Genomic DNA, 143,407 nt, shown 5'->3' on the forward strand with positions numbered 1-143,407 from the left:
CATTTTTCACGTCTCAATCATCACTCTTATTACCTGGCTATACAGTACACAATGCTTTAAAGCAGGTTCTTTTCAACTCCAGGTGATAAAGCAGATGGGGGAAAAAAAGGGAAAGTAGTATTTTGAGAAAAAGGGATGTAAATAAAGTTTAAGTTAATTTGCAAAAGCTATCAGATCCTAAACAAATAATACACATAAAAAAAGCATGACACAATTTAGGTAACAGTATTTAAGTTAGAAAACCCCAAATGCCTCTGGAAGTCAACATCAATTTGCTAATATTGTTTATGCTACACAGTTCAAAGAGTTTCAAGTCTTGTTTTGCAAGCACCCTATGGTCATTTACCATTCTGTCTTCCTCTGATCTCAATAAGACTGCCACAAACTGAAACGTCAATAAAAATGTTTTACAATTTTGTAAAAGCCTGCTCCACAAAATTTAGAGTCAAGAGAGATAAATATACCTTTTGTTAATATATTTTAGCTAAAAGCTTGGAATTAATTCAATCGATATTAGGCTTCAGAAGTTAAATTTCTCCAGTACCACAAATCTAGGCTTCCACACAGATTAAATGTGGTACACACACAGCACAGAGCAAACCCACTCCATGGCCAAAGAGAGGAAAGCAGACTATGCCAAATGTAGACTTCCTTCCGCACTGATTCTTATGGCCCAAAATACGTCTCAACAGCTCCTCCCTTTGGGAGCTGCAGAAGAAGTAGTTTTGGAAGACTGGTCCCTCAGTCACTCAGCTTCAGGGTCAGGAATACAAAATTTATTTTGAAATAGCTTCCGTGTTTAATATAATTGCAACATACAAAAAGTTATTAAAGGAAAAAAATTTACTTTATTCTAAATACGGTTCCTAATTTTCTGTAAAAAATTCAATGGTTGTTTCCCACAGTTTATGCCCTAAGTTATAAAAACCAGTTTAGGTTAGTTTATAACTTGAGTTCTTAAATCTGGGTTAAGAAGAAATGTATGACTACGTTACTGTCATATTACCATTATTAGTAAACATAACACATTCTGAATCTTCTTCCTATTGACAAAGATAGGAAACCAAACTATTTACAATAACTGTTTCTTTTCTCTGCCCCTTCAAGAAAGTGAAATGTAGCACCAAATAGATTTGATAAGTGATCTGACCTTTCTTCAGTCTCTTCTTCCTAAGTTTTCAAGCTACTAGAGCATTAGCTGAAGCTCTGGCAAATTTGAAAGTACTCAAGTTTGCATTTCTAACATAGCCATACTGTGTTTTACTTCTAATAACTGACATATCTAACTTTGAGATAGTTCATTATGCCACACGAAGTAGTGAACAGTAATTCAGATTTAAAAGTGGTATTCCATACAAACATTGTGTATAAATTACAGATAAAACATGAACTGAAAAATTACAACGTGAAATTCTTTTAGCAAGGGAAGTAAAATTCTTTGGTGAGCATAGAGACAATGCACGGAATCTGTTTCTTTGCATTAAAATCCTGTCGAGTCGAGCAAGACTCATATTCTGCCACTCTGCGATTTACACGAGTTAAAATCTGCATGAGTTCAAGTTTCCTTGCATGTTCCTTCAGCATTTTACACAGTGACTGAATAAACCAGGAGCCTTCAGCTGAATTCCTCCAGGAGTAATAGCCTGCGGAAGAGAGACACACCAAACTGATCAGGCAGAGCAACTGCTGGTACAGGACAGCATAGATTACCAGAACAATGCATTGTTTCCAGTAGCAGTGTTTAAAATACAAACTCAAACCCACTAACCAAAGTAGTTTAGATTTTATAATCTCCCCAAATTCCAACTGGAAAGATTTTTCTAATCCTCTCATTTCTTCTAATCTAAGAAAACCTTAAGTAGGCAGAAAATCAAAAGACAGGAAAACTATCTTCTGCTGCAGCGGTCTTAGCTACTAATAATTTACTATTACTTTATAGAATACACACATACGAAGAAGAGGTGACAGTACAGATGAAGCCAAGATGCAAAATGGATTTCAGAGTTGCTATCTTCAGGACTACATGCATGAATTAAAGACTGGAGCCTATTCCTGCTGGCTGATAATGTAAAGAGCACACTAAGGGCTCTGCCGCTGCTGATTTTGCTTAGGAACACAATCAAAATAGAGGTGACAGCCAAATAACATGCTGGCATTTATCACCATTTCTGTACACGCATCTGCAGATATCAGATTGTTCTGTTCTCTCAGAACTAAGAATACTTTTTATTTCCTGCTGTAAATATTAGCAGAACTCAGATTAACTGAATTTACAGCAGATGAACACTTGAGGGTTTGCAAGTGAGAAAGATGTATATTCAAGGTTGTTGTGGGTTTTTTGTTTTGTTTTGTTTGTTTGGGTGGGGTTTTTTGTGGTGGTTGTTTGTTTGGTTGTTTGTTTGGGTTTTTTTGGTGGGAACTAAGAGCAGCAACTACCTCAAAAGGAAATCAAACCAGGGAGAAAAAAAGATTGAGAGAAGAAAATTCATATTTCCATGAAAGAGAACAAATGAAGTTGTCAGCTACTGACTGGATACAACTGCAAATCGTCATTTACGGTATCAATACAAGCTGATATATAGATATAATTTCAGAAACTAAAATTTCTTTGCCAGTCTCTCACCTGGAGCTGTAGAATAGGCATAGAGGAAGTCTGCTTCTACCGGTATTTTTTGACACATTGTTTCTTCTGATCCACTGTCCGCCTCAATACCAGAATCTAATTCTGTCCCTCTACAAGCCTATTGATGGAAAGAAGAATGGAAAATAAAATTAAAAATGAGAAACAAAGGCAGCAATCATGATCAGAATATTGTTGTTGTTTGGTTGGTTGTTGTTTTCCAGTTTTAAAGACAGTAACATCTCAATTAAAAAAACCCTACAAAAATAACAAGAATTTATGTGTCACATTTCCATTAGACTCAGAAGAAAAGTAAGTAGCATTTATTTAAATTAACTACACAGTTTGGTTAAGACAGATATTCATTCAAAAGCGCATTCAGAAACCCACTGAACTACTGGCTAGTGTTCAGAAAGATTTGGCCTTACCTTAGTTGTATGGATTAAGTAATCTCAGCTGTTACAAATATTGCCTACCTAATATGGCAGACTGTGCCCCTTCTAGGCCTGAAGAGAATCTTATTCTGAAAGTAATTCCATTTAAATCCATTTTAGAAACAATTTTTTTGCACTAATAAATAATGTGAAACAATTCTTTTAAAGTATGCAGCTGATTTGATGATCATTGTTTAGCTGTACATCACCTGAATGAAAAAGAGCTTGGGTTTTCCTGCTAAACTTCTGCACCTGTCACCTCTGAAAAGGCTTGTTAGTGCTTTCAGTTCAAGAGGGCCATCTGTACCATAGATTAATCCTTCATCACCATGGCTTAGCAACACGCAAACAAAGCTGCTTCGCTTGCTGTGATCTTCTTCAGAAACTTGAAAGAAAAAAAAGAGAATTATCTTAACTTCCTGCATTCACTAAAAGCTTCGAACATTTGATGCTGCCTATGCGACAGAAGTCTTTAAGAACTAATTCCCATGTTTGGAAACCTCCAACCAGTTTTCACTTCTGAACAAAAGGAGCCAGCCTATTTTACGTCACGAGGTTGGACACAGAAAACCCCAAATTAAAGGCCAACCACACCTGTTCTAAGACACAGCCACAGAACTGGGCCAGGAGCACCACAAGGAGACAAAGCGGGTGTTCTGACAGTGTCTCAAAGTCTGAACAGTACACCTTGCTCATGCAGTAATGGTCAGTCTCATGAGCTGGGATCACACTGATGGGAAGTTCTGAGTTTTGAGAAAGGATGAGGAAGTCTGACCTCTCCATTCAGAGGCTTCAGCTACTTGGATTACATGGGAACTGAATGCAGTATGAAAGCTGTTGCTGCTGCAAGGACCTAGGTACTAGCATTACCCTCTCTCTCTCACTCTTGCCCTTTAGCAAGGTCCAGAAAAAATTTTCAAGCCTCTGAATTTTGTGTTTAAAATTTTTCAAGCCTCTGAATTTTGTATTTAAAGACATATAAGCTTGATATCAAGTGTTTGCAGATTTACAGGATTTTTTCCATCTTGTGGTATGCAAAGAGCATAGAACAGATATTCTTCGATGTCTTTTGTTGCCTGACATTGTGGGGACTGCAATTGAGGACCAAGATGATTCTTTTAAATACATGAAAAGATACAAACATGGTTTAAAACATCCAAAAGGAATTCTGAGTGGTAAACTCAAGAAGATGCAAGAGTTTGTAGATGAAAACTATAACGGTTCTAAAACCTGAAGTGTTCTGTTTAGACCTTGCCAAAACATTTAATTTCTATTCTGGAAAAAATGAACTATTTAGATTTTTCTAAAGCAATGCATACTAAGGCATTTCTATAATCTATGGACAAGCCCTGCATCTAGAAGAGTCAGGAAGGGCTATTTTTTGGGAATCTCCAGTTAGGCTGCAGTGTGTAGTTTACGCCATCTATTTGGAGGCCTTACAGCACAGGTAAGACAGAGGCCTTGAGTCAGAGAATCTGACTTTCCACTTTCAGCTACAGGCTGCAACTGTACTAATAGATTAACTACATCTGGGAGTGTTCTCTGACATAAACATTAATTGGTATTACAGAACCTACATCTATCATAGCAAACATATTTAAAAAACCATCAACAAAGCAAATCAGGATTGCTGCGGGCTAACTGGCTGTTGGGAATAATCCCTGAAACACTTTTACTGTTGAACTGTGACCTGGAACAGCCTGGGGGAGTGCTAGTAGGCATAAGCCACAGTCATGGCAGAGAACCTCCCAACGGCTAATTAGAATAGACCATGTTCCAGGGCTACAGATAGCTCCAGGCACCCTTTAATTTACCGGCCCAGAGGTAGCCAAGTTCAAACAAAGCAGGGCTAACACCACCAGCAGCATAAAGCCCTCACTTGACAGAAGAGTGTTTTGTTTCACAAGTTGAACAAAACACGAGCGGTTTCACTGAAAGAGTAATTCGGTCCACCCACCTGCAGTTCTGGTCCCTCGATCAGAACACCCCTAGGATCAGAACACCTCTTGGGCCAAATCACTAAGTATATAGCACGGGATCCCGCTACCCAATTAAGCAGGTTTCTTTCCAACTCACAGAGCTTCAGTGATCCCAGGGTCAGAATATAAATCAGTCTGCATTTAAGTTTTAGCCTTTTTTCCAGCCTTCTTTAGAAGATGAGAAAGAGTATGGAGACAACAGTCATGGCACAAAAGATGGAGAGACAGCAAAGATGAATAAACATAGAAACTATGATGTATGTGTCATCCTTAGCAATAAACCACCAGTAGGTGTGAAATATCACCTAAAAGAACCACGGAAGAAGAGATTTGAGGGCTAGAGATGTATTTGGAAACAGTTGTCAATTTAATACACACACTGAACATATTATTACTTACCATTTTTCAATAGTTTAAAAATGTCCCCACATGAAAGATCATTGTTAATCTTTATTTTATATCCCAACTTCATAAAAACTTCTCTGACACTTGCAGCATCCGCATCTGTACCCGAACGCGGTAACATCCCTATACATAGGAGAAACGTATTATAATTTATACGATACAGATAGCATGGTCTGATTGAGCCAAATTATTTTCTCACTTATACCTGTATAAGTCTGGAATATTACTCCATTTTTCCAGATCCATTGTAACAGAAAAAACATTGCACTGTTATACATGAACATAATCTCCTTTTCTCTGTACCTATGTTGTAGATTTGTCTATTACTCATTTTTATAACTACCTTTCTATAGAAAGACAAAGAAAATGATTTTATTTACAAAATTAAAGTCACAACTAAAAGGTAAGACAGACTTTTATTTCCCATCAATTTTTCCTCCCCATTACCGCTGCACCATAATGTGTTTCCTGTATGCGTATTTGGAAGAATGCACAGAAACGAATCGCACTCATCCAAACCGTTTAATTTTAGATTGCAATCAAAATAAGTCTGCATATTTAATTTTGAAGAATAATACATGCCACTAATTTACCTGAATTAAGGAAAAAACGTAAAAATTTGAAAGTGGTACCAGTCTGTCTGTGGAAGTTCTTATTGTTTATTATTACACATTCCCCCATCTCTGGATAATCCATTCTGTAACTGTAGTCTGGCAGAATTCCAGAGTCCATAGACTTGCTGGCAGGTAGGTTCTTTCTGTATAGAAATGAGACAAACTTTAAGTGTCAATTTCTGACCTCTCTTCTCTACTTTCAAAATAATAATGAAACAAGGTTATTTTAAAAACCAATGAAACTGGTGAGGTTTGCTACTTGTTCCCTAGAAGTTCCTTGAGCAAGTCTGCTGATGGCACCAAGCTGAGTGGTGTGGTTGATACTCTACAGCAAAGGGATGCCATCCAGAGGGACCTTGACAGGCTAGAGGTGGGCCTGTGGGAACATCATGAAGCTCAACAAGGCCAAGCGCAAGGTCCTGCACTTGGGTCAGGGCAATCCCAAACACAAAGACAGGCTGGGTGGAGAACAGATTGAGAGCAGCCCTGAGGAGAAGGACTTTGAGGTATTGTCAGATGAAAAACTGAATATAAGGCCAGGTTGGACAGGGCTTTGAGAAACCAAATTCGGTGCAAATAGGCCCTGCCCATGGCAGGGGGGTTGGAACTCCATGATCTTTAAGGTCCCTTCCAACCCAAACCATTCTATGATTCTAAGTTATGTCTGTGAAGTCAGTTGGTACATGTGATTTAAGACTAATGAAAACTGTATTTCCCACAGATTAAAATAAATAAAACTGCTTTGTATAGTTATGCTCCCCCAAAAAAAGCTTTGTTTCAAGTTTGGTAAAATGTGCACATACACAAATAATTAAAAAAAAGAAAGAGAGTCAGTTGTATTTGTAGTAATCTCCTGTGCAACTTGTAATAACCTTAAAATTTACAGAATCATGGAAGACCACGTCCAAAATGATAATGCCTCTGCACAGGAGAACATAAAAATTAGTTTAAGGAAACCGACGATTACGTCAAGCAATCAGTTGGTTTTTTTACTATCATCTCTTGAAAGCTATGTACCTGGAGATGAGAACTGCTCAGAGTGCAAATCTATTCAGGATTCTAATCAAAAGTCCTGTTACATTCAATTTTCACAAGTAAACATTAAAAATCTAGAAAAGTACCACGACACTATACGCAGCTGTAATTCTGCCTTTACATGCACACCAACTACACCACCACTCATGATCCTGAAACCGCTATAAATTTTACTCAGTCAATATATGCTGAAGTCGGTGTGGATTTTGTTATTTAAGCATATGACAAAGTGGTTACAAGCCTGGGGCCCACTATCATATTATATCCTACAAATAAAAGGTCTGTAATTCTCTTAAATTTAATTTGCACTGAAATACTAAAAAGAACGACTTCAAAAACAGTTCCTGGGGAGACCGCAATTGATGATAGCATTATACCAGCATAACAACTAGCTGGCACTAGGAAGAACAGGCCTGTGTTTCCTCCCTTCCACCCCTCTAAGTTCCGCTCGCACTTGTGCTTCTGCACGTGTAACTCTGCAGCAGGTCAGCTCAAGCAGCTGAAGCGACTGCCACAGCTTCGGGTGAGCTCTAGGAGCAGTTAAAGGAAACGGGTGAACATTTAGCCCAGGGTGAGACAGGAAAGCTTCTTCGGAAGGACAGCTAACCACCTGAAAATACTGTTAAGCCAAGTCTAACTGCACCTCAAGTGCTTTGCTTTTTAGTTCCTTGTACATACGCATGGCCTGTTCCGTCAGAGACTATATTTTCAAAGTCAGTATAACAACTCTAACAGTTGTTTATGATTATTACAAATTACCGTAATTGAATCTTTTCCTTTTAGCAGTATTTCTTCTGTGGCTCTCACCTCCTGTTACAGCACAAGATTCCTCAAGACTTAAATTGAAGGCTTAAGCCAAAAGTACCTCACTTACCCTTTGAAACCAGGAATAGATTTTGCATCGGTCAGATCTTGCCCCGAATGCGGTCCATCTCCTGTGTCCGCCATTATGGCTCCCAATTATCAGCTTGAAAACACAATAAACCAGAATATATTACAGTTAATTTTCATATGAGATAATATCTTCAGATTGCTTCGTTTTTGTTAGGCTGCCTTAAAACCTTACACAACCAGAGAGCAATTTTTAAATTTATAGAGAAAACAGGAATGCTAAAATGGGTTATTCACCCAAAATAACTTTAGCTTAGGACTATTAGTGGATAAAAATTAGCATTTCTGAGTAAACCCTATATATCTTATATTTGAAAGAAGAATACGAGATATTTCTCTAAATTATTGCATGCTAAAACAGTTGTGGGAAAAACAGCCTGCAGATCCCTATGACCAAATGATTGAAAATGTCTCCAAAAAGCAGGATAACAGACAAACAAAGTGAAAACAATCATTAAAATATTATAATGTCCCTAAATGCATTAGTAACATTTTAGTCTTATGAATATTGTGCCATATATAGATCGTTCCATTTCGGTAAGACAGAAATTGAGATCCAAACCCAAGCAACAGAAGTTGTGGGATGTGTGCAAAGACTAACACAGAAGATTAGATTTTGTGTCATGGTATTTTGAGAAACAAATATTTTTTCTGCATTCCATTTCAAATGAAACAGCACTGCAGCCAGTCCTACTTGGTGTATGTGAAGGCAACTGCAATATAAATAACATAAAAACACAACAATATAACTTTCAGTAGTTGATGAAATGAACCCTATGCTGTAAGCTGCTATTCGAACACAGGACAAGAAATGATGAATGACATGCTAAGCCAGAAGCAATAAACCTCCCTCTCAATTACTCTGTGTGTACTCACAGAGCACATTACCACAAGTTACCTTTAACTCACGATTCAGAAAAGGATTAAGCATCATAAAGTTTAATTGCCAGATAGGACAAAGGAATAAATGCTTAGACCTCAAGAAACAAACAAGGCACTATAAGGCAAGAATTTGAAAGAAACTTGCTTAGCAGATATATTTATGGTAAATACAGATGTATAAATAACCAGACTAAGTAGTGAGATTTGCTGGTCAGATACGAAGAAGATTCTTATTTAAGGTTTAGGTTATTTGATGGCAAACTATATTTGCCATCTTATGCCATCATACTACTATTAAATTGTTTTGTAATTTCATATCTATGCTCCAGCTAGTACACCGTTAACATCCATTTTCTGTGGTAACAATCACTGACACACCAGAAACACTAATCAGAAACACTAACCCTCTTTCTTTCCTTGTTTCTTGAAAGACATTTACTTACATTTTTAGTGACTTCAGAAGAATTTCAGGGTTGCTCTGAATATTATTTCTTTATATCTTGGAGCACTGAGGTAATTAAGAAACCTTCTTGCTCACAAAATTATTCCAGACTTGAGGACTGTATCACATAAATTAGCATCACACGGGAGATTTCCTGAAAACCGAATCCCCAAAGTATCAAATAAACTCAATATCTTAGAAATGAGGTTTCTAAAATACATTATTGCTTTATAATTTAGAAATTTACTTTAAAAAGAGTATCACGGGGCAGGAACTACACCTACAATGCTGAGCTCGCCTGCCTAGCACCATGATCTGGATTCATTCATCCTAACTTCAAAGTCTAATCCCTTAAAAGTTCCCTATGTGAAAAAAGGCAAGCACTTCCAAAGGGTAACTCAAGTGCCTAAGATCTGTGGCACAACAGCGATCCAACCTTCTGCCCTCTCATTGGGCAGGGAGCATCAGCACTGATGACAAAGTCCAGTCGGGAGGGACTACTGGTGTGTTCACCCAGTTGCAACTGAAAAGCAGATCCCAGACCCCTGGGAAGAGGAAAAGATGGATTTCATTGACAAGAATGCTACAAGTTCCTCTGCTCCAGCCTCAAGGAGGCTCTTTCAACACTGTTCCTACCACAACCATCCTTGACTGGTTCCCAGTTTTCCTGAGCTCTCAGCCTGACACTTTTGAACAAAACTTTATTTTGTAGGAAAACATCAACCAGACTGACCCACAATTCTGATGCAACTCATGCTGTTCCTTCTTCAGAAGAAGCACAACCCAAACCTTTCACTGTGGCTGGGATGAACAGGAGAAACAGGGAAAAGGTTAACTTTCTTCCTTGTTTGTTCTTTGTCTGTCAACAGTAATGAAGAGCCACACCATCTAAAAAAAGCAGAGTATCACGTACCAACTCCATTATCAAAACTAGTCAGCAGGTGTACTGAGAGCAGTGTGGCCATGTCGGCATGGGATTCAGCTTCTGCTAAACGCCCAGGTGTTGATCTCAGCTCTCTGGCATTGGGAAGATCTGCAGGGCTGGTGCGGCAAGTACCTGAATCAGCCAATGTACACCAGTAAATATGTGCCTACATGAGCTGTGGTCACCTCCTGTCTACCATATGAGCCAGCCTGGGCTACCAATAACTACTTAAAGACTCTGCTAAACTATAGGGAAAGCTAACAAACAACTCTCTGGCCAACAGATGAGACCCTGGAATCATTAGGGAGGGTAAGTGGGTCATGCAGCTGCCTTGGGTTCACGTCAGGTGTGCTCCAACCAAACTGTTGCATCCCATTAGGGACCGGTTTTGGTAAACTGGTAGGAGTAACACTGGTGAACAGCAGCAGACTTAAGTAGGCAAACTGGAGACCAAACGGACTAGACCACTGAATGCTTCTTATAACATGAATTCTAAAGCATGCTGCAAACAGTAAAAAACACCTTCAACGTTTAAGTGACCTTAAATTAAGACTTACCTCCTTGACCTTTTGCAACCTTAAAACTGCTTTCCTTGATCCAATGCCAAAGAAAGAATGAAATTTGAAGAAGTAGCTAGCAAAACCTATGATTAGAATGAGCTACAGTACTTTGTTTCTGAAAAATGTAAAATAGATTTTGTAATACCGTAAAAATATTTCTTACTAAAGCCTTTGCAAACCTAGCTCACAGCCTCCAGTTTCAATTGTTTAATGAAGTGTTAGGGCAAACTGCATTCTACTGCATCACGACTGGAGCTTGTCAGAGTCTTTATAGAAGCTACAGAGATAGTGAAGAAAAATGGAATATTATATGTTAGGTATTTAAAAAACGCATGCTTTATCTTCAGAGTAGAATCTGTAACTCGCCTTTAATTTCCATCAATTTCTGAGCACTTCAATGCACCAAGTCACCTGCACTTCTTTATAGATCAAAAGACATCCACAAACAGATATCTGTTTTGTTGCTAGGCACTCAAACGCACATTTTCATCAGCAGTATGTTTTCTGCTTTAAAGCACCCGTCAGGGTAACAGCAACGCTCTCTAGAGAGCAGTGCTGATTCTAACAGGCTAAGAATTGCCTCATCTTAGTTTAGGTAATGCAATGATGTCATGTTCTGTCAAGCAGAATACATATTTCCCTGTAGAGGATGATCTCATGCTGTTAGGGACAGGGGAAACAAAATCAGGACAATCCATTAAGAATTTAATTTAAAAATGTTATTCTGCTCCTTGATATTATTTTCTCTGAAAGCTTAGGTAAAGTGAGTTTTCAAATGTAAGGAAACTTAAAAAAACCAAGTAGCTGAAATGAGCAACGGCATTTTTCTAAGCTAGCAGAATATATTCTGTAAATTTTAAGAAGCTTATTTTACAACATTTTATCTGAAAAAATATGAAATTTTTAAAAAACCTCATACGACAGAAATAGCAGATATAAAAAAGATGCTACAATGATGTTTACAGGTACTAAGTAGTAAAAAATGAAGTAGTTCAAAAAGATCCAAAACTATGCTCAGCAAGCTACCAAAAATGACCAAATTCTCTCCCTATAGCAATAAAAATAATAATGTATTTTGCCTTATATAAATGTAGTTGTTCCAATGCTTTCATTTTGATAGGAAAATTATAAATAAAACAACGCTTTTACTCCATTCCAGCCTGAACTTACTTATTCTACCTGGATCTAATGAAAATAAATTCACATAATTACACATCACCACTGCCATAAGAACCATCAGGTTCTTTTTACAGCAGTGTTTATCTGAATTGTGGACCAACAAGACAAAACAATGATAGTGACAAAAATAGTACCAAAGCTTCTCAGACAGGGAAGGAAGCAAATAACTTAATTGTCTCTAGTTACCAGCTGTATCTTGAAATATGCAAACCACAGGAGACAACACATGTTCAGTATCTGTCAGCTGCTACAAAGCAATAATTGTAGCAGTATTAAAATACATGTCCAAAACAGAGATAAGTACCCTAAAACATGCCCTTAAAGGTTAGAAAAGGGCAGTTTTCCACCTCACATGACTGCAAGAGAAAATGTCAAGCATTCAAACAAGGTATTTTAATGTCCATTAAATATACACATGGCACGTTGTGATACTAATATAGACATGTAAATTAAGAATTTTCCATTCTACAATGTATAATGATAACTAATAATTATCTGATTAATAACAGAACGAAATATAAAAGCCGACTGTACGAAAAAACTAAAAAATCTGAAATATACCATTATGTTTTCTCTGTGGCATTACCTCCCTATTAAATACTGCTACTACTGCTGGAAGCATGCCAATACTGAGGGCCCTTCACGCTACTTCTGGTCTGGATGCGGTTGTTGGAAAGCACTGACACCAGGCTAGCGCTCTGATCTCCCAAAAGCAAACAGACTTTTAGTTAGCCAGCATTAATCTGCAAAATCAGCAAGAAATGAAATTATTCTGAGGGTAGATGGAAGCCTTGCTTGTTGATTCGACTGCACCTATTAACCACATCACCGCCGCAGTAGATAATAGCCTTGGCAGGCCCCGTAACGTTAAGGGCATGATGTGCTATTTTTCAAATTTACCAACCGACGAGAAGCGGATTGCTAGAGAATTACAAGTTGGAGGGCAAAAAGACTAGATTTCCAGCTTCATCCCAGCGAGGGGCAGGACACAGCAGCCGCCGGACGAGCCCCCTCCCCGCGCACGCTGCAGCGCGCCCTGCCCCAGCACAACACAGCCGAGCGGCCGCACCGCGGCCCCGGGACCCCCGCCCGGGACGGCGCCTCCCGGCTCCCGCACACTCGCCTTTTGTCAGCAGCCGGCTGGCTGCAGAGCCCTTTCTAGGCGAGGTTTGACCCGCTGTCTCCAAAGCTTTATTTTGGTAGATGCAAATGCTGATTTTTTTCCACCCTGTGTTTCCTCTTAGTTAACAGCCTATCGGAGGGACGCGAGAGAGCAGGTTAAAATTAAAGCTGTTCCCCCTCCCCGCTTTTGTTCAGGCATCTTCTCTAGAAAAACGGGCTTAAATGAACAAACTCTCTGCCTTAAGCTTCTGGAAAACTAATAACTGAGCCCCCTTACTCTTCCCTCGGGGGAGCGCCGGGCCGCCCCGCGGCCGGTCTCCTCCCGCCGTGCCGGGGAGAAACCCCCCCGCAACCCACCGCCCCGCCGGAGCCCCGGGGCAGCCGGGGTCCCGGCCCGGAGCGTGCGGAGGCTGCCGCTCCTCTCGGCCCGCTCCCTGCGGGCGAGGCCGTGCGGCCAGCCCCGCCGGACCGGAGCCCACCCGAGCCGGAGAGCCGCGGCCTGGCGCCGGGCGGGCGCCAGCCAGCCAGCCAGCCAGCCCCACCCCGCCCCCCGCCGCGTTGTTCGGCCAGCCGCCGCGCCCGGTGCCCCCACCGCCACCCACCGGCTGTGCCGCCTGCCCGCTCCGCCGCCGCTGCGCTCCAACCAGCCGCGCTCCCCGGGCGCTCGGCTCCGCGCGGCGCGGAGGAAGCGCCGCCGCTGTCCGCGGCCGCGCCTCGGCCCCTCTGGCTCCGCCCCGCGCCGGGCGGGGCAGCCCGCCTCCTCCAACGGACCGGAGTCGGAGCGCCAGCGGCGGCGGCGGGCGGGCCGCGGCGGTGAGTAGGTCCCGGCGGGGGCAGCCGCTCTCCCCGACCCTGAGGCCGCTGGCCGGCGGGGCTGGGCGCCGTGACTGAGGAGACGCGAGTGGCGGCCGCCCGCGCTGCCCTCCCCTCCCTTCCCCTCCCCGCCGGGCCCCGCCGCGGCCTCCGGGCCCCGTTTCCCAGCGCGGTGCTTGCCGCAGCGGGGCGGGCCCTCGGGTGTGCTCCGCCGCGCGGGGAAGCGCCGCGCACCGCGGCCTCGGGCTGCGGGAACGGCCCGGTGCCCCCCGCGCCACGCGGGCCTGGCGTGGGCTTGGCGCTCAGCCTGTCGCGGCTGCCCCAGAGGGACGCGTTGCGCCGCGCCTAACGCTGCCGTGCTCGACTTGATGTAACCCTAACCCTCTTGTGTTTTGTCTTTAGTTCCTCTGCGCGCTTGAAAAAAAAAAAACCTTACCTTTCTGACAGAATGGTGGTTTATAGAGATAATCGCCCTCTTAAGTAATTTGTGGGGATGAGGACCACATGAGAGGCTGCCTTTCAGATTTCAGCAAGCTAGCTCAGTGCAGATGTACCGGGCTGGATCAGAGCAGGACCTTCCACTTAGGACAGGGTTTATCTCCCACCGCTGCATGGAAAAAGTTTGGAAATTGTCCAGCCGATCGACGAATATATGCTGAATATACCTTCCTACTAGCGTCCCAGTGCTCTGCTGTTCAACCTTATACAACAGCTCTCTGAAGCCAAGAGCTGGTTTCAGCTTCACCATCAACTTTCCGGTCAGTTAGTCTCTTATTTGGACGTTGACCTTCAGTAGCAGGAGTCAGTTTAACATAGAAGCAAAACTTTCCAGCTTTCTCACAACAGGCACTAGCCTACTTTTTGAGGTCTTATCACCAGGTCTAATATCCTGCATTTTGCACAAAAACTCTGAAAAATCTTAATTGTAGAAGCTGCTTCTCCTAGTAGGAGTGCAAGTTGAAAATTGTTTCCTCCTTGTTTTTGTTGAGGGAAGATGAGTGGTGTTTGTCAGTATGCTGCAGTTCAGCTCAATGCAAGGGTAACTAAGCTAATTTTTGCTAATGTTAAGAAATTTAGCACTAGGGAGGAAGTTATTAAACGGGTTCCTCTAAGGCTGAATCAGTAGCTGGGAGAAAATCTCATGGATTTATTGATGTTAAGGAGCATGGACTCTGCCGTAGAGCTATGTTGCATGATATGCGCCGGCCAGAAAACCAATGTAAATAACATAATTTTGAGCAGTGCTTGATTTGCATATCTAAACTTTGTTTCTCAGCAGGTGTGAATAACGTGTTTTGCCCATAATCGTTACAGACTTTTGAGCATGCTTTTTTTTTTTTAACAAAAATGTAGGGACACATGATGAAATCATGCATTCGTGTTTGTCTTTTCCCTGTAGCACACGGGAGAAAATTGGTATTTCTGAAATAGTGAGTCCATTTGTTTAAAAAAAACCCTCACCAACCAACAACTATGTAAGGCACAGAAATACAAGATGTCTACTGTCTTCATCACCGAAAAAGATACAGTCTTCCATCAAAGGAGGGGAATAAACGTTCTTTAAGTCATATCCTAGCAGATGCATTTTTCCCAGGGTCTTTCTGCAATCATCCTGCTGAGTCAAAAACACCGATGTCCAGACATGTGGGTGACACAATTTTTCTGGCAAGTAAAATAAAAATCATTGCTTCCCTTACTTCTGATGGGACAGAAGAGAGGACAACAAAGTGGGAATTTCCCAGTGAACTCAGAAGGCGAGTCTGTAGTTGTAAATTGTACGTGCTCTAAGCAGATGTGTTGTGTTAGGTGTAGTTTATACAGCAACTGAAGTTACCTTGGAAAGATCCAACACATTGGGCTGCTGAGGATCCATGAGTATTTGGACTACAAGAACAGTGACAGCTGTCAGTTTAAACTAAGGGTCATAGCCTTCTCCCAGTTTCAGATATCCCCTCAGCTGTATTTCTGCAAAATTGTGTCCTGATCTAACTAGAAAGTTTAAAATGAGTACAGAATTTTGGGAATTTTCCTTGCTTCCCTTCTTTTAATGGTCATGTTGTGGGAAAGTGCTGATGTAGGGAATGTCTTTTGCATCCGATTAATTTACAACAAAGCCAGCAGCATAAAAATGAAACTGAGGGTTCTGCTAGCTCTTCTGAGAAATGCTGATTGCTGTCTATAATTTCATTTTTCATTCCCAAAGAAGAAACTAATTGCAAGAAAAGGAAGGGAATGGAGGAAATTCACAGCTCAGGAGACTAACAAGGTCTATAGAGATAATATGTCTGACCTCTGTAAAAAGAAAAAACATTATTTTATTTAGACTTGGCATAGGCACTAAACTGTCAAAGTGCAGGCAGGCTTAGACGTACCATGGGCAGAAATGTAGGTGTTCAGGAACATTTACTACAGAATACTTGGAGGAGGATTCAGAGGATCTAAAATTTGGGCTTCGGAGTCCACAAGAGTATTTGAATACTTAAGCTCACCGTGTGGATCCAGCTTGTTAAAGTCTGGAATACTTTTGAGTATAGTCAGTTTCATGTTGATCTTTCCTTGCATCTGGGAGGTTGTTTTGAGAACCAAGGGTTGGTAGGTGGTTATGCTAGACAGAACTAGAAGATGCCCCTTCATCTTTTTTTACTTCTTTCCTCACTTCCTCTCTTTCAGTTTCTTAGCAACTTGCAGGTGTTCAGAGGGGCAATGAATTTTCCCAGAAAAAAAAAGTTAATTAAACTTACAAATAATCATATGTATGTTAATGTGCGTTTATGCTTTACTACATTACTTTGTAGCATTTGGATTACTTTATGACTAGAAGTTTAAAGGTTGCAAGATAGCAAGCATTACTGCATCGCGTACTATTTGTTGAAAAGAGATAAGATTGCTGTCTTAAGTTTGCAAGAAAGTACATGAGATTTTAAAGCAGGCAAAAGTATCACTGACCAATAGCAAAGGTCAGCAGTGGAGAACAGAGCCCTCATTTTGGATTTCAGTTCTTTTACTTTGAGATACAGAGCTAGAGTGACTGAAATCTTGATTTTTCTCAGGAACTCAGTTGCTGTGCTACCCATACAAATTAATTCTCTCCAACCATAGATAGAAATCATAGTATTTTTTCACTCTTTACTAATATTGTGTGGCTAACTAACACAGTGTGTATACATTTTGAGGAGGAATGTAGTACCATTCTCTAAACAAAAATGAAACTTCATAAGCCTTCCCTTACTATGCCTATTCCGTTGTGTTTACCTTTGATAATATTAATATTAAAATCTTCCAAACTGCATGGAAAGAATTAATGTTAAAATGAGTATCCTAGCAAGGTTGGGTGTTGATGTGGAATACTGGCTACTCTCGGTTAATAAATAAAGTACACTCAACCAGAATCAAAAGCAGTGGTGGGTACAGGGTGTTTTAAAAGTGAGTCACAAACAGAAGTTGATACTGATTTAACTGTTTGTAATTGCTTAAGGATAAATGAAGAGAAAATGGGAAGAAAGACTGAAGAAAGTGGAAGAACGAGCATCTCACTATGAAAGAAACCCTCTTCCTCCAGTTTATAGACCAAGACTGTCCGAACCCTTTATGCCATCCTCTGTTTGGAAAATATTTTGTCGTCAGGTTGAAGCTTTCAACTATGTAAAAACCTGCAAAGAGGTAAATTGTTTGATAGGTGAATGTGTCTGCTTTTTACGTACTTTTAAGGTTGAACTTCACTTAAAAGCTCGGTTAACAGTAAAGTCTTTTATCAGGTTGAAAGACATTCTTTGTTTTTCGTTTTTTCTTCCCCAATCCTGAAACAGCAAGGTTTTGTTTTGTTCTTTTGTTTGGGTGTTGTTTGGTTTGGTTTGTGGGTTTTTTGGTGGTTTTTGGTTGATTGGTTGGGTTCGGTTTTGTTGGGGGTTTTTTGTCTTTGTAGGTGATCATGCTAGACTGGAGGTAGCTCTGAGAAGGACTAGTTCTAACATACAAATTGATATGTGGTATTAGGCTTTAACAGTAAAAGTGCTTTTTGGTAACATTATGGTGATAGATTTGTTCCTTCTGAAGATAAGGAAGCTGTCAGGGTTGACAGGAGAATGGGAAGGTAGTGAGAGATGAGCAGAAAGAAAGAGAAGGAAAAAACGGAGGAAGAAAACCAGATAAACAGGAGGCAGAGACAAAACAAAACCAATACAACTCTCCAATGGCGTCAGAGTAGCAAGTTCAGATGATAAGAACTGATGAGCCAAATAAATATTATGCAAAATGTATCCTCTGCTTTCAGTTCTCTGCATTCAGTACTTTTCAAATTTATTGCTGATTTTAAAGAAAGTACGATGGTTTCTTTCTTCCTGCTGCTTTAGGTGTTTAAGTAATCTTGACAGTCTGTTTTCCAAAATGCACTCTCACTGACTTGGCAGTGTTTGTTTGGTTGTTTTCTTTTTGGATTTCCATTATTTGATTTAAATAACATAGTGTCTAAAGAATATTTGCTATAAAGACATATGCTGCCATCATGTCCATAAGACTGTTCCTTTCAGGACATTGTTCCTCTTTCCCTTAGATGCACTTACCACTGATCAGAAAAAAGAAAACTTTACAGAGAAAACACAGTTTACATTAATGCACAGCAAAGAAAAGCTTCAAGTTTTTACCATGTAACTGAAATCAGAATGATATTCTTAATAAAAACAGATGCTGCTTGGGTTGAAAAAGGATAAGTGATCTACTTGTAGTTTTCTAGTATTTACTAACCTTTGACCAAAGAAACTGATGTCAAATAGGAACTTCTGGAGTTTTAACTGGTTCTTTGAAAAAAAAAAAAGTCAATGTTTTTGTTTTAAAAGGATGTTCATGTATTTGCCTTGGAAAAGAACACACCAAGTGGACAGAGGTTTTACCTTGTGACAACATATAAAGAGCTTTGGTTTTATTACACGTGAGTATTTGAAAAGCTGCCCTATACGTTACTGTAAGATATAGTAGCAGACTGGATAGACTGTTAGCTAGCAAGAGCTATTAGTGGGTAAGTATCCCCAGGAGCCGTCTGCTGCTCTGGCTAGCACAGAGCTGTGATGGGTGGCCTGAGGTTTGATCTTGGCCCTGGGGAAAATCTTCCTAAGGACAAACCAGTCTATTCTATAGTGGGTTTCAACTTTGAGTCACAGTCTGCCATTATTTCCTGGGAATTAAGGACCCCATCTACGGAACTTAAATCTAATAGCAGTAGATTTTTTTTTCGCTGTCAGCTTTCCTCAGGGGACCATACCAACACGTGACACAAATACATTTCTATGATTAGTCATATATAAAAATGAATGGGCATTAGTATAAATGTCCAGTTATCAATGTATGGTTTTGTATTTGCGTGATGTAGTTTCAAGTATTGATGATTTGATTATGCACTGAACTTTTTTCCCCAATTTTTTGTTTTAGCATAAAACATTTGGTTATGAAGTCGAAGAAATCTAAGAGTCAGTTTTTATATGAAAAGTGAACTTGATTTTTTTCTCAATTTGAAAATGAGATTAATTTTTAATTTAGTTGCAAAAAATCTATGTAATCTCATTTTTAGTGCTTAAGACGTATGAGTGATAACTTAGTAAGTTTTTTACTGTAGTTTCCATCATTCCTCAAATTTTGAACAGCATTTCTGTTGACAGTGTGTATTGTAAGACATGAGGGGGATGGGGAGGAGAATACTTTACGAACTTAGATTCTAGGCCGGACAAATATCTTTGTTGATATTTGATGATGAAGTTAGTTACCATTTTTTCAAAGCATTACAGGGCTGCTACTTTTTTGATATGGGTAGTTGATTGAAAAATAAAAGAATATTTAGGACTTCTAGGATCCTTTTTTGCAGCTGGTAAGTATGTATAATGTTTATTGTGAGAGGTTGTGATTTGTTGTTGGTTTTGTTGGTTTTTTTTTCCTTAGCAAAGGTTATAAAACAAGTCTTATGCACTGCTATGAAGTAATTCCTGAAAAAGATGCTTGCAAGCTTTATTTTGATTTGGAGTTCTACAAACCGGCAAATCCTGGTGCAGATGGCAAGAGTATGGTTGCAAAGTTAATTGAGGTAAACTTGGGCAAAATAATGTAGATTAATCTAAATTTACTATTGATTTAATATGAAACGGAAGTATTGACAGTCTTGATTATTCTGTAGTAAAATGAAAATGAATTGTAGACCTAGTGGTTATTTTTAATTAAGTAAAAAGTACTGATTTAATTAAAGCAAAGGTTCTCTCCTTTAAGTGAAAGGAAAAAATAGAGAACGATTGTTGTTGAAGTGCTTGTATTTACTGTAGGTTTACTGATAAGTTTGCTTTTGCAGATTGTTTTCTGTGCTCTGCCACTTCGAAGCTGTGAAATTGAAGGAATGTTTAGGTATTCTTTAGAATAGCATCAATAAAAGTTCAGATAAGCCTCAGTTAATTTCCTTTGCCAGCTGGTGCAGTCATATATCAAGTAATTGAGTTAAATGATGATGTAGAGAATATCAGGTGACTGCACTTATCAGTTTGGGACCTAAAGGCAAATATCTTTGCTAATAATAATAGTGCAAATTTCCATTTTATTGCAAATTTGGTTGGAAAATGAACTCCACTGCAAATTCAATATTACAGAGGTTGAAAATAAAGCTGGTTTTTAGAAGAATATCTTCTATTCCAGTGAAATCTCTTTGTGAGTGGCCATTTATTTGTGAAACTTCTGACACTTACATGTCCCTAGCTGGAGAGGAGAGGAAAGGAGAGGAGAGATTGAGGATGTTCCTTCATAAAGAACCATTCATTGATACAGATTCTGGAGCTGTTTACTCCATTGTGGATCAATTATGAAATCTAGAGATTCCTCAGGTTAAGTAGAAAAGTTTGGATTTGCTGGGTGGAGGATCTGAGATCCTAAAATCCTAAACTTCCAGACACTTAGGTTCTGAGTCCCAGTCTTAAACGTGAGTTTAGGACAAGCTTAGCTTATAGAAGGTTTTTAGAGCTGTTTTAGAGCCAGAGGTCTGATGTTTTCTGCTTAGTTAGTGTTCATCAGGTCATAGCAATGAATTAGCAAAATGATAACAGTGAATTAGCCTACCAACCCTTTATATCATGATAGCCTGTCTTCCACTCTAGGTCAGCCTGTATTACAAACAGTGTCACTGTGGGTGTGAACTGCTTTGTGATGGAAAATAAAACAGAAGATAAAGCCACTAAATTAGACTTTGACCTGAAAAACTGAAAATCTGCTCAGCTTATCACTGTTAGTATATTCAGTGACTTGCTTATTTCAGGAAATATAGTCTATGTCAACTTTGTGATGTTACGAGTTAGTTTGAATTAAATTAATTGTATGCTCAAAATGAGTAAAAAAATCTCAAAGAAGTTGTAGGATCTGCATTTGTGTTAGGTTTTGTAGATCCCACTATTAAAAATGTTCAGGAAAAATGCTTAATTAATGTTTATCATTTCAGCTTGTCAGCCAAAAATTAAAAGAACTTTATGATGTAAATTGTTCAGCCAAAGATGTCTTGAATTTAGATTCCAGTACTGATGAAAAATTTAGTCGACACTTAATATTTCTACCCCAGAAAACTGTATTTAAGGATAACATTCATGTTGGTAAGTGTGTTTTTTTTCTCTTACACCTAGACATAAAAAGTGAGGGTTTGACTTTGTACAGTGCCATCTCGCATTTTAATATTTATTTTAATGGAATTACATGCGGAAACAAATACGTATTCCCAGCAGAAGTGACTACTTATTTCTGTTTCATTGAGACTCATTATTTCTCAACTCATCTACTTTCTTTTTCTATGATTAGCATATGTGTTTGCAAAAATGTGACTTTTTTGTGCCTGTATGTTTTATTTATGAAACTACTGGCAAGACTGGCTTTTGCCTTGAAAATTGTATTACAGTATGACTCTGACTCCTTGATTTTCAGCTTAATGTCAGTCTTAACAATTGAAGCTAAGATTATTTGCTCTAAATACAGATGGTTTGTGCTCAGCACAGGGTCAGAAAGGCAGGACAAAGATGGTTTAAAGCCAGCTGTGCATAAACATGATTAATAAAAAGCCCAAAGCAATTTTACTTGTTGCTATAAGTCAGGATTTCATGTGATATGGCAACTCCAACACAAATAATTGCCAGTTCAGGGTTTTCTTGACTCTGTTTTAAAGATAAGTACAGTAACACCTCCTTACTTCACAGACGTATTTTGAACATACTTTAAAAATACTGGTTATGAAGCACTGAGGTGCCAGTGGTGAGCACTAAGTTCATGTTGAAATTCATAATTTCTCCTTGTATCTATATTCTGTGTGTTGTGCAGTAAAGCAGGCTTGTAGACTTACATTGAACAATGTGGGTGCAATAGAAAATCAGCTGAGTTTTGTCCGAGTGAAGCAGGAACTGATGGAAACCAGCTTGACCAGTGGTGGAATTAAAATCTGTATCAACCTACAAATGCAGAAGTTTGGGTCTTTTAAAATTGCACTTGCAGCCTTGGTTTTGTAATTTCTTAATATTTGAGTGTTTCATTTTGTAACCTTTGTTTCTTATTGCCTTTGTTTCAAACAAACAAATAGGGTGACGGAGAGGAAGCAGAAATCTTGTTATAGAGTACTGTATTAATAATTTCATGGCTTAGTAGAAGGGATGAAATTTAGATTGGTGACATTTAGCTCTACCATTTGTATTCAGGAGGAGCTGTGACAACAGCAGCAGAATTGCAAGAAATGGTGTGCTTTGTTACTAGGTTTCCACTGGCTGTGGAACAGGAAGAGCTGAGGATGATGTGTTCATAATTTTGGTCCCACTCAGGTTCCTGCTTTTATTCTGTTGTCTGCTTGGTCACCATCTGTCTGACTGTCTTCATGCCCAATCTTCCTTTTCCTTTCTCACCCTTTTTTTCTAGGTCTGTATCTCCCCTCATTGAAGTCTTGAGTAAAGATTATATTTCTTGGTTTTTATACCCTCTGTGTTTTTTAAGTAGCTTCTTACTGTGCACTGTGTATGTCCTAGCAGGGGATTATAGAGAGCACAGGGAAGATGGGCTCTTTGCTTTTAGTACATCACACAGTGCTGGAGTTCTTTCTAGCCCAGTACAGCATTACAGAAAATCTTATTTTCCTTTTGAATTGTCTGGTTATTTCATGGAGAGAACGCATACTGTTGGATCGAAGTTGTGTGGGGTTGACACATGTTCTGTGTTGCTCTGAGGAATCATCTACGAAAGGTCTTGTCAGCATGAACAGCTGGAGGAGCAGAGCAAACTGTAAGGAGAGGCTGGATCTTGTAGGCTTGCGTGCATGTACAATTTTTTTTTTCCCCAAATATTTTTGATATATGCGTGTGGTCCATGGCTTAAACGTCACTTCAGGCCAAAATTCAGATCCTTACTTCAACACAAAGAGGCCGTAGGATTTCTCAGACCATTTTTTTCCCCAGCTTTTGTTTTAACATTAAAAAACCTGTTTCTCATTCTTAGGAGCAGTGGAATCTGTGTCCCTAAACCTTTTGAGGAGTAGCTGACATGGCAAGCTAAGTAGATTGTCAAAGTTATAAGGAAATGGTTATAATATTGGCTTTCAGCCCCAAGCGTGACACAGAGCAGTTATTTCTTGCATGACACCGTGATAACAACTACAAACCCCAAAGACTTAAATGGGCTTACTGCAATTTTTAGTTCAAAAGTATGGCCTTTAACTCCTCTGCCACCGTAAAACTCTTAAGTAATACATGGATAATAAATAATGTGGTATGACAGCAATTTTAGCATGTGATCTTGACAACTAAATTAGATTAGTCAGTTCTTTCAGTAGAAGCTTGATCTGTTTATTCTAGTCCATTAATTAAGTGTTCTGCATCTCCACCATGACATGAATTTGACATGTTTACTGTCAGACTTAAAATATATTTAGAGATTGTGTATTCATGTTCTGCCTTTGCCTTTTCAACAAGATGTTGAAGTCGCAGAAAAAAAGATTTTTTAAAATAATTGAGATATGTAAATATCAGTGTTAAATTCGTGCATGTTACCAATAATATTACACTCCAGGCTTTTCATTAATGCATTTTAGTAACCTGCTTGACAAACCCAGCTTAAAGCCTATTTGCTTTGTGCAAAATACTCTTCTGTAGTAACTAACGATGCAGATAACTTCATAATTTCACAGAATCTATATGAAATACATATATTATTTGAGGTGATAAAATATTTTATCTAATATCAAACTTAAGAGGGTTAATATATTTTTCAGGCACATTGAAGTGTTGTCTTTTTTTAAATTCATCATTGTGGTCTGTCTAACAACAACTACTTTAAAATGAGTTAGTGGTATTTATGTGGGTTAAGCTAGACTATGAACTATCACTGTTGTTTCATAAGCATTTTATGTCAGGAGTCATGCACAAAGTGCATGGGCTTAAAATTAAATATGACTAAAAACATTTAGTATATAATATTTGGAATCAGTTACTAGTTAAAATTAAAGTACAGGGACTGAGTTCATAGCTCATGTAAGAAAGCACAGGAGATCATGTAGGTCCACAGGAAAGCTGTGGAGATCAGTTAATTGACATCGATCTACACAGTTGACAAATCCCAAATAGAAAAATACAAAATACAGTCAAGAATCAAAAGTGCGAAATGGAGGGTTCGGTTCCCATGTCTGACCAGTTAGAAGAAATGGGAAGAGAGAAAACGAAGGTGTGTGTGAATGATAAAGAACTAACTCCCCAAATCATCTTTCACTGACAAAAACCTCGCTATTCTGAAACCAGAGTGATTGTTACTTAATTACATGCGCACACAAAAAAGCACAGTCAACCAGGACTTTTCAAGATACTTTATCTTTTACGGTATTTGAAATAAACTTCAGTTCTGAAATAGGTACATTTTCTCCCCGAACTGAACATCCGAGTAACTCTTGTTATAAACTGCAGAGATTCTGTGTGCATATTTGAACACACGAGATTAAAACCCTTCTTATGACTATGAATCATTTGTGTGCCTCAGCAGTACTGTAACGAATGATGAGGATGGTGATATTAACGCTTGATTCACTGAGTCATTCTGCTGGTACGTAGCATAGGAAGACCTGTATTTCATATTCTTTCATTGAAGCTTCAACCAAAAACTGCAGAATCCCCCTTGCCAGTAGTCCTTCCACTTCAGTTTTTCTTCCACAACTGTATTTATTCTCTTCTTTCTCTCTGCAAGTAATTTGGCCATGGTTTTCATTTGTCTGTCTTGCCTTTGTTACCATCTAGCAGAGTCTGGAGTACAACAGGAGTTGTATTACAGTACTGGGAGTTTGAAAAGTCATTACAAAATACTTTTGTAGAACTAATTTGTTGTTCGAGTAGGTCCTGGTCAAACTCATATCAGTTAATATACCATGGAGCTGCAAGTAAACCTTTTTAATCATTCTGACAGTGAAATTAAGGAAAGCAGTAGTGAGAGGGATAGTCACAAGCTCTTCAGCATCCTGAATCTGAGCTTGTTAATGTATTGTGTGCTGTCATTAAGTACTACAACAATATTCAGCTAAATGAGTAAAAACTACCTGTGATTGGATTAAAACAATAAGGTGTGTAATAGCAAAGCTATATGAATGCTTTATTCGTGTATTGAGGAGTTTCACTGAGTGGTACTTTAAATATTAAATCAAGCTACATTTTATAAAGGACATTTACATAAGTTATTTCTTGACTCATAAATGATGTAATCTGCTTTGGGGTTTGTTTGCTTGTTTTTAAGGTAACTTTGTGAGAACCATTTTACAGCCTGCCATAAGGCTGATGGAGAGTCAAGCTGCTGTTGTGATTCCAGAAGGAGCTGGATGTGTTTCCCAGTGTTCTGCAGAAGCAGTTGGATTAGATGGTTCTCTTACAAACCTCACAGCCGTTGAAGGTGCTTCCAAAGGCTGGCCAGCCATTGCTTGCGAAACAAAGGACATGGAGACAGCACACCAGGGAGAAAATTCGGAATTTTCCTTTCTAATAGTAAATGACAAAGAAGGAGACAAGCAACTTTTTGTGGATCTAGGTAAATATAAGATGTGCTTTTAAACCTCTTCGGGATGCAGCAAAGGTTAAGAAGTGAGATGTTGCTTAATCTTTGGTTACAGGCAATAAGAACAACAGTGTTCTTATTGTTGTCCCTGCGGTCAGAATTTAAACCAAATACAGTATGTGCTGAAACCGCCATGATAAATGTGGCACTTCTTGGTCCATGGAACTTCTCGTATTGCTAAATTTCATTATTTTGTTCTGAAGTTTGAAGAAACTCTAGCCACACAAGACTCTCTAATTTTCTTCCTAAGGACATAGTGCTCCTGTTTGGATTAAAAGAGTGTAGTATGTATTGCATTTTTGTTATTTCAGTTGAATTAGAATTTGCTTAATTATGGAACAAGTATTTAAGGTGTGGCCTTCTGTATTGTTTTACATGTGCAAACTGAGCCTTCTTCACCTGTTTGGGATGGCAGTTGTTAGGTTTTAATGACAGAATAATAGAAATTTTGGGTTGGGCACTTCATGCCTCAGTTGTGCTTAGCGTATTCATGGTATTAAAATGCTTAAAATCTCCAGGAGCACAACACCCATAGTAAAAGTTCGAAAGTTCCACCCTTCTCCGTCCCCATATCTGGTTTCTCTGCTTTTTTATCCTCTCTTAGTGAAATTAAAATAGCTGAGCATACTTTTATACAGCAGTGGCTTATGTACTTGAGGACTGTGTATCATGTTTTTCCTCAGACTTCTCTGAAGAACCCCCACTCCTTCACGTTCTTCTCGTGGAATTCAGAATCACTTTTATTCTTGGCCTCTCCAGTATGTCTGATTTGTTGAAACATAACCCCACAGCTGGGCCTCTATTAGGCTTCTCCATTCCTGACTCGCAAGGATTACTTTGCACCTACTGTTCAAAATTCCTTCAAGCATATTTGTGAACGGAAATTAAAGAAAAATAAATTGTTTACTGTGTCACTTCACCTTTTAAGGATTTTATTTTAGTCCCCAAAAATTAACCATCCTCAATATTTGTTACACACTTTACCTCAAATCTTGGAAGACTAATATCAAAATAGCTGGAATAGTGAGTTGTATCATGAGGCTGTAATGATGGAAAGGGATGTGACGTTCTCATTGTATGAGATCTTTTCATTCCTTTCTCTTCATGAAACCCACAAATAACACGTAACATCCTCCATGCATTCTTAGACTAAGCAATGTTTAACAATGCCTGTTCATTTTTTTTGGTTAGGTTTTGAGACTGGAATTACATTTTTCTGATGCAGACTTCACAATGTGCTACATGCGAGTGGTGTCTGGTACACAGAACCCCAGAAGTTTGATGAAGTACTTGCTGATCAAAATAACTGTGCAGCTTTTTATGCCCAGCTGTATTTCACACAGATAATGTGAAAGCACCATTTTTTTTAATACTGAAAGAAACTTTTAGTAATGTCAAAATGATTAAAATGTCTATGTAGAGGTGTTTCTTAGTTCTTTGGTAACATAAAAATGTACATTTGGGCCTGATCTTGCTTTGTTGCGTTTCTTCTGTGGGAGGTGCACTGAAGTCAGTAAGAGTTTTTGTCCATTTCTTAGACCTTTAGCTGGGTCTAAGGAAAATTGTTTAACTTACAAGTGCTAAGTATCTTAAATCCTAGCCAGCATTGTTATGTTAAGAAATATTTGTTTTCCTATAGGAGTTTATACAAAGAATAGAAATTTCCGGATGTATAAATCATCAAAAGCAGGAAAAAATGTGATTCTGAAGATAGCAGAGGATAATAAGTTTGTCCCTAACTGTGGAGAGAATGCTTCCTTGGAAGAAGCATATTTTCTTTCCTCTTTGATCTGCAACATTAGGTAATTCTTTAATTCTAGTGGAATTGATAATATTTTTAAATATAGATTTTAGTGATTTTTTTCTGTAGCAGTTACAAATAACTACTATCAATGGGCAGTTATTTCATGAACATTGTTACAGTGTGATTTAGGAGTTTCCAGTAGAACTTCTTTTTCTGAAGAAAAAATTTCTTGGGACTCCTTTCTTTTTTCTTTTTTTTTTTTTTTTTTCCCCTAACCTACCTTCAAATGTTTAAGGAACACAGAACATGTGGTACAGCTTCTGAGTTGTGCCTCATTTCTCTATACACATTCAAAATGCAAAAATGTAATAATTATTAGGTTTGGTCGGATTCTGTATAGTTCTGAAAGGAAAAATTAAATACTGTCAATTAAATACAGAGAGTCTAAATATTTTGACGTATGATAAAAAAACTTAAAGGATTTTTTATACATGTTTACTTGCATACCAGATTTCCGATTTGATACTACATGTACCTCCTTAGGCTGGATGCTGGTACATATAATAATCAAGTTTTCTATATCTAATCTAAATGTCTGACATATCTTGTCCTGCACTGACTGTATCTTAAGATGATCCTAATAGTTACTGCAGCAGAAAAAAAGGTTAAAATGGTACATGCATAGGTATATTATGTATAATATTTTTTATTCAAAACATGTATTTGTTGTGACTTCAGTTTTTATATCCTGATATGTTCTTTATCCCAAACTGATGCCAGTAGCCCCAGGGCGTAACTCATGTGGTGTGTTCAGACCACAGGTATCAGCTGAATCTGTCATAAATATGGATGAGAAATTCTGTGTGATCATCTGGCTGCCAGCTAGTCGTACAGCAAAGAAAAGTACTTCATTGTAGAGAGTAAACAAAAAAGAAATTGAAAACTTTTCAAGGGTCTATAAGCATAAATATTACACCTAGAGCAAATGCTGGTTCTAGGAGTAGTAGAGCGGTACAGTAGACCAACAGTCTTTAAATGCCTAGAGCTTGGGAGTGTTGCCAACAACCAAATTTTGCTGTTCTGGAGGAGGAAACCCGGCCCTCTGCTGGTACAAGTCAGGGGAAAACATAAAAGTGAGAGGAAAAAGTGCTACAGGGCTAGTGAAAGGTACAGAATCACAGGCTGAGGTGGGCAGGGGGCTCTGGAGTTTCTCTGGTCCAACCCCCCTGATGAAGCAGGGCCACTTACAGCTGGTTGCCCAGGACTGTGTTATTTTATGCCATATTATGTTATGCTGTAAGAATCACACATGTTCCTTGGTATTCTCTTTTCAGAATGAGGGATGACACCAAAGTTCTGTCTTCTGGCTTTTCAGAGGAGGAGAGAAAAATGTGTGCTTTTTTCAACAGCAAAACTCCCAGAAGCAGTAGAGGTACCGCATGCCCTTTCTACTGTGTAGACAAAAAAGTACTCTTAAATTAGATGTACCATGACTTCCACACCTGATAAAGCTCACCTAGAGGTTTCTTCAGCAAGCTTTTTGCAGGAGGCAGAGTACAGCTGTCCCGAGTGATGCTCTGCAGCACTTGAATTCCATTTACCCCAACTCCCACTCCCAGTCGTGCTTTGTCCCGGTTCCCTCTGTAGCTTGTGGCAGTGGGGATGCAGCTTAAAGATCTACAGGAAATTAACACTGGATTTATCCCTGGTTTTATTTAAGGATTTGGTGTGATTCATGTATATTTTCTGTCTGTGGTCTATATAATGTGTAACAATTACATATTACAATGACAAAACCAGTAACGGTATGGATCTGCGGTCTTTGTTTCAACAGATTTCATGGAAGGTTATCAGGATTCACCATATCCAGAAGTTGATAATTTTGTTCGTTCTTTGGTTAATAAAGATGGGGTGCAAGGAGGTAAAGACCACTTTACTGTTTACAAATTAATATTTTGCAGCAGTATTTTTGAAGAATTCTTTTTTTTGTTCCCCACAGGTATACGACGATGGAATTATTTCTCTCTAGAAGAACTACTTGTATATGACATTTTTGGTTACCGTTGGTGTGAAAATATTGGAAGAGCTCACAAAAGTAACAACATAATGTATGTTCTTTAATTATTCACTTTAAAACAGCTTTATTTATTTCCCGCTCAATTGTTATTCTATAAAAATGCTGAAAAACTGTTCTCTCTGTGAAGTAATCTTCATGCTATTTAAAACATATGCTTAGAGACGCTAACATACAAGTCAGAGTATGTTAAAGTTATTAAGTGGCAGTATGCTGTTATGCTTCCTAGCTAAGAAGCTGAACAAACAGAAATAAACAGACCACTTTTAAATTGCTTTACAATATATTTTCAATTACATTCTTGTATTATTAAAATGACAAACCTGCCACCACTTCAGTCAGGATGAGTTTTGCTAGGGACACTACAAAGACTTGGACTCACAGTTTTAACAATATAAGTGTTGAAGAGTCAGGGGGTTTAGATGACCTTAGAATTGCGGTATATGATTAGTAGAATTTTTTTATCTGAAAAATAATTCTACATAACACTTAAAATAACCAAAATATAAGGAATGTGTTTTTGAGAAATACAGGTATAAAAAGCCACTATGCCATAGATGAACTTGGTGTTTCTCAAGCAAGTTGCTTGAAGCCTTGTGTTTCTAAGGCACAGCTGAAAAAGCCAGCTTGTCTAAGCAGTTGACGGGAAGTAGTGATTTTATCTGGCTTCTGTAATGAAATTATCTGTAACAGCAGCAGCAACAAAATCTTATCTTACAGTTAGGTCCCACATAGTAATCTTACTTTAATGACGTCTTCTTCCAAGCTTAATGTAATGAAGTTGACTAAATTTCACTTTCAAATGTTAGTCTTAAAAGAAATATACTTTTAACTTAGGAATTTGGAAGTTTATTGAAAAAACTAACAGACTGTACAAAACAAATATGTAATAACTATGTCAGAGTACAAAAACAATATCCATAGATGGGGACAAAAAAACCCTGTTCATTTAGTGTCAGAGTTTCTTACTGTATGTATTCATTTCATTTTATGTGCTGTTACTAAAAACTAAATTCTTTCCTCCTTAGGATTCTTGTAGATCTAAAGAAGGAAGTTTGGTATCAAAAGTGTCATGATCCAGTCTGCAGAGAAAAAAACTTCAAATCACAAAGTATGTATTCTGTGATTTCAAAGCAATTATTCTTAATGCTTTTTGGAATGTTAACTTTAATGCCATATATTTGATTTAGGTTTTCCATTACCACCTTGGATATGTCTCCCGTTTCTTTTCAAAGAGGTATGTTTTTGTCCTATCGATATGCTAAAGTTCTTATGAGTAAATCTGTCTCTGGAAATCATTGAAAATCCCTGCTAATGCAGTCTGTTGAGCTCCATACAGTAGTCATGCTCGTACAGAACAGCTCCCCATAGCAGCTGTGCTGGTGCAGTAGCTCCACATATTAATTTTTAAGTTCTCCAGCAGCACATTTAGCACAAAAACTGTCAGCACAGATCAAGCTAATTTACTGTAATAGCCTCACTTCATTTGGGAGTAAAGATTTTCTTTTGGTTTGGTCTGAATGGCAGTTCAGTGCATGAACTACAAGACCACTGCAGGTGCAGAACAGAAAAACTGCCCAAGTTAAGCTCTGCTCTGCTAGGCCAGATAAAATTTGACTCAGGTGTTCCAGGAGCACTTCTGTTTTAAGTCAGTGACCCTCAAACTTGAAGTTCACTTAATTCCACTTTAGTTTATTAAAGCAGTTTTTACTCACATGGGTAGAATATTTAAACTGACCTGATACTGCACCTGGATTCTAAGCCCTGAAGATAGTAGTTTTCCCACTGAGTAGGCAATAAGAGTTGGCCTCTTTGCAACTTTTAAGTTTCATACTGCAGAATGGCACATTAAGCTCTACTTAGGCAAATTATCAATAGCTATTAAATTTTGAAGAAAGTGTAATTTAAATGCATTTTCAGATCCTGATAGTATCTTTAAACAGACACGAAAATTAGTTTTGACCTTGTATTGTTCTAAGAAGCTGTATACAACAGACTACTTGTAGTTTGCTATAAAAATAGCAAATTTCTTTTCCTGTTAAAATAGGCTTCCACGGGTTAACATGGCTATAAATTAAGGTGCTGGAAAATCTGTCTCGTTGGCCAGCTTTCTGTAGTATCCATTATATGTAACAGTATGAGTTTCCAACTTTCATGGCAGAGCAGTTAAAGGTATGAAAGCCATTTTCATATGGAATAAATAGTATTCTTGTTTCTAAAAGGAAGAAGAGCATACACTAATGGATGAAAGGGGGAACACAGAAGAAAAAGTAAAACCACCTTCTAATGAATCAGACTTGTCAAAAAGCTCCGTATCTCTAGAAGAAAGCTTTTCTCAAGAGTTCCTGTTGTCAGACAGCGAGTGGGATGATGCAGATGACGATGCCTGTTTCCTAGAAGCTACTGAAGATGTGGAACTTGCTGAAGCTGCAAATGATAGTCTGAATGATGCCATGGAAGGAATTCCTGATGAAGTTCTTTTGGAAGCTCTAGGGAGACACGACACTTGCAGTAAAGAGGGCAGCTAACCACAGACTTGGCCAGTGACCAGACCACTAGCAACAAAATCTGCTTTAACAGTATCTGTGTATCACATGCCTTCTGGGAAGGACACTGCAATGTAGTTCAAAAATGCTCTTCCAGAGCTGCAAGACACAAAGACCTGAGTACCAAACCAGTATCCTCATAAGTGGATAACCTTCAGCTGGCACGAGGAGATCATGGACAGTTACACAGGTGCTGAAGAGTACTGGCCTGAAAATTCATTGGGAATGCTGCTCCAGGTTTAGCACTTTTAACAGTCGCTGCTGTGCAGCTTCTATTTTGTTAGCCATATGTCTAAGTTTTACTGATAAGTAAAATAAATTACTTCCAGAAATGGGAGGAAATTATTTCAAATACAGATTAATAAAGAGATCTATCACTAGTTCAGCCAAAGTCTGTGTGTTCTTTTTTTAAAGTATATATTACTTTCATAGCCTAAGATTAAAAACCTGCATTGTTAACAGTGCATATAAAAAAGTTTCAGTACTTTACGTTCTTACACAGACTATTCGACAATAGAAAGCTACAATCACTGATAAAGTCACTGACTTCTTTTAAATATTGAAGCAAAATAGAGCAGCAACAATTAAACAAGATTTAAGCACTGTCCATTCTAATAATTGTTCCTAAAGAATGTCAAAAAGTCTATTAAAATGCACTTAATGTTTGTTTGATAACTTCCCTCTTTGTGCATCTAGAGCCTCTTCCAGTTTCATATTGATGTTCTCAAAGTGTCTTTCTGCTCCTAGAATTCTCCGTGACTCCACCAGAAGAGCAGGTAGGCTGGAAGTTCCATACTGTTGTTAAGGAAATCAAACCACAAGGCAACATTTTGAACTCTTGGAAAAAAAATCACTTACATATCTGTATGATCATGATTTTTAAAAGTGAAGAAGAGCCAATGTTAGAGAGTCTTCTGAGATGGCAGGATTTCCTTACACGTGGTGTTGTCAACAGAAAACACCACACCAGGTCATGAGCCACAGTGAAAGGGGAAGGAGTTTTAAGACTCTATAAATTAATCTGGTCATGGAATACAAGTGCTGTTCTTTGCATTAACTGCCTTACAGAACAGACATGTAAGTACCAGAGCTTCCCCTACCTTTGAACAATAACAACAAAATAAATTGATTTCTTGTTTCTCACTGTTAATCTTTCTTCAATTTCTATTAAAAAAAAAACCAACTTAGGCCTGAGGACAAACATTACACTTCTATGTCCTCTGAATTCCTGGACATAGACAGCATGGTAGCCAAATCCTCTCTGAAATACTTTTGTTTCTAACATGAAACCAAAAAAACCTAGTCAGATACTGCAGTGTTGTTGCAGCAGTGATTCTCCAGTTGCTGCCACAAAGACAATGAACAAAATATTACTAGTCAATGAAAGGTAAACATTAACAGAAATTCCCATCAGTCCAGGAAAAAAAAAAGGGGAAGGGCTTATCCAGAACAGTTCAGAAACATGAAATATGTACTTACTACCATTTTTTCTTCTGGGTTTTCCTCTCTATAATCCAGACAGTCTTGCTGTAGCTCCTTTAAACCAATAAGTAATTTAGTTGCTTGCCTCAAGGAAGATTTCCTTTCTTGTACCTCATCATATTCTCTTTGTAGTTTTATCAGTCGTGGTTCAGCTCTGAAAAAGATCAAGGCTTTGATGACATATCTACATATTTATTTCATGAGTAACTATGAACGTATTTCCTCTGAAGACGACTTAAGGGAAAGGTTGGTCAGAAATACAAAGCATAGATTAGTATAACATACTATTTAATCAGAATAATGAGCATATTATTTGAACAGGAGCACAGGTCCAAATCCACAAAAAAACCCCAAACTTTTTTCCACATCTCACTTTTAGTGAGTCTGACAATACAGGTGCTTGAGAAAGAGTGGCTGAGTTTTTCAAGTGAAGTTTCTGAAGTACTCGGTGTTCTGCTGCTGCCCAGGCTGAGGTGTGCTGTGCTTACGCTGAAGCACACTCGGGATTTACAAACTTGATACACCTCCGCCTAAGTAAACTGAAGGGCTCAATCTGTTAAATTATCCCTCCAAAAACTGAACACCAGCAGCCATTTTCATTTAATAGTGTTGCAGCAAAGCTTTCTTAAAGTGATCAAATTATTAAAACCAAATAAAGTAACAAAAAAGTTACTTTCACTTCTCGGCTACGAAATACTAGACTCCTTAAGTTCTTCAGGCTATTATTGTGCATCAACACAAACATACCTCATGAGCTCTTCTCTGAGTTGCAACAGTTGCTGCCTTTTCTTCTTGATGTTTGTTATTACCTGAAATAAATAGTGAAATAGTGAAGAAAGTCTTTGAAGCGGTTTCTGTAATTTCAAAGGCAAACAACTCAAATGCCATTGGCTTTTTTTCTTTAAGATTTTATGCTTCTGATTCTGGGTGTGGAAGATTCCAAGATACCAGACCTTATTTGAAATTCATATTTTAGACATTTTAAAGAACTTTAAAGTGTTAAACTCTGATCTCCATCAAAAATTTGTCTTAAGAAACACTGAATTTACAAGCATAGGAGTTTGTGACATTTCAAATGAAAACATGATCAACTCTGGCAGGTTCTTGGTTGTTTCTGCTTGAAAAATGCAGAGAAATATGAATGTATGTTCAGTATCATTGCCATAAATAAGGAACTAAGGATAATTAAGCTGTCTTTAATACAACATCCAATTAAAAAAAAAAAAACTAATGTAAATTTAGCACCTAAAAATCTGATTTTAAACAAATGTATAAGAGGCAAAATAAGGATAACTCTGAGTGGCTGTGAATGCTAGATGTGTATTGCAATTTTCATTTTACATGCAGAGTAGCTGACTATATCACTTCAAATTAACAAGACTTTAGCGCAAAATTGCTACCTCCCAGAGTAAGCTCTCTCTTGACTTGTTAAAAACTATTTTGCCATCAAAAAGTTTTCAGAAGAGGTTAATCTTGGCAGAAAGGCTCTGGCAGACAGTGCCTAATATCTCTAAATAAATATCTCTACTGCAGGGCTTCACCTGATGAAAGCACTGCAATGCCTTCCTGCTCTGACAGGAGTTCCTCCTCCAGTGGACACTCCCCTGTTGCATTTTTAGTCAATTACTACTCACTGGGAATGAGCAGAGGAACTGCCTGCCCCTGAGCAACAGGCTTACATGTATTTAGGGAATGCAGCTCCCCTGGACTGCTCTCCTTCAGACTAAACAATCCAATTCTGTCCTCACGGGTCACCGTCTTTGCTGCCCTCTTAGATTTTATACTCATCTATGTTTCTTGAAGGATAGCTCTCAATATCTATTTGTCTCTCCAGAGGCTTCATCAGTGCTCAGTAAAGATTAATTCACATGCATAGATACATCCTAATGTGTACTCCTCCTTCTTACACCAGTATAGCAGTATATGTATGGAGTTTGCAATCCATCATATTTCTTCAGATCTTTAAAAAAAAAAAAAACCTCTATTCTCTATTTGTGCAGTTGGTTCTGTAGTACACTACACTTTTTTGTGGATTTTTTTTTTTTTAGTCAACTTTTTCAAATTCCAATGCCCACCTCTGTATGCTGCACAGTCTAGTGACAGCATGTCTTTCAGATATGTATTTACCTTAGCATTTTTTTTCTTCATATTCTTTAATTCCTGGACTTCCATTATCTACAGAGGAAAAGAAGGATTACAGATTTATTATGGATCTTAATGCCATCTCTATCCTCCTAAAAACACGGTTGCAAGAATCGTGCATCAGTTAGTGCAAGTAATACTCCTTGTACCAATTAGTGTAATACTACCTAGCTTAAGTTTTCTATAAATTTATATAAAATGTATAAATCTAGTAATTTTAAAAATATAGTTTTAGTACTTATCTATTGTACTTATGATAACTCCCACAAAGTCCTGAGTTTATTTTACTAGTTGTAATTAGCAAGAATAATTCTTAGCCTTCCGAGCTAACAAGCTTTTTACTTTTAGGTTCAAACTATTAATTAAGAAGGATGATTTTCCCCGAACTATGTTAGAGGCCGTAGTCAGGCCTCTACACAAGTGTCACTGTGACACAGTATAGAGATTAAATCGTCAACCCTTTAAAAATGCAGCCCACGAGCTGTTAAAAACAATGTTTTACGTAACTGTGTGCTTATTCAAATTATGCAGCTCGCCAGTTTTACTACATAATGCTTTAGATACAAAAACACTTCAAGATTATTATATGCTTCCCTATTCTTAAAAGCTGATGATTTTGCATTGTTCTTGCATGACAGTAGTGTTCCATCTAAAGGCAATTCTCATTAGTCAAGAGAAAGTCAAGCAAAGAGGCAGCAAATCATAATCTACACACAACTAACTGATTTTGGGTATTATTTAACCTGACAAGAGATAGAAAATTTAAAGTGTCATAAAATGAATGTGTAAAGGACAATATAAAACCATACATATTTTTACTGCAATGTAATACACAGCTCTATAATCACTACCACAAAATTGCTTTTATTTACGGTGTACTTACAAGATCTGTGACTTGGTCCGTGAAGGCATAACAGAAGCTATTGATGGCTTTTCTGCAAACATTTGATTCTATGCTTTGTCTGAAGAAGTCAGAGGGACAAAACACAACCCATTTGGTTTAGTTAAGGAGAAATTGCATCCAAAAAACATTCCTTTGAGTAATGAATAAAATGCCATGTTAAGCAGCTAGTAGCACAGGCAACTACGGATCTTTCATGTACTAGCAATAGTTTAATTTCTGCATTGAAAAACATCAGCTGAGATGTGTTGTTCTTATGTTTGGAAAAATATCAAATCCCTGGAGACCACCTCAAGATCATGTATGAAAAAATATTTGTATCACAGAAACCTAATAATAATTAAAGTAAAACCATGCAATACTCCACTCCCTAAAGGACAGCCCATTAGCAAAAATGCAGGTAATTTGGTTTTAAAACTGAGTAGTCAGCCATAGGAAAGCTGAATATTTACCTGTAATTTGCTGCTATCTTCTCAAATTCAGCAAGAACAACATCCAGTTCTGTAATATCTCTAGCAGACCTCTTCAGATCTTTGGGACACCAAACCTGTACAGAACGTGGGCTATGCGCTGAAAAGACAGAATAAAGATAAGCAATGTACAATTCAGGTATATTTTCTAAAATAATACCAAAGTTATTGTGGTTGCCATTAAAATAACTATCTAAAAGTTATGAAAATTTTAATATGAAACTTGAGAAGAGGGATATATGAATTATTTCATCTGTCTTTGATGATGCAACTATGATAGACTTACCTGGGAACACTTTAAAATTTGGATGATCAATCATATGCAACTTATTTCTTATCCTTCATCATTTCAAGCAAGTCCAGGAGCATTAGTAAACCAGTTGACATACTACACAGTGTACTGTGCTGTAAAAACTGTTAGCCTGAGTTTAGGCAACCTGCATTCTCAAAGATTTATGAATAGCTATATCATATTTGTACATGTTTTGTATTAATACCATATATCCCTCAAAAATAAAGGTACATACAAATGTTTGTTTCAACTTTGCAACAGCATTATTAATGAATTCCACACAAAGTTAAACTACGTTTCTTCACACACTCTCAAATGTAAATCTAGTGCTGGAATGTGACGGGGTACCGTTCAAAGGAAGCAAGATGACACCTGAGAAACAGTTTCTCCCTACTGAAAAATGCCACGACCTTGAAGCTCCCAATCTCAAAGGTCCTTGTGCCAACAGCTGTAAGCCAGGGGCATCCCAAACTCTGCCCCACAGCTGGAGCACCAGGCACTCAGACCAAGGGGTGCACTGAAGCGTCTCACAGCTCCACACCCACAGAACTGAGCTGCCCTCCAAAGGGAACCGGGCTGCGTGCAAGGGACAACACACACCGGTATTTCACCACTTCAGGGGAGTAACAGGCAAGTCCAGGGTTGCAAACCATGGGGATCGGAGCTGGGTGGCACACCAGCTCCTCAATTTAACCGTTGCTAATGAGAGTCTAGACCAAAAGTGAAATTAAAACCTTGCATTTCTAGACACAGGATGTTGCTACATAACAGAAATGAAAACCACTGAATTATGGAAAAGCATTCATTTTGAATGAGGAAAAGAGACACAGGAGTTTTGAAAAGTCTACTTTACCAGAAGGATCTGACACATTCTCCTCTAAAGGCCGCTTCTTTTTCACCTGGAATTGAATAGAATTCAGAGCCTTCTGTGATATAAAAAGCAGATTAACTTCCAAAACCAAACCAAAACAAAAACAACCTAAGTTTACTCATTTAAAATTCTGAGAGACGGCAATTAGGCAGAATGCAGGAAAGCATTTCCCGACTGAAATGTCAGTAACATTTACTTGAGACCGTGTCACTAGAACCAGAGCACAGTGACCGCACGGCTGAGGGACAGCAGCCACCTGACCGCACCTCCCGACACATCAGCCACTGGTCGCACAGCTGGAGCAGAAACACTTTCAGAGGCAGATGGACCCTCAGCTCAGCACAGTTGTGGCCCAATGTTAACAGCTCTCTGAGGAGCAGCACCTGCTCCTCTTCCTTTTCACCCACCTTCTGTCCCAGTCCTTCCTCCGCCTTTGACTTCTTGGTGACACCAACAGCACTTCTACCAGAGTGCTGCACACATGCAGTTTGCTGAGGTAAGACCAATGCTTGATATTGAACTTTACAACACAATTTTCAACAATTCCAATAAATTTCAACACGAATACAAATTTTCAATTTATGCAAGCTACTCAATGGCTTCTTTTATCACAGGCCCACTTTCTCAAGTCTGCAGATATTTAACTCTGTATGCCTGGAAGCTAAGTGGGCCAAAAGCATTTTACACTAATTGTATGCAAAAAACCATTTAAAACCCAGTGTTTTTTGTTTAATTCTAATGTGTATTTAAAATCTATTTTATCAATGAAAAATTCAATTATGGCCTAAGTATGTTTTACTACAATATGCCGTTCTTTAAGAAGACATATTCCAGATATGAAGAAGATATCTGAAAGAAGGAAAGAACATATTCCCAAACGTGCAACAGGATCCAGGAACACCTGGCTATTGTGTTCCCTGTTGACATGACGACTGTAGCTTTAAGCATTTCACTGGGCCATCTCACAGGAATACTTTGAGGATTAATGACTTCAGATACAATTAAGTACTAAGGCAGTACTGAGAAACAAATGAAAGGTCTTCCTCTCTCCCCCGTCTAACGCAGGCAGAGCATGAAGTTAAATTTAAACTGACCTGCAACTTTTTCTGTACCACATTCTGTGTAAGGGATTGATCTTCAGGATCAGCTGTGTTGAATTTCTGAACATTACTGGCAGACGCTTTTGAGCTATGACTTTTTTTACTAGGAAGATAAAAATATCCACATGTAAACTCACTACACACTGAGAAAGAATGACCTTCAACCATATACACAACAAAATATTGCGTTTTGGGGAACGTTTTGTACTGCTGTGTCATTTAGTTTGTGCTTCCTAAGTAGACTACATAAAAAGTTGCAAATGGCATATAAAAGGAACAGAATTTTTATCCCTCAACAGCAAAACTCACAACAGTTTAGAAATCCATTACTAACTGACTGCTGGGATAGCCAAATTGTACTGAGCAGGAACTTCGAAACAGACAAAATTATTATTGAGATTATTTTAGCAGGAATAGAGGCACCTTTCTTGGTGGTGGGCAGGGTTGGAAATACATAAATAAATAAATAGTCTCATGGAAGCACTATTATTGTCTGGCTATTTCATTCAAATAAGTATTTCAGATTTAAACCAAATTTGATTTAACAAAGTCGAAATACGCTAAAGTTTGCATTAAAAGCTTTATTTAAGTAATTTTCTTTGTTACATATAACTTACCTGGCTTCTATTTATTTTTCTATTTTTCCACCTTTTATCCTTAAAGACACCAGCATTTGGAGAACTAATACCTCACAGAGGTATCTTAAAATCCTTTCACATTATAAAAGTACAGTAAGTACTTTAATCAATATACCGCTTACAGAAGACAGACTAATTTATTCTCCCCTTTCCCAGATTCCTCAGCCTTACTTAGTCTTTTGGTTTCTCATCTGGTAAGTTTTAAGTTAAAGCATCTGTTTAATAAGCAGCTAGGGAAACCTGACAAACACAACATTTTTCCCATTTAATCTAAAAATCTGAAGATTAAATTAAGTGCCAACAATTATTTTTTCCACCAGACCTTCTTTCTGCATTTTTCCTTCGTGGAGCTGAAACGTGACCAGGTGACCCGCTCGGTGACTGTTCCTCTCCGTACGCACCCACAGCGGTGCTGTGCAAAGGGTGGTCTGCAAAGAGCAGAAAACAAGCCCTGTGAAAGCTGTTCCCACCTGTTCAGGCAAAGAGCACGGACATGGCACCACCACCTGCCATTCAGCATGTAGAATTTGTGTGGTTTGCTCACTAATACAGAGCAAGTCTCGTTAAAAGTATTATCTGAGGATTAGGAAAAACTTATATGTGAAAAGCTTCATAGTTTCTATACTCATCCACCTGCTATTTCTTTACAAACCGAAACTAAAGGTGCATGAAAGCTCAGCATATAGCAAGCAAAACATTTTGTACAGTTTATTTGAAGTCTCTCTTTGCTATGGCATACATTAATCTCCTACACATTCGAACAGCTGCTTTCTAAATTTTACCTTTTTCTTTTCCTAATACTGATTTCTCACTGCTTTATTAGCTGCTATAAGAAGACATGTAGAATTCTTGAAGGTAGCTACCAGAATAGATTATAAATCTGACAACCTTAAGGTTTTAGGATGCCTTCCATAATAAATATTTCCTTTCCAAGCACATTGCCACAAAAATTTAGTGTTATCTTACATTAGCGGGCATCCTTTTTATAGTTTTTAACACAGACCACAGAAGTGAGGAAAAGAAGAGCTTTTCATTTTGCAGACTTTCCATTATGACAATCCTTTTGCTATATTGTTCTTTATAGCTCATTTTCAATGCTGTTCCTAGTAGTTACATATAGGTTTCCATTATTTTTTTAGAGCAATAAATATTACAGCTGAGAAACGGCTCTTAGCATTTCCTCTGCAACTTCTAATTACGTAGTTTTTCAAATATTTTTCTTACTGACACTTACCTATAAGAGCTATATATATTTAATAAGAGAACTCCACACAGAGGCACGTATTCCATCTAAACTAATTTTCTTCCAGTACAGGGAGGCCTCATTGCACAAGTCCCATACAGAGCATGAAAGCAGTTTTAATGTTTCACCAAAACCAGTGTGTTTTTGTGGTGTCACTTTTTAAGTAAAACAACATCCCTGTGAATGTCTAAGCTTGCTGCCATGCATCCTCTCTAACAAAGAAACAAAATCTTTTCCTGGGTAAGCACTGAAATATTTTGCCCATATGGTTTGTTCATGAAAATCACACATTAAATGACACTGAAGTTAAAACTCACCAAACGAATCATCTATCTCCTCAAGGTGATTTGCTTCCGCTACCTTCAATATCCTTGAGACATCTGGTTCCTCAAGTGGACTCAGTTTCCAGTGAGGATGGGAGCCGGCTTTGTGTTCCTGGGTGGGCATGGAATTAACAGCTAGTTCACCCAGCTTCATGAGTGTAAAACAGATTCAATATGACAACGAACTTCAAGAACGTTTGAGTAGAAATACATTTAACCTGGACCACATTGACTACAGAGCTATAATAAAAGCATTTGAAGAATGTGGGTTTTTGTCAGGCTATGGTTTTTGTTTCTCCTAAGATAAGCGATAGTAAAAAACTGACATATTCTATTTAATACCATACTGTACCATCAGTTTTGTCTTATTTTATAAAACTAAGTGTATAAGCTTAGAAATTTTACAACAGTCTAATATCTAGTTTCTATGATCTGTGGCCTTTTTCTTTTCAGGCATTAAAATACTTCTTCTTACACCTCTGTATTACATGAATTTCCATCCCGTCCAATCTAATGATTTGCACTTCGAAAAAATGAAAATCTGTCTGTAACTTCTTAGAAACTGTAGATTTTTTAAGTCAAATATTACTTGGACAGTTCTGTAAAGCAGAAGGGTAGGGGAGAGTGGCACTAGTTTATGAAATACTTGTGAATGTGTCATTCGTACCTTAAGCGTGGCAGTAAATATCCCCGCTCCTTTGCGTGTGTGCATGGAAAGGGAATTACAAGAAGAAAACACCAAGTTCCTGAGCTTTTACTTTTACTAGCACTTGGCAGTGCCTCATGAGTTTTGCTGTGGTAGTTAGTACAGACACATCAGCTGCTTCCTCTTTAAGCTGTCAGGTTTGAAAGTCACCAGCCTGGTTTGCCTGATGATGTTACTACTCCTAACGTTAAAAAAAAAATTTAAAAATTCGAAAAAATAAAACCCCGACGCACCCAAAAGCTGCAGGAGCAGGGAGAGCAGAGCAGTTCCCAGCAAAGCCCCACGTTAACACCTGCACATCCACCTCCGAACCAGTGCCACGGTAAAACAAAACACTTGCTCTTTTAATTCTGCCCAAATTGGAAAAACCTACCTTTAATTTATTTCCAGAGGGATTTCTCTTCATTTTCTTCTTTGAGGACATTTCACTGTTCAGTTTATACTGCTAAATACCTGACTGAGGATTAAGTTACTGAAAAATTGTCCTGGATACAAATCTGCTTTCTCTGTCTCGACACCTGGGAGAGAACGGGAAATCTTTGTTAATTAAATGTTATGCATAACTCGCTTTGAAAGCAGCGAAACCGACTTTATCAGAGCAGCCCGCGCCCGCTGTAGCACACCAAAGTTAGCAACCAGGCATTCACGTTAAAAACATAAAGCAAGACAACGCATAACGCTACTTACACCTTTACTTTTCCTTCAGCGCTGCCGCTTCCCTCACGCAGGAGACCCCCGAGCGCCCGAAGCCGGGCAGGGCAGCCCCGCTCCCCCGCAGGGAGGAGGGAACGAGGGGCAGGGGGACAGGGGTTCCCGCCGCCTCAGCAGGAGAACCGGCGGCCCCCCGGGCTCCCAACCGCCGGGCTCCCAACCGCCGGGCTCCCAACCGCCGCCCCGCCCAACCGCCGCCCTGCAACGGCCTTCCCGCCGCGATTCGAACCGCCGCGCTTCGAACCCCCGCGCCGCGCCGGAAGGGGAAGCGGCGGAGGCGCTGCGGCCGCCGGCACAGCCCCGCTCCGCCCCCGGGCGCAGGCGCGGTACCGGCCGCCGCTCGCCGCCGCGCCGCGGGGGCTGTGGCGGGGCCGCGGCGCTGGGTGGGCGGGCAGGAGGGGCGGGTGTGGACGGTGGCTGTGCTGGGGGGCGGTCCTGCGCTCCCGTGCCGGGCCCCGGCAGGTGCCAGGAGGAAGGAGCGGGCGCTTGTGGAAGGGATCGTTTTAAAACGGAGCGCCCAGGTGCGCGGGCAGCTGCCTTCCCTTCGTTTTCAGGCGAGAGGAGAAAAGCCGTTTCCTCATTCCAAAGATCGGCTGTGTGCTGAGCAGCAGCACATTCGGGATTCAGTGTTCCAGAAGAATCCACCTGACTAGTGCTCTGAAGACCTTTTTTCCCCTTTTTTTATTTTTCTCTCCCCTACACACTACATGACAAAAACCCCAATGTTTTCTTCTCATGAACTGATGCTGTGCCACTGTGGCATCACAGACCAAGGCACCGCGTGTCTCTGACTTCCTGAGAAAAAACACCAAAACAAAACACCCAACAAGTAAACAAGATAATTTCTGCAAAGACAACCTGAAATCTCAGGTCAAAAATGTGCAGCAGTCAAAAAGAAATTTATTCAAAACACATACAAATCTTACCGTAGTAGTGTGCAAAAAAAGAGGATTCAAACTAAAAACTTGTAATTATCTATTTCTGGCATTTAGTTACTTGGCAATTAAATTATGATCAGCAGATTTAGCAATTTGTCAAAAGCCTTCACTAGTTGGAGTGGCCCTTTTTATGCTACATCTCTTCATCTACAGGGGGCTGTGCTCTTCTAAAAGTCATCTGCTGCCCACCCTCACCCCGCACCTTTGCCAGCCAAATAAACTAGAGCACAAGAAACATCACTTTGGGATTAACAAGTGGTCTCTTTGTACTTACTAGTTTTCTGGCCATAGCACCCAGCCCCATTTAGCAGTCCGGGAGCCAAAGGTAACAAGCAGTAGTACAGACTCCGCACAGCACAGCAGAAAGCCACCTTTGGTGGGATGTGTTAAGAACACAAACCTAAGATCCAGCTCTCACCCATCTCTTGGCCACCTCCTCTATTAAGAGAGGTACAGTGAGGCTTCACTATTTCCAAGCAGCATACACACATTTGAATATAGCATTGAATAAGTGACAAATATTTGGTTTAGAGTTCCTTCAGTAGGGCATGAATGTATAAGGAACACACAAAATTACTCAAAAAGAGAAAGTCTACCATGGCTAGGAACAGAAGTGGGCTTATTTCACAATAACATCTGTGTTAACATTGAGCTCTAAGCATTGTTTTGGTCATGATGCTTCATCAACCCTGGTCTGATAAGTCTGCCCATGAAATCTTTCATACCATATCCCCAGTTAAAGCCAGATGCACAGTATAAGGTGGGAAGGGGAGAATGATGACCTAACTGGAAGGAAAACCACTACCACCACCACCACCCAAAAGCACCGTAAGAGTTTAAGAAAACTCCAGATTTCACTCAAAAGTTGTTTATGACAACGGCAAGAACACTGCCTGTCAGAAACCATACTGAAGACAAAAATAAAATATTTTTGTTTGTGTAAGAGTACTGATGGCACAAGTTACATGCAACAGCATCCCTTACAGATATTGGCCAAAAACTTTAGACACAAGTATCAGACCAAAGCAAAAAGTTACCTTCCAAAAGTGAGGTGTCAACAACCAGCATTTATCCTGTGTTAAGTAGTGTGTTTGTGGCAGTGGAGTTTTACAGCTTGTCAGAGTTAGAAAATTTCACCTCCAGCTGTTTGTCAGCAGTATCTTCACTTGATAAACAAACACTTCACCAAGTTGAAATGCAGAAATATTTATTTTGGTTTCCTTCATTGGTTTTGAAAATTGTTTTGGTTTTATAAAACATAGAAATAGCCAAGACTACGCAAACATTTGAATTCCAATTTAACAAACTACTGCTCTAACAGTTGACTTGGATTTGTGTACCTTAATTGCACACATGTATGAAATTATACTACAGAGTAGTGCATTACAATCACACACAAATCTTAGTGCAAACCTTTTTGTGCTTGTATTTTACATTTATCCGTGTTCTCAAAAACCAGCAATGAATGCTAATGAAAAAACAACTCTGTTAAGGATAGCAAAAGACTTATGCTGTAATAAGGCTTATTTCTGCTGATTTCTCAAACAAAAGGTAACTAGTTATTCTGTAATTTATCTGGGAATTAGGTTTTTATCCCTGAACAAATATCTATCCTGTGCCACACAGCCCTGTTGGCATAAATACTTCCAACTGCTGCAAAGCATCAGGCGAAAACATTCTACCTGACCTATTTTGCTATTCAGTGGCTCATACATAAAGCACAGAAAACTGAGAGGTTATGTCAGAAGCTCTTCTGCTTATAGAGGACCTGGCACATTTTTTAAAATGCATTTAAAATACACGTTCATTACACAGAAACAAGTGGCTGGTACAGGTGCAGTGTTTACCTGACTGTTAGCATAGCTCAGCCTCCTGAATGGTTTTGATTTTAGGTCTCTAGTGTTCTTGCCAGAGTTGGGATCTGTTCATTGACAAGGCTGGCACCACTCTGGAATTGTGTTCATGTAGCCGAGGTGACGGTTGCTGAACTAACTGCATCCACACTTTCAGTGCAGAACCACCACGTGCAGACTTACTCTCAGGACCGTGTATTATTTGGTCTTCCTTTGTGTGGAGTTCTGACTTATACCTGATAAAAGTACATCTCAGAACTGGCTGCAGATACAGGAAAAAAAACCCAACACTCGTATGCCTTGCCCGTTAATATTAGGACTAATGCAAGATGTGATGCCAGCTACACAACCGTAGGGGTTGGGGTGGTTTTTTTTGGTAGCTTTTTTTTTTTTTTTTTTTTGAATGGATTAAGTGATCCTTCTGAGGGGATACAAGATACTTAGAGGCTTTTTCAAGCCTGCCAAATCCTTTGTGGAATTGACAACTGCAAAACACACTGCAGACAGCAAACATGCTGGCAATAAGAAAACCTTAGCTCCTTGGTGAAGGAGAGTCCCATTTTTGGCAAAGTCTTAAATAAGTTACATATAGTTATTATTTCTGGTTAAGGCTCTTTTTGGAAATTGTAGGTCACCATAAAAACAGTATGCAACACGACAGTAAGGCAGTGTTCCATTTCTTCAATGTTCCTATGGCAAGTACCCTTTTTTGTACAGGTTAATGATTGCACAGTTTCCTTCCCTATGTTTGCTGTAGTCAGATTACAGATATGAAGGCCAACAGTAGACATCAGACGTGTGCCACTTTCCTCACTCCTTCTCAGTTACATTTTGTTATTGGCATAGAGTTCATCTATCTGTGACTGGAAATATTTTCGCAGTTCTGGTCTCTTCGCCTTCAGTGTTGGTGTCAGCAGGCCGTTTTCAATAGAAAACATTTCAGGGTGCACGATGATGTCTTTGACCTGCCAAGTAAACAGTTACTAGCCAAGCAACATTCCTGGGAATAGACAAGGCTATTTAAAAAGATTGCCCAGACATCAGAGAATCATAAAATTGTTTTGGTTCAAAAAGACCTCTAAGATCATCCAGTCCAACTATTAACCTGACACTGCCAAGTCCACCACTAAACTATCACCCTGAGTGCCATATCTACACATCTTTTAAACACCTCCAGGGACGGTGACCCCACCACTTCCCTGGGCAGCCTGTTCCAATGCCTGACAACCCTTTCTGTGAAGAATTTTTTTCTTAATATCCAATCTAAACCTCCCCTGGCACAACTTGAGGCCATTTCCTCTTGTCCTATCACTTGCTACTTGGGAGAAGAGACCAACCCCCCCTCACTACAGCCTCCTTTCTGGTGGTTGTAGAGACCAATAAGGTCTCACCTCAGCCTTCTTTTCTCCAGGCTAAACAGCCCCAGTTCCCTCAGCTGCTCCTCCTGTGCTCCAGACCCTTCACCAGCTTTATTGCCCTTCTCTGAACTTGCTCCAGCACCTCAATGACTTTCTTGTAGCGAGGAGCCCAAAACTGAATGCAGTATTTGAGGTGTGCCCATCACTTAAAAAAATTTCCAGATGCAAGTTAAAAAACAGTTTCTGCAGTCATATTATATTGGTATTGAACAGTTTAAAGAATTAGGTGTTCAGTTCTTATTAGCATCCTACCTGTTCAAATGACTTCAAACCAGATTCTTTCCCAACCTTCACCATGTCTTCCAGAATGTGTTTTTTGACGTCCTGTGGATACAGGAATACATTATATAGCTTGCAAACGTTGATGAAAACAGCTAACTGTTTAGTCAGATATGACTCACCTTGTTTTTGCATAGCTCTTCATATGAGCCTTCAAATCCCTTTCTCTTGGCCCAGCTGTGCAAAATCTCAGGATCAGGTACCACAACAGCTACTAAGAAAGCCTAAAAAGGAATTTTTGTCAAGCTTTTATTTTTTCTTTTAAAATTAACACTAGTTCCTACACATTTCTTACTAGTTGGTGTTAGGTTTTGGACAGCAGTTCTGATCCTGCTGTAAAGTCAGCAGTTTTCTGCTACTTGAATACAGGAGTGCAGTTCAGAAGCTTGTGCTTGAGAGAATTACTCTTGTTAAGACCCACATTTCAAGATCCAGTTGCAAAAAAACTGGACATCTTGGGTTGTGCGTGTTGTTTATTTTTCTTTTTTTCTTCCTTTGTAGTGGTTTGTTGTGTTTTGTAGGTGAGTTCCAGCCCCCCTCCCCCACGTTTAGCAGCTTACATACAGTCATTAATACTCATTTAAATTAATCCAGCTCTACTACCTGGTCTGAAACTAAATCCAGAAACATGTTACATAACTGCTGGAGTTAAAAGGGCATTCAGAACCAAAATGTGTAATGTTAATTTTAACATTTCAGTCCTAAAGTTTGAGGTGGAGGGAAGAAGGAAGACTCTCTTCTGCAATCTCCTCTTGCCTTATTTTTTAAAATTACCTGAAGAATGCTTACCTGCAAGCTCTCTCCATGGACAAACACCTGAGCAAGTGCTTCACATCTCAGATACACATTTTCTATTTTCTCTGGTGCTATGTATTCTCCCTGTGCTAGTTTAAATATGTGTTTTTTCCGGTCAATGATCTTCAATGTACCATTCTGTTGACAGAAATAACTTCAAGTGAAAAACCAATCTTAAGCATGCCACACTAGTACAGTAAAATAGTGCTTCAGGATTGGCACTGCTAATACTTTAGTTCTAGGCACACAGATTTATCTACAACAGTAATTATCCTCCTCCTAAAATTACTTGTCTTTCAGCTAATACATTATGTTCGATACCAAATATTTTTTTTAATTTTGTTTGTTAAATCACTGTTAATGACTACAGAAGTACATTTCAGCCATAGGTTCACTTACTGGTAGCCATTTCCCAATATCTCCTGTGTGAAGCCAGCCGTCTTTGTCTAGAGCTTCTGCTGTTTTTTCTGGATCTTTCAAATAGCCACGAAATACATTTGGCCCTTTCACACACACCTGAAAACAGCCATTTGTCAATGTATACTACTACAAAAGTAAGTTAACAAACACTATTTGCAATGAAGGCTTTCTCCAACAGTTCTTGATAATCCCAACCAAAAAGACAAGATTATGTTTACACATTAAGTACAGAAATCTCTACTCATGGTTTCTGGAGACCTAAGATTTTCCATTGGTATAAAGTATCATAAGAAGCAACTGGAAGCATGTGTTCTCTTCCAGTCTAGCAGCAACGTTCCTACCTGCTATTTGAATAATCCAGTTTATCAGAGGAAAATTATTATTTTTATTTATCTGAAGAAATTCTGCTGGATCCAGAAATATTACCCCTCAGCCTGGCAACATGTTCATTGCACCTTTGGTAAGCAGCAGGGGCATTGAGCTAAAACTAGTGATGACAAAGCTGTGTATCAAGCAGTCACATGTTTATTGTCGAAAAGTAAACCAGTTAATAGCTTTGGGCTTAGAGCACTCAAGACTTCTCTACAAAGGACATCTGCAATTTCTTTGAATTGAAGGTTGTTGGGATTTGTGTAACAAGTAGAAAACTAAGAACAACTTCTCTGAGTATAACTGGATGCATAGGGACTACTGGGATCAAGAAACATGCTTACAAGGTATGAGAAAAGGACCAACAACAAAGGTTTGTAGATAAAGAGGTTGTAAGGGAACCAGGTCAGACCTTACAAGCTAAATTAAAACAATTAGTTGAGTATCTGTCAGTAAGAGAACAAAATTAAAGCAGCTAGTCAGGAACATGGAGCAGAGCCTCAACTATCCAGAGATGATCCCAGATCATGTATTTTCAGTGCTTACTTCAGCATAAAATATAGGAATGCTGGTAAACTACAGTACAATGAACAGCAGGTGATGTCAATATGAAGGAGGTCAAAGTATTAGTGAGGGTTCTAATGACCTTGTAGAGACAGTACTAAACTCATGACCAAAACAAGGTCATGTTTTAAAAAACATGTAATTTCTGCTGTAAAACAGAGCTTATCTGGAAGGATGTGAGTAGAGGAGAACTCTTCTGCATGTCCCAGTCAAGTCAAAGGCTGACTGATCAAACATTTCATTTTTCAGTTCCTACAATCATGGGATGGCAGTAGGTGACACCTTTTCCCAGTAGAGACAGCAAATCATTTATCTGTCTCCTGCTAACTGGCACTAAGACCTCATCTGCATATAAGCATATATAATTCTATTCACAAATTTATCCTTCTTGAACATGGATAATGGGCAGAAGTGAAAAGTAAGGGCTGACAGAATGGAGAATGTTGAAAGCTTACTCTCAGGAAGGAGGACTAGGAGTGTTTAATCCAGCTGAAAAGTAGACAGACAATGACGAGAAAGATCTATTTTAGGCAAAGGATAGTGAGACCCACTTCTATAGCTATGGGCTTCTGTTCTGTGAAACACGTTACAATACTTATTTGGTAAATTCCAAATAGTTCAAACTGAGGAAGTTAACACTGAAAGAGTAAGATGGTAGCTGATATATTAAGGGGCTACCATACTTATTCAAGTCCAAAGTAATTCCTAATGCAGAAAACTTTAACAGTAAGTGCAGGCAAAACATTTTAGAAGTTTTTCTTAAAAACTACTTAACTGTTTCTCATTATGACATTTAATACTCAGTTCCTCTAGCAGACCAAGCTTTAAAATCCTATTTGAAGTGAAGCAAAAATTGCAGATGAAGGCTGAACATGGGATCATATGCAAGACAGGAAAGAACCTTGACATTGCTTTCAACTTGCAAATAGTTTCCCACCACCAAGCCCAATTAAATCCTTAAGTATTTCTGGGAATTAAAGCCCAATGATTTGTCTCCAGTCTTATACAAATGACAACCAAAACAAATAAAGATTATATATTGTTTGCAGTAACGAATGTTACTTGCTTAAGCTACTTTTTATTTATCCATTTCTCACCCCCAGCTCCTCCCAAGGCCTCTCGAAAGCACATGAAAGACACCACAATTAATTTGCTTTCAGGGCTAGAGGAAAATATCTTACTACATGGACATCTGTTCAAGGTATGTTCACAACGTTCAAGCTGTATATATTTTACTTGTAAAAAAATATTGAAAGAGACAGCATATAGCACTACAAACAAAGCTGAACCCTCAAAGTGCAATTTGTAAAACATACATGTTCAATTTGTGCAGGCTGCAGAAAAAAAGTTTAGAAGAATGCGTGGGCAGTTGTCACAAGTCATTAGCATCCTTCATGGCATTTTATCTCCATTTCTCTTAACAGTGTTTCAGCCACTTTAAATTACCTCAGCTCACACATCACAAGCTGGGTAAGAAGGTACATGGATCAGCTGTTCTCCAGCACCTGATGGGGTGGGAAGCCCTCTGCTAGCATTTCCCTGAGGGATACATGCAGCATGAGACAGCTGGATTCTCAGCTTTCCCACAGCTAGAAGGTGGCAGGTTGGTCATACAGCCACAGTAATCTGTTATCCCACGGTAAGCTGCTTTTTCTCCCCTCCAATACACTATTTTCTGTTTTGCCTCTGTGAACTGTTAGCTGATGTTGCATGCAGGAAAGCAGGTGTCTTTGATTTTGGGTAGCAGGCCATGTTTAGCACTTTACTAAACTCGGTTATTTGTTATTTCAGGAGCAAAAAACATTTTCTGAGATTTCATAAGAGGCTGATATTGAGCTTTTGAAATTACTTACCTCACCCTCTCCTTTGGCAGCCAAGTAATTCATTTCTTGTACATCAACAAGTTTGATGATACTGCATGGCATGGGTGCTCCAACATGACCTATGAAATGGAGTAACACTTCAGTAGCTTGAACTGCTTTTTAGTCATGTTCTTGAAGTAATAAGTTGGTTACATGCTAAATTAAAAGAGACAGCAGACTGATTTCTGGTAATGTTCTGCACGAAAATCGGTACAGTAATAGCTTAAATTTCCTGGGACAGAAACATTACATTCTCAGATATCACTAGAATGTTACAGGCCAAACCATGTACTCAGGTTTGCTTTTTCTTATAATCAGGATCCTCACTCTACAGACACATTTAAGTAATAAAAGTTCCACTATAGTTTCAAATACCAGTATTATATCAGTTAGGGAGCTAGAGATGTAACAGCTGACAAAAATGCTGACTGTTTTTTCCAACATCCAAAAATGCCATTTGAATTTCCAGCACTGTCTATAGACAGCAGATTCCTATTCTGTAAAAATTACAGGGGTCAATACTATGACCTTCCCTCTCTTAAATCCACTTCAACTGACAAGGACAAAGCCTATTCTAAGTTTGGATTACTAATTACTACATTTCTAGCTGCTTAGGGGTAGAAACTTCAAGGGATCCATCCAAAACTTTCTTACTTCACTTGAAGAAACACACAATCTTATGCTTCATGATCAGTGTACTGAAGACTAAATAATGTGATCAGGGACCTCTATAGCATCCTGAAATGTAACAGGCAGGCAGACCATGAAACACTGTACCTGCTGTCCAGTCACCAGGAACTGACAGGGAGCATCCCGCTGTGCATTCAGTCTGTCCATAACCTTCATAGAACTAGGACATGAAATCAAAAGATTTTTTAAAATTCAATCTTTTCAACATACATTTTCTTAATTAAAAAGAAATTAATATTTTGCCTCCTTTTCTAGTTGTTTAAGTTTGAGTTTAGCAAAATCCCCAGCATGTTCTAAAAAGAGTATCACTAGAATTTTACCATAATACACAATTTTAAGTGCTAATAGTCCACCTTCATTTCCAATATTTACTCAAAGTTTCACTCAATTTCACATGCTATATGACACCTGTATAGATCAAAACAGAAAGCAACAGAGGGAACAAGACAAAGAAACTAAGAACCATGTCACTAGTAATTACTTCTTTCACATATATTAAGGACAGGTTTGCCCAAGACAGCTAGGAATGGAATCCCTATACCCCATCACAACTCTGCAATTATTATATACAAGACAGGTTTCCCTCTTCTGTGCAGAATGCATTGCTACACCAGCACGCTTCTGAAGAACTTCAAGAAGTCACAGAGCCTTCACATTTTAGAGTGTTTTCATGTGTTCTATCCTTGAAATTAATTTCAACACATCTGTTCATCCTGTGCCATTATTATTCAGATTTTACCACAAAAAGCATATACTTTGAAGAAGCTCTGAAGACAAATGCAATGTGTGCAATCTGATTCACCCCAGTCTCCAAAGCAACAACACTACAATATCATCACATTGATCAGATTCTCTATGGTAATTATGAACACTTCTGGAAGCAAGACAAGTCCCAGAAACTTAATCCAAGAACATTAATTATTGCTTATAGCAGCAACTCACCTGACAGCCAAGAGCTGCTCTCAGGAAGGTCAGTACACTTGCAGACACAGGGGCTGCTCCTGTGATCATAAGCCTTACTTTTCCTCCCAAACTTGCCTACAACAGACACAAGATACTGTGGACACCAAAAGCATTTTAGAGAAATTTCTAGAGTCTTTTTCCATCCCACCCTCAGCCACTGTTTACCTACAGTGCCACCCACAAATGTTAGAGATTGAAGTTTAGTCTCCTACTGCAAGCTGTCTTTCTTCCAGTTTTTAAATCTCATTAGTGGCTGCAAGAAACAGTATTTCAAACATACAGTATCTACAAACACTATGCTGTAGTGCAACTGCAATGCACACTTGGCCAAAAGTCTAAAAGAGCTTAAGTCATAGCCTTACAGCAATGACTATTTTTAACTGCCTTCTATCAGCTTCTCGTACATCCTGACTGCTATAAAAAGCAGCCACAGGGGCACGTTGTACAACCAAAGTTAGGGCCGTAGCAAGTGAGTGCCAGATATAATAGCCAGCATAACTTACTAGTGACCAATAGTGAGGAGACAGGGGGGCTACAGGTGGCACTGAGTCACATTCAGCACTCCTCCTTCAGAAGGACAGCGTTTGCTTTCAAAGTGGTAAGAGACAAAGTGGGACTCGACTGCTTCAGAGAAACCCCCCTAATGCAGTTAGCTGATATTATTAGAGCAAATGGAATTGAAAAATGAAGTTGGAAATAAGGCAGTTTTGGTTTTTATTCCTAGTAGCCAGGTAGTCTTTAATCAGCGATGAAAGCCATACCAGATTGTAACCGTTCATATGAAATTCAGCAATTGCAATCTGATGCCCATAAACTAGTAAGCAGATAGGATATATAGTGATGCTTCACACTTCCAATATTGAAAACACACATCAAACTGCTGTGCTGTAACACAGTAAGAATATTTGGAGCTCTGTTCTCAAAATAATAATGAACAAATAAATAATGTAATAAAAAAGTTCCAATATCCACCATACAAAGCCTCAGAGGCTTTCAAGCATACCTGTATTTTGCGGAAGATTACTTTATCCCAGAAACTGTTATTTCTAACTATACCACTTCTGAGTTCTGCTTCTTTCCTCTTGGAAGCAAAATCCAGCATCCACCTCTTTAATGAAGTATTTGCCTGTGCAAAAATCTATTAAGAAAAATGATCTGTGGTTAGAAGCCTCACAGGCTGCCATTCCCTTTCTTACAGAAGCATGCATAGTGACAGTGAAAACCAAATAAATTAAACAACCTTTATTGGTAAGCATCTTAATTCTGATATGAAATACTTGTGGATTTTGATTTTGGCATCTTTACCTCAGTTCAAGAGATGTTCACCAAAATTAGCATTTAACTAATTCTTGTTTCCCATCCAACTGTGTGATGCTTTTTCAAGGTATAGTTTCTTTATTAAAATGTATAGATAAAAATGGATGTTTTACTTTTCCATCTCAGTTTGATTAAAAACTGAATTAAGTATAATCCTCAGCATAATCTAGAGAGCACACCATCATTACATGTAAAAGTCACAGAGTTTTCTGAAGAGACACAGGTCCCTTCAGAAATACCAGGGAGATCTGTCTTGTATATATAAATTTGCTTTCTAGGTCACTTTTCAAAGGCTCCTTCTGGTTGGTCTCAGCAAGTCAGAGCAGACTCAACAGCAGATCACGGATTAGTATATTCACTTGGGAAGAGACAGACCCAGCAGCTTACCAGCGTCTGTATGCAAAAGGATGATTTAAAATCTTAAGTTCAAGAAATAATCTACTTCTGAATTCCCATCTCAGATGACCCTGAACACACAAGCAGCAAGCGCAGGAGAGGCTGGGGCTGCTGACACTCTCTCTCCCCAGCACTCCGGACTGGCTGGCTTACAATTCCCCCTGCTAGAACACGCTGGCTGCTGTGTAGGAAACTTGTATGTGTCCATGCAAACATAAGCAAACACCTGACCTTGGTTTGTGAATTCCACTCCATGAGTCAGATGCTAAAAGCGTGGCATGCAGATGCTAAGCCTCATGTCCACATTGTAGACTGGACTTAAATAACTTGCTCAGAGCAAAACAGTAAGTCATTAATCAAGCTAGAGAGAAACAGGCTTTTCAACCCTAGTATTTGCACTTTCAGGTTTCTTTTAGAAAGAGATACACCAATTTTTTAGCATGCCAATTTAACATACCAGGGCGTAACAGCTTCTCCTACCTTGTCAGTAAAGACTTCATGAAGTCTCTTAAAACCTTGCACAGGTCTGCATTAATGCCTGTAGACTTACCTTGTCAAACATTCTGTTCAACAGTCTTGGTACTACAGGAAATACAGTTGGCTGCAGTGTTTTTAGGTCATCCATAAGTAGTCTGATATCCCCTTGGAAGAAGCCTATCCGAGCTCCATGGCACAGAACTACACACTGTTAGAAAAAAAAAAAGTTTAAAAAGTCTGAAAACACAGCATGTATAATGTGTTCTAGCTATCTGTGTATGACAATCCCATGCAGAGTGGACAGTGCGTTATCCACCTTAAATCCTCTCAGCTTCTGGACAAGTTCTGCAGCATTCTCAGACTACAGGTTGGGACTGGAAAGACAAAGTATCAAGATATGCCTGGTGTCCACACAGGGCAAGGATTTTGACAGAATGAGATACAGCATGAAAGCCTCTATCCAAAAAGGGACAGTTGGTCAAAAAAGGCAATGTCAGCAACTCAGAGGTAGCAAGAGACTGAAAAACAGAACTTTCCTATTTTAAATATTTATCAGGCTTTTTAAAAAAATACTAGAACTTGGTTCCCTGCTACACACTAAAAAATGTCAGTACATGCTATGTATCGGTCCAGCAGGGATTTCTGCCTTGTCCTACTTGATTTTCATTCTCTTGCACTCTGGTTTTCTTTCCTGTTTTGTAGGACTGACGCAAGCAGATTTGTTGTTAGATGATCAAGATGTTCTTTGGAAGATTCTAGCAGAGCCACTGATTATTTTTTGCATCATTTCAGACCTACATCAAGGAAGGCAGACTTAATCCTGTTGTGTTCTATAGTTTCTATGTTAAAGTCTAGAAGCTCCACCCCTCACACCTATACAACCCTTTTCTTCCTTTTTTGTTTGGGGTTTATTTATTCTTTTTACTAACATCCCTACTCTTCTTGCATTTCTCTATTCCTATTAGTTTTTATTTCTTCTGCTTCCTCCATAACACCTCTTCTTTCATTCCCTGCCATCCATTCTCATCTTTTCTGCACATGAGGCAAGCTAAAGTGTCACTTTACCCCTTCACTTGTGCTTTGCCACCACCTGCTAAAAAGCTGCAAATCACAGAATCAGAATCACAGAATAGCTGGGGTTGGAAGAGACCTCTGGAGATCATCTAGTCCAACCCACCTGCTAAAGCAGATGCATCAAAATGCGTCAGTCCAGATGGAATGAGCAGCAACTGCTTTTGCTAGGCAGGAACATGTTTGTCCTGTCAAGTTCACTGACCATCTAGCTTCCTTAGGAAGCCAAAAATCAACAAACTTTACAACAGGAGCAGACTCTAAAGACTGCTTCTCACAGAGACTGTGTTCATATCTGCCCAAAACAGTAACAAATATTTTCTCCTTTCTACCAAAAGTGTCCTTGCTTAATCTCCTTATATAAATATACAGGTAAACACCTACTTTGTAAAGACCTCAAACAGCAGAGGAATACTGAGATCCAAACACTTTCTTCTCATTTTACCCTTTATAATACAAGTTCCTATCCTGTTTCTACTTCATGATCAAGAGCAGAGCTGTTACCTACAGAGCTTGCATCTTCTGGTGCAAGGCAGGCATCAGTAAAACAGACACTGAAGTCTAACTGGCATCCAGGTCACCAGGACTGAAAAAAGAAGGGCACTGAAACCCTACTCCTACATTTATACAGTCCTAAAATTACATTTGGGCCTTTGAAGGCAACTGCGAGGCTGATGTGGCCCCCGGTGAAAATGAGTTTGACAGCCCTACCCTAAGGGCACCTGTACACCTCAGTTAAGCTCTATTCCCAATCTTCATAACATACATATATACAGACGCATATGTGCATACACACTTTACGTGTATACAGACACACTTTTTTGGCAGAAAGCTTTCCAAACTGAAATCAGAGGACAATTTCTGGCTCTGTGTGCCTTTTCACACTTGCACAGAGGCTGTTTGTTTCCCTACATAAATTAGGACGTGACTACCTTCAACATACATATTTGCAAACTCACCTAACGGAGAGGTGTTAATTCAACTTCAATAAGTATGGTAATTAAACACCTGTGCCCTTACTATATATAAGAAGGTTGAGGAGATTGCAGGCTTTCAATAATGCATATCACCCAACTGTGGGCTCAGAGGTTCTTTTTAAGATTGCCAGTATTCAGACAACTTGAGTCCCCTCATCCTCAAAAATGAAGCCCACGGTGTTGCTATATGGTAAAAGAAGCTATCCAAAAGACCTTCAAAGTTTGTCATTAAATGGCATTGAAAGCCATTTTCACTTCCTGGAAGAGGACCCAATTGAAACAAAATTCCTCTCTTTTTATTGAAGCTTCTTGGAAGCAATGGTAAGTTTAACCAATTTAAAACTAGTTTGGTGTAAGCAAACAGGATGCCACATTACAAAATAAGCTTTTAAAGTTTGCAGACTAAAGAATGGCATGGATTTTTAATAGTGCACTGATTACATTAAAGGGAATTTCTAGGCAGTGTACGTGCACTAGGAGATTGTCTCATGTTCTAGTAAAACAGTTTCTTATTAATTCCAGCTCTAAGGTTCATGACATTAAAGCCAGTTGTCTAGTACTCATTGAATATTGTTTATGGGTCGTTTTCCTGAACCTTACACCTCAAGCTTTCATAGACATGTGCAAGAGTCAAAAAGGAACAACATGTTATCGATGGGATTCAAGAGACGTGTTCTGTAAGAAAAGCAAGCTTCTCAGTAGTTCAGTACAATGGATGCTTACCTCAACGATTCTCTCAAACATATGAGCCAAGGGCAGGAATGATATCAGAACGTCATCAGAGCTAGGTTTAAATGTTTTCTGAAAGTGTCAGTAAAATAAAGGTTAATTCTCATTGATTCTCTATTTTACTTAAGTTAAACACAACAATGAAATCTAGCATCTAAACTCTAGAGCACAGCCCTTGCTTCGTATTTTGTTTGTAATGAAGCTGCATTGTCTTCCTTCCATTAAAAAGATCACAGCAATGACTTCTAGCATGAGTAAACTCACATAGCAGAAGTGGTAAACTTTTAGAATTGAGTACAGTGACCAGATTATTACAACTTGTCATTCATGATTATGAATAGAGACAAATTCTGAGAGAAACCACAGAAAGTTCTATTACAGACATTGGGAGAGAGGGGGAACAAAAAAGTTAAAGTAGTATGCCTTTGGGGTTTAAAAAAATACACACTTTCATCTTAGATCAGAAAATTTGTTTATGCAATTTACTATAAGGTTGATATCAGAAGTACCTTACATGATCTAATTGTGAGACTACTTGCTTAATTTAAAAACAATTCTATATGCAGAGTACTTGGCAAAATAAGTATAATTGTACTTTTAATTACATCTGTATGTATTAGAACTGTCTTCTTGGCTAACCTGCAGATGAACTGTAGTAGTCTACTGTAAACTAAAAGTTAACACTGTATTAAATAAAAACAGAGTTACACTTTTTGCTCATTTATGCAAGGGCTCTGATTATTTTGGGGTGTTAAAATACATCGTAGCTTCTCCCATCCCTAGTGGAAAAGGTTAGTCTCTACACAAACCCTCTGATACAGAGCTTGCACTAATGACAAACACTATAAAGCCCACGGCAGCACATAATGTAGATCCACTTCAGGATCTTCATAATATTTTGCTTGGATCAGACCAAACTGTAAATCTGCCAGGTTCTTGACCCTGAGAGAAGAAACCAGTAACATGGACTTCTGACCTAGCATGGGCAGAGTGCTATCAAGTTACATTTTCACCTGGGCCTTACTAAAAGTTACAACCAAAGTTAATGATATTTCAATGTTGGTTTTACTCCTGAGATTCTTCCCTCCATGCAAATCCACAATGTTAACCTTTGCAGTTTACCTCTGTAGTTTTCATAAAAGCTGAAGCGTTGCTGACTATGTTTTCATGAGTGATCATAGCTCCTTTGGGGTTTCCTAATGAAAAAGCACATCAGGATGCAACGGTGAAATTTTTGGATCCTTTACATTACCAAGCAGTGGTAAAACTAATAGCATTTCAATCAGTCCCTTTTTTGATATATTAATATTTTTCTTTTTATATCAATTAAACAAGGGCAGAAAACTTGGTAACATACTTTCAAGAACAGTTGGTAACAGTTCTAAGCAGTAAGTTTGTGTTGAAGTCCTCAAATTCCATAAAGAGAGCAAACCCTTAAGAAATTGTCATGTTTCTTGAATAAGCTTCTCATTCAAAAGTCAACACTTTTGTGAAGATGCAGCTATCAAACCCCGACTAATTTCTCACATCTGCTTTAAAAATGTAGCTTGTCATTGTACTCTTCACTTTTGCTCCCTGCCAGTGTTGGCAATTAACTCACAAGTGTCAAGCATGTGATATCTAGACAGGAGTCTTTTTTGGTTTGGTCTGACACCAAGGTTGCATAGACCTAGGGCACAAGTTTTGCTAATACAGTAAAAAAAAAAAAAAAACAAAAAAAACCCACACAAACAAACAAACAAACAAACAAAAAACTGCAGAAGAAATGGAAGCTTCAAGTCTGATGCAGAGTCCTTATTATAATAGAAATACAGGTTCGGTACTTATTTCCAAGCCCAAAAATGTAACACCTCCACCCTCCAATACTGCAAATCTGTATTGATCAATGGGAAAAAAATATCAAAGGGAGCCTTACCATAAAACTTCCCCAGCTACTACTTGCCAAAAAGATGCAGCAGCAGGGGAGAGTCTTGGAAAAAAAGTAGGAGGGCTTATGAATTAGTTTTGCACATACAGGATAATAAATTCTGCATAATGTAATGAGCTGTACCTGTCGTTCCGCTGGTGAAACAGATGACTGCTAGATCTTCTGGCTTTGGAGGCTATGAGAGTTAAGAAACGATTAGTATGGTTAAGATAGCAAGGAAAAAGATTTTCTTGGACAAAACACTGAAATACTAGTGTTACTTTTGAGCTATGGAGGATAGGGAGATTTGCTAGCTTGATCTACAGAATGCTATCTAGCTTCTGATAAAGTAACTTAAACTAATTTCATACTTACCATAGGTTTTTGCCTATGTGTTCTTCCCAGCTCCTACAGAAAAGCGAGAAAGTTGAAACAAACAGTTTAGACATGAGCATGTAACCTTTTTTGCTTTAAATTTACTAGACAAGCATTACCAAACACCATAATATTCCATTAGACTGTCTGTTAAGGCATTTCAACTTATAAAAGGATAAGACTTTAAAGCGGGGTGTCAAACTTATTTTCACTGGGGGCCACACCAGCCTTGCAGTTGCCTTCAGAGGGCTGAATGTAATTTTAGGACTGTATAAATGTAGGATGTGGCCCCCGGTGAAAATGAGTTTGACACTCCTGCTTTAAAGGATGTTTCAAAGATGTATAGAATAACTACCATGTCCTGCAAATACAAAAGCGATAACTAATCTAAAACTCAGTTGTTTTTTTTTTCCCAGCTCGCAAAGCAGAAGTCACTCACTAGAGAAGCTGAAGGTTAAGTGGCATTACAAGAAGACACAGCAGGCAGTCAATCCTATACCTCATGCAGATCTGTGCCACTGACAACCATTGAACAGATGAAGCAAGATTCATCTCAGTGAGCACCTTGCAGCAACATCACCGCTTGTGAGAAGGAAGACTGAGTTTCCCCGTGAAGGGTCACTGGTGGTATGTACTCTTTTTATACTGAAGATCAAACAGCACAGAGTCTCTCCTGCAGAACCTCTTCTCTTTCCCTCTGCCTCCCTATAGTTATTCAGGCTTGACCATTAATGATGCCATAGGTCTTTAGGCAGAAACAAATAGATAGCATGAAGATCTTTTTATCATCAAGGATATATTGATTAAGAGGAAAGACTTGAAAGCTGATGTTCAATATCTATGAGCTTTAAAGTTTCAAATCAAGACTTATTGCTGTCGTGCCTATTTAAGACTAGAAACAATACTAGCTTAAGGACTTCAGCAAATTAAAATGGACCTTTTGTTAAGTATAGCTTTGGAAGCACCCTTTGAGGGCAGGCACATCAACTTCACCGTTGCCTTTATGTTCCAAGTACACAACAATAGCACTGTGCATTCCTTTCCTAGCCCTAGACTTCCTTTAGAATGATGTCCCTCGGATTACCCAAAGAGGCTTAAGAGAAAAGGAATGTCTGGAAACACAGTTAACCTTCCTCTACCTGTAAGTTTTCCCTTTCGAAACAGTGCCATTATGCAAAAATCTTACACTGTTACAATGCAGCTGTCTGCTCAAAACAACAGCATCTGCATTTCAGGTACCACCAGCAGTTCAATACTTCCCTACAGCCTGTTTGGAGGAAGATCTGGTATTTACTGAATATACAGCTAAGATCTCCACACACTTCTTTTGATCTCCTAGAACAGAACTCAAATTATCTCTTCCTACCAGAAGAGCCATTTATTCGCAGCTACTGAGCTCTAAGTAATGACAGCATACATACAGATTAGGCATCAGAAACCAAGCTTGTGTATTCTGGGAGATACACAGAGGAACTGCTCACATAACCTGTGAAGCACTGCTGAACAATAAGCTCAAGCCAGAAATCTGGAAAACAAGTACTTAAAGCTAGAAACAGTCATTCTATTCTAATCTAAGTTCCTAAATACTTCATAGTTGCCTTCCAGGAGACAATAAAAGCCTCTACCTCTTAAAAAAAAAAAAGTGACAAAATCTATTCCTGCTCATTGGAACACTATTAGAAATATTTAAATTTGCTTAACTTCTGCAATTTAGACAAGAAGTTCTTGGAACATCTATTACTGCATTAATCCAAACATCAAGTATTGTTATTTAATAAGAGCTACAAAGTACTACTGGAAGTCACTACTTAAGCATCTAAACTTCAAACTTACAGATAACATTCACCCTTGGTTTTGTTTTTCTGTAGCTAGAAGATTCAGTGGAAAGCATCTTCCCCTGCCAAGAACTGGAGGTCAGCTCAAGGAAAGAAGCTGATTTTAGTGTACCAACTTGCAGTTGGGCCAGTCCAAGTTTAACCCAACCTTCATGCCAGTGAGCTACAGCACTGTGTAAGTCACTTACTCTGCATAATGTTTTTAGCCCCATTTCGATCTGGCAGTTTTGCTGCGGCTAGTTAGCTACCATACAGTTAATCACCTTCTAAAAGATATGCTGGCATTTTTGTATCTTTACCAGAAGGTGGCCCTGTTAACACAGCAGTTCAGACTGCTGTGAAAACGAGTTCAATGAAATGAAGTATTTCACACCAGTTCCTGACACCTGCACATGACAAGCACACCGATTTGGAGATACGTGAGTCCTAGTGAGCCAAGCCTTCACCAGAACTCCAGCTGGAACCAGGCTAAACCCGGTTTCATGATCTCACAGTAAAGATGTACTTTATGCAATCTGATCCTGGGACAGAGTTCTCCAAATAATGAGTGAAGTTATGAAATAAACTTGCATAAGAGATCTACGCAGACAAAATAACTACAAGCAAAACCAAGACTTGAACATTACGTGGCCAAGCAAAATAGTTTCTTCTTCCAAAACCTGGAAGTCTCATTGCCCTACATTACCATAAGCCTTGCCCTGGAACAGTTGACTGCCATTTTCCTCCTCCACCAGAAAACATTTTGTACATTCAGTGTACAGGGGGAAGATGCCATTTTTCAGAAGACCAAACCCTACACAGGCTCTTTTTGAAATAAGTATTTCTGAAGTATTAGTCACAGTATATAATTAGCACGTTACTGCTTCACATGGGCAAGCCTTAACGCTCAGATCTGATGTTCAGTCTGGACTATGTTAACAAGCTTTTGTTCCGTCATCTTAGCATATACACTTTTACATTGTGAACATTGTGAAATACTAAGTTGTTTTCCTTCCTTTTTTTTTTTTTTTTAAATTACTTTTTTGTGTAAATTTCAATCCAGGAGATAGTTAAGTATTTTGAAACTAATCCACCACATTTTGTTCACAGTCCTAAAGCCTGTTCAACAGATGCTGTTTTCCTCATCTACAAGTAAATGGGATGAAACCAGTACAGGAGGCGAAGTGTGCTTACCTCTAGTTCTCTCATGCTGAAGATTTCTACTCCACACTTTTTGCCACGTTCCACAAGATCCATGCTAAAGGACTCCATGATGACAATTGTGTTGAGTATGGGAGTTTCCCCCTTTTCCACACTGGTTAGCAGAAGTTTGGCCTTGTCAGGTTTGTCACAGAAAACCAATGACAAGTCAGCTGGTGAAAGAGAATGACATTATCAATATGGCAAGCTGAGTTTAGACTAGATCCATACATACTTCAGAACGTGGTAACAGATGACTCTTCTGAAGAAGGCTACAGTTTTGCCCTCATTCAGCTCTGCCACCATACATGCAAGTTGCTGAACTTCTGAAAGCATCCTACCTTTGTTCACAATGTACGTAATTGCTTCAGTTCCCAGCGTATCATAGAGTGGCACCACCACCATGGAGAATGCATAGCACCCCTGTTCAATGATAACCCACTGCACAAAAAGAAGAGATGCAAGTCACTATGCGTTTGCTTATCATAACAGACCTCCAAGAAAGCTTTATTGTTAGAATCCAAATATGAGTCTAGTAGGACAGAGCTCATTTGGACAAGTCTTTAAAAAAAATAAGTGGCAGTTTGTACCATTTGTTTGCTTTAAAGACAAACTACATTTTTATCTCTGGAAGAAGGCAAGAAAAAGTAAACTATAAGTAGCTATGGGAAAGAATCCAAACTAATAAAACTCAACTCTGCCCCTAAGAGTAATTTTAAATACTTTTGAAAAACATTTAGCATTAACTGTCTCCTTAGTTTACCTATTAACAGAAAGAGACTTTGATCATAATATTTTTTTCTTTGTTTTAAGTTACCAAAGTAGCCAAAGGCTTCAATATTCTATATTACCATGGTATCTGAATCATTGAAGGACTTGCTCATGTCTTGACACACATTAAATTTATATACACACAATATTCTTACCTCTACATTACCTGCATCTCACTTGATGGTCAGACATGCAAAATATGCAGTTAAGCTACAAGTCCTTTGGAAAGCCAGTCCCAGAAAGTTTTTCAATATTTATCAAGACTAATCATTCTTCTTTAAAGGAATCTAATCCGAAAACATCTATTAAAAAATAATTCCATCCCTGCAAGCTGTAGTAAGAAGGATTTGCCTGCTAAGAAGTGCAATACTCAATAAACATGATGGATATTGCAGCCTTATTGTGTGTAATGCAAGCTGACAATGCTTTACAGCAACTCTGATTTCACCCAAAGTACCATCAAGGTAAAATAGTCATGCAATTATTTTTCTAGATAGCAGCTATTTATTATAGTTCGTAAACAACTAACTACACCAAAATACATGGGAGCCTCCAGGCACATGAAGAGGCCAGTGGAACTGAAACATTTCAGCTTTTCCCATCAAATGACAGTGACAAAAATTCTGAGACATGATACGTTTAGTCAGTTCCAGTTACAGGGACAAAACAACATACATTTTTAAAAGTTATCAGAACTTAGGATTCAACAAGGATTACACTAACAAGGGTGCTTGTTTCCCTTCCCCACCCCCAAACTTTGTCACACTTTCCAGTGTTTTTGCAGGACACTGGCCAGTTACCTCACCCCCATATGACGGCAAGTTTAAGCATCATTCAGCTGGTTATTCCATATAATATCTAATATAGATCATATGTTAGCAAAGTTGCTAAATCTCAGTTTTACTAAGTTTATTATGGGCAAGTTTCCTAAAGTCAGTTCTCTACTGATGGACACAGCCTTAAATGCAGGGGTTTTTTTCTGAAAGCAATTACACAATAAGTTATACACCTCGTGTCCAAAAAGTCTTACAAAACTAGTACGAGGCCAGCTAACAGGTGACTAGACTTTCATGCAGACATTAGACAGTGATAAGTCTGAGCAGGCACACCTACACCAGCCATGAAAGCGTCCACTGAATATTTCTTCCTAGATAGCATCCACCTGTAATGTAACAAGTGGGCAGCTGTATTGCTCTTCAGCAGCCTGAAGTTTAGCAGTTATTTTAATAGGGTGGGGGTCCAAAGCAGCAGACTTCAGAAGCTGCACACAGTGATAAAAGCTTCCTGTTGCAGTCTCCAATGACTCTTGCACATCATCATTCTCAACACAACCACCAGCATCTTTATTTTCTGGACTAGCAAAACATTTTTCTTCCATTTTAGCTTCTAAAAGTAAGAGTATTTAAACACTAATATCAAACCTTGACACTTGAGTTCTCTCTCAAAACCCCAGCAAGCAACTAGTACTGAATATAAACAGCAGTCTGAAAGTTTCAATTTGTTTTCTGGCATAGCTCTGATCTTCTGTTAAGGGACACTGTATTTCACTGTCCAGTTTCCTCAATCCAAAACACAACTTTCCTTGCTTGCACAAGAGATCATCTGTTTTCCAGTTACTCAAAGAGAAAGTAACATTTTTATTAACATTTTGGGGATTTTTTTTTTTTAGTGAACATTGAAGCAGGGAGCATGCTGGGATTTTCCCCATTAGGGGGATTTCCCCAGCAGTCATTCCCTGAGAGACATGAATCATTTCACACAAAAAAAAAACTTCACAAACTCCTGTCTGGATTAGAGATTATGTTGGGGGATATCACAACACCCATCCAGTAGGTTTCAGCAGGGAAAATCCCGTATTTGAAACTGCTGGTTTAAACAAGTCTTTTCAGCTCATTCCTGACCCAACTCAAATCCTGCTGGAGCAATGCAACTCAAGCACGTTTTATCTCTGTGATCCAAGAGCAGATCACACGACCATGCTCTCCTTCAGAAATCCACTGACCCAGCAGTCAAAGACTTTGCATCCGAAGGTCTATAGAGGAACAGTTCAAACTGGTAGAATATTAACATCTGGCTCCCTTTTTTACTTCCAGTTCACAATGTTATAAGCACAGGAGACTGAAGGGTCTGTAACATAATGTCATTTAACAGCTTCCTAGCTGGAGACATCCCAGCCTTTCTTATTATAGAAATAGAACCCTTGCTTTTAGAACCAGAATTCCAGCAGGAAAATCCAAGCAGCAAACTACTGCAGATTAAAGAGTCTGGAAAAAGTGTTTTTCTTCATTGTACACAACACTAGAGTTAAGGCTTTTTTTGTGGTGTGGGTTGGGGGAGGAAGGGTGTCAAGGTCACTTGTCACACAGCTTGCATTTTAATGACAGCAGGGAAGGCTCAGTGACAAACTGAAATAAGAAGAGATCCAACCGCAAGCTGTTGTCCAGCATGACTGAGACACTGATACAACTTCTAACCGTGTCAACACTGTAGATGGCTCTAGATAACGGCATCCAGCTTGGAGGGTTTAATCAAGAAGGACAGCATATTTTTGACAAAACTTAAGAACCAGTCTCCTGTCTTAATACAGGTTTGGATTGAACTAGCTCAATGTAGCAAGTAACAGCTCAAACTACTAAGCACATAAACATGTTAGAGAAATGAACTCCTAGTGAATAGATCTAATAGACAAGTCTAAAGAGTAAATATTTACTGAATATTTCATTATATTTTTAGCAACAGCAAACTAGAACCACTTCTAGATTAAAATGGATAGACACTAGCTAATCAATCTAAATATCCCCATAGTTGCCTCAGGTTTATAACATCGTTTTGCTTTGTCGTCAGGTGACCTTCTTTAATTATGTCACTTTATTTAGTTTTTCTGCCCCTTTACTAGACTGCAATTAGTTTTCAATTTTTGCCTTAATCTGCAGTTTTCCCTCCCAGAATCTTGTGCACAGGGCCTCTGGCAGAAATAGAACTATCACCTTTAGCCATCTTCTATCTGTGCAAATATTTAATCACTAAGTGTTTCTTTGGGTTTTGAAGGGTTTAAACATCCCCTTGTGACTTCAAACCACTTTCAATTACCTTGTACTCCAATGTCACTTTTTAAGAGAAAGCAAATGAAGATTACATTCACTAAATACTGCATTAGCTTCCCATTCCTCTACAAACTGCAAAGAGGAAGACTAACAGTTGTGCCAGTGATCAGTTTTGGTTCTTAGCTAAAGATGCCACATCTGTGGGTCTACAACGTCAGCCTTTAGCCTTCTCCCAACACCAAATGGACTCTTAGCAGGGAAGCTCAGTACACTGCCAAAAAGCAACAGATATAAGAGTGGGCCACTTCAAACACTGTCAATTAAATTACCTCAGGTCTGTTTTGTGAAAAGATTCCTATATATTGAGCGTGAGATGGTTTGAAGCCTCTGTGGAGTAATGCAGAGCCCACATACTCAGCTCTGTCTGAAGCCTGGAAGGGCAAAAAAAAGAGAAGACAAAAATTGAGAACAAGCTCATCAGTACACACTTATTTTACCTTAAGTCTTACCAAAATAAGGCAAATAACTGTTATTAAGTAGACAGAAGTTTTCTGAGCTATTTTGGATGTTCTCTGCAACTTTGATAGCCTAAACATCATAGCACCATTACACTGTACCGATTGTAGATACCACACTTGCACTCAATATGCAGCAGAAGAGACGCTTAATCCAGCTGGACTTGAAAAACTTAAGTGTAAGTTTAGATGATAAGCTCACATAGAACAAAATAGCCTTTTCTGTGTATCTGTATTAAATCCCAGAAGTGACCCTGGAATGATTCAGTTTGATATTTCTGCTTAATCCCAAGCACTATATATGCCACCCTTCTGCTTCATTCAGTGCCTATGGGAATAGCATTTCTTTCTTCAAAAAGTGGGAGAATAAGGAGGCAAAACTCAGCTTGTTCTATAAACTAAGCTTGGGAAGGCGATTTTCTGAATTCTTTCCATATAGCACATGACCTGAATTCCACATTAGTCACACAACTCAAACAGCAAAGCTTTATTAAAAAGAGGTTGCACCTAGCAAGTGCCCAGCAAAATCACCTTGGAAAAAGTGAGGTTTGCTGCATACAGAAGGTGTTTAACGACCTTAACAGTATGCAATAGACAATGTTTATACAAATTTGAAAACAATAACTGCTTAAATCAGGAATGACATAAAAGCACAGTTAAAGATTTGCATAAAGACATTTTTAGCGATTGTGAAGGAGCATGCTACTAGTTAGAAGTGTATCTGTTAACACCCTATGCAGTCATCATTCAGCACTATGGGTACAACCTGTCAAGAAGCACAAGTAACACCTGTAGATAGGACTTCTCAGTTTAAAATGAGCCTCTCAGAAGCAAGCACCTAAAGCAGTAGAAGTCCAAGTCCCTTAATATTACTTCAAAGCTGCAGCCCCTCAGAGGCAGTGTCCAAGTTCTAAACAGTTGAGCAGTGACATACTAAAAGCTGCCAAAATTCCAAAATAAAACCATTAATCAGCCAAGTAAGTGCAGGAGATACATGCAAGGGGGAGAAAAAAGTATTTGAGGCTGTCCCTTTAAGATACTCTAATAGGAACTAGAACCTTTCTGCAATATTCTGCTACTACTTTGAAATATCTATAAATAATTAAGAGTTGTTTATCACATTACTGGATGTTGTGTCAATGGTCTCAGCAAGAAAAAGCATGTCTAGTACTAAGTTAGAAAGACTACTTACCTCTTTATAGGAGATCCACTCATACGGCTGGTTTGGTTTTCTAACACCTAGACAGGGACCATTATCTAAAAATGATAATCAAAAGTTACTAAAAATTTAACCCCTGACTCCTCTGTCCTGATCCCACACTAACTATACTTTCAGTGTTAAGCCTCTATATTCTTTGCAGACACCTTCAGAAGACAAACCTTTTTTGTTCAGAGCAGGGGCAGAGAGGGAAGCTGGGGAAGGACACAGAGGCAACAAGGTTGGTTTAGGCTAAGGGACACAGCACTGACTTTATTGACACAACTCTGCTTCACAAGAGAACACAGTTTTGCCTTCAAGAAAGCTCACATCCAATATTTATCACATTGCTAGGTAGATATCCCCTGTATTTCAAAAAGAGCCCAGACCTTTAGTTCTTGACAAGCTGTTGAAAAAATTATCTTTAATTTTAGACTTACTTGATACTTGCACACCCCTTTGGAAGATATCGTACACTGTTCTTACATCATCATAGTAGTAAACTAGCGGTTCATCGCTGTTAAGAAGACAGGACCTTCGAGCATGCTCACCACCCTATGAAAACCAATTAGAAAGGTTAGACCCACTTGTTGGTTATAAATGAACAGGAATTTCCTGAATAAACAAAAAACCACCTCATCCATTAAGTTTTCTTATGAGCCTTGGCAAATTCTGCTTGAGAGAACTTCAGTTCTTTTCACCATCAGGGAAGAGATCTGCAAGGTTTCCCAGGACACAGTTTAAAAAGGTCAGACTTCTCCCTGCATTACTAAAAACCTGTCAGGCAAAATCTTATCCCTCAGCTACCTATGATAGCACAGAACAAATGAGAATTACAAAAATGCCCTTTGACACTCCTTACCAGACAAAGGGTTTGTCTTAAGAAATGTTTTACTCTATTATTGCAGTATATAGCATAATTAATTCCATCAAGCTTTCTAAAACACTCCAGCCTCAGAGCTCTCTAGATGCAATATTAATGCTGAGATCCTAATCTATTTTTTTAATTAAGATCACAAAACATAATCACACTCCAAACTGTGGTTTCAAAACCTAAACAGTTTTAAGGATGGTCACACCACCCTAAACAGCTATATCAGATAAAAATTGAATCCTATAATCCAATTTAAAGTTCCATTTTACAGAAAAGATTTCCTCCTAATCTAGTTAGAGGCAGTCAAAGCAACACTACCTTGAGGATTAAAATTTACCATTTTTCAGCAGGTGAGCATTTACATAGGCTACAATTGGATGCCAATACAATAATTTAATACTTCATAATTTTAGCATAGCCTTTTATAGAGTGACTGATCAAATAATCTCGTTTCATATCAATCAAGATCCACAAACTGCAGTAATGCGAGTACTATTGGGTCACATTTATGAGTCCTACTATGATGACAGACACCTACAAACAAGTTCTTAGCAGAAAGAGCCTAGCTGGTTAAACAGACAGGCTTGGGTAAACATTGCATAAGATTCTCTATCAGTGGTTGTAGTCAAGTCCTGGATCCCTCAAAGTCAATTTCTGGACTAACTAAATCTGTGCCTGAATTGTGCCATCATCCAAAACATCAAAAATCTATTCATATGCAATCACAGGCTCTTCCCAGTCATTGGTTTATTTTTATGTTTTCAAAGTACCCTGGAAGACCAGAGAGTACCTGTTCAGGTATAAACTAGGTAAACACAGATTTATCTGCAGAAGATGTTAGCTCCACAGAAAGGAGATAATCCATTAAAGACACCTCAGAAAGAAAAAAAGACGAAAACAAAAATGACCCAAAAAAACCCCACCTTTTTAACACTAAAACAAGTCTAACCTGTTTTAGCAAAACACTATGTGTAATGCAGTGCTTGCCACTCCTTTAACAGTAAGCAGAAATGTACACTGTGAACATGACCCAGAACAAGTTAATGACTGGCTTACCTCTAAAAATTCGTAGAAATTCAAGAGCATACTTGCACTCAGACCAACATCTACTCTATAGAAAATGAACTGATCACTAGTACATGTCTCTTCCTAGAAAGAAGTGCAAGACTCTTGCTTTATTGCCCAGATCTTGGAGAACCAAGGTCAGCTTCTAGATTTTCCCAGTTTTACCACCTCTGGAGGTAACCCAAAGAAGGCCGCACAAGGTAGTTTGTAACCACAGCCATAGGTAACTCAACAAGAGCAATGTATCAATACTATATTTGATGTGCTACAATTCCTGCCTCAGGTGAAATATAATATCCTAAGCTGTTCCTTGGCAACAGTCAAGAAATACTTGTTTTCTTCTCACCTGAGCTACTACTGTTTTGTTTACATGCCCTATTACTCGGCACCACGAAAACAGTTTTTGCCATGCCTGAAGCACTAATCGAATTCAAGGATGAGACTTATCAGACAGCACACTGCTTAGATACAAGACTGACTGCACTGCCCTTCTGGGGAAAAAAAAGGAGAAAAAAAAAAAAAAAAAAATCACACCAGAAAGTCTGTAACCGATTGCTATTGAAAAGACCCCATCAGTTCTCCTGACTTTTCAGTAAAGGGAAACATAACCAACTTATGGGTCTACTTGCTTTATTCTCTTTCCCAAAGTAAAGCAAAATGAACCAAATTTTTAGCAGCCCTAGAGGAAGAGTTTTGCTGAAAAACATCCATCTCCTTGTGTGAAGACAATCAGGAGTTTAATATTATTCTTCAGAGATAAAGTGAAATACACCTGGATATGCTGAAGATAATTTAGACCTTACCTCATGCTCCCAGTTTGAACCCATCTACCATGCAATATTATGGTATTGGTCTACATTTTGCTTGAGAGTAGCAAGAACTACTATTTTAACAGCCTGTCCAAAGGGTCCTTACCCAGAATATTTGTGCAACATCAGAGAAAGTTCTGTTTGCAGCAAATGTTTCTAAAAATCACTGGTCATTACAATCACAAAACATCTGAATCTCAAGACTGGAATGTCTGGCTGATTGTGAGCCAGGCAATAAAACCTTATTAACTTGAGAACAGCCTCTGGTTACCCATGTCAGGCAGCCCTTGCAGCAGCAGCTCAGGAGTTGCAGGGAACTGACCCATTAAACAGCAAGTGCTGAACATTAAGTGAAAACCTTGGCATTGGTTCAGAATAGCAGCAGCTGAAAAAAAACACACTTATTCTACAACAAAGGTGTATATTACTCTATTAATGCCTATTTGGGTCACAGAAAAGTTAGCTGATTTTGTTCAAGTCGTGGGTTGGCTTCTTGTTGACCCAGGCTGTTTAGGATTAGCAGTACTGCCAAAACACACCACTGGCTTCACCACGCCTCAGATGCAAGAGACCAAATTTCCAAGTACACTAGCAAGTACTGCTTAGGTCACCCACATGCATATTCTGAGCAGCAAGTAGTATAAACTAGAGTTTTCAAACCAAGTCATACTATTAATCATGCTAATCCCTCGGTAAGCACAAAACAGATAAAACTGGTCAGTTAATAGTGAGACATGCATACATCTAATCAAGTGATTCTTGAAAGACAAGGCAAGATAGAGTTCTGGGTAATGCATCAGGAGAATGCAAATAGGTTTAAAAGTTTTCATTAGTTGAATACCTCTCTCCATATTTGAATGTCTTTTATTAAGGTAAGAAAAAAAAAGACCGAGTCACAAATCCAAGTGCTTACTAATAGAAAATACTGACATCCTAGTGCATTTGTATGTCGTCCTACATGCTTTAGCAGAACTTGAGCCAAATAGAAGTATTTGGGGTTTTAAAGCAAGATTTAATATATTTGACAGCCATATACCCACACAAATCAATAGCCAGAGTTGTTCAGCTGTCAATCACCAATGGAAAGAGCAATCTACAAGCAGATAGATCTAGGTGTGCCTACAGTTACAGACATTAAGGGTGCACAACCTTTGCAAAACACAGAACCAACGCTCTATTTCTACCATTACTGTAGCACTGAAATTCTTAACAGGATAGTGCACAACTGAATATAGCACAAGTCTTGGCAATGCAGTCTCACATTAGTCAGATTTTACTTAGAATTACTATTCATTAATCTTGTCAGCCCTCCTACAGACAAGGGATTCAAGTGGATCCTGAAAGTTTCTCACCTTTACCTCTAAGAAATTCCCCTGAAGAGAGATCAGGTCGGGAGCTTTCAAACTAGAGGGTTTCTTTCAGTGAAATGTAACCGTAGTATGCAAACTTTAAAGATTGTAGTCCACATCTTTTAATTGTGCCATTTACTCTAGAAGAGCTGATACTTTCAGTAACTCTTTGTACTGATATTCAACCAAATGTGCAATCTGTACGCTCGCTCAGTGATGGTTAAAATGGGTCACTGGGTGCTGGCCTACCAAATCAAAGCCTTCCAGAGATGGGAAGTGACCTGGAAGAGCAGTAAACAGGATCTTTTTCCTCCCATATAAAGTTACAAAGATTTATTATCAGAACACGTAGAAATCCTACTCCAGTCACTGACTTCATTTTACTTTGTTAGAGGCCAAGGAAATAAGTCAAAGAAAGAATTAAGTAGGAGCTTATTTATAGTTCAAAATTATCATCATTAATGAACAGGTAGATTAGATATTAAGACAGTAGAGGAATTGTCTTATGTCATGTCTTTTTTGGAGCACATTTCTTACTCCCTAGACCTTTTAATATTGTATTGCTTGAGAGCAGTTTTTGATATTTTTCTTCTATGGAAGTGACAATCCATCTTAAAACACGTAGAAGAGAATGGACTATGTGAAGTGAAATACTGAGCAAAATGTAGTGAGAAACTGAATCCCAGGCACTGTATTACACTCTTGTTACTGTTATAAAAGTACCAATTCTAACAGACACTTGAAAGTGGCTTCAAAAACACATATTCTCATTTGATTACAGTTTGGTACAGTTTGCAACATTACATTAAGGGCTGTATCTGAACAGTCAATAAACAAAACTCAACAGATATTGCTCATCTCAAAATGTTCTCAAAGTTTGAGTTCTTTTATCACCAAGACATGCTAACACAGCTGTTTTTCATTTAAGTTTTACTGCTGTTCAGTCTTTCCATTAAAATGTCTTTCTGAAGAGGCAATGAAAAATAACACTGTTACACCTATCTTGCTCTGATCAGAGAGCTGATGTTAATTACGTACTACAATATGGATCAATGATGCATTAAGTAGTTTAGTGAAGTATTATGTTACACCAAACAATTATTTCAGTCACAGAATCCAGCAGTGACAAGCAATTTAGCTTGAAGAGGTAAAGGCAGTGAACTGAGACTGCTGTCAAGAGTCTCAAGCAAATAAGCATTTGTCACTTGTTTTAAGGCTAGTTAAGAGCCACTGTTTTACTATCTTCCAATGCAAGGTCCTCCAAATCTGCTGAAGTCTACACTGACTAGTGAGGCCCACCACAGCTGGAAAGCTTTCACTACTAGTTTATTCCCACCGCCAACACGTGCTGCTCTACAAGACTATTCCACCCACTGTCTTAAGTGGCTGCTGTCAGGATTGGAAAAGGTCACCAACAGGATTAAGATCTAACCTCCAGATCCTCACTCTACACATGTTCCTTGAAAAGAGGTATTTTGGGCAATTATCTCATTGCCAGGGCATATTTTTGTTTCCACTTTGTGTGCTTCTAATAGGAGACCATTACTTGCTATAGTAATGTGACAAGTCAGTAAGCTTACTGTATACCAAACTAGGAAGAAGATTAGGAAATAAATGGTACTAACTAAACTTTTGAACGGAGGGGCCAACTAATGCTTTATTCTTTAATCTCAGTATCATGAAACATTGGAAAGAAAGTGCCTGATTTGAGACTATGACAGGAGTTTGCTTTGCTGAAGCTCATGGAAGTTTACCTATTGTAAATTCCAAACTGCTCTGCCACATTTATTTACATCAGTTTGTAGTCACATCTACTTTTAGGCACAAGATGTCATATTAACTGCATTTGATACAGGACAACTAGATGTGGTTTATCCACACAGAAAAATGTGCTGTAAAGGGAAACTTTGGTTGGAAGTATACATAAATAACATCTATAATGGTAGTTTCTGACTAGCAAGAGTAATCCAAGAAACGGTCAGCCTTACAATCCTACATTTTCTAAGTATCTCTCTTGAAGATCACAACCTTTCAAAGCTGTCTCATTTCTTCAGAAGGAGGAAGCACCTTGTCTGCCCTGAAAAAAATACAGAGGCATTCTTGAAAGAATGAGATAAGTGGTAAAATCTTGACTCTGTAGTGAACAGGGGAATTGATATAAATGCTGCTCAGAAAACACTAACCATGTAATCTGTTGTTTATATTTGCTTCTAAGCAACAGTTCCCAGTCAGACTGTTTCCATATTTGACTGTACTATTAAAAAAACACCACCTAACAGCAACTCTGCCTCTAAAAAGCGTAAGACAAAGCTAAGCTAGCACATCCAGAGTTTAGCAGGTGGTTGCTTTAATTTCAACTTACTTTGTGGCTGAGATCTCTCTCCTGGCAGGACAAATATATCTTTAGCACAGATCATTTGAGGTCAGTTAGTACCCACCTCATGCCTGTAGCCCAATATAAAGTCTCACCTGTCAGCTATTATAAACTAAATATTATAACAGAAAAGTATCAGCCTAACCAGTACACACTCGCATACATACTCTGACCACAACACCTAATCTAATAGGTGATCACCTAAATATGTGGTGAGGAATTGAAAACTACACTGTGGCAATTCTAACACTCACAAGTTCCTTGCCACCAGTCAGATCAGAAGCTCAGTTCTCAGCAGAAAGTCTTTTTCTCCCATGCTAGTTACTACCATTTGACCTCAACCCTCAAATTGGTTTTCAAATTCAAAAAGCCCAAAAACTGAATTCAAGACACATTTCAGGAAAAAAAAAAAATGCCCTGAAATATACTCCCCGCACAATGCAAGTTTAGAAACGCTCTTACATAAATCAGTGTTTAGTCTCTCTCAATGCTGCCTTAGGCTTCAAAATTCAGAGAACAGCGTCCATCAAATGACACTTACCTCTACTTCCACAGACTGCATTGCTAAATCACATGCTGGTTTTAGTGCTTTCGGTCTTGTTGCATACCAGTAGGTTGTGAGAGCTGCAAAAGCACCGAATCCCATCAACGTATTTGTCGGAAGGGTGCGCACATACTGTCTGACATCCACAAGTTCTGGCATTCGTAGGTTTCTAAACAACTCATGTGCTTGCATTGCAGTTCAGTGCGGTTTTCCCAGTGTTGGAACCTGTTGATATGAAAGAGTTACACACAAAGATTTGAAATTCTCTTTCGATTCACTGTTGTTGTGGGAGGGTGATGTATGCTTTGTTCAACTACCAAAACAATTTGATCTGCTACTGGGCAGGCACTACCTTCAGACTTCTGTGCTGTGATCAAGTAAGCAAGTCATTACTTGGAAAACAGGTAGAGCTGACAGGAGACAATTTCTGTGGGGTTTTCATATTGCTTTTAACAGACACTGCCCTTTAACAAAACTTTTGCCCTTTTTTTTTTTTGAAGGACAGCTTTTCACAAATGCAAAACAGTTATTTGTAGAGTAGCTGTACTATTAATATAAGGCTGTTTAAACAGTGAGTGTCAAACAGGGAAGTCTGGGAGAGGGAGGACAGAGCTGCAAGGTGTTAACTTGCCTGCATTAACCCAACAGAGAGCATCCTAACACTATCATAGCATAGCAGGAACAGGATTTTTTTCATCTTTTAAGTCTGGTAAGATAAACTCCCTCTCTTTTCTACTCTCCCTTCAGCTGTGCACAGAAAGGTCGCCACAGCAAGCTGCCTTCAGAGCTGATATCCTCCCACAGCTCCTCTATGCCAGCAAGCTTCCTATTTCTCGCAGCACCATGCCAGTAATTTCTCTCTGGTCATGAGGCAGAGTAACGCAGCATCTCAGGAGGCCCAGGGCAGCAGTGCACAGCAATACAATCAAGCACAGGAAGCACATTTGATTTGTCACGTTCACACAGAAGGAAAAGCCGAAAGAGGCAGCTCCCCACCAGCACTCGCTGACGTGAATATTCCAAAGCAAGAACCAGCTGAGGGGGGAAAAGCAAAACAAAACAAAAAAATGGATTGCAGTCGGCTCAGCTAGTGCTCTCCTCTACATCCAAGGTCTCCGGGGACGTTTGTCACATGCCAAACCCACCAGCTCCTGCCCACTAGGTGAAAGGTGAGCGGCAGGCCGCCCGCCTGCCCGGGGCCAATGGCAACCCGCTGCCGGTCACCCCACCGCCCGCTGACGGGTCCCTGCCCGCCCGGCTGGCAGCGGCGCTCAGCGCCTGTCACCAGCCCAGCGTCTGCACCCGCGGCGGCTGGGAACGGCGGCTGTCAGGCAGGTGTGGTGGGGAAACCACACTTTCCTGCTTGCTTGAAGAGCCGAGAAGCATTTACTCGGATAATTTAGGTCCAGCCGTTTCCTATGGACAATAAAATCAAACAAAAGACCTAAAGAATGTTCAAAATATGTGTTTGAACAGCTAGAATGTACTGTGTAACAATACGCCGCTGCAGGATGGCAGCGTAGGAGATGCAGAAATCCAAACAGGCAGAATGACATGCTTATTAGCTTTTAAAACCAGCCACACCAGGCTAAGATTTCATATTTCTACAGGAAAACCTCTAGAGTTTACAGTCTGCCCTTGAAATCTTCACTGCAGCAATCAGTTATTCAACCAGGCAACAGTAGAGTTGTCTTGTTCACAAAAAGTCTAACCAGTATTTGGACAAGGATTTGCTACAGACAGCAAAAAAGCCATGAAAACAGTTCAAAGGGCCCACGGTTTCACAATGTTAGCAGGAGGACAGGCTGAAGTAAGGTCACGGATGAGGGCCGCATCAGGATGGAATCAAGTTCCATCTCTGGAAGGGTCCTGGGCCCACTGAGCGCTCCCCAGGCTGCAGGCACTGCCCCCTCTCCCCCGGTTTCTCTTTGCTTTTATGGCATAGCCTCAGGGTACAGGGCTGCATCACCTAGATAGGCAGCACAGGTCCACCACAGAAATGCTGTTTGGTTATTTGCACTGTGACACACAGCAGGCTGTGCTCAAAATCCACAACACATCAGGCTGTAGTAATGGAAGGTAGAGAAGAACTAAATATATTTATGAGGAACCTCTTCATCTTCCCATGGCATCAAAAAAAAAAAAAAAGTCAGTTAGCAACTTAATACTTAGGATTACTATGCTGTTGCTTTTTATGCATCAAATCATGCTCATTAGCATTGCAGGCATGAAATCTACCTCTTAAGTTTTAATATACACAGATGAACAGTAAGAATAAAAACTCATTCCAACACAGAAGTCTTGGCTTACAAGTTAATTTTGGGTACATCATAGACACCATGTTACGAAACTAGAAAAAGGGAGATATAATGCATGTAAGGGCTAAGAGCAAACTTAGCTCTTTTCTCCTCAAGCCCCATAATAAGCACCTTTGACTTTTTAAACAACAGATACTTGCTTACCTCTCTGCATTCGTCATGTGTCCTGCACACACACTCTGTATGATTTTGGAAAGCTATGTAATTAGAGAGCTACTCTATCAAAAGGCTGTGATGCCATTACAGCCAACAAGAACTGATGTAAACGCGATCAGTTCATTCACATAAAAGTCCCATCATAGTCAAGGAGCTGCTTAGGTTTCAGCCTAGGTGAAAAGAGATGGACATCACTATTTGTCATTTGCTTGTCCAGTTGTTTGTAGAGAAGCCTGTAACACACAGCATTTCTTGAGCTGTTATACTGCAAGTTGCCAGATACCTAATGATACATTTTACTGCTTAGGTTTATATTGAGGGATGACTTTTTTATTACACCTTCTGCCTCATCAGCACAAAAACCAAGGTGGATAGAGCTTTCTGCAAGACTATGCAATTTCCAGCTTTAACACTATCTGCTAAGTCATATAAACTTGTTTCCTGTATTTAAGACAAAGCCAGATGCAACAGAGAATAAATTCACATTCTTAGCATATGCATCCAAATGCACCCCATCAGGAAAGGAGGCTTCAACACTTCCCAGCTTTCTTTGATCCATTCTCAGTATTTACTTGGCTCATGCTCCAATCCTGTCAGACATCTAGAGTCATTAATGTGACCCAGGAGAGCAGTTCAGAGCCTTTAGACTGAGATACAACAATCTTCCCAGTGGAGCTAGGATCTGGCTTTCAGTCCTTTTCCTCAAGGAAGGATCCCACTAAGTCTGTTCATTCAAGACAAACAAAAAAGCTACTCAGGCCCTGCAACTGCTTCTCATCCAGACAAGATTTGGACCACAAGAAACGGACTCAGAAACTCAGCCACAGTGTGAGACAGGACATAGCCAATGATTGGACATCACAGCTGGAGACCCAGAGGAAGAAGATCCCAGATAAGAGAAGGACCAGTCTGTGATACTCAGGTTGCTACACGTAGCAAAAAACTTGGAGCAGAAGGGACAACGTTTGAGGTCAAAAGCACTTTTTCCTCAATGTAACCAGTAGACTTTAGTTTGTTCATACGTTTAGAAACAATACCAGATAGATATGGGAAAGTGGTTTTAATAGCAGGGCAAAACTGCTTCACAGATAACTACCTGTCCTGACTACCTCCACAGAAACAGCAGCTCCCAAAATCCAGCCCATGAAACCATCGTATCAATTCGGTTAAGGAGTTTTGTAGGGCTCAGACAAAGCCAGCTCTCTCTGCTCACACACACGCGCCCCACAGCACCCAAAGCTCATTCTTTACAGCAGAGCCAGTATCTCAAGGCAACGACGCAACTTGGCAGGACTCTGCCGTTCTTTGCTGCTCCTACTCTCGGCATACAATGGGCTGTTTACAGCAGGCAGCAGCCTGCCTATTGTCTATCCATAGCCAGACATCGTTCGAGCGCAACCGAAGAGAACAGGAGAGCAGTCGTCAGCTTCTGTATTGCAAAGAAAACAACCCCAGGAACCAACGGCCTTTCCTCCTCTCTCTCCTAATATTTAGATGAACGGCACACCAGCACTGCAGTGGCCTGCCATAAAGGCAGGCCCACCACATGGTGTAAAAGAATTGGCTGTGTTATTTCCACAGGCTCTTACAGGCAGAAGAAAGCCACAAGACAAGTTGCCTCTCTTATTATGAGGAATATGGCCCTAGGATGTTTTCACTATGATATGCTGGAACAGGGGATCAGCCACCCATATATCTTGCAGTTATCCTGAAAGCTACTTGCCATTGTAGTTTGTTGTTCTCTTACTGTTCCAGGTTATGCTGCTTAGCTCCCATGGATCTCTGTTTTACTTAAGTCTTTCTCCACCCATCCTTTGAAAGAACAAGTGCAGAATCATGTTCTAGCTCCTTTATTTAGTATAAAAGAGGATGTGAATAGGTTTGGCTATTAACAAGGGAAATACATTTTGTCTGAATAAAATGCATAATCCCAATCTCAGAGTGCATCTACAACCAGTTTAAATTTGAGACAGTCCAACCTATGCCAGATACACAGTCCCACAACCCTCTTCGTGCTGGCCAGGTACTTATCTGGTTGTGCAGTCACACTAGGGAGGCGATCTGGGCAACGCCATTTTGCTGGGCTAGTTCTGATGCTAATTCTCAGCTAGATAAACTCTCGCCTGGACGACCAGACAGCCATTAGCTCCCAGAAGGAAACAAGACAGCACAGCCGTGGAAAGGAATGGACACTTTAATACTACACCTTAAGCATACAACTCCAAACACTGCATGCAAGTCTTCCCAGGATTTTCTTCCTCCACCCTGCAGTCAAGACAATAACTTGACTGAGGTCTTGCAGCCACCTGTGATAGAGCCAAACCGTAACCAGCAAGGAAACCACAAACACCCTCAAGATACAGCAAAAGAGCATAGGCAATTGAGACTAAGGAGAATCCTCAGTTTAAGTCCTGTATAACATGAACACAACAGCAAGATGTCTTCTGTGGTACAGCCTGTCATGTCATTTATGACGTGACAGTCTCCCCTTAGCCACAAAGGACTTTCTTGAACAAACCAAGTAATGTTGAACTGTCTAATCCACTCCTCTGCCCTCCTCCTACACCCCACCGTCCCCAATTAAAAAAACTAAATATCTTACCCAGAATCACCCGGATCACCCAGCCAGGCTTCAGAGCTCTAAATCCTCCTTTTAAAGCAGTAACTAACAGATTCACTTTCCTGCAGCCGTAAAGAGGGAGGAACTAAAAAGCTGTTAGTGAGGAGCCCATTCCATGCACAGAGAGGAACCAGCAGGTCCTTAGTATTCAGCTCCCCACCTCCAAGCTCCCTTCAGCTCCCTAGTCTGGCTTTGGGCAACCACAGGGCATCATGCAGTGGTTCAGGTTGCCTCTGCTGATTCAGTTTCTGTTCCTGCATTTGGGACAAGGCAGGACCAGAGGGAAGCTGCCTACAAGCTGGATTCAGCCCCATCAGTTGGGCCATGGTGATTTATTTCATAAGCTGCAACTGAAGTTAAGATTCTTGCTGCAGCCTTTAAGGAGCACTACATCTGATACTGATGTGTCAAGGCTCTGTCCCCATCGACAAGGAAAGTCACAGCTCTGCCCTCAGACATTTGGCTACAATCCTCTTGCAATCAAATGGAACAACACCTGCATTCTTGCCTCTTAATGATGTCCAACAAGTAATCTGAGTGAACACCAATGAGGTCACTGGAGTTTACTCAAGTTCAGAAGCTGAACCACGTGACAAGAACCTGCTCAATGCCTTTTGTGCAATTACAGTCCTTCAGCAGCACTTGGTAACCCAAGGAAAACCAATACTTCCCACTGAAACCTTTCAGACAGTGATTGATTTAAGTTTGATCCATACCTACACACGTGTCACTAAACAGTCTTATCATCTTCTCATCTTCAAAGATGCTTACAAATATCTACTTGCAGCCTAAATTACCATCCATTAGAACTGCATCCCTACAACTCTGACTTGTGAGTACATCATGGCACAACTCTTAATTTAACCTCGATCCAACTACAGTTTAGATGAGGGTCACCCTACAGATGCAAATTACTACAAACCAGCAGCTTTCTGGTGGCATTAACAGCTTGAGTAGATCATACCAACTTATTCATTCTACTCCTCCCAGGACAAAGCTACTACTCAGAAAGCCTAGTATGCAACATCAATTTAATGCATGCTTCAAGTGCTCATCTGAGACTGCAAGAATGAGTTTCTTATACTTCTGCCACCTGAAGTCTGGCAGAAGGCAACCTGCGTCAGGCACACTGACCTGCATTGCATCACACTAGATAGTGTTTACAGTCAGAATGATCTTTAACAAAACATAACCCTTAACACTATGAGACCAGACAGATCAGTAAGTGCTTAGGAGAAGCAACTGGTTCATCGAGTGACCTCCCAACACCAACATAACAAGAAAGAGTATGACAAACCAAGCAACCCCTTGACCTCAGGTATTAAAGTGTCCCTTATTTCCTCTGAGTCTGTGAGAGTAAACATTTTCTTCTCACTTTCCTAGGAAGCCAGTCCATCCTCACCAGGCTATTAATGCATCCCAACTGCAGAAGCAGAGTTTTGGAAACAAGGCACATGTAGTACTAAACTAAAAATCTTCAGAGTTCTGGGTTTAGGAACAACACTTCATATAAAAAGCCAGAAGTCCTTTTCTGCAAACAGAATATCATGTGTTTCTGCTGTAAGCCTTAAACAGTCCAACTACAAAAACTGTCTTTCCTCTAAATCACCATGCAAGCTGTTTTCAGTCAGTTTTGGACAAACTACCAGTACTATTAAACTTCAAATCCTAACCAAAGAGGAGTATTTTACTATCATATTTTACTCTCTGTAGATTAATATCTCCCAACATGAAAAGCAGCAAGAGAAAGCAGACGCCCTGTGTTATTGAGTGTCCTTGTTTCAGGAGTCAGGCGGGATCTGCAGAAATGCAAGGCCCCCATCTGCAGCCAGGGTTCAGCCTGCCGCCTGTAAAGGTCAACGCTGTAACAGCAGGGCTTCCCGGAGCCACATGGCATTGTAAACTCCCAAGCAAAACCACTTACCAATGAACAAATCGCCTCCCCTCCTCTTTGTAAGGATTTCTGGGGAGTTACCACTGGTTATATTTAACATATTAAAATATTTAACATATCTGAACTTGTAATTTAGCACAGCAGGGAAGTAGGATGTAGCAGGCAGTCTATTCATAGGACTACCAGAAGCCAAACTTATCAAACAATATATCTCCTTGGGCCAGAATCTCTCTCCCTGTCTGCTGCACCTTCGAAAAATTTGACGCTATTAGATGTTTTGAGTCTACCCATTTCAATCAACTGTAGTACCATGATTTAGAAAAAACAAGCAAAACACAATAACCTACTGTTATCTGTTATTACTCACATTAGTCAAAGTGGTCCTTTTTTGTGGGGGAAAGAGAGAGAGAGAAGAAACCACTTGGTCCGCCCCACCGGAGGTTAACATACCCATGATAGAGAAGGTATAACCCACCTCTATCTCCTCCAAAAAAATCCCATGAGGTATTAACTTCTAGTGGAGCGATGAGGCAGGAAAGTCAGGTACAGAAACTCAAGAGACAAGAGTCACTTACTCAGATAAGTATTTTCAAGTTGCCTTTCCTTCCATTTTGAATTACTGGTTTTGTTTTTCCGATACCAACCTTGTACTTGCCCTTGAAGCAAAAGGCTACTTGAGGGTTTGCTTCTCAAGAACTGAAGACTTACTTCCAACCTCATGTTGGCCAATTTGTGGTTGTAAAACAGCATCCAACAAATTTAGAAGCTGCCTTTTATATTCATTATAATCATGCAGTCCTCAGAATAGGCCAAGGCCGTTTGCTCAAGATCTTGAATTGAGTACGCTACACACAACAGCTACTCATAATTACATGCTGTAGATTTTCCCCATCAGCCATCCTCAAACATTTCCATATTCCACTATAAGCAAGCTACATATCCTTGCATTTCAAAGAATCAGGCAGTAGCATTATGGTTCCATGATGAACTTTGTATCTCAGGTTTTGCATTATTTATAGTGCTACTATTGCAAGAGGAAAAGAAAGGTATTTTTCAGTAAACTCAATGCCTTCTTACGCTCAGAATTTCATGATCCAAGAAACCTGATCCAACTATCTTGGGGCAAGAAACCTCAGCTCACGAGTTTGGGAACACGTTCCAGAGAGGCAAATACAAACACTCCTGAGCAGGCTCAGCAGACTGCAGGGTTCCCTGTAAAGCAACGTGGATGAAAAGTCTGCTAACACCACCCGGAGTAGCTCAGGTACGGATACAGAACCATGGGGTTTCAATAGCAGTTTCTTTAGATGTCACTCTTTCCTATCACAGGACGTGACCGTCATACCTCAGACTCTAACCCACGCGAGGCATATGTTCAGAGGGATTACTAGATCCAAAGAGGGTGACTACGATACCCCAGACAGCTCACAGACATGCCCTTTAGAAATTCTGAAGGCTTCAGGTGTTGCAATTCCTGTTCAACAGGAACACGAAATGTATGCACCCGAGAATAAAAGCATCGTGTAACCCGGCTAAACCCCTGTGCTGTAGCACTGCAAGTCCTACCTAACAGCAGAGAGGAGGCCTGCAAAGTCAAAGTCAATCAACCTTCCATTTTAGGCCAGTTCGCCTCATGCTACGTTTCCATACGTGCTCTCAACTGCTCAAAAAGAAGAAAAAAAAGGCTGCTCCAAGCACATGCTGCATTCATGCCCCTAAGAACAACCTACTCGGAGACAAGGTCCAGTAACGAAACGTTAAACCCCCCGGGGCCAGGCGGCACCGCGCTCCCCCGCGCGGTGCTGGGCCGGGCAGCGCTGCTCGGGGAGCGGGGCCGCCCGGGGCCACCACCCCGCGGCCCCAGTTGTTTACCCCGGGCCGGGCCGGGGCAGAGGGCAGCGCTGGAGCCAGAACAATGCCCTGCCGCCGGGGCAGCCGCAGCCGCGGGGGGAGGCCGGAGGCAGCCGGCTGCGCTGCCCTGAAGGCTTTTGCGCGGGGGGAAGCCCAGCCGGCTCCGGGGGACGCTGATCCCACCGCGGGGCAGAAGGGAACAGCCCTCAGCCGCAGAGCGGCAGCCTGAGGGCACCGGCGGCGGGACCGCCCCGCCGGCACCCGCCGCCCGCCCGGCCCTGCAGGTGACAACGGCCGCGCAGGCCGCCCCAGCCCCGCGGCCAAGGGCCGGGCGGCGGCGGCAGCTCCGGCAGGCCCCGGCGGAGCCAGCCCGGCAGGTTGCGGCCGGCGCGTCCCTGACAGCCCCCGGCCCCGCGCCGGCGGCAGCGCCGCCCGCCCCTCAGCGCGGCCGGGTGCGCGGCCTCGTCCCCCGCCCCCGGGCGGCGGCGGCGCCCCCAAGCCCCGCTCACCTCCCCGCCGCGGCGGCAACAACGACCACGACTCCGCGCGGCTCCCCCGGCGCCACCCTATTTAAGCCGAGCACGGCGGGAGCGGCGTGTGCGTGTGCCGAGCCCGCCCCCTCCGCCGGCGCTGGGGCCCGGCCCGCCCCGGCCGCCTGGCCTCCCGCCCCGCCTCCTTCCCCGCCCCAGCCCGGGGGCCACGGCCCAGCCCGGCCCCGCCGCCCGGGGCAGCGCCCCCGTGTCACAGCGCCGGCCCGCGGTGCTACAGTAATTAATCCAAAACCCCGGTGAGGGGGGTGGAAATACTGTACGTTACAGGGGAAGGGGGGGAAGTGAGCAGAACACAGGCACCGCACACAGCGCTCTGCACCTCGCCAAGCTGAGGCGGCAGCTCGCAAGGGTTCTTGCGGCTTTGCCAAAGACATCTGCGTCCATAAAAACAGGCTAAAAGGACGTTATGTTTCAGTACGAAAGCACTGGATGAAGCCAATGACCTTGTTGCAACGCGGGGAGTCACCCCGTCGCCACCACTGAACTTTGTGAGGGGGCCGCGCGTTTGAGGTGCACCCTGGTAAAGCAAAGGTTCTTGGGGTCATGTCAGTGACCTCTGACAGTCACCTGAACCTTGGTTTGGCCCTGTGCCTCGTCACTCCATTCGACCTGTAAATCATCAGCCCACATCTCAAAGTCCCGCTGTGCTTGTTGCACACTCTGCATTGACACAGTTCTGTGTTTCATGGGCAGTATTTGGGTTAGGCGTGTACAGGAGTTAAGACTATACACATTCATGTATATATATAAATATATATAAAATATTTTGTAAATTATTGGAGGTACTTTTATTTTACATGAAGGCAGCCACTGTCTCCTGATGCTACAGTTTATACTGGAGTATAGCCAGCATAGGACCTTCTGCAAAATAGCGTTTTTAAAAAAGGAATGAGTCTATAATAACTTTTTAGCACAGAGGAGTGTACTTGTGAAGCTGCTGATAGTCCCCTTTTAACTGCGCTTGGGTTCAATTGTGGAGGGGCTCAGAAATGCAAAATAAATTCCTTTATCAGGAAAGGAAGTGGAAGCACATAATCCAGGAGTGCACCTGATTGACTGCAGCTGCTAATGGGCACAGACTCCACATCACTAAAGCAAGTCCAAATAAAGCCCCAAAGCACAGGCAGCATGGACATCAGCTGCTCTGCCACGGTTGGGCTCTGCTGGTTTATCCCTATTGCACCATACTTCGTGTAGACACAGCCAGACTCTGACAAGTGATTTTTCACATTACATCCACAGTTTTGGATTAAGGAATCAAGTGATGTAGAAATACACCACCTCAGACACTGGTGACTTCATGTTTTGTCCTGAATGCATCTAGCTTCCATCTGCCAACCACCAAAACTCATTATGATTTTATCTACGATGCTAATTAATCCTTCATTATCACACCTATCTCCACATCTGGGTTTCTAAAGGCCATAAACCACACGTTTTAGCCCTCTCTCAGAGAAACTTCAGTGAACTGATTTCCTCTTGTCTCTCACTGGAAAGAGGGTTTCTAAAGTCTTTCTCTCTCATACATAACTTTTCGTGAATCCTGTCATTAATGTGAAATTGCAAAAGTCCCAGCTATGCAATATTTAAATAGGCATCTCACTAATGCCAGGTATCACCTCTCTGCTCCTACTCGGCACTCACCAGATTATACGCCCAGGGATGACATTACTCTCAGCTTTTTTCCAGCTGATTGGAAAAGAGAGGGACTCAGTCTTGACCCAGCTACTTAGAAAAACATATATAGAAACCAGGAAAAACAAGGCACTGTATATAAACAAAATCTACAGGGGAGGTAAGGAACCTGGCTCCCAGGGAACAGCATGGGCTAGGATCCTTTAACAACTACATTTGCATTTTAATTATATTTGAGATGCCACCAACTCTTTTTATCGATGTACAGGGCACACAGGCTCTAAACCCATTTCACTAGGGAAATCTGCTCTCATTAAGCACATCAGATAAACCAAATAAGTAAATAATAATATCCAACAGGAGATTCTGGCTTTCTTATATAAAGGCAATTCCCTGTATTCCAGTCTGTGCCCATTGCCTCCTGTCCTTTCACTGGGAACCGTTAAGAAGAGTCTGCCTCCATCTCCTCTCCACCCCAAAACCAGGAATTTCTGCACACCAGCAAGATTCCCCCCTAACCTCAAGCTTTCCCTTTCTGAGGCCGAACAACCCCAACTTCCTCAGCCTCCCCTTGTATGACAAAATCTCCAGTTCCTTCACCATATTCATGGCCCTTCACTGGCCTGTCTCCAGTATGTCCATGTCTCCCTTGGACTGGAGAGCCCAGACTGGACACAGGTCTCCAGGTGTGGACTCAGCGATGCTGAGCAGAGGAGAAGGATCATCTCTGCTTGGTTTCCCGTACATGGGGATGGACCACTGCTGAGTTTGGAGAAGGTGATCCTTGAAAAATCAACCAGCTTTCTTGGACCCCTCTTCTTCCCAGGACCATTTCGTTAACAGGGTAATTATCCTGTAAAGAGATTACCCACAATAGAGGATTTCCATTTCAGCAATGTACGGATATTATAGAATTTTCAGGACCAGCATTTGCTTTTGCCAATAATATTGACATTGAAGTACTGTTCTTATATGCATGCATTGGCTATAATTGACAATGTAAATTAAGCATCTGCCAGAAAAAAAATCACTTAGCTGTGTTCTTTTTATTTTGATTTACAAATGATGCACCTCACTCTACTGAGTTGGGTTATCCCAAGTGTACCATTTGAGAGCCATCCCAAGTGTATTATAATTTTTATACAAAACAGACTGCCTAGCCTTCTACCATACTGTATCTGCATCTGCTAACACTTGCATGGAATCTCAAGAGAAGAAAAACAAACACTATGTAAATAAGCACTTCAAAATGTCTAGCATATATTGCAATTAAAAAACATGAGCTACCGGGTCCATGGAGCAGGCGTGGTTACTTATGTCTTGTCAGCCTTCTTCCTAGTGGGAAATGGAATAATGTTCGGTTTGTGTTCACAACTTTGATACACTTGAAAAAGGAAATATAAATCCTGATAGGAAATGGCAGGGAGCAGGGAGGGGGAGGGTGGCCGCCCCATAGCGGGGAGGGCAACTCTGGCAGAGGCGAGGCTCTCCCCTGAGGAGCAGTCCCAGGGCACCCGCGTAGGTGACACCAACTGCCTGCCTCTGTTGACAGCCCCCAGCAAACTAAGATAATGAGTCAGGGCTGGGATCAACGCAGAGACCCAGTGGGGAACAGCAGGAGACCGTATCAGGACTGAAGACAAGGCCAGGACACGTCTAGGGCTCATCCAGGAGACAGGGCTGGAGGCAAGCTGCCTGCACTGTGCCTCCAGGCTCCATCCAGGAAAGACAAATCAAGCAGCTGGGAGAGCAAGGAACAGGGCTGGGAATGGCATGGCCCAGGCCTGAGCTTAAGTGGAGCCTCTGGACCACTGGGCAGAGGTCCCAGGCAAGGCTGCTCAGAGACTTTAAGGTCTATAGGTGTCCCCAGGGCAGTGGCACCAGTGCACCCCGTGCTCACTGAAATACATGGCAGGTCTACCTCACTACATAGGTGCATTTCACCTGAACAAACAACACGTCATACCGAGAACAGCAAATATCCCAAAGATAAGAGTGTCCCAGAAATAAGAAACTCTGTCCTAGTTCAGAGAGAAAAATACATTTGGGGAGATTCCTGAAGAATGTCATCTGTCTTCCTTACACACAAATGAATGCAAACTCAAACATCCTGATGTCATGAAGGAGCTGTGCTGGCAGATGAAAGTCTGCCCAGGGCCAGCCTAAACCATGCTTTGGTCAAACTTCTTACGTTACCTTAAATAGTTCTTCAACTTCGAAATACACAAGTAAGGAAGTCAAGAATGTAACAAGTTCCGTGAAATACAGGTCTTCTAAACACTGAGATATCTAGTCAGAAAAAATAAAGTGTTTCTGAAATCCTCTGTATAAAAGCACCAGAAAAAATTCAAAACTTCTATTGCAAACAAGAAAAGAGATGTGGTGCATATATACACACATACACATATATATAGAGAGATTTTTCAGAAAAATATAGAAACAAAACTAGAAAGTCAACTTAAATAGCAATCATGTTTTCAAACATGTAATTACTTTGTTGGGTTTTGAGGATTTTGTGGATTTTTTTAAATACAGAAAGGATATTTCTGCTATGCCTACCATTCTGTCCGCTTTGTGTTACTGTCTTTATCACATATTTCTCCTTCTTCTGCTCCGTACTCCCTTGAAGATAGATAAATGGGCTTATGGTTTGGGATCTTCTGATGTCCAGCATCTATATGAACTTACAAAGTCCCCATTTAGTTCACACTCAGCACACAGGAACTGCCCTTCCCACAGCACTGGGGAGTCAGTTTGAACCCCAGAAGATAAGAAGGAGATAGAGGAGTCCTATGGAAATAGTATTCTGTCCAGTAAAAAGAAGACAACCTGGCTGCCACTGATTCAGCTTGCTAATGTCAGGCTAACAAGAACGTTACTCCTCAAATGACAAGGTACATATGTAATGACACAGGACTGGAAAAGCCGGCATAAAGCAACAGCAGGTTAAATTGTGTTAAAGCCAGTTCGTTTGCCACCAGTCCTTTTTCTTTCTCTGAATTTTGGTTCCCAGGCTGTATTTCCCCCCTTCCTCCTGCAATCTGTACACGTGTGCAAGATTACTAGCAAGTTTACTACTCGCTTCATCCAAACAATCAGCATGAAGCTTTTCAAATGTGAAAGTTATTCCAGTAAAACCACAAACATAAGAAGGATGTTCTCTTGTTTGTTTCTGCCAGCACAATACAAACAAGCCAACCATACCCATTTGTTCACTTTTCTTGTAAAATATTTTCCCAAATCACCATTCCTCTACATATCTATCCTTTAGAGTAGGGTCAAAGGCATAACACAAAAAAAGATAAAAGTTTACATTCTTCTGAAATCTACTGAGAACAGAAGCTGCAATGTATAAAGCTACATTAGAGAAATACATAAACTGACAATAAAGTTCTGTTTGCTTACTGAATATTAAGTAAAATATTACACAGAAATAACCAGAGCAAGAAAGCTTAGAAGTTAAATATTTATTATGTTTAAACTCCAACTGAAAAATGAAGTGTCTGTGTCAAAAAATAAAATACCATCTCTTCGGCTGGAACACACCCTGAGCACAATATTTTCTGGCTGACGAAAGGAGTAAGTTGTTTTATTTGCTACAGTTTATAGTCAAGAGCACACGTTCAACACAAAACTGAACAGCAGAGCCCTGAATAGTACCAGACTACAGTAATGAACATCCCTTGCCAGCAATGACCTCCAAAAGCACAGCATGTTTTCACATTCTTCACATACCCACACCTCCTTGCAGCTATTTCAGTGAGTATTGGTGCACAAGCCCTGGGAGCAGGCCAGATGTCATGGCAAGGAACATCTGCTTTTAAAGGATCTCTCAAGTTGAGCATGCTCACCTCCCCAAACCTGCCACCTAACCAGTGTTCTCCACCACTGCAAGGATTCGTTTGGGCTCCAACTCAATGTTAGTGCCTACAGGGGCCAGAAAGGGAACACAGAAAGAATTCATGAGGACCAAGCCCTTTCCAAAAGCCAAAGAGCTCGTACACAGTGATTTGGATGCTCTTTAAATTAGTGCCAAGCATTCAAAAAAGCCTCAACGAACCTTATTTCTTATAAAACACCTCTGCATACTGGAACATGTACATCAATCCTATCATTTGCATTTTCATGTAACACATATGTCACAATGCTTAAACCATGTGTGTGAATAGAGCTCTACTTTTGAAAGGATGGCTCCACATCTCATTTGCCTGAGCCCATCAAGTGCCAAACAGGGCAAACCTGCAGATGCCAGTTCAAGATGATGGGTGAGGATGATGAAGCACAGACTTCTGAAAAAACCTTACAATTTCCACGTGTGGCAAGCCCTGCTCCAGTGCTTGGCTCCTGTGGGAAGAGGGGACTAAGTGGAGGGAGCTCAGGTTGGCAGCCAGAGTAGCTCAGGCTTTAGTTAATTCTCCTTGGCTACAAAACTGAGGTTGCACACTCCTTCATGCTTCGGTGCAAGGCTGCATTTAAACAGGGCAAGGGCTAGAGCCAGCACACAGGTTAGTGATATGGAAAAGAGAAGCCATGGGAATATTTTTAATAAAAGGCTTGTAGGACATAGATAAGATCGGCTTGGCTGACATACACCCCGTTAAAATATTCCATAACAAGATATGTCAGTAAACTATATCTTCATTTGGGATAAAAGCCAATCTGGTGATTAAAAGAACAACTTGTCAAGGCCCTTCATCATAAATAACCTGTATTGTCTCTGGAAATGGGTGGAAACAATCCCACCCTCCAACCTGTGATGGGCTGATTCATAGAGTTGTTGCTGCACAGGAAAACAAATAGGACTGGCTTGTAAATAACAAACTTTCCAATGCAAACTGACTTTTATAGGAAAAAGATGTGAAAAAAACAGGCTAAATATGCCTCTCTTTGGTAAAATTGTGTTAATAAGTGGAAAATAAGCATTGTTTGGCCATTTCTATGTCAAGAACCACCATTAATGAAATTGAGCATATATCCAGTTGTCTACACAAAATAACTACAAGGTATTGGCACTGTTCCCCAGCCAGTGAGCAATGGCTAGCATGCCCTCTGCCATCGTGCATGGACCCAAGCATGCTTTAGAGTTGGGATGCCGAGTAGCGTTTGGAGATGAAGTTTCCCTATCCCATTCCTGAACAGCAGGAGCTGGTCAATCCCTCAGTTCTGACCTGGTGCTTCCCGAGCCCATCCCGCTGCCATGCTTACGACACCTACCACCCCAATCACCCACCATGGAGACCTCACTTTATCATACCCCTGAGCACCCCTGGCTCCAGCCATAGCCTGCCATCAGTGTCACCCTCCATCGCCTCGGGCAGCACCGCAGCCCAGCTGGAGCAGAGGGATCCCTGGTAGGGGATGCAGGAGCCTCTGCCCCATACAGGAACACATTTGTCCTTGCAAGCTGTCCTCCCCCAGCTGGTGTTCAAGCTCTTGCCCAGAGGCACGTGTGAGGCTGCTTCAGGTTGCCTCCTTCCTCCCACCCTACACAAGGCAGGAGGTTCACCTCAGCAGTCGCTGCTGAAGAGTGACTCAGTGAAGACATGGTGTGCAAACTCTTGTCTTGTGGAAGGGGCTCATGAACATATCTGGGGATATTTTAGTGGTTTAAGTTTATTCTCGGTTTTGTTTTCTTATATTTTAAGATGCAAACCCCTCAGAGTCAGCTACATCCAACACTGTTTAAAGTGGTGGGTAGGCACTTGTCTTTGGAAAGGCATCTTTTACTCCGCATCCTCGTAATGAAACTCCTATTTGTTATATAAAGATAGACCTGGAGCAATATTTGAGTACTACTTCATGTAAGAAACTGGTTAATGATATTAAACATTATTATTTCAAATGCTTAGCTTTATTTTTATGTAACATTCACAGACACCTAAATATCAGTACTTTGGAAAACTCATTTTCCAAAATCTGTCTAGAAATATCTAGCAGCAACAAATTTTTACTAGAGACAAAAGAAACCAAGTTTCTCTGTCTCAAAAATAACTACATTCAGTTCCTTCCTTATATTTTCTGCTGTGAAACAGTGGCAGATCTCATTGCAACGTTGTTTAACCTCTGTGTGCTAACACAAATTTTATATGACTATATCTGTTACGCATTTCTGAGACTTTAATCACTACCAGATTAAGAGATCACTCAGATTAAGAGATCTGAGTCTCTTAATCACTACCGTAGATTTGAAATCTATAAAGTACATGGAGACCCTAAAACGAAGTGAGATGGCACTTACAGCGTGTAACAGAGCACACAGACAGTTTTCTGCTGGCTGCAAGTGCCGCGCAGTCACCAGCAGACCAGGCAGACCAGTGCTGGCCAGCTTGAATTTAGATATATGGGCAAAACACCCCAGCAGCTGGATCACCATATAGATAATGATTTTTTTTTTTTTTCCTCCCACAAGGCAAAGACAGCAAGGCAGCTTATGTACATTCCCCTGACTGAAAACAGAAACAGAGTTCAGAGCTAAGAAGTAATTAGATCAATATATGACAGGTGAAACAAGCAACAATATTAAGTTCAGATTAAAACTCAAAGCTTAATGTTAAATAAAAATTATTTAAGTTTAGACTTGATTAAGCCCAACTTAGTCTTAGATTAGCTAGACTAAAAGCAATTCTTTTACTTCAAGCTTTACAGACATTTTACAACTTCTTTTTCCTATTTGATCCTGCATTCATTACTTGTATTTTGAGGTTAATTAAGATTACAAAGGTATTTAAAGAGAAGTCATACAACCGATTGATTTGAAAGAGCAATTTTAATCTCTGCTCCCTGTAGGAGGAGCCAGCACTGCCCAGAGTATCTGGTTGTGCCAACGTGGGTGCTGGGCTCAGACACTCGTGAGGCCACCAGGCAGGGGCTCCTGGCAGCGGCGACAACACGTGAAGCCCAGGCTGCTCGTGCCAGGTGCAAGTATTTTGTGTACTCCAAACCAAACCGCTCTGCCAGGGCGCTTCGCTGCCCTCCTGGGCTCTGTTTGCTTCTCCCCGCAGAGGTCAGCGCTCGCTCCTGCTGGCTGGCACAGGCTGCTTTTGTGTAAAAAGGGCAACAGGTGGCCATGCTGGCCCCAAGGTCACCGAGGAGCCCGTGTCTCCCAGCTGCCTGGCCAGGGAAGGAAAACTGCATTCACATTCCCAATATCACCTGCCTGGCAGCAGGTACTGCTGCAGTTAAACTTGTGGTTTCCATTATATGAGAATTTGCTGACAGAACTTCAAAAAAACCACACATTTAGGGCAGGTGTGGGGTTTTTTGTGTGTTTGTTTTTGACCTTAATTTGTCTAAAGTGACTGTGGAAAACAAGGGCCTAGGGGTATTAGTGTGGAGCGCTGAGTATATTTAAAAAAAAAAAAAGGCAAGATTAAAATAGACTTGCAGCTGAAATTACTAAGGGTTGAAATATATTATTTGGTACAAACCATTGAGGAATGTAGTAGATATCAGTTTGGCGTGACTGAGTTAATGACAAGCTGAAAGTGATCTAATAAGCCCAGACAAGGAAGTTTTTGCTTACTCATTTTTGTGTTTCGTTTATTAACTGCACACCTACAAGGTTAAATACAGGTGCTGCTCTTATCACTAAATCCACGGTGTCTTAGAGCGAAAGCATAAACTTCACAATTGTTTAGCAAATCTCAAATGTGGTAAAAGTTCAGCATCCTATACTTCCTTTTCAGGTTTTGACATCATTAAAAGAAAAAAATTGCAAATGTGCAGGTTGCATAGGCTCTTTCACATTATGAGAGTGCAAATCCAGACTTTCCTGTGCTCATTTTGGCTAGTACACCTTAACAGGCAATAAAAAGCAGAGGTAACCTTTAGATAACAATTTAGAGATCAGCTGGTAACAAATTAGAAAATTTATAAATTTAAAATTAGCTGTTAACAAAAAATAAAGGAAAAAAAAACATCCAAGAGTTAGTAACCTTTCCAGAAAGTGTGATAGTACTTTTCCCCTCGCGGCATGTGCTGCACCCACTGTAATGGCACAGCGCCCACGGACCAGCACGCGTGATCCCTGTGTTCTGTACCCCCTCTGGAGAGAACGACACATTACACCAGGTGCATCCTGTAGCAAGTCCCTCTTACTATGTACAGGCTCATCTTGAACCATCAATGGGAACTGCTGAAGCTGAAAGATATCTTTTAGCTTTGAAAAAATATGACTTCATTCATTTCCCTTCAGTACACTCCATATTTTTTTTTTCCCCATTCAAAGGCTTGAATAATGCAACTTCCTCTCATATCTACCCCGCTAAGCACAGAAAAAAACCCTTTAAAAGCCTAGGCTATAAACCCTGGAGCAACCACAATCACAAACTATGCTGAGTTATCAGAGATCTTGCTTTCACAGGGATGAAAGGACCTTTATCACATTCCCAGAAAGCAGTGGAGGGCATGGCTTTGCCCGTGCAGAAGGAGTTTTCCCTCCCATGAGAGGCAGTCTGAGCTTGCTTAGAATGCTGCAAAAATATGTCCGCATCCAGCAGCATCGTGCAGTCATTCAGAACACAAAGTAAAAGCTACATCATCCTAAACATCAGGAAAACCCACGCAACTAAAGCATGGCAAGAGATGTTTCCTGAAATTTGTTATCACCTACTGTAGCATGGGGTGGCGAACCATGAGGACTTTTCTGACAGGTTAATTTGATAAGAACTGTGAAATGGAAATACAGAGTGGGAGGGAATGCGGAGATCATCTTCAACCTCTTTTAACCAGTCTATATAGGCCATATACAGTAATGGTCTCCTCCTTGTCACTATAGTAACAAATTCGCCAGCACTCAATGTTTAGCCGTCCTTCAGCGTGATTACGTACACACACGGACACTGAGGCCAGCTGACCGCCTCATTCGACTTCTGCTGGAGTTGATGAAAATCTTTCCCCCAGCTTCAACAGAATCTAGATTGGGATGTTAATAATTCATGACAGGTGCAGTGTACTGCCTAGATTGCTGCTTTTATCTACAGTAAGATGGCACTGGTTTTCCACACTTGGTACAATCAGATTTTAGATGCACATGTAACTTAAGAATGTGTATGTCTTAAAATGCAAGTTCTCCAGCAGGTGAAAGATTCCCTTCAGCATACATAAGGGATTCCCACAGAGATTTACAGTACAAAAGCAACTGGCTTAGACCAAAGTGGCTCTGACAATTTAAAAACTTCAAGTATCCAAACACTTCATGATACTAAAAAAAATTCTCAAGAACAAATAATTACTGAGCTTTTTGACTGATAGAGCATGTGGCACATGGGCAGAGCAGCAGCAGTCTCCTGCCAAGCAGGGACTTCTCTGCAAAGGGCCTCCTCACCAAATTGCAATTTCATAGCACCTCTGGTTAGAAAAAGAGCAGTCTAAATCCTGGGAAGCAGAACTCTAGATGGGGTGGGTTTGGGTTTTTTTTGGAGGGAAGGTCTTGGTTTTTGCTCACTTGAGACCACAACTGTAAAAGTAATTAATAATCCTTAAGAAATAAAAATGTGAAACAAATTCAAAGTGAAAGGTCAAAAATACTGTTTCAAATTTATAGGAAGCTATCTGTGCCTTTCAGATAACACTCCAATTTTAAGATTTGTGTAATTATTTTTGTGCATCAAAATTCTTTACAAATGGCTACCAGTCCAATAGAAACAAGTAAACTTTTAGTGTTGAGAGACTCTCAGATTAGTCTGACTTTCTCAGCCCTACTTCCACTGCAGTGGGGTTATATCGGGCTGGAGGCAAGTCACTAGTGGGGTTCTGCAGGGATCCATCTTAGGGCCATCACTCTTCAATGTCTCTGTAAATGACTTTGGCTCAGGACTTGAGGGATTGCTTAGTAAATCCACCAATAACACAAAACTGGGGGGAGCTGTCGACACTCTCGAGGGCAGAGGGACCCTGCAAAGGGATCTGAACAAATTGGAGAACTGGGCAATCACCAGCCACACGAAGTTCAACAAGGGCAAGTGCAGGATTTTGCGCCTGGGACACGGCAACCCTGGCTGTACATACAGACTGGGGGATGAGATGCTGCAAAGCAGCTCTGCAGAGAGGGATCTGGGGGTTCTGGTCGATGGCAAGTTGAACATGAGACAACGGTGTCCCTGGCAGCCAAGAGGCCAAACTGTGTCCTGGGGTTCACCAAGCACAGCACGGCCAGCTGCTCAAAGGAGGTGATGGTCCCGCTCTGCTCTGCACTGGTGCGGCCTCACCTGGAGCACTGCGTGCGGTTCTGGGCGCCACAGGATAAAAAAAAGACATAAAGCTACTGGAGAGTGTCCAGAAGAGGGACACGAAGTTGGTGAAGGGTTTGGAGGGGAAGCCGTGTGACGAGTGGCTAAAGTCACTTGGTTTCTTCAGCCTGGAGAAGAGGAGACTGAGGGGAGATCCCATGGCGGCTGCAGCTTCCTCACAAGGGGAGGAGGAAGAGCAGGCGCTGATCTCTTCTCTTTTGTGACCAATGACAGAACCCGAGGGAATGGCAGGAAGATGTGCCAGGGGAGGTTTAGGTTGGACATGAGGAAAAGGTTCTTCACCCAGAGGGTGGTGGGGCACTGGAACAGGCTCCCCAGGGAGGTGTCACGGCCCCAGGCCTGACAGTGTTCAAGAAGAGACTGGACAAGGCCCTCAGACACATGGTGTGAACTGTGGGGTTGTCATATGCAGGGACAGGAGTTGGACTCGATGACCCTTGTGAGTCCCTTTCAACTCAGGACATTCTATGAATTCTATGAACCTATGAAATCCAGGACAAGATTCCCCTGGCTTTCCACATGGTAAGGTCTAGTAAAAAGGCAGCCATCTACAATTTGCTTAATGTTTCCTTGTTGAACCTGCAACTCCAAGTCCAGACCTAAATCCCTAATTAAAAAAAAAAAAAAAAAAAAAAAAATCATTCTTCTTCCTCAGACACTCTTGCTCAGCTCAATGGACACTTGCTCCTTCTTTCAGGAACTTTCTGGCACAAAAGTGTTCCAGCTTCTTAGCTGGGGAAAATATGGGGATTTTTTTATAAAGCCTTGTATTAGGATCCTTTCTTTTTTTCTTGCAAAGTGGGAAGAGGGCCAAGAATGAGAAAACATGGTCAGTGGGGAGAACCAGGAAATATTAGCAGCCCTGTTAAATTCCCCTTTCTTCCCCAGGAGCTGCATTTCTGCCCTGCTTCCTTCCATGTAGAAAAACTGATTCTTTTCCAAAGCAAGCAAACAAATGGATTTTATTTCAGTCCTTCAGGTCATAGAAAAGCACTTGCTTGGGATGGATTACTCAGGATTAATAATCCTCTTTCCTGTTTGCAAGTTTAGAAATAACACTAGAACTAACATGCTGTGTCTCAGGATGGTTATGAAACATTCATTTTCAACACGATGCTGTCTTGTAGACTTTCATTTTCATTTACCTGTTCTATTTATACACAATTTGAGTATGTAGATTTGAAGCAGACTTATTAAAAAAGCTAGATGGATTTCACAAGTGACAAGAATACGTGGGCTGAGTGAAAAGAAAAAATGTTCGACCAATATCCAGGTTTGTCAAGGAACCAACAAAGTGGAGAATATTCTCGTTTATATGTATGGCACTTGAAAGTACATAGTGCAAATGAAATTCAGAAAGATTATGGAGAGATGTTTAATCCATAGATGTCTGCACAACTGAGAAGAATGCAATTGGTATCTTACCCTGACTGAACGGGCTTGCAAATAAGTACAGGAGCGACTACACACCTTATCAAGTATTGCCATATCAGAACACCTTATCATAACTAAAGCACGAGGCATCTAATGCTATATCCGTCCTAAATTTCATCAGGCTACTTGTCCTGATAATATCTGGAGTGCTTTCCAGGTAAAGTCAATAGCAACAGCAAAATCTTTATTGTGGATAGGAAAAAGATATTGTCAGGGTAAACCCATTACTCAGTGAAAATTTGTTTGAATATCTTAATCATTACTTCCTAACTTGTTTTTTGTTCCAGCAAGGATCTGTGCGTTGACAGTCTGCATGCTGTTTTCACACCATGACCACATTTTCTAGAAGTAGCCTCTTCCTCTGCTATCCCAGCAGAGTTATTCCACGTCTCCTGCACCAGGACAACAGGCCAGTCTTGGCATCAACATTTATTCTGTAGCATGAGAAGGGATCAGTCTTACACAGGTTGCATATCACACTGGTAAACTGTGGACCAAGTTGAAAGATGCAGTGTGTAAAACAACATTTACTTGAGGCTCCTGCAGGGGACTACTGTATGTAACTTGTGATAGGGTTGAGCTGACACATGCACTGCTGCGTAATCCAGATCCCAGACTGTGTAAGAAGACCAAGCCAGCAAGGACTTCTGAGACCAACATAACTGGGTTACTAAAAATCATCCATATACTCCGCTTCTCTCTCTGCAGCAGGGTCCCCCAGAGAGCTACTGTCACATCTGGACTACAAATGACTCCCAGTTTGGCTCTCAGGAGCATGGCTGCAAGCCAGGAGAGATAAATCAGAAATTAAAACCTTCATGAGCAGCTGCTGGGTTAAGCAAGGTTAGAGGGAAAGAAAACCAAGGACCTTTCTGCAAGCTAGGGGAAAATCATCATTCTAATGACAAAGCCTCCACCCTGCGCCTTGAGTCCAAAACTCCAACCCAGCGAAGCCTTCCAGAGCTTCTCCATTCTGTTTGCCCAGGCCCTGCAGGCAGCTCACATGCATCTTCACATGGTGCAGCAAAAGAAAGGAAGCCTAGGTATAAACTGAATAAAAACCACCCAAATGAATAAGCACTAGAGAGACATCTCTGTGCTAGTGCTCTCAGTGGTACAAGATGACTAGATAATTGGCAAGATTAGCCCAGAGCTGACACTCTGTTTAAATAGACAAACAAGTCCAGATGGCTTTGAATAGCTGATTATCCAGCGTTGTTGCGTAGAATGAGCATGACCTGAGAAGTGCAATGAACTCAGTTCCCTCTCTGCAGTCACCAGGAGCCGAAGAGGCTCAGCCTCCAGTGGCCATTTATCTCCTTGTCACAGCAGAACAAGGCACGGTGCAGCTTTTCAGGCAGTCCCTGTGCCCCAGGCCATGCTTTAGCTTTATTCTCCTCCAATACAGCAGATCCAAGACCCTGCACAGCAGAATGTGCAGAACGGAGCATGGATCACCTGCCAGGGAACAGCCACAGGTGAGCAAAGACTTGCTTTGTGTTGAGTTCCCAGCCAGCACCACTGCATGAGCATAGAGGGCTGTTCATTATCATTTGTGACCATTAGAAGATGGGAAGTTGGTTAGTGTCATCCTTACTGTCCTGCAGGAAGGGCAAAGCAGAGCTGTCTTCATCTCCAGGGAATTCTTCCAACATTGTCTGCCCTCTGCAGCATCCCACACATTGCAGTGCCTTCAGGCACAGTGAAATGCCAAATACTGTATGTCAGGGCAGTTGACTGCTCCTCAATTCCTTTAAGAAATAATGCAGTTTTCTCCTCAAAAAGCTTGTGAACATTTTTAAATGAGAATACAGACTAAACTCGTCCTTTAAGTTCTAGAAGAAATCAGGATCAGTAATAGCTCTTTCCAGCAATCCTCTCTTCTGTATGATGAGTTGAGCCCAAAGTGAAGCTCAATCGCCCCCAGGCCTCCAAGGACAAATGTAATCACACCAATCCTCTGTAGTAATAGGTTACTCCTCCCTAATCCCCTACCCAGCTTCACTTACACAGCAACTTGAATTTTGAAACATCATACACACACAAGCATGCCATGATGCTTGCACACATCACATCTTGAAAGACCAAGTGTCTTACTGGACATCTGTAAAATCAGATCATGTGAATATTTATATTTTGCTATTTTATGTTCCTCAAGTCTGTTTGTGGAAGGCCACGTTCAATAAGCACATCGAAACCCAGCATCAGTTTCCACTGTACAATGCAAGACTCAACAGCCCCTGGACTCACGAGGTTTTTGCTGGCAAGCGTCCTTATTACTTTTCTATTCTCCTACCAGTTATGCTACCATTTTCCAAGAAATGTGCTTCTGTTTTCATTAGGAAATAACTAGTGCAAAGCATCTACAGGTAGGTGATTGATGACTTCTGAATATAATACTGATATCTATATCTCAAACACCTATAGTCTTTTACCAGCAAAGCACTTGACAAGTGTCAGTAATAAACTCCCACTGAGACAGGAGTGGGTACTATGTTGCTAGGTTAGACCTGAAGACAGCTGGCCCCAGCTGCTTTCTGACTGATAAGAAGGGCTGTTCTGACAGCATTACATTTTAACAAACCATCAACAATCTCCAGAATTATTTAGGACCTCCTTTCTATGGTATGTCCTAATGGGTTAAAATGCAAGCCTGGATTTTATTTTGAAGAACCTTTTCACTCTAAACAAAACCAAAAAACCCAACCAACCAAAACAAAAAGCAAACAAACAAACCAACCCACCAAAAACCAAAAAAAATCTCAGGCACACAGGAGGAAGAGCACTAGGGGCTTGGGTGAGACGAACAAGAGGAAAAGCAATGCTGATTTTCATCCGACTGTGCCATTTCAACAGTGGCAAGGCTCTTGATCACTGTCCCTTGCGGGAGACAGCACTGCAAAACCATAAAAACCTAGAGGGAATACACACAAGGAGATACACGAACAATATTTTAAGAGCTATGACACAGTCCATCACACAAAATTGGCCAGAGCACAACAGGAGAGGAGATCATGAGAGTGAACAGTCGTAACTACATTTCCAAGCAAGCTCTTACTCTCCACAGGGAGCAACCACAACTCTGATCTACCCTTTTACATCACTCTGTACACAGTAGTCCATCTCTTACCTCTTGACTAGCCCGGCTAGCAGGAAAAGCTCCATGACTACTCAAATGAAATGTTAGATACAGTAATATGTTAAAGGGAGGTATTCAAGTAACTCCTACTCCCCTGAATTAGCTTTATCAGTTTATTCAGTGTGGATTATTAATGTTCCATTTTTACAGTTACCCACTCACATCCATATCACACAGGCTTGGTGTTTACAGACACCAGTGTTGGGAACCTGCAAGGCTTACAAAGTAGTTTAAAGATGATGGGTTGGAAATTATTTTCCATTTTTAACTATAACTGTCTGTTTATTATGTATCTCTTGCTTCCTTTCTCCTTAACACAGGTGCACATAATGATAGGATCTAGCCCCCAGCTCTAAACCCAGCACATCCAAAGGCAGCTCTCTCGCATCCCTGCACTACTGACGGCAGCCATCAAAACCAGACCATCTTCCACATAAATGTAACAACAGTGGTAAAAGTCCACTGAACCCTTGGCACTTACCCTCTGCTATGGGTAAAAAAGTCTACTTGGGGGTCAGGTCAAGAATTTTATGTTAATAGCTGGGAAGGGGAAAAGTGCTTAAGGTTAATTTGTTTCCAGGCAGGCTATTCCCTCCCTTTCCTGGCTAGAGAGAGGAACTTAGCGCTGAAAGATTTGTTTATAGGGCTGACACCTTTTCAGAAGGGATGGAGCAGCCAAGTTCTGAATTCGCTACCTCTCTTTGCAGTGGTGTTTCATAGTTTCGACACTTCACAGCCATGCTGCTGGTGTGCACTTCACACCAGAGCAGTCTGATACAGCGAGGGCTTGAGCTACACATATATCCATGCTTCCTGTGGAAGTCCAAGAAAAACAGTATTTGTTCAGGTTTTTACATGCACCAGCATGTTTGTTCAAGGACATGTCAAAGAAACAAGGACCCCTGAGCTGTCCTCTGTGGTACAAGGATATCATAATACTACAGCTGCCTTTAAGGAAGAACTCCTTTCACTTCAGAGAGCTCATGGTGCAAGGTGGAGGTCTGAGGGCTGACTGGATTAAGTCTTGTTACAGCAATCCTGAGACCAAACTGCCCTGACTAGGCTTCAGGCACTCAGATAAACTCAGTTAATTTACACATGAATGTGAAAGGAAGCAAGAAAGCTTTCAATGATATCATAGAAGGACAAACAGAATAAGAAGCAAAAGTTGCCTATGCACTGCATTAAGGTCAGAAAAGTTTGGACACACCTAAAAATAAGTTCACAGGGTCTGTATTTTAAACTATTTATCACAGTTTTGAAACAGGAGCAGAGATAACACCTGATGCAGACATCAGGAGGTGGGGAAGTACCTGACCCTTGCACAAATCTAGGCTATAAATCCCTGCTCTAAGCAGCAGTCTGGACATACAGAGGGGAAAATAAACACCCAAGAAACTTATCTCTAATTCCTTTCCCACTTCAGATCAGTATTTGAACAACAAACTTCTGGGAGCAAGGGTGACATCAACGTGACACACTTTTGCAGCAGCAGCGCTGGTCTCCACCTTGCAGGGACCAAGCACACCCCAGTCAAAGCCCTGAAGACATTGTGGGGAGAATCCACAGCACCAGCACTAGTGTGATGCTCCTTCCAGCATGCTCCCCGAGCCCAGTTCTCCCTTGTGCTATGGCTTACAAAACCAGAGCCCTACATTCCCGCTCCTCCCTTTCCAGAGAGATGTAAGCACAGGCTCTGGTTCGTACCGTCCTGCGTTGAGCTCCTGATCTGCACGGAGGTACAACCCAGGAGTAACTCTGGGACTAACAAACTCCTGGAGACAGCTCTGCAGCAGCCAGGAGAAGCCACCTACTTCCACAGTGTGGTGCAATGGATGACCAGCCCCTGACGCATGGGATGCAGGAAGAGAGAAGAGGAAGCCCTGACCCGGCCTGCATCAGCACAAGTTTCTGATATGTTAAGAAACTTCCTGGGGGCTGTGCAGCTGGCCAAGTGTGGTCAGTGGGAGCCTGCAAATCCTAATGGCTTAAAACTGAAAGGAAACTTCTCAGCTATAATTTCAGTTCTTGTACACATCAGTTCTCTGATGACCCCTTCCCACCCCAAACACCATTCAGAGAGAAGCCGAGAGCATATCAGCTGCACCAGCCAGCAGCAATGCAGCAGATGCTCTGGCACAGAGGCCTTGCAGGGCTTGCGGGGGGAATGGAGGACTAGAAACAAGTACATGTGGCGACACCATTCTCCTATCACTCCAATAGATGCTCTATGGGTTTTTACTTTTCAGGTAACGTCACGTTAGACTAAAACCCTACGTTACGTTAAATCTCTTCTGCAGACACTTTGTCTGATCTCTTTTTGCTGCCAGAGTTTCAAGAAAACAAAAAATCTGCATATAACCTAAAGTGGAGTCATTCAGATACACTCCGTTCCCTCCAAAGCAGAAAGGAGCAAGGGCAATAGAGTAGGGGAGCTTAAAAGCCTCCACTCTGTCAGAAATACAGTTTCTTACAGTGCAGGTACTGCCTGCAGGTCCTGCTATCTTTCCAGCCTTAGATGGGAGGTGGTGGGGCTATAAACAAACCTGCACAGCTTTACAAGGCTGCCCAGAGGGCAAACTGGAGTGTGACTGGCAGAGAGATGTTGATATAACTGACTCAGCCTTTCAAGAACTCCCTTTGAAATTGAACATATCTTATTTCCAGTCACTAAAGAAAATGGTCAATTGCTGTTTTCCTATAGAAAAGAGAGTAATCGTCTCCTAGTGCTCTGGTCAACATTATTTTTTTTTTTCTTTCACAACCGCATTTCCTAATTTCCTTTCAGGTCTGTGCTACCAGAGAACCAACCACAAGTCACATCTTTGATTACATCAAAAGCATATCTTCTTTAACAATGCTGATCTTTCTTCATACTTCATAGCCTTACCATCACTAGTAGAAAAGTCATAGTTTCAGACTTGCCCTCCTGAGATCAACTTTTCTGCTGACACATACCCAGGCCAAACCAGGACTGTTCCCAACTAAGTCACAGTGATGCTGACTCCTTTAAGTTTCTGAAACTGCCCTGGGATTTAGCCCACAATGGCACTGCCCAGACATCTCAAATCTAACAGCAGAGTTATCTCCATTTCACAGATTGAGAAAGAAGGACAAAGAGAAGTGCACTGATTTGTTGACACAGCAAAATGAATACCAAGAATATGAGCAAAACTCAGAAGTGTTTCTGCCTCTATGCCAAGCTACTAGCTATGGAAAGCAGCAAGATAAGAGTAGATATTTATTCTGTGTTACTCCGGTGCCTACTCATTAGAGCATAAGCCTGAAAACCTAAGGATCTTTGCTTCTATTTCAAATGAAACGGATCAGATCTACGTTACAAAACTTCCCTGATGTAATTCTGCGAAAGGTGGCAAAAGATAAAATCCCATATCAACACAGTTTGACAAGGGTCCTTGGTGTCAACACGACAACACTCAGAAGAGCTGCCATAATTTATTTCACTCAGAAAAATAAGGAGTCCGGTCACGTCTGTGATAAATGTATGCCCTGGTAAAACACTTCTGTCCCAGCCTTGGCTGTGCAGCTCCGCTCAGGATGGACTGCTGCAGCTGATATTTTCATAGCACCCTTTAGTGCTAAAGTAACTTCTTGAGTACTATTAAAAACAAAAATATCCACCACAGCCATTCTCTGACATTCTCTTGTACACATTTCCCAATATTACATATTTTTCTTAAAGAACACAAAAAGTGATAAAACAATTTTCAAAGCAGAAGGTCAATACTCTAGTTTACTTTGTAACTGCCACCTTTCACCTTTTTCATTGTACATAATGTATTTGATATCCAAGATGATTGCAACAGGAGTCAAGAAAAACTAGTCTTCCTGTTGTAACCACAGCACTGACTTTTTTTATTTCCTTGTTACTCACAGCTCAAACTCCTGAATTTCTTTTCTTGCAGACATTCTTAGAAATGATGTAGGGACACCACAATTTGAATCACACTGTCTACTCAGCATCAAAGTTAGTGCATCTCATGTTCAAGTGCACGGCAAAGTTGTGAACTGAACCGTTGAGCTTTCCCTACTTACACATCAGCATTTAGACCTTTCGTTTCTAAAATGATACTCAGATCTTTGTGCTCTCCATAACCTTTCAGGATTTCCACAGTATAACAGGAGCCGGAGCATAAAATGTGTTCATCCATGTCTGCATGGTGATCATAATAAACGAAGCAAAAAAGATTCTCCTAGCTGTCAAGAAAAATGTCTACAATATCCATGCTCAGGCAGAAACTACTGGTAGGACAGGAGTTTCTGCTCTTGGGATTTTTTGTTACTTTAAACATAATTATGTGTTGAAGCTGATGTTTTATCTGATCTTTCTCCATAAAAAAAACAAAAACAAAAACACACACACACACACACAACCTCCAAAACAAGAAAACATCTGAAAGAGAGAAGCTAAGGCTGAATGTAGAGTGGCTAATGTCATCAACGCTGAGCTAATAGGTGACTAAACTTTGACTGATGTCTGGCTGTTCCACAAAACTCTTCTGTGTCCTCTTCCTCTCGAAGCTCCCCAGCAACCTTTGGTGGCACTTGCCCTTCCCAGTTTTACCCCAAATTAGGTCAGAGTTTATCTGAGGAGGGGAGGGACTCTATTTTCTGCTCTTTTCTGCTAGTTTCTGCTTTCTGTTTGCACATTGCCAAGGATGAGAACATCAGGGGCTCCTTCAAGTTGTGAAAAAAAATAGTGTTAGGATCTATCAGATACGTTGGCATAAAGCCAGAAAAACTCTCCAGAGTTAGTGATAATTGAGTGATGAGATGCAAATTTTGGAGCTTAGACCCAGATTCCCCCTCGTGCCTACAAAACCCTAGGATACTGTTCTAGCACTGAGCTCCAAGAATTATTCTCCCTTCAAACTCATGAACGGAAATCTGGAGTTTCAGCAGTGACATTTATTTTTTGTCCTTTCATAGATTGATTTTTCTGGTAAACTTGGAAGTGGGGCATATCACTTGTAGCGAATTTTTTTTTTTTTTTTTTTAAAGTGAATGTTAGCTCATTTGAACACCCTGATATATATTGGAAACTTGTTCAAATTAGTCTCTTTCCATTGTAAACCCTCCATCCTACACTGATCCACTATGGACAAACCGCTTGGTCAGCATGAACACCTTCTGGATTTTCAGGAATAGTGAATTACAGAAGCAGGCAGAGTTAAATAAGCAGCATCACTTTCTTTTAATGACCCACTAAAAATGACGCAGTGCTACAAGAAGATATGGTGGAGACCATGGAGACCCCAGGTAAAAACAGTAGTGAAAGGACTCCCAGATGCAAGTTTTGGGTAAAAATGTGGGTGCCACTCATGTGATAAGAGGTTCTCCAGACCCTTATGTGGCATTCCCTGCACAGTCGTCTCACCGCTGAAATGAGACATTATTAGGCTGCACACAGGAAGAACAGCAGAGATTATCACAGGAACAAAAGGATCCTGAGAAAAACGTGTCAGATTTGAGATTCACCTGAAAAATATGGGGGGAGGGTGGGCAGGAAAGAGGGAAGGAAGCCAAATGCAGCCCCACAGGATGTGAAGTAAAAGTAGATAAATGTAAACTTAGTTTCTACACTGTGCTGCTTCCTGAGCCAGTTTTCTCACAAGCAGAACTGGAGTCATGTTCAGTTTGAAAAGAAATATTATTTTTAAAAATCATGCAAACTGCCTAATGAATAAAGAGAAGATCATGAATTGAAAATCTATATCCTTCAGGAGATGGCAAAAATCCCCTCAGGGCACTACAAAGCCACTGTTGACAGTTCCTCACATACTTCACATTCACTGTTTACAAATATCTGCAAAGTTGTAACACTGGTTAAGAGTAAATGCAGAGATTTCACCCAGTTAAGTGTGCGTGATGGGAGCCTTGCTGTCACTGGAAAGTCAGCAATCCTCTTTTGAATGTGACAAAGTTATGGCCAGATGGAAAACAAAGAGAAGAGCGGAAAAAAAAATAATTTAAAAAAAAAAAAAGGGAAAAAAAAGAAAAAAAAAGAAAAAAAAGAAAAAAGTATCTTCTGAATGTCACTGGAAAGGTCTTTTTGGTACAGTCCATCAGGAGACATCAGTGCAAGCATACAACAATCCTAGGATTATAAAAAAAGATAACCCAGAGGAATTCTGGATACAGACATGTTTCAACTTTACTGCTTTGCAGAAAATAATGCCACCTCATTTAAGGCAAAGCAGTCTCCCCACAACCAGTTGTTGAAAAGAACAGACACTATACAGGAATTTCTACAATAAAGTAGTTGTCAACACAAGCTAATGTAGATGCCTGTAATCCAGACCACTGCAACTGGTCAACTATCTCTGCTTTCTGGAAGCAACCAAAGCCCAAAGCCTTGCAAAATAATTGGTGAGCAAAAAGGACACAAAAACTAACTGAGATTCCGAGCAGTGTAGTTAGAGGAGGAGGTAAAATCCACATCCAGGAGGAGTCACGCATAAAGCGATTTCAAATCTTTTTATACTACTGCTTGGTTTAGTAACATGAGCTCCCATCCTGTAACCAGCTATTTAAAAAAAAAAAAAAAAAGGAAAGAAAAAGATTGGGAATTTTCTGTTTTCATGTAACATCTGCCCAGCACCATCAGGGTGTAGTAGCAGAAGCAACTCATCTGGTCTAAACTTGTACAGGGTACAGGGCAGCCCCTAGTACTCAGCCCTCTAAGGCTGCGCTCACCATGTTGTCTCCTCCTCAGCTTTTAATGATGAAGAACAAGAGAGCCAAATTCAAATAATCCAAAAAAACTGAGAAGACCCAACTAAATTCAAAAACGTATCTGCTAATACGTCACCATCCAACTAATCTGTAATTTCAGGGCATGTGCATCCTGCTCTTGCAGACAACGTGGTTTACAGGGAGCAATCCTGCTGCCCGTAGTCTGTTTGCTTTTATGAATAAGGGGTTTTGGATTCTACTCTTAAACAGAAAACTATTCAAGACACATGAAGTAGCTATAGGACAGCTTGCAACTTTATTTCACAGGACTTACCATCACATGGCTTTTCTACCCACAGGCCTACATTATTATTGCTTACAACAAAGGTGTACAATAGTCTATGGTATAAAAAACAAGAATATTTAAAAATTACTAAGCCCTCTACAGGGAAGAGTCTCCCCACACACCGCCTACAGGAATTTATGTAAATATCAGTCACCCACTATTTTTGGGCAGAACTTATTAGCAACTTATTAAACTCTCATTAGAAGTCATACTATACACACACACATATGTGATACATATATCCACACATATATCCAATGTATATACACAAAAATCAGACTGATGCTTCTGAAATATCCAACATGAATCTACAGAAATCCCGGATTGACTAAGGCCAAGCACTTTTTTCCTACAGCACTCCTTCCTAAGGAAAAGTCATCTCAGATGGTAAAGCTGAACTGGGGATTATCTTTATATGGCAAGATCTTGGCTGCATGACAGAAAAATTAAAGGACCTTGCCGATCAGCTAAAATACTACAGCTCCAAGTATGTTTGGATGACAGCCAAAGTCGTGGAATTGTTTTGCCATGAAATCTGCTTTTAGGCAGGAAGAACAGGAAAGTTTTCAGTCTGGAAGAGGCTTCATGATGAAAAGCTTGGAAATCAAGCCCATTATTCACATCCAATCAAGCCTGCCCCTCCCTGCTCCTTGCTCCCCTCTCCATCCCCAGCACAGGCGTGCCCATGCATACAAGTGCACTCCACACACCGCATGTTCTGTGCCTCTTACATGCTTTTGGACGTTGTTTTCAACCAGCCACTCAATATTTAATTCAAAATTATATTCCTGACTAGCCATTTGAGTGAGCTACGCTTCATTCACATACTACAGGTTATAGAGATGACTGACGTTATTAAGAGACTTATTGGTGTATTTTAAAAATAAGTTATTTGCCAGTATTATGTGTATATATATATTATATCCACTTCAAACATTCTGGCTCCTAAAGACAAAGTTCAGTGTTACAAAGAGTCTCTACCTGCATTTTTCCTTTGTCTGCTTGCACTGCAGCTTTGGTTTGCAGTTGTGTTTCAGACATCGCATACTCTTATCTGATACCTTGGTTTCCACACAGGCAGTGCAGCACAGATATGTATTGAAAATGCAGATGATGTACAGGACTACACTGCTTTTCCGGCCATAAAACGGGGAGCTCTCCACGGCCACTGCTGCTGGTGAATTATTGCAGTCATGCTCTCACTGAAGGCAGCAAGAACACAGTCCAGAGTCTGATCCTGGAAATCACAGGCAATCAAAAAGCAGAGCCTGCACACCCATGAAATGCTCCCTGAAGCAAAGTATCTGTCCAGCTTTACTTCACCTGGAACACCCAAGGAATGCCCTCCATCCCTGCCCAGGCCTGTATGTAGCTGGAAACTCATCCTTTGCACCCAGCAAGGGCTGGATGTGGTGGAGAAGCAGCCCCAGCAGTTGCAAGAGCACTTGCTCTGCACTGATCCCATCTCTGTTTCCATGTAAACTATTTAAAGGGTTTTCATAACACCAGTTTGTCATCACCCTAAGTATCGGACTGTATAGATGTTGTTGTGGTTTCACGGCACTAAATCCAATTTCACAACTCCTGGCGTTGAACCAAAATTACCTCGCATCAGATGGCAGCAGCCTCAGACTTTCCAAGTCAAATTTCTGTACGAAGTCATGACAAGTTAACACTGCAGTGACTGGCTTCGGGCCAGCTCAGGTGCTGTGCCCTCCTCTTTCATGCCGGCATCAGAGCACATGGATGCCACAAACTCCACGTCAGCTGCTCTAGCGCACTGGATGGACAGGCAGTTCTGTGTCCTCAGCTGATCTGTGCTCTGTTGCGACTGATGCTGCTCGAGTTGTGCTGAACTGGTGCACATGCCTTCCCAGTATCACCACGGAAAGCCGTGATCACTGACACACAGCACTGCCACAAGGGCTCCAGCGCTGCTGCCCGATTTGAATCCAAATCTGATCAAGCCTGTCTCATATCCAGTCTTGCCCTCCCTCCTTTTCTCCCTCCCACAGAACCACCAACAATTTAAATTGGAGCTTAACTCTGAATTTCAAGTAAGCCACTCTTTCCCCATCCCCCCAAAGTGTTGTAATAGCCACTTGTTCTAGAAAATTAACTTTATTAAGAGATTTATTGGTGTAATTTACATGATTGAAATACAGATTTTAAACTAACAGGTATAGAAAAATAATTTCAAATTAACACAAAGATTGTTTGCCTCCAAGTTACTTTTGTTGCAAGCTTGAGAGGGCATGAAAACTGTCATACACATGCACGGCAGGGAACATGCCAGGGGTTTTAGTCACCAGAAGTTAAGCATGACTGAGAGACATTTAGGTACTGCTTTGAAGCCTTTTGTCTGTGCTATGTCTATACTTAGCAGCCTATAGGCAATTTCATAATTACGGTTCTACCCAGCTGTCTCTAGGATCACTTGCAGCTACTACAGAAATACTGAAACAGTCACACAGCCCCTCACGCCTTTGAGAACTGGAGAGAGTTCATTATGGCCCAAAACATAGTTAATTCACAGCTACTGAGCATCTCCTTGGCAAGCAACGGAGGCAAAGTCTGCCTACCTTGGCTCACAGAAGCTGTTCACAGCATCAGCTGCTTGATCTCACCTTGTCCCCTCAGCCACCAGGAGGAAGACAGTCTGCAGAAAGGACAAGGCAGCTCCTGTAGCTCTGAAAGAGACTTACGGAATTGAACAAGGAACAAGTTATGCCTCTATGACCTGCAGCCCCTCACCACACCTTCCTTTCTGCCCAGGCAGGGGACTCTCACCTACAGCCAGCCCTCACCACACGGAGAACATCTTACAGGCTTTGAGGAGACTCCTCTCCAGCACACTTCTCATTTGGCTATATGTTTTATCTATAAGCCACTCTCTTGTTACAGAATCATCACAATCCACGGATTTTATGCATATACATCCTATACTGTACTTCATCCAGGTCATCAAATCCATCACGCAGATTTTTCAAGTTCTTCTGCCATCAGCTCCAGGACAGCAAGTGAAAAGGGTGGGTTGGCCACACCACTCTGTAGTGTGGGATAGCATGGGATACCTGGTTCTCCAGTCCACTCTGGGTTAGGGTGGCACAGATTTGTCAATGGATGGCACTGAGCGACTAACGGTAGGTAAAAATCAGGCATGGACCACTTCCAAAGACATGAACTTTCACGTCTTGGGTATGTTATTATAACATACTCAGGGGAGTAGGGGAAATTGAAATTGCATCGGTTCCTGACCTACTGCTGTCATGAAGCCCATTTACATTGTTCTGAAAGAGATTATTTTTGTTCCAAAGAGAATGCTAAATTTCTGAAGATGACTAGTTACTGACTACTTTTATGTTACACAGGGTGATACGCTTTTATATTATATTGCATACCTTCAGGGAATATTTTGTTCATGGAGTTATTTTACTGCTTCATAACTTCTTTTCGATCCTGAATATCCTCAGAAAACAAATATTCCATTTGAATGTGTTGTCTGTCTTTGAAACATGCAGAATAAGCCACTACAAATGTTCCCAAAGGCAATGCCTCAAAGCGTGGCTTATTTCCTCCGAGCTCCACTAAGGTTGTCTGAGTCATGGATTTTCCACTTAAGTCTGTAGCCTATTACCCCTAAGTACAGTAGTGAAGTCCAGTGTTGCAAGTCCAAGGGTTTCTGTTTCCTTCTTACGTATAACCAGAGATTCGACTTTGCTCTGGCAGCCCCCCTGTACCAATCGCACGTGGTTCATCCTGAGTGCTCAGCAGTTCTCAGTGGTCTCGGCAAAGCTGAATTGCGCTTGCTCTGAGGATGAAACTGGATGGCACTTCTTGCTCTCCCCTTTGGAGAGGTCAAAATTCAACTGCACAGGGGTGGCAGAAGGGCTCTGACAGACACTGCCACCTCAGAGAGGCTCATGGTGCTTAAGCTAAGTGAGTTCCCTGATCTCAGCAACAGGAGGCCACAGTCTAGTTCAGCTCTTTGCATGCTTACACATCCACAGTATTCATCCTGTTCTTGTTCCCCTCCTCATCACCTGCAAAATACATACTACGTGGTGCTGCTGACCTGGGGAGAAAAGGGTAAAACCACCAACCTGCTCCCCATCAACATTCCCACCCTATTACTGGCATAACCTGAGATGTGGAAGGTCTGTCTGCTTGCTCTGTGTGTACATCCCCCAACTCCTTCAGGACATCATTTTTCCACCCGCATCTACCTACCTCTGGGCAACTGTCAACTTTGCTTGCATCTAATGCCAGATTTAGACAGCTCAGTTCCTTGTACTGCCAAATAGTTTAACGTACTATAAAGAGGCAGAAATTCAGATATGACCTTGAGGGTTATCTCAGGACACCTGACCAAGACACTCAGAATCAGTTTACCCCTTCTGTAAAATTGAGTAACAACCAAACTCTCCATTGCAGACCTCTGTGCTGGTACTACATAGCAGACATTGTTTTGTGTGCAGTCAAAGTACAAAGTGATCCCAAATTATGCCAAAACCAAACCCACTTTGGCTGAAAGAGGATCAGTGTGTTTGAAAGCGAGTCAAGGAAGGGATGCTTAATCACACTCAAGCACTGCAGCTAGGCTTACAAGGACAAATATACCCTGACCTGAAAATCTAGTACAGTATCTAATTTTTCTCACATTTCTAATCTCAGATCAAACCCAAGAAAGGAGGAGAACAGACTTAAGGAGGTGGGTGGTCTCTGTTGTATTGCTGCTGCTTGCTATTTCCATCATCCTCATATAGCCCTGTACAATCTCTTCTCTGTTGTGTTATCACCTGAACTTCACCTAGCTCTTTCCCCCCAGCCTTCTGATTCAGGACTTTTCATCCTCTGTCTTCTCAATTTATCACAAACATCCATAGCGATTCCATTTTCTGCTTGAAGAATCACCCCATAACTCAGCTGCATGTTTTATCATCATCGCAACTTCATTCAACTCACAGCCCTTTTTTCTTCCATTCAGAAAAAGTATGGAATTAAAATGTCCTTTGCAAACTGCTCTTTTCCAGTTCCTCATTTAATAGCTGCTTTTTGGGCATTATCTCCCTAAGATTTTTCCTGAGACATTCCTTCACTCTATGACATCTGGTTTGTAAGCTATGATTACACTTTGACTCTTTTTTCTTGGCTTCACCTTCTCTTATCCATTAGCATGGTGCTACTTCTCACCATTCTGTATCCTCTTCTACTTCTGATTCCTTTTCCCTTCCCTCCCATTTCAACTTTTCTCCAGCAAACCCAGTCCTAGTTCATCAATACCTATTGCTTGGATTGATGCTACAGATTACATCTGAGAGAAACCCTATAGCAAGGATGGTCTTTCTCATCACAACAGTGTTCTCTCCTTTTCCAGAAACACCATCTCCCACAGTTTGGCCCCTACCTATAGCATCATGCCTTTCCACAAGATCTTGCTGATTTCATCCAAGAAAATGTAACCCTATTCATTTGCCCAGAACTCTCCTTTCATCCTCCCGTGTTACCAGATCAGAAATTTTCCATCTTCCCATACACAAATGCCATCAGTACACAACAACAAAACAAAAAAAATCCCAACAATCCCACTCCCCACAAAACAACAAACGAAATCCATCAGTCAGACCTTATTCCACAAGCAGGAGAAGAAAGAGAGTGTTCAGATCCCTGAACAAAATTTCACAGCATCCTTTCAGAGCAAGCATCACTGCTTCGCTCAGAATAATCCAGAGAGGAACCACCAGCTACAAACATAGTTCTTCTGCAGGGCCCTTCCTTGGGCAAACAAGCAGTCCTGAGAGAAGCCTCAGACCCTACCTGTTCCTTCTGTGCTGGGGCCCAGCATATCAACCAGGTATCATGCTTCTGGGCTCACTCTCAACACCTCTGTGCTGCTCAGTTAAACAGGACCAGCTGTTCCCCTACAACCTTAAAAGCCTTTGCGCTTTTCACTCCCCATTGCACTGGTGACCCCATCCCCTCTGAGTGATGGATATAGCTCACACCTGCTCCTACCCCCTCCCTCAACTTTGTCCTAAACCTGCTGTTCTCCCCTCCCAACACAGAGCTCTTAGGCTCTCTCGGCTACTGATGTCCACACATAGTCACTGCCTTCCTAAGATGCTTCTATATTTTCCTCCTTCCTTTCATCTCAACGCTTTCTTAATGCACTGCTATACTAAGAAGGCCTTCAGAAAGAACTTTAGAAAAGGTCTGCTGGGACCACCATCTATCAAGCTGTACTACAGCTTCTCAGCTTCCTTCTACCCTGCCAACATGCAGGGTCAGCCTTTGACCCAGGCTGAGCTCCTCGGGGTGGGAATATTTGTTTTCTCAGAATCGACTAGCATCAGGTTCAAGAGCAACCTTCTAGGTGCTACAGTAATTAATAACAATAATTCAGTCACTTATGGCAGCACATTTCACAGCTTGACTGCTTTACACAAGGAGATATTTCCTTCCTATTTTGTTTTAAAGACCTGTTTCATTTGTCTTACTGGACCTCAGGCTAAGCGGGAGGAAAGGACAAGACCGTACGAAATCTTAAGATGGATAAGCAGAATGGCAGTATTCCTTGAAGGCAACAGCCTTTGTGCTGAAAATAATTTCATCTGAGCAATTACTGTTTTAATTCCTGGCTCGGTATATAGAGATTTGAAACCCGTGATCTGTAGGTCATTGTGTTTTTTCCTGCAGCTCAGTAAAATTAGTCATAAATTTGCATCAATTTCAACAGCTTCAGGCCTCCACTTCACCATTTACTTGCCACTACATTTTCTGTTTTTTCTTTTGACATATTCAATACAGGAGTTCAGCCTGCCATTTCAAACTACTCTTTCAAAGTAAATTTAATTTTAAAACAGACTGAAAGAAAAAAAGAGTGTTTTATTCAAGCCAGTGCAGAGTTGTGGGATGTCTGTTTCAGAAAAAAAAACGAAGCCAAAATTACTTCAATTTCTCCAAGTTTTTCCCATTCTCACCAGCCCCCAAAAATATTATTAGCACAACTGCGGTCTGAAAGTTGCTGCCTTACCCTAAGCAGTACATCATCTTCTCTTGGTTTCCAGTGCAGAAAAAAAAAAAATGGACAGATTTTAATGTTATTTTTGCACCAACACTACCGGTGCTGTTGCCACAGGAAGCCCGCTGCAGATTCCTGAGTGCCATCTGGTGGCCCTCTCCCTTTGCGCTCTACACCTGTCCCAGCACACCTTGGTGGCATGGTGCTCCACCAAAACACAGGCTTGGGCTACGTGCCCAAGAGCCGCAACTGCACGAAGCTGCACGGACAGGACGCCTGGCAGATGTCCCTCCAAACCCTATGGCCCCATCTCTATAACCTATGTGTGCAGCATCCAAGACATTCCAGATGCCCTTCTTATGACCATCCGTCATCCACTATTCAGTTTCTATGAGAAGATGAGGTCAGGTCGGTGAAGCCTGGTGTGAACGCAAGATGCATTTTAAAGACACCATTCAACAAAAAGCATCTAAGGTGCATCCTGACCTCACAAATCACATTAAATCTGCACAGCTAGGCTGACCCAGGCTCCTTTCTCTGGGTCAGCAGCACCATGGGCAAGAGGGTCAGAGCACAGCTTCCCACACTTGAGAGCAGACTTGGTGACCTTTACGCCTGCTGAAGCTCCAGCAGATCAAGTTTCCTGGAGCCTGGACTCGTCATCTCCACAGTCCCAGTGCCGTGCCTCCAGCTCACCTCTGCCTGACTTGCAACACCGCTTTTTCCACAGCGTTTCGTCAGGCTGCTGTAGCAATTCGGGCCCATACACACTCTCTTTCAGGCTGTCTTTGCCAACCCCCTTGTGATACTGCATGTTGGAGCAACATGTACCCATCCATAAACTGCAAAACTATCCAAAGTACTCATCTCTGCAGCTTCTTTAGCAGCAAAAAGTGCAGAATAACACGTCAGGGTAGATGGTATTTTGCAGATAATAAGTGTATGGTCTTTGCACATAACAAGTGTTAGGTATTTCCTGGGAATACACCCCAACCTTTTGCTGGGCATGCAACGTAGATAGAGCAGAGGGAACTGCAGTTGTTACGGGAAAAGTTATGTGGGTAAAAGGTTAAAATAATGTCATTGGCTCCGGCTTCCCACAAGTTATCTGAGATCACAGTTAACCATTCACAAATGCTGAGGTGCCCTGAAGGGACAAAATAGGATTGCTCTGCTCCCATTGGTACAGATAATTAGAGGTTATTTGGGAGAGGATCACTGGGGTAAGAGATAACCTAATAAAGAAGGGAGGAGGTTACAAAAGCCAACTCTAATTTTCACAATTAGGGTACAACCTGCACAGGATTCTACATTAAAAAAAAAAAATCCTCAAGTCTCCCAGGAATATGGCAAACACAGTTTTTAATGAAAAACACACAGAAACATTTATGTTCTTGCACATTAATATTCACATTTGCACATTTCAACGTGCTAACTCACCCATGCTTCTCACTGTTGGCCCAGGGCCCACATAAACATGATAATACATATCATATTTTATAGAAGGGCCCATATATCAAAGGCTAACCAGGTCACACCAGGTTTGCACAGTCTGGCCAAAGACTGGAGGACTCCTTGTGCAGGTGTCTGGCAGCTAAAGCTGCTCTTTGGTCCCACTGAAATCCTTCTGACAGACTTTATCCCAAGCCACTAAATGTTCTCTATGTGTCGCTGAGGAAAATCATGCACATCACTCCGGTATATAGAATTTTAACTCAATTATCCTTTTAAAATACATCATACATGTCCACTGCTTATAAAGCTTATTTGTATTATATTATTTGTAAAAAATCTGTAAATTATGCTACGATTTTGTATAAAACAGAGATTCACATATTTGCAGGAGAGTATGTAGGCAGAGGTACCCCAAAGCACCATTTCTTTATGGCATTTTTAAACAATTTTTTTCTCAAATGCATTTAAGGTTTAAAAATACCCATTTGTTCTTGAAATCCCCTATTACATATAGAGAATTTTTAGTGAAAATTTCAGGTTAAACTGCTTCCATTTTATCCAAAATGCAAAGTGCAGACTGACTCAATCATGGCAATATGCATTCAGTTAGAACTCCTGATTTTAATTACAGAGTTTCTTGAGTAACAGCAGACAGCTAAGTACCTAGCTTAAAAGCTACTTTCAAAGCAAGTAAATGAACTGATTTAAAGATCACCACACCCTTCTTACCAGGTGAGTGTCTAGTTGCAAGGCACAGATCAAAAGAAACACCTGGCAGAAAATTCAGAAATGACAATACTTCTAGGCATCCCTCAGTAATGCCTGCAAGTAAGTCTGAAGATATCACATTTACACTACATTTCGGGTTAGTATTCCTCTTTCTTTTCACTTCTGCAAAAGGGAAAAGAACTACCTAAAGCGCAAGAGAAACAGAATAAAGATGTATGATTCTAGGTGGACCAATATTATTTATCAATGCTGAAATGTCAAAATAATCCAGGTTTGCTCCTTGAGGTTCTCCTGGATAAAATACTCCACCCCACTTAAAACATCTATTGGTTCTATTAATGTTTTCCAGGGGTGGGCCAGCTCACCATGTTACCAGCCTAAATCCATCAGTCCAGCCTCACCTTCTCCACAGCCAATTCCTCTTGAGCCATTGCACCTCCTTCCTTTTCTGCGGTCCTCACTGCTCTGTCCATCACACTCACGCGCAGAGCAAGAGGGCAAAAGCAAGTCACTCTTGTAGGGAACCAGAGCTTTGTTAAGCTGCTGCTAAACTAGTCCTAGTGCTGTGCAGGTAGAGCTCAGACACCAAAAAACGCGGATCTCTGTCAGAGTCCTGGGTTTCAGTGTTTAGGAACCCAGGAAAACAAACCAGGAGAATCCTCTTGGAGTAGACTTAACCTATGTTTTACCTACAAGCCCTGAGTCCCAGCAAAAAACAATCAGGAATTAGTCTAATTTCTGTTAACAGGGAGCTCAGAAGCACTTTGTAGGAGCTTCCAGTTAAGCAAGGCAGATGAAGCCAACTGTGAAATGTTATACAAAGGAAGGAAAAATAAGGTGCCTCGTAAAATTGAGACCTGTAAGCAGTATGGTTTTGAGTACAAAAAGGAAGAGGAAACAGCAAGAGGATCTGTGACTGGCAGGAGGTAAAGAGCTACCTTTGAGAAGCTCAGTGAACCTCCAACAAGAGACAATAATTTAGATGTGAGACAAGGAGACATGTAGCAAGATGCTACATGGTGCAGGTAGATCCAGAATTAACTTGGGCCAAAGCAATGGAAATTTGCTGGCCAAAGAAAGGCACCCTCATCACACTGACCAAGAGCAACTTCACTTGTACGGCAGAACTCCGATACTGAAGCAGAGGAGAATCTAAAGCAGCAGATGAAAGCAGATGTGAATCAGAAAGACGTGAAGGAAAGCAGTGCCAGAGTCCACAAGAAATTGGAGAATACTCTGGAAAGGTGGCCAATGCCAAGTTTTTTTCTATACCTCACGTGTCAGCATTGTTGTGCCCTTAGCACGCAAAGCCGCTGCCAAAAGGGCCTCCCTTTCCCTTGCTGCCTTGAAAAATGTTGACTGTTTTAATCCCCAAATAGATTATTTGTGATTGAGCCTATGAAGTTATATAACATGCAGAACGGAAGACCAGTGAAGGGCAAAGACCAGAGCTGACATGCCAGTCCAAGTCAAATACATGCTCTTTGGTCTCTTGTGGACTGTGAACTACAGCTATCAGATGAACTACTCTGGAGCAAACCCTGAAGAAAGCCATCAAATCTCCCAGCATGGGATGGGCTGGCCAGCATTTTGGGGGCCTTATTATGGATCTAAAGAAGAGCCCTCATAATTAAATCAGGTTTCATCTAAAGGCAGCAGGAAACTGATTCCTGGCATGAAGAAGGTTGAATGGCAACTGTGCAGAACTTGCAAAACCTCACTGAAATGCCTTGGCACACTGATGGAGCTGTAGAAGCAAACATAACCAACAAAGAAAACAAAAGAAACACAGAGGAAAAGCTACCCAAAGGAAAGCGGGCACCGGTGCATGGTTCTCAGAAGGAATGTCGCCACTGTCTCCTGTGTGCCTGGTGAGGGTATCCACCGTGCTGCAGCACAGAAGTGTTTCAGCTCTGGATCCTGTTTTGAGGGATGCAAGTTACCCCAAGCATTGCACAGAGTGTCCCTGTGATTAACTAAAGGGTCAGGGCTCTGCTTCTCCAATGGGACACCTGGGGTGAGGCTCAAAGCTCCTTTTCAAATGCAGCCCACAAATACCAAAAAGGCCAGATAGAGAAAATACGATTTTTCTACCAAAACAGATGGTAAAAATTGGGTCAAATAGTGGAAAAAACTCAAATCCACTGTTTATTCTAGACCTCGTATGGCTGCAACAAGCCTGTATCTGCTGGAAGAGCTTTCCTCATTCTGTGGAAGATACCCTGGATTGTTTACCAGTCTTCACAGCATGTTTAGAGGTCAGATTGTATCACCTTTCATGGATATTCTTTTGCAAGAACCATAGGAAAACAAAAAACCTGTCAGTAACAGCTTATTTAGCTGTTCAGTTGTTTGCTTATCGAGTTAAGCACTTCAGCAAGAAACCTTCCAAACCAATTTAAGAGTACAAATTCCATTGAAAAAGTGACAGTCTTAAATGCAGTCTTATTTAGCAAAATACTTAAACAAGTACCTGAGCTTAGCTGCCTTTAAATTTCTAAAAATCTTAAACTTTCTGACCATATGTCTCATGGATACTGAATACTAGCAATTTGCCTTCAGCAAGCTATTACAAAATATATTTCTGTGTGTCTGGAGACTAAAATTTGCACTGCTAAATAAAGGCACCCTAACTCCCAAAATAGTACTGGAAAATTAAGTTCTCAGAAAAGGAGGGAGAACTGTCTGACCTGAAAAAATGTATGACTTCTGCTATCATAGACACTGCTGTTAATGCTCCGTGATTAGGGTGAAATTTAACAAGGATTACAAATGAAGAATTGCTTATTAAGCAATTTACTTCTCCCTTTTACCAGGGTTGGACAATCCCCTACAGCACTCTCTTGAGCTTTCTGCCCAGGGTGTTTAAAGATAATTCTGTTAATGCAGCTTCTTTGAAAGATTATGCCTTGGTGTAATAGATTTAACTAAGAAAAACAGTCTGGTTTTCTTCCTAATTTTTGTTTCAATGTCTTCATCCTTCTCCCTTTACCTGCTTTGCCTGAGGCCACAGTTTATCTCCCTCTCCAACTGCCTGATAACACAACAGCACAAAAAGTGCTTTGAATGAAAGACAAGTTATGTACCATGGTTTGGTAAACAAGACAACTTCTAGTGAAGAATGTCTGTATAAAAGTCATGAACAAAAGCTGCTTCTTTTTCTTTTCTGGACTCCTGCAGCTTCGCAAAAAGCAAAAAAAAAGAAGTTAAATATTTTCAATCACACTTTCAAAAGGCCACAGCCTGGCCTTTTACACTGATGTCCCCTGAGCGGTACCATGTTAAAAGTTCCCAGGTGTGTCCCAAATGTGCCATATAGCAGGGTACCAAGATGCTCAACCTGGCTCACAGGCTCTGCTGCTTCCCAGACCGGAGCTGGTACCTCCACAGGGCACCGCGGAGCATCCATCCCAGCTGGTACCTCCCAGCTGGGGTCCCTGCCCCATGCCCTGCTGCGCCGTACACATTCCTGGGCTTTCAGATTGCTGATAGGTTTTCTCCTCCTGGCACCTCTCTGGCGATTGCTAGTGCTGAACATCAGCATTAGAAAATATTATTGCAGCTGAAGCAGTCTTGTATGTACCCAGTAGCTGTGAGCAAAGAAATCTCAATCTCTGTTACCAAACAGACCCCCAAGACCTATTTCAGAGCTTTTGTAACATCGAGGTTAGAGAGCAGAGCAGATCGACAGCTGCCCGGAAACGTTTGCTCAAATTTATTCCTAATGTAAACTCACTATGTTCAGAAGCAATACAGCAAATGTGAATTTAACCTACTGATTCCACACATATCTGAAAACCACAGCCTTCTTCAGATGTTAGCTGCCTTAAAAAATAAAGTTGCATTTTTCCTGGAAACAAATATTTATTCAATGCCAAAATCAGTATCATAATTAACAGAGAAAGTTTGTACTGACTCTTCAGTGTTTTGACTCCGTGTTTAGAAAAAAAATCAAGAAGATGAATCTGCAAGTGTAAAGAAAAACATTAAACAGTCTGAAACTTCCAACAAGTGAAAAGGGAGGCTTTCAGTGCCACCAGAGATGGAATTTAATGCCCTCTGGTGCTAATGGAATTACTCCAATAGATTCACATGGACTATTTTGGAGTTAAAAGGAACAGTGATTGTGAAATATAATCAGTTTTATGCTGAAAGAGAACAGCCAGGACCGGGAATGGCAGCAGCCATGGTCCTTTTCCTCCTCCTGCTCATTGCCCTGCACTGTGCAGCACCCACCCCTGCGGCAGCAGCTGCAAGATCAGACAGAGTCTAAAATAATAATATCGCAATAACCCCCACACACATTTACATCGTAGAAGTTAACATCCTGGCTAGGGTTATTCATAAGACCATCTCTGCAGCAGTCTGGGAATGGTTTGAGAAGCACTCAAATAGAGGCAAGAAGTGGCGATGCCAGCTCATGCAGAAAGAGTAATAAAGACCACAAACACAGAACCAGAAACTCTGCCCGAAACGACAATGCCAGGGTCACCCATACCAATAAAACATAGCACATAACGTGTATTGAGTCAGTTTGCACTTCTGGAAAGGAACCAAGAATGTCTTTTAAATGGCTGATCACAGGAAAGGATTTCTCTCAGCCATGATCAAAATACACCTAAAAGCTCCAGCGCAAGATCAGTAGCAGAATTACTTGGTCAGTGTATTTAGTCCACACATGCCATGTAATGAAAAGCTGGAATTTGTGTTTATCACACAAAAAGGGAAATATCCATAGGCCAAGACTGGCTGAGGATCCAAGTAACAGAACTTACAATGCAGAGACTTACAAAACTGAATTAAAATTACTGCTTAATAATCCCATTCCAGGTGCCATCGGGCACAATTGTGTCAGTCCAGCCTCTCCTGTACATCCTGGACTTACTTCCCCTGCCACAATGATCAAAAAGACAGCACAGATTTTTCATCGATTGTAATACAAAATTAATATCCTAGGTATTTAATCCTGCTTCATAGTACCTTACTATTCATCAATCTGTCGGTTCATCAACCTATTTCCTGACAGTCTCCTTCCTGTCCTGCAAAGTAATGTCATCTGGCTAACATGACATTTTAAATAAAGATACTTTTATTATACATGGATGTACCAAAAGGGGAAAAAAAAAAGCCCTGCACTCTCATATTTTCACTTGCAGTTTCATTAATGCTTTTAGCTTTCAGCCAGTTTGAAGTGTTACAAGAAAAATCAGCCAATGCACAGTATAAAAACATCACCAAAAGGAAACACATGTGAACATGACTTCACTTGACCCTTCAGATTTAATGTCAAATTCTGTTTATTTTGCAGTTGACTTTTTACTGATGCATGGGGATTAAGAACAGAACTGTACCCACAAGCAATGCTCTCGTTTTACACAGCAAACACACTGAAATGCATCTCTATCAGCCCTGCCGATGCTGCTTGCCCATGCTCTTCACTGCATATTTGCATGCGAGTACCATCACAGCAGGCAGCCACACGTTTTCCCATTATTATCTCAAAGCAAATTCTTCTCAAACAGCCATGGGTTAACACACTAAGTAAAAACAACCTACAAAGGTTCATGCTGAATTAACGACCTGTTGCTATGATACTGTCTTTGGACATCATAGATCCCTAACCATCAAGTAAATCTCTGTTTGCTATAGGTTTTTGTTCACAGGTCTAACACAAACAGTGAAGCTCGTGACTTCCACCTCCAGAAAAACACTGGGGAGAGGAAATAGCCATATGCAGAAGACCGCTTGTGTACATCCTGGCCAAGGGTAAGAGGGTGGAGAAGTGGAGGGAGGGATTCCAAAGTACAAAATAAAGGACAGAAAGGGAATGTAAAGTGGCAGAAAGATGCTGGGAAAATAGTCGTCTTGGCAAACCTGATGATCTTCCCTTCCCAGTCTACCTCTTATCCTTTCACATCTGCCACTGGGTATCCTATATACTTATGAATGGTGCTAAACATGACTTACTCCATCTGTATAAAATGCTTGTTGAAATTTCCTAAGACACCTTGTTACTATGCTCATAAAATGAGATGTTTCCTCTCTGCTGATCTGCAGCATTTTCGTAGTTTGCTGAGACAGGGACTCAGTGCTAGGAGAAGCTGGCAAGCAGCCGGCACTGGCCAAGCAGCCCAGCATGTTCACCACTGACATACAAACAGTTGTCACACCTCCCTATGCATAAGGAACCAGAGAAAAACTTACACTGTTTAAACATCGTGTACTCTCCCAACTTTTATTTTTCTCTCTCATCACCCTTGTGCCTTGTTATTTAATTAGCCGAGCAGATGAACCTGCTGCCGGCTCCCATCACCCTCCCAGTGGAGCCAGAGCTGCTGCAACCCAGCCCAGCTCCACAAGTCAGATCTGCTGCGACCAGACTCCTTCCTCACCCAGCTTCTTCATATGGTATTGCCGGTTGTCAAACTAGGCAGAAGGGATAATTTGTGACAATTAAATTAATTTTTACCACTCGTTAACTATTATAAGGTTCCCTCTTACCAGGTGGGGCACATTGGCAACCAGGAGCAGGGCAGAGGGAAGATTGGCTGAAGTCAGCCTGAAGAAACATGGGGGTGTGCAGACCATGGTCTCCAAAGGGAGGAAGAGGCCAGTGATAGCACTGGAGAAAGCTGCCAAGGCACTGCTCCCTGAGACAAACTCTTGCTTTCCTTCCACTGTGTATTTTTAGGTGGCAGCACACGCTCTGTCGAAGCACAGTATGCTGGTCCTGTATATTTGACTTGTGTGCCACACACCTGCAAGTGCTTCCACAGAAACGACAGCACAGGATGTGCTCAGGTGCTCAGGCAGCTGCAGAGTCTATTTCTTCATTGAACTACCATTTATTAGGTTTCCAAGGGTTTGGGACAATTCTCCTTGGACTTCCCAGTTGTTTTCAGAGCAGACTGATGCATCTGGAGCAGTTATTTGTCCAAGGTGACCAAGATTTTAACATTTCAAATGCCGCATTCCTAAAGATACCTAAGAGATTCCTCTCTGTCTAGTATCAAAAGGCATTGCCGTGAAGTGATTTTAGTGAAAATTGGGTTTTTCCAGATTCCTGGCTTTTGCTGGAATCAGTATGACTCTGATAAGAGTGGGAAAAACTCTTATCAGGTTCCTTCTGCACAGATCTATGCAGCAAGCAGAGGAAGGAGCCTGTCAGGACACCAGGGGGGAAAAAGCAATCTGACTCAGGTTTAGCCAGATTGTAGAGATCCTGATGTTACTCTAAAGTTGCTACTTTACCCCATTACCTAGAAAAATCTGCTCTATTGGCACAGCACTTGGCAAGATCCCTGTTCACCTTTTTTAACGACCCAGTTGTCAGGTCAAGGGACATGAGACTTTCGTACCTCTGCAGTTGTCAGCCATAAATGGACTTATCTTCAGAGATATCTAGGACACACTCAAAATCATAGAAATTGAGAGGGTGCAGTTTTCTAAAGTACTGGATTGCAGCAGACAAATATCATCTTCCCGTGGAGATGAGGGTAGAACATTGCACCACATAGCCAATAATTTCGCTGACATCTTAGGGAAATTACTGGAAAAATTGGCATCTCCATTACCACGCTATTTTTAGGACTATTCAAGATCATTTCAAGACAAGTAATGTTGATTTTGGAACAATCCTCAAAAAACAGAGTAGCTGTCAGCGTGGCTTATACAGAAATGATTCAGGATCCAAAACATGCTCTCCCCTAGCTCACCATTTTTCCACCCATATTTTATTACTCTTGCTCTTCCCTCAGCTGAATGGTGAATCTATCCTCTGATGATCTCATGTTCAGGAAAAACCATTTGCTTTCTATTCGCTCCAGAACATTTTCTCGTAAGTCATATAAATCTGGGCATTGCAAATCATCCTCACGCCTTTGTAAGGCTTGATTTAACAAAGTTGCCTCAAAGACCTTTTTCTACAAGGGGCAATTTTTACTCTGTAGGAAGTGGTCTCATCAGTAGATAAAGCAATTACTTTATTATCCAGACATATCTCTGAAAACATCAGTCAGTTACACAAGAGACTCTTTGCTGCTGCTGATTTCCTCCTACATCACACGGCAAATGACAAGAACTTTTGTAACCTTTGCCCTACATAATTCTGAAGGAAAAGTGATGAAATATGAAGATGCTGTACTTAAAGATGACAGTAAGCAGTGTTCATTGGCCTAGAAGCAAGAGCACAAAAGGTGTGACAGAGCAAAGAAGCTGCACTGTTCATGTGTGTGACAGTCTCACGTCCCTGAATCAAACAACGGTCTGTGTAACCCTGGAGAGAATTTAAGCACAATCATTTTGCTAAGTTGTGTTGCTGAAAACAAGTCAAAGCTGTTAACCACCCAGTTAATCTTCCAGGATAAAAGTAAAGGCGTCTTTCTTTCTTGCGTGCTTATTACATAGGCCAATTAGATCAACACACTTCTTGCTTTGGGGATCTCATAACTGCAGCCACTCTACCTGCAGAACTACTCAGCTGTCCCAACCCCTGCTTGGTGATGTTCACTGATGAGCAACACAGCTGGGTGCTAGGCTTAATGAGACAGTTTTTCTTAATTGACTATAACGCATTTAGGCTGGGTAATAGAGCAAATATGTCTTTGAATCGGATCCTAGCCAGACTGAAACGCAAAAAATCAAATAAATCCTCAAGAGTGCCCTCTAATGCCAAGAGCAGAACTCTGCTCAGACAGCACTTGGATTAGGTAAAACTCGATGAGAATTTAGCCAGGGAATCCAGCATTTTGAATCAGTAACTTGAGTGAAAAAGCACACATCCTACTTCTTAACTAGCAGGCAGTTGCTCATTTTAGTACAGAGGTAGGAAAACAAAATCTACAGTGTTACTGACAAATTCTCAGCTAAATCATTATCTTGAACCAAGTATTCTGTTCCTCAACGATTTATATATTATAACATTTCCCAATAGTCATCGTTATTATCATAGAATCGTTTTAGTTGGAAAAGACCTTTAAGATCATCAAGCCCATTATTATTATGATTTTGAAAGGAAGGTGACTTGCTTATTATTAAAAGGTGGTATTTAAAATGCAACAATACTTTTATTTAAGGAACGAATCTATCAATAATCTTATTTCAAGCAAGGTATATCAATTTGTAAAGAACTGGGAAAGAACTAACTTAGATGATAATATAAATGCCTAACAGAGTATGCTTGGATTGCATTAACTATTCTTAGAGATGTCCACACGAGGGACAGTCTATACTGTCACTTGATGTCAATCATGAGATCTCGTGAATCAGGCATTGCTTCATACGACAGAATTTCATGCATCCGATCACATACAAAGTTAATTTTTAGCAACTTGATTAGAAAAAAGTCAAGTTAGAAACCTTAGATCACTAGAGGGCAGTAGCCAACCCCTAATCTCCCCAGTTCCCCACAAAACTTGGAAGGTTTCACAGGAAGAGCAGCCTCCTCAGTGAAGGTGCTGATGTGTTGGGAGGTGAAAAAGAAACCTTCCTTTTTTCTACGAGTGTTGATACCCCTCGACATCGAGCTATTTTTAAAAAGTTCCTGGTCACAAGTAACACAGGCAATGCTGTTTCTTTATCTAGTGGTGCCTGCCTTTAGCGCCACAGACGGGTTGTGGAAGAATCGAGAGGTTTCTACCTTGCAAATGCCAGCAGCAAACTGTGGGTCTAATTATTCACTCCCTCCTATCTTGTCAGCTACATGTGACATGCCAATCTGCATTTCATATCAATCTTCATATATGTATATAAAAGAACAATGCGGAAATTGCTACTTTCTATATCAAGGGAATATATGAAATTGCTTCAGCGAAACAATGCTTTCCTTGAAGAAGGACAAACTAAACTTTCCAGAAGCAGGACACTTTTCAGTGCTCAGCCAGAAAGGCAGAACTTTCACAGAACAAAAACTCAGGTAGCAATGGAAAGCCTTGAACTCTTGTAACATACCTTTTCCCAGCAGCAAACAGAACAGTGCTTCTCAGCGCTCCCTTGCTGGTTGTATCCATCTCTTCTCTGAAAAAATGACACACGCAAGAAACTAGATTACACAAAGCTACCACAGGATTCAGAGAAGCAAGTGATGACTGAGCCATCAGCAACAAGGACCACTCAGCATCCAAGAAAAATAGTCAGCAGGGAGGCCACCCACCCACCCAGCAATAATGAAGCTGTGAAAGGCAGCTGGATGGGGCTGCAGCCCTTGCCTAGAAGACACAACAGACTCTGCAGGAGCCCCAAGGCATCAGTCCCTTTCTCCTTTTTTATTTCACAGTATAAGCTTTACATTAGCTGCCTTCACAAAGTGTCTGAGATCTTACATTTATCCTGCTGACACTGGATAAGCCTCACAAAAGCCAACCATCAGTGTGACGTGCAAAACCAGTGATAGCACCTCACTCTTTTTGCAGAGGAAGGGAAATGAAGGGATGGTTTCCATCATCTAACCTCTCTTTCTGCATTTGTGCCATGACTGTTACAAGCCCAACATTTAAACTTAAAAAGCTGGGCACAGCCTGTCTATAATGCAGTCCCAACATCCTAAGTCTCTCAGAGTTAGCAATGAAGACACCTTTCAGAAATAATTCTCTGGAAGCCGATGTAACAGGGAGTAGCATTTGGTCCACTCAATCTCTGGGAAGTCAGAGCAAAGCAGAACTGGCCCTAAGGTTATCGCTTTGCTGAAAATAGGTCCTTTAAGCTCCTACTCCACGAAATATGCTCAGTACTGTGGGTTCATAATAATAGGATGTTTGAACTATGGCATTACCAAATTAGTAGGCTTTGCTGGGTCCATAAATCTCTCACAGGGGTCCTCTTTTCCACTTCAGCTAGAAAGAGAGTCATGGCTAGGGGTTACAAAGGACTCCAGAGGGAATTAAGCTCTGAAGTCCTATTGAATTAGCATTGTTTACAAAGAAGCCATAAGTATAATGGATGTTAACGAGTCTTTAATGAGTCGAGTTACAATGCAACACGTGGTGAAGTACAATAAAAAAAAGGCTGTGCTTCCCTCTCATTTATTCTGCTTGACACAGGTGTAGAAGCCCTGAATCTAAATGAATCACTTCCTATTGAGAATAGAGTAAAAGAGCTGAATCTGCTCTCCAACTTAAGGAAGTTAAAATACATTTCTTTTATGCCAAACCAAACTGGGACTAAATTGCATCGGGACTAAATGTTCACAGAGGCAGCTCACAGAATTACAGAATCACAGGATGGCTGAGGTTGGCAGGCAGCTCTGGAGGTCATCTGATCCAATCTCCCTGCTCAAACATGGCCACCTAGAGCCAATTGCTCAGGACCATGTTGAGATGGCTTTTGAATATCTCCAAGGATGGAAACCCCACAACTTGTTCCAACAATTGACCAGCCTCAGGGCAGAAAAGTTTTTTTCCTTGTTTAGACAGAAACTCTTGTGTTTCAGTTTGTGCCCGTTGCCTCTGGTCCTGTCATTGGGCACCACTGAGAAGAGGTTGCCTCCAACTTTACACCCTTCAGGTATATGTACACATTGATAAGCTTCCTCCTGTGCCTTCTCTTCTCCAGTCTGAACAGTCCCAGCTTTCTCAGTGTCTTCTCGTACATGAGGTGTCCCAGTCCCTTAAGCACCCTTGTCGCCCTTTGCTGGACTCTCTCCAGTATGTCCATCTCTATTTTGTACTGGGCAGCCCAGAACTGGGCTTAACTCTCCAAGCGTGGACTCCCCAGTGCTGAGTAGAGGCGACAGATCACGTCCCTTGACCTGCTGGCAACACGTCTCCTAATGCAGCCCAGGATCCCATTAGCCTTCTTTGTTGCAAGGGCGCTTTGCTGGCTCATGTTCAACTTGGTGTCCACCAGGATCCCCAGGTCCTTTTCTGCAAAGCCACTTTCCAGTCAGTCATCCCTCAGCATGTACTGGTGCAGGAGGTTGTTTCTCCCCAGGTGCAGGACTTTGCAGTTCCCATTGCTGAACTTCATGAGGTCCTCAACAGCCCATTTCTCCAGCTTACTGAGATCACTCTGGATGGAATCACAACCCTCTTGTGTATCAGCTGCTCCTCACAGTTTTGTGTCATTTGAGAACTTGTTGAGGGTACACTCTGTCCCACCATCCAGGTCATTAATTAAGATGTTTAACGGGACTAGATCCACTATCGATCCCCTGGGCACAACACTAGTTACCGGACGCTAGCCTTGGTGCCACTGATCGTCTCTCTCTGAGCTTGGCAATTCAGCCAGTTTTCAATCCACCTCCCCAACTGCTCATCCAGCCCATACATCATTGGCTTCTCTATGAGGATGTTACAGAAGACAACATCAAAAGCCAGGTAGACAATATCCACAGCTCTTCCCTCGTCCACCAAGCCAGTCACTTCACCGTAGAAGGTTATCCGGTAGATCAAGCATGACTTCCCCCCACAAAGCCATGCTGAGGGAAAGTTTTTACTTTTTTTAGCTCATATATTTTTAATTTTTACTAAGACTGGAGAGGCGGAGGTAGACATTTTATCAACATTATATATGTCATTGTAGAAAGAGCCCTGAACCAAATCTTTCAGTCTTTTTTCACACCAGGCAGCCACTAAGCCTAGCTATTGAGCTATTTAGACCATCTCAGTCACAATCCATGTCAGGTACACCCCACCAAAGATTCTAGACTACCTAAGTCCCACTGAAATAAATTTCAGCATTCAGTTCTCATTTTAATGGGCTGCCATTTAAAGAGAAATGCATCCTGTTTCAATGGTGACATGGCTGAGAAGATAGCTGTCATCAGGAAAATTGCAAACATCTCTGCACCACTTTGGAGAAATCACCTTGTACAAACACTCAGCACATGGTCTCAAGTTTTGCCATATACATATAAACATTTGACAGGTAACAGCTGTGTCAGGTCTTCTGTTGATGTAAATCAGCTTTTGTAAATGGGAATAACAGATATAATTACATGTAGTTTTAATCAGTGAAGCATCCTATATAATTCTGTATACATTAGCTATACAACACATAAGCCTGAAATTTTATGCCTGACAAAAAAAAAAATCAACAAAGGAGATATTATGAACTACAGGAACATATGAGAGAGAATGACTCTCAGATAATCCATAATCCAAAAATCATGACCTTTTGAAGCCCTGGTTTCTGCAGGTGCCATCCAGCAGTTCTCTTTTCTAACTTTTTATTCCTGTTAAATTGCACAGTGCTGTCAGACAGACTGCCAAACAGGACCGCTCCAGAAAGATGGTCAGTAGAAGGTCATAGTTCAGCAGCAAAAGAATGAGACTGCAGGCAAGGCAGTGGTCACCTCTGTGTGATCTTGGGGATGGATCATTTTGGAGATGACCAAGCCAGGCTGCTGAGTGGGTGGGTTTATGTATTTTGAGGAATTCTGTGCATCCTCTGAAACTTCCGTTAAGTCCTTAAATAAACTAGGACCTTTTTCAAGTGTCCCATTTTTAATCTTCCTCTTCTGCTGCCACCATCACCCACAGCATAATGACACTGAGGCTGTCACACAGACTGCAGACTGCAACATGTGTACAAATCAGTAAGGCCAAAAAAGTATACAATTATGGAAAGTGAGTCTTCATTAATATAACAACCTTCTAACTGGTGTTCGTACAAACCAGAGTAATCCAAAAGCAAACCAGAACAGATTTTACATTTATGAAAGGCTTTTAATCCTGAAGAACAAAATGTGTTATATTGAAATTACACTACAAAACATACAATAAAATATGCCTCCTCAGAGGTGGAATACGACAAGCACATAAGCAGCACTCAGGAGCACTATTGACCTCGAAGTCCTGCCTGCCACCACAAGTACCAAGAGATGCTTGATGACTTCCTAAGATAAGGCTCTAAGTTTCTGAGTTTTTAGGATCAAAGTTTAGCTTATGTGCATTGCTGTATGTCACAACATGAGAAGAACAGCATCTACTGAAGCACAAACAGTACTTCCTAGAGCACTCTAGGCTTTTGAGGAAAGCACCCTGTAACCAACCCAACAATACCAGTGTCATGGCTACAAGCAAGGCTTATTCTGTGAGGGACCACCATGGGATGGAGTCCCAAGTCCTGTCATGTTATCACCACCCCCCTGCTGATGCCACCATTCATGGCAAGTGAGCAGAATTAGAGGAGTGTGGTCCTTCCACTGGGACAGAGGAGGAAGACACAGAGCAGGACTATAGCTGGAAGCAAAAGTTGCATCAACATAAGAGGTGTCTCTGCAGCTGGGGAACAAGGTGATGTCCAAGCAGCTCCAGACGTGGAGGCAAATGTCATTAGGAGTTATCAAAAGACTGAAAACTCCAATGTCAAACTTGCTAGCCCAGCCTAGCCTCATTGAGAATGCAAGAGTAAACAAACTCACAGCAAAAGCCAGTGCAGTGTCAGGAATTGCTATATGTACAGCTGAGGGTTAAACTGCTAAGTGGAATACCTTGTCTCATGGTTCAGATCACAGCTTCTTTGCATATCCAGGATTGCCAAGGAATAAAGCTACCTCCTCCTACAGGTAGAACCTGTTGTCACCTTTTGCATTCTCCTACTCTCTACCAGCCATGAGATCAGCCAGGAGTGTGACTGCCTTGCCGCATTACACAGCAGGACCTCATGTACCACTCTTTCGAGAGCCGAACCAGACCTGCAGGCAGGGGGGCAACTGCAGCCCCAGCCACACTGTGACATTTTCTGCACGCCATCCACCAGTTGCATGGACAACAATTTCCACGGGAGCTGTTTTGCGTGCACACAGCGCTGGTGATTTGCAAGCCTAATATCTGCAGCTTCAACTACTTGGTGAAGTAAGTGCATATAACCCAAAGGTTATATAGGAACCAAAAGAGAAAAGAGTGAAGAAAAGATGGAAAGAAGATCTGTTTCCGTAGCAAGGCAAAACTAGACACCGCTTCAAAGCAGCTTGACACCTCCCAAAGGACTCTCCCGACCCGTGGCTGGGACACGACGAACCGCCCGGCGACAGCCACCGCTCCCGCAGCAGCCGTGCGCCGGCAGCGCACAGCGGGGCCGGGCCGGGGGCTCCCCCGGGCCGCGGCCTCACCAGGCGGGGACCTCCGGGCCGGGCGCGGGGAATGGGCGAGGGGCTGTCGGAGAGGCGCAGCCTCGTCCGCTGCCCCGCGGCCCCGGGAAGGCGGCGTGCTCATCAACCCTCCGCGCGTACCGCGGCGGGGGTCCGCACCCTGGACCCCGGCCAGCCCCGGCCCCCGGCAGCCCTTCGGCCGGGTAGAGGGCTGCAGCCGGCGGGGGGACCTGGGCGGGAGCAGAAAACCGGTGGTGGGAGATGGAGACTCGAGAGTACGCCCGGGGTTGCCGAAGAGCCGTGCACGCGTTTCCCGGACGGAGATCCAACAGGCGCTCACGGGTACTTCAAAAATAACATTTTTTTTTAAAGGCTTCCCCTACAACGGTGAAAGTCCCACCGTGGCAGTGTCGGGTGATGCCCCTCTGGCTCAGCCCCGCCGAAAGCCCGCGAAGGATGAAGCGGCGGTGCACGGGGGGATGACAGGCCTGCCCAGCCCCGCAGCTACCCCGCGTCCCCCCGCCGCTGTCCCGACTTGTCCCGGCCGGGCGGCCCGGCCCGCGGGGGACGCAATGCGGGGGCAGCCAGGGAGAAAATAAACAACTTTCCTCGTGTAAAAAGTTGCCTCGCAGGTGCCTGCAGCTGGCGGTTAACACAGACAGTAAGAGGATCAACTCCATCTCCGCCAGCGGGGCAAAAGAGGAGGAAAAAAAATAAAAGCCCCCGCATTTGCTATTCAGAGTTTAGTTAATTTGGATGATAACGGTTAGTGTTTAATCCCATTGTACGAGAATGAATATACCGAAACCTACAAGGCTCCTGGAAGAATAATCCGGCCAACAGCACCGCACGCAGGGGCGCCTGGGCGGGCAGCCGGCCCGGCCCGCCCCGTCCCGTCGGCCGGGGAGACGCGCCCCGGGGCCGCCGCCGTCGCCGCCGCCTCCCACGGAGCCGCTCCGCACTCTCGGCCAGCCCGGGAGGCTGCGGGCCAGCCCGGGGCAGCGGGGCAGGGGCCGGCACCGCGCCTTTCCCCCGGCCGCTTCTGGGGAGACGAAGGGGCGAGAGCGGCGGTGCCCTTCGCCGTGCACGCCCAGGGAAGAAGGGGTGCGGATGGTTTTCCCCTTTTAAATCACAAAGGGAAACGGGTGGGAAAATGCGGGACACGGGAGGAGACGTGGAGCTTTCTGAGAAAGCACCTGCCCGAGCTGACACGGCTGGAATAAACGCCGTTCCCACAGCACTGCCCGGGGCTCGGCGGGGTCGCCCAGGCGGGCAGGATCAGGCACCGGCCGGCCCCATCGTCTCCTCGGCTGCCCTCCGGTTCTCTCTCCCCCCCAGGGGTGGCGGCGCCCCGGGGCAGCGCCGAGGGTGGGGCGGCGGGGGGCTGGGGCGGGGGAGGCGGGCGGGCGGCCCCGCGGCCCGGTGCCGGCCCCGGAGGCGCACCGCCGGCCGTGGAGAGGGCCCGGGGGAGTCCTCGCCCGCCGCCGCGCTGTCGGGGGGGGGCGGCGGGCGGCAGGGGCGGGCGGCCCCCCCCGGCGCGGCGGGGCGGCCCCGGCGGGGCGGTGCGGAGCGGGTCGGGGCGGGCCGGGGGCTCGGTGCGCTCGCCAGGCGAGGAGCGCGGCTGCCCGGGCGGAGGGCCGCGGAGAGGAAAGCTAACAATGCTGTGAAAATATGTTTGCAGAAAATAGACAATTGTTGGATTAAACGTATTCAAGTATGAAATAATGCCTTTTTGTGTAAAAAACCTCAGCAATGTGAGCGTACAAAAGTTCCCCTGTGGCAGTTACTTGCTCCCTTTGTGAGCTTTGCGCTCCAGCGTCTCCACTTGGCGCGTTCAACTCGGAGCCCCCCTTTAAACGCGATTGTTTCTTTCTTTTTAATGACATTTACCGGATCAAAACATGCTGTTAATTCGATCAGAAAGCTTTACCCTCCTTAACAATGCCACAATAATTTCTCCTGAAGTTTGTTAAATTGACCAAAATTAGGCAAATGAATAGGGGGTCTGTCGGCGACCCCGCTCGCAGGTGACACCGAATAATGCACTCTCGGACCAGCTGCGATCCCCTCTTTATTTGCCCCTCTTTTCTTTGACCCGCATTATTAAAATTTAGGCCCAATGAAACTATTCATACTTTTCAATGGGACATTTTCCTATAGGATAATAGGCTACAAATTGAGCCTCTCCAAAGGAGAGGGGGGGAGCAGGGGGGGTAAAACAACAACGCACAGACGCGCACACCACACAAAAAAGGAGCGTCGTGTGCCAAAGGCTGGCGAGAGCCTCCCCGGGCCGGCGGAAAAAAAAAAGAAGAGGGGGGTGTGGGGGGGGATATCGTGTGCCAGCCCTCCGGTCCCACACCTGCCGGGGTGTCCCCGTCGCATAAAGCGGTGTAAACAAAAAAAAGCCTCGCTGCCATCTCTTATAAAGATGGACGTGTCACCAAGTCGTGTGAGAAAAGCCTGAGAACAAACGGGGCCACTCCGTCTCCAAGGGTTCTCCCTTGAACTGGGCGGAACAGCCTATTAAGGGCTTACTTAATTACTTTAATGACTCTGGACAGGCTTTAAAATGCAGTCAGCGCCGGGACTGAGGGGAGGGGTGGGGGGTGCCGGGGATTTGCAGGCAGGCGGCGGGGATGGGGCCGGGGATGCGGCGAGCGGGGCGCAAGGCGCAGTACCGCGTCCTGCGCTCCGCTCGCCGCATCCCCGGCCCCATCCCCGCCGCTATTGTGGGACCGTCACGTGTGTCCCCGAGGTCCACGTGGGGCGACACAGCTGGGCCGCCCCCGGCTGCGTGGACGGGGGCGAGGAGGGGGGCGAAAGGAAGAAGAGAGAAGGGAAAAAAACCAAACCCACACATCATCCCTCTCTCGCCCCCTTCCACCCTGATCTTTAATGCATACATTCCCCCGGCGCCGCTCGCCCCTAATCCTATGGGATCAGCGAGCCCGTGGAGGCCCCCCGGGGTCCCCCCCAAGAAGTGATGGCTTTATAAAGGGCCCGGAGAGAGCGGGGATGCAGTGCCCACCATGGCCTCCAAGCTCAAGGAGCGGAGGGTGAGTCGCCTTCTGCTTTGCGCGCACGGCTTTGCGAAGCTGCCGGCTGGACCTGGCCCCATCCCCCTCATGGCCTTTCCCTTCGAAAAGCCTCTCCTCAAAAAACAACCACCACTCCTCCCCTCCCAAACAAGCCTGCCCTGCCGGGGTCGCCCGCGCAGGCGGGGAGCCCCCGGGACGGCGCGGAGAGGACCCTCCGCCGGAGCATCCCTCCCGGGGCCGTGTCGCGGCCGCCGCCGCTGCTCGGAGCGGAGTCGGGATCGGCCGCACTGGAGGGGTCGGGGCCGGGGGCGGCTGCCTCGGCGAGGCCGTATCTGGCTGCTTTGCCCCCACTAACGCGCCCCGTCTGTTTTGCAGAGGACGCCGGTTTCCCACAAAGTGATTGAGAAGCGGAGGAGGGACCGCATCAACCGCTGCCTCACCGAGCTGGGGAAGACGGTCCCCATGGCTCTGGCCAAGCAGGTAGGCAGGGGGGGCGGCAACTGCCCTCCTCTCCCCAAGTGCGGAGCGGGGGGGATGCTGGGGGGCTTGGGGGGTCGGCCCGCCGGAGCACAGCGCAGCCACAAGGGAGAGGTGATGCCCCTCTGCCCCGCCCGTTGCAGAGTTCGGGGAAGCTGGAGAAAGCGGAGATCCTGGAGATGACGGTGCAGTACCTGCGGGCCCTGCACTCGGCGGACTTCCCCCGCGGCCGGGAGAAGGGTAGGTGGGCGGGTGCGGCCCCCCGCGGGCCCCCACCGGTACACCTGTGGCTTGGGAGCGGCCCCGATTCCCTCACGACCGAACCCCGAGGAGCTCAGCTCCACTGCCCCTTCCTTTCCAGCAGAGCTACTCTCCGAGTTTGCCAATTACTTCCACTACGGCTACCACGAGTGTATGAAGAACCTGGTCCACTACCTGACGACGGTGGAGAGGATGGAGACCAAAGACACCAAATACGCCCGCATCCTGGCCTTCCTCCAGTCCAAGGCGCGCTTCGTCACCGAGCCACTCTTCACCTCCCTGGGCTCCCTCCCGGAGCCGGACCTTTCCTACCAGCTGCACCCCGGCCCCGATTGCCCCGGGCACGGCCACAGCCCCGGCGAGGCGGTGCTCCAGCCGCCCTCGGGGGGCCCCTTCCCCTGGCACGGCGCCGCCCGCAGCCCCCCCCTGCCCTACCACCTCCCCAACGCCGCCGTGCCCCTCGCCAGCCCTGGCCAACAGCGCAGCACCTTCCTCTCCTCCGTGCAGGGGCTGGACCGCCACTACCTCAACCTCCTCGGCCATTCCCACCCCAACGCCTTCGGGCTGCCCCCGGGCCAGCACCCTTCCATGCTATAGAGACTCGTCTCCGCCTGAAAAACCCTATTTATGACCGCGGACACTGCGAGCTACGCCCGGGCGGACGGGAAGGCTGCCGGGGGCAGAGAGCTGCGCGGGGGTCGCGGAGGGCGGGGAGCCCCCGCCCGCCCTCTCCGGGGGCCTGGATCTGCCCCCGCTCACTCTTCTTTCCACCTCCGGGTGTGGTGCCTGTACAAGCGATGCCTTGGAATAAATGTTTATACCCGCCGCCCCTTCTTCTTTTCGGGAGGGAGTTTCCTCGGGTGGCGGTGTGGATGTCTCCCCCCTACCCCACCCAGGGAAAAAAAAAACACCAGTGAAACGTGGTCGGCGAGGGCCGTGGGTTGGAACGGCGAGGTTCATTGCCTCCCGGCTACTGCTCCAAGGCTGTCGCCGAGGGCTGGGAGAGTCGCCGGTGGGATGAAGTCCCGGGGATGCCCCGCGGGGTGGGGGCCGCCTCCCTCGCAGTAACGCCGTGGGTGCTGTCCTCCCACGGCCCCGTGGGGGTGTGCTACCGGGGACACGCGTCCGAAAGGCACCAGGATGTCCCGCGTGTTTTGTCAGCGAGTTTCTCTGCTTGCGCAGGTTGTTCACAGGAGGACGAACAAGGGGGAAGGCGCGGGGCGGGGCGGAGGTGCAAAGCGCCGAGAATAAACCAAATAAAAGCTCTGCAGAGGGAGTCCTTCAGGACTTGCTGCTTCTGCGGGGCCGTGGCAGGGCTCCCTCCTGCCGTCCCCTCTGAACCCAGTGTCCCCGGGTGTCCCCGCACCTCGGGCAGGGGGACCCCAGCCATCCCTCCCGAGTATGCCCGGCAGAGCTGGAGCCGCCAAGGGGTAAATTAACTTATTCCAGTTGGGTGGGGAGGCTTTGAGGAGATTTGACCCGAGTTGTTTGCCCAGGTCACGGAACGGGCTGACCCGCAATTTGTAAACCAATCCGACCCTTTATTCGGAGACAGACAAAAAGATCTTCATTACAATGAGTAAAAAGTAGAATGTGTATCTTCCATTTAACCTGTAAATGCAGAAAAAGCTGCTATTTCAGATTAGTGGGGAAAAGGTCACCCGGCGAGATAACGTAATGACTCAGCCAGAGAGGGGAAAAAACCCTCCTTTCCTCGGGACATCTTTAGGATGATGGTAAATCCAGCGGGAACCTCTCTCTTGCTCAGTGCACACAGAGCACCAATATGGGATCAGCCAAACGCATTCAGCAGCAGCAGCACGGCTGGTGCCTATTATGAAGACACATGTCCTACACTCATTTTTAACAGCGCTGGGTGCAGAATACGGAGCAAATGCTACACGAGTTTTATTCTGTGAGCATTAAGCTCTTGTGAATCCCCTTTGCCACTGAAGCATTAAAGGTACAGCGTTTCCCTGGAAATAAAAAATATTAATATATTCAGCATTTTGGTCCTTGTTAACCAAATTAAACAAAACTTTCCTTTGCTAAGTAGATTTTCTCTCTGGGATTAGCAGAGGGCCACCACGGTCAAAACTGGGGTCATTTACATATAATTTTGCAAACTCCCACTGGTCCATGACAGTCTTTGTATCTTCAATGTTGCTACTCTGGATTTTTTTTTTCTTTTTCCTTTTCGTTTTCATTTAGCTGTGGAGGATAAACCCCTCTTTGGCTTTACAATGACTTTAGGATAAAAGTCTCCCACCTCTGCCCCCGTGCAGGGCTCTGAGCTTGCCCCCCGGCCCCGCAGACCCTGGCTTTTGCCCCAAAAATTATTTTGGCATCTGCTAAAGCCAGCTCGGATCTATGTCTGAGCATGGTACACGCGGCCAGATGCTCAAGGGCAGCAGGGTGCAGAGCTCCCCTGGGACAAGCATTCCCTGTGTTTTGACAGAGATTCCGATTATTTGTTTTTAATTTATTTACATTTTTGTGCCTGGAAGGCAGAGATTTTTAGTTGTTTTTTTTTTTTTTAGTTTTCTTTTCTGGGCTTATTTTAGCTCTGTCGGGAGCATCAGCCACCAGCCCAGGTGGGAGCAGGTAGAAAATGGATGTTGCCTGTGCTGGGCCAGCAGGGAGCTAAAGGCAATACCTGGTCCCAGGTGGGGTGCTCATCTGGGCTTGTCTTCTGACATGGCAGTGCCCTTTATTGGTGTCTGGCAGCAGCTGGCATGGGAACAAATAGAAGGGTTTGGTCCTGAAAATAAACTACTTTACCTTCCAAAGCTCCCAGAGTATTAGCTTCTGTGTTACTCATCTGCCTGCCTAAAAACGCTTATAATGAGTAACTTGCTGTATCATTTCCTTGCCTTTCCTTCAGCTAGCATCTTTCTCCTTCTTAGGCACTGAAAGCTCTTTTGTCTCATCTTACCTTGCCTTCCTTCCCCATGCCTTTCATGCCCTCTTTTCCACTTATTCTTCTCCCTGTTGTCCTCTTTTTTCCTCACTTTTCAGGTCTTACATATACAGCAATTCTGCTTACTCCAGAAAATAGCTGTACAGTGTAGTCACATCGGAAATTTCTGTATGTTGAAGGCAAATAATTATTTTGGCAACAATGATTAGCAAAATGGGAGTTTACAGTTCTGTATCTAATACTGACTCTCACTTGTCATTTACTCAGACAGTAGAAGAGTTTGTATTATCTTTGTGATATTATGTTATTGAAAACATTTCCAACCCACTAATTTATCACGAGGATTTATTTTCACTATCATGGAAGTAAAATTTAAATAAGTAAAAAGGGTTTATAAACTTTGGGCATGTATAACACAGGTCAGAATTCTGTCTTCCCATGATTATTGACAGTCTGAAGGCATCATTCAAAGATCTGGGGGCTTTGGTGGCAGTGCCACACTGTAGAGTTTCCAGCCTGGAAACAAAGCCCATGCCACAGAGCACAGTCCCTGAATCCAGGCCAACACAGTCATTTTGGGGGCAAAGTATCAATCAGGTCATCAGCTAACGAGAAAAGTGTATTTTTATGTTACCTTGGGTCAGTGGGCCTGCTCACAGCATTGGACCACAAACAGCTGCATCAGCACATCTGTAGGGGCTGAGCCAAGGGATGAAGCAGCTGAAGGAAGGAGGAGGAATGTAACTGCCAAAGCCTCTTAATCACAGATCTGTTCCAGCAGTGATGGATGTGACAGCCATCTTCCTAGTGGTACAGGTATGACCCCTTTCCCATGATACCAAAAATCCTGCCAGTTTGTCAGTCTTGCTGTCCCACTGCTCTGTGGGATGCCACTGCTGGTCCCACTTCCCTCAGGCTCAAAGGCACCCCAGGGTGGCCTGCGCAATTTGACCAGGGTCATACCACAAGTGCTTAGGAGAGCAGAGGGTCGCAGATGCCAGAGTACAACGAGCACCTTATACAGACCAGCTTCTTACCCTGCCACCACGTTCTCAGAGTCAAATAGTGTCTAGAAGCCCAGATGGGTGTTTTCCCTGAATGAAGTGACCCAAGAATGAGGAGGAGGAGACCTTCTATGTGCTTGTGGCTCTTTGGAACAGCTTGTGTATTGGACACATGCTGCTGAAGCAGCTACATGCTTGTCTGCTAATTTCTTCACAAAAACAGTCTTTGGAAAGAAACCTTCCAGCTGACAGTTTCATATTTGCCGAGTATAAGCTGAAGCATCTGATCGTACAGATTTGGCTCCTGCCTTCGATGAGTGCATCCCCTCTCACATCATCAGGTTTATTTCCAGCAAACTTGCCTACAGATTGTGTAAGGGACTCAAGAACAAAGGCTGTTTTAGGAAAACAACACCAGATTCTCTTCAAGAGAACATGTAATTACGGTAAGATGCATAAGAATGGCATTTTAATACGTATATAGGTTAAAGCTCAGATACCCAGTCACAGACCACACTGCATATAGAGTGGCATACTAAAACAAGCAAAACTCATTTTTAAAAGGTGAGATAGAGCAACACAAAGAGCAATTCGATGAAACGTCAAATGTGAAAAAAGACAAGTAATTTGAAAGATTCAAACTCAGAATATTAAATCCAGTTCAACTTAGGAAACAGATTGTTTAACATACATCTTCAAGCTACAGCAATTGAAATGGGCATTATATTTCACCAGCAGTAATACAGTTAATTAGGCTGAAATAAAGGCTTTTGCTAACAAAACAATTAAACTTTTGCATATATGCTCTGAAAAGTTTAAAGGCAATTTAATTTCAAATTACTGTAAGAATACAACACCTCAAAGTGCAGTCCTAGCTTACGTAATAATTGCGTGATTTAAAAAATGAGTCTCTTTGAACAAGGGAGCCCTGCAAGGCACCAAGGAATTAATGACAGGGTCTGTAACTCGGTTGTTACGCATTGGGGGAACATGATGTAGTTTTAGCCTTGCTGACAGCTTAACCCAGGGCATGCAGGAGGACTTAAACCAGCTCACTTTGTGGTCCTTTATTTAGAGCCTATCTCAGTCTGCTTTGCAGAAACCAGGCAGCTCCCAGGCTCTGAGCTCATCTCTGCCACGTGTGAATTTTGGCCCATGAAGGGTGCAGGCATTTACAGTAGGGTGCAGTGCAGCTGAAACCCTTAAGACCAGGATACTGCAGAAAGTCCCTTCTCTCTGATTCAATAGCCTCTGCCTCCATCTCCCAGCCCTTAGTTCCTCAGGTGAGACTTAGACCATTCTTCTAGGAAGCTGGAGTCTCAAGGTTGAAGTCTTTGAGGCTAAAAACTGTGTGTCCCTCTTTGGGAGCTCCTGCTCATAACCATTTTGCCCCTCCAAGACACTTCTGTCATCGTTGAAGGAAACACTGTGCCCTGGTTTTCCTTTGGAAGAAGGGATTAGGTGGTAGCCCATCAGGAGAGGGCTTGATCTCAGGATGCCAAGTAGAAAGAGACATCTGATGTAGAGTTGCAAACACGAAGCCGAGGTCCAGACCACAACAGGGTTTGAGTGGTTTCTCCATGTCAGAGGGGCATGGAGACTATGGTTTTCATAACTCCATTCTTTTCTTCTGGAAGTGAATGTGTCCTGTGCACCATGTGCTTTGTGTACCATGTACGTACTACTATGTACTACATAACATAGGAAGCCTGTGCAGGCCCTCTTCCATGGTATAGCTGGATTCAGTTTGGCTTTTCTCAGTACTTCCTAGTCAAGCTTCCTTGTTCTTTGCTTAAATGTGGCTTTGTTAGACCCTTATAACTTCCCATGCATGCTACACTAGTGCCATTTCAGGGGATGAATTCACAGAGATTAGCCTTTAAAGGTCAGTCTTTTATGACTAAGATATAGGACTGATCTTTTCTTCTTTTTCTCCAAAACTTCCTGGAGATCCTGAAGCTACAGTTGCTTCCATGAGGAGGAGACATGATGGAGTTGCATCAGCAGAGAGCTTACCAAGCTCTTGTGCTCATTTTATTAATACAGCTATGCAGCCCACATGTTTATAAAGATGTCTGGAAAGTAAATAATCTAGCCTGGCCCTAAACGCACAATTACTTTGATCATGAAAGAGAAGTCATGTACAGAACAGCTACAGAACAGGTCCTACTGCCTCTGGTACTCAGTGCATAAAATATTCCCCCAAGAAAAAACAAACAAACAAACCAAAACACATAACTAGGCACAATAATCTATACTTAAATGAAAGGCCAGCCTCCATCTGCATGCATATGCAGGAACTAATCCAACTCTGTCAGGCAAAGGTATCTCTTTTTCATTGCGAGAAGGTTCCAAGCAGAAAAATGGTATGCTGTGATTTATTATCATCACCAAGTATTTCATCTTCTCAAAAGT

The 143,407-nt window shown here is 41.9% G+C and overlaps 5 protein-coding genes across 12 annotated transcripts; 2 read left to right on the forward strand and 3 right to left on the reverse strand.

Annotated features, from left to right (window-relative positions):
- Positions 1-825: 825 nt before the first annotated feature.
- CASP3 (caspase 3) lies at positions 826-13,810 on the reverse strand. 3 transcript variants are annotated; one of them, XM_065633245.1, is made up of 8 exons: positions 13,691-13,810; positions 9,304-9,456; positions 7,962-8,054; positions 6,071-6,195; positions 5,433-5,561; positions 3,264-3,439; positions 2,624-2,741; positions 826-1,643 (listed from the first exon to the last, which is right to left on the reverse strand). In XM_065633245.1, the coding sequence occupies exons 3-8, from the start codon at positions 8,033-8,035 to the stop codon at positions 1,417-1,419; spliced, it is 849 nt and encodes a 282-aa protein (XP_065489317.1). In that variant the 5' UTR covers positions 8,036-8,054; positions 9,304-9,456; positions 13,691-13,810; the 3' UTR covers positions 826-1,416. The 3 variants fall into 3 exon arrangements, with proteins under 3 accessions (XP_065489317.1, XP_065489319.1, XP_065489318.1); XM_065633247.1 differs by lacking the exon at positions 13,691-13,810 and adding an exon at positions 10,036-10,609; XM_065633246.1 differs by lacking the exon at positions 9,304-9,456.
- Positions 13,811-13,829: 19 nt separating this feature from the next.
- Positions 13,830-32,713, forward strand: PRIMPOL (primase and DNA directed polymerase). Of its 5 annotated transcripts, none has more exons than XM_065633250.1 (14): positions 13,830-13,901; positions 15,301-15,676; positions 17,377-17,561; positions 18,734-18,825; positions 19,827-19,968; positions 21,358-21,505; positions 25,653-25,940; positions 27,607-27,769; positions 29,046-29,143; positions 29,546-29,632; positions 29,711-29,819; positions 30,814-30,896; positions 30,976-31,022; positions 32,008-32,713. In XM_065633250.1, the coding sequence occupies exons 3-14, from the start codon at positions 17,382-17,384 to the stop codon at positions 32,311-32,313; spliced, it is 1,743 nt and encodes a 580-aa protein (XP_065489322.1). In that variant the 5' UTR covers positions 13,830-13,901; positions 15,301-15,676; positions 17,377-17,381; the 3' UTR covers positions 32,314-32,713. The 5 variants fall into 5 exon arrangements, with proteins under 5 accessions (XP_065489322.1, XP_065489320.1, XP_065489324.1 ...); XM_065633248.1 differs by having other exon boundaries at positions 15,301-15,655; XM_065633249.1 differs by lacking the exon at positions 13,830-13,901 and adding an exon at positions 14,382-14,659 and having other exon boundaries at positions 15,301-15,655.
- Positions 32,714-32,936: 223 nt separating this feature from the next.
- Positions 32,937-43,431, reverse strand: CENPU (centromere protein U). Its single transcript, XM_065633254.1, has 12 exons — positions 43,187-43,431; positions 42,873-43,017; positions 41,788-41,905; positions 40,550-40,655; positions 39,584-39,692; positions 38,472-38,517; positions 37,309-37,426; positions 36,839-36,917; positions 35,941-35,988; positions 34,561-34,622; positions 33,811-33,967; positions 32,937-33,126 (listed from the first exon to the last, which is right to left on the reverse strand). Exons 2-12 carry the CDS (start codon positions 42,921-42,923, stop codon positions 32,989-32,991), a joined length of 1,032 nt encoding a protein of 343 aa, XP_065489326.1. The 5' UTR covers positions 42,924-43,017; positions 43,187-43,431; the 3' UTR covers positions 32,937-32,988.
- Positions 43,432-45,338: 1,907 nt separating this feature from the next.
- ACSL1 (acyl-CoA synthetase long chain family member 1) lies at positions 45,339-85,617 on the reverse strand. Its single transcript, XM_065634824.1, has 21 exons — positions 85,515-85,617; positions 76,164-76,391; positions 69,592-69,706; positions 69,146-69,210; positions 67,768-67,869; positions 63,965-64,064; positions 63,618-63,796; positions 60,610-60,642; positions 60,379-60,430; positions 59,451-59,524; positions 58,323-58,400; positions 55,625-55,759; positions 54,365-54,499; positions 53,341-53,436; positions 52,486-52,558; positions 51,700-51,788; positions 48,893-49,009; positions 48,488-48,631; positions 47,821-47,922; positions 47,672-47,743; positions 45,339-46,966 (listed from the first exon to the last, which is right to left on the reverse strand). Exons 2-21 carry the CDS (start codon positions 76,356-76,358, stop codon positions 46,826-46,828), a joined length of 2,097 nt encoding a protein of 698 aa, XP_065490896.1. The 5' UTR covers positions 76,359-76,391; positions 85,515-85,617; the 3' UTR covers positions 45,339-46,825.
- Positions 85,618-136,321: 50,704 nt separating this feature from the next.
- On the forward strand, positions 136,322-137,665 carry HELT (helt bHLH transcription factor). 2 transcript variants are annotated; one of them, XM_065634736.1, is made up of 4 exons: positions 136,322-136,348; positions 136,706-136,810; positions 136,951-137,047; positions 137,169-137,665. In XM_065634736.1, exons 1-4 carry the CDS (start codon positions 136,322-136,324, stop codon positions 137,663-137,665), a joined length of 726 nt encoding a protein of 241 aa, XP_065490808.1. The 2 variants fall into 2 exon arrangements, with proteins under 2 accessions (XP_065490808.1, XP_065490809.1); XM_065634737.1 differs by having other exon boundaries at positions 137,172-137,665.
- The last annotated feature ends 5,742 nt before the right edge of the window (positions 137,666-143,407 follow it).

The sequence above is a fragment of the Caloenas nicobarica genome, chromosome 4 (genome assembly GCF_036013445.1).
Source record: "Caloenas nicobarica isolate bCalNic1 chromosome 4, bCalNic1.hap1, whole genome shotgun sequence".
In the NCBI taxonomy this organism is placed as follows: domain Eukaryota; kingdom Metazoa; phylum Chordata; class Aves; order Columbiformes; family Columbidae; genus Caloenas; species Caloenas nicobarica.

Excerpts from the sequence above, each read along its gene's own strand:
- HELT (XM_065634736.1), top strand. The coding sequence starts at position 136,322 with ATGGCCTCCAAGCTCAAGGAGCGGAGG. Across the intron at positions 136,349-136,705 it reads CCAAGCTCAAGGAGCGGAGG|AGGACGCCGGTTTCCCACAA; the intron begins GTGAGTCGCCTT and ends TCTGTTTTGCAG. Across the intron at positions 137,048-137,168 it reads CCCCCGCGGCCGGGAGAAGG|CAGAGCTACTCTCCGAGTTT; the intron begins GTAGGTGGGCGG and ends CTTCCTTTCCAG.
- CASP3 (XM_065633246.1), bottom strand. The coding sequence starts at position 8,035 with ATGGCGGACACAGGAGATGGACCGCATTCGGGGCAAGATCTGACCGAT. Across the intron at positions 3,440-5,432 it reads TTTTAAACTATTGAAAAATG|TTTCTGAAGAAGATCACAGC; the intron begins GTAAGTAATAAT and ends TTTTCTTTCAAG. Across the intron at positions 1,644-2,623 it reads TGCCTATTCTACAGCTCCAG|GCTATTACTCCTGGAGGAAT; the intron begins GTGAGAGACTGG and ends TCTCTTCCGCAG.
- ACSL1 (XM_065634824.1), bottom strand. The coding sequence starts at position 76,358 with ATGCAAGCACATGAGTTGTTTAGAAACCTACGAATGCCAGAACTTGTG. Across the intron at positions 69,707-76,163 it reads TGCAGTCTGTGGAAGTAGAG|GGTGGTGAGCATGCTCGAAG; the intron begins GTAAGTGTCATT and ends TGGTTTTCATAG. Across the intron at positions 52,559-53,340 it reads GAGCAGCTCTTGGCTGTCAG|TTCTATGAAGGTTATGGACA; the intron begins GTGAGTTGCTGC and ends TTCATGTCCTAG.
- CENPU (XM_065633254.1), bottom strand. The coding sequence starts at position 42,923 with ATGTCCTCAAAGAAGAAAATGAAGAGAAATCCCTCTGGAAATAAATTA. Across the intron at positions 39,693-40,549 it reads AGGAAAAATGCAGAAAGAAG|TAAAAAAAGTCATAGCTCAA; the intron begins GTCTGGTGGAAA and ends TTATCTTCCTAG. Across the intron at positions 34,623-35,940 it reads TGAAGAAAAAAAATGCTAAG|GTAATAACAAACATCAAGAA; the intron begins GTAAATACATAT and ends TATTTATTTCAG.
- PRIMPOL (XM_065633250.1), top strand. The coding sequence starts at position 17,382 with ATGAAGAGAAAATGGGAAGAAAGACTGAAGAAAGTGGAAGAACGAGCA. Across the intron at positions 21,506-25,652 it reads TAAGGATAACATTCATGTTG|GTAACTTTGTGAGAACCATT; the intron begins GTAAGTGTGTTT and ends CTTGTTTTTAAG. Across the intron at positions 25,941-27,606 it reads GCAACTTTTTGTGGATCTAG|GAGTTTATACAAAGAATAGA; the intron begins GTAAATATAAGA and ends GTTTTCCTATAG.